At 39.3% G+C, this 121,896-nt stretch overlaps 5 protein-coding genes across 11 annotated transcripts; 1 reads left to right on the top strand and 4 right to left on the bottom strand.

The window, feature by feature from the left end:
• Nucleotides 1–5,672: 5,672 nt before the first annotated feature.
• On the bottom strand, nucleotides 5,673–39,891 carry ppp3cca (protein phosphatase 3, catalytic subunit, gamma isozyme, a). 5 transcript variants are annotated; one of them, XM_074669831.1, is made up of 15 exons: nucleotides 39,560–39,891; nucleotides 39,153–39,237; nucleotides 30,626–30,823; nucleotides 25,695–25,819; nucleotides 22,636–22,747; nucleotides 20,096–20,241; nucleotides 19,866–20,005; nucleotides 19,708–19,785; nucleotides 19,536–19,630; nucleotides 19,312–19,437; nucleotides 18,938–19,015; nucleotides 17,455–17,539; nucleotides 16,027–16,124; nucleotides 10,745–10,771; nucleotides 5,673–7,619 (listed from the first exon to the last, which is right to left on the bottom strand). In XM_074669831.1, exons 2-15 carry the CDS (start codon nucleotides 39,217–39,219, stop codon nucleotides 7,459–7,461), a joined length of 1,536 nt encoding a protein of 511 aa, XP_074525932.1. In that variant the 5' UTR covers nucleotides 39,220–39,237; nucleotides 39,560–39,891; the 3' UTR covers nucleotides 5,673–7,458. The 5 variants fall into 5 exon arrangements, with proteins under 5 accessions (XP_074525932.1, XP_074525931.1, XP_074525930.1 ...); XM_074669830.1 differs by having other exon boundaries at nucleotides 39,153–39,294; nucleotides 39,560–39,890; XM_074669829.1 differs by having other exon boundaries at nucleotides 39,153–39,890.
• A 1,726-nt stretch (nucleotides 39,892–41,617) lies between these two features.
• vps37ba (VPS37B subunit of ESCRT-I a) lies at nucleotides 41,618–61,638 on the bottom strand. The gene is made up of 4 exons (XM_074671273.1): nucleotides 61,399–61,638; nucleotides 53,268–53,439; nucleotides 47,090–47,172; nucleotides 41,618–44,095 (listed from the first exon to the last, which is right to left on the bottom strand). The coding sequence occupies exons 1-4, from the start codon at nucleotides 61,501–61,503 to the stop codon at nucleotides 43,604–43,606; spliced, it is 852 nt and encodes a 283-aa protein (XP_074527374.1). The 5' UTR covers nucleotides 61,504–61,638; the 3' UTR covers nucleotides 41,618–43,603.
• Nucleotides 61,639–62,598: 960 nt separating this feature from the next.
• abcb9 (ATP-binding cassette, sub-family B (MDR/TAP), member 9) lies at nucleotides 62,599–77,746 on the bottom strand. Of its 2 annotated transcripts, none has more exons than XM_074670912.1 (12): nucleotides 77,354–77,746; nucleotides 76,496–77,172; nucleotides 75,281–75,395; nucleotides 70,517–70,647; nucleotides 70,208–70,413; nucleotides 69,928–70,125; nucleotides 69,675–69,803; nucleotides 69,397–69,585; nucleotides 68,910–69,083; nucleotides 66,977–67,136; nucleotides 65,372–65,508; nucleotides 62,599–65,213 (listed from the first exon to the last, which is right to left on the bottom strand). In XM_074670912.1, exons 1-12 carry the CDS (start codon nucleotides 77,356–77,358, stop codon nucleotides 64,902–64,904), a joined length of 2,433 nt encoding a protein of 810 aa, XP_074527013.1. In that variant the 5' UTR covers nucleotides 77,359–77,746; the 3' UTR covers nucleotides 62,599–64,901. The 2 variants fall into 2 exon arrangements, with proteins under 2 accessions (XP_074527013.1, XP_074527015.1); XM_074670914.1 differs by having other exon boundaries at nucleotides 62,600–65,213; nucleotides 76,496–77,169.
• A 2,708-nt stretch (nucleotides 77,747–80,454) lies between these two features.
• On the top strand, nucleotides 80,455–85,713 carry ogfod2 (2-oxoglutarate and iron-dependent oxygenase domain containing 2). 2 transcript variants are annotated; one of them, XM_074669823.1, is made up of 7 exons: nucleotides 80,455–80,713; nucleotides 80,809–80,865; nucleotides 81,366–81,476; nucleotides 81,553–81,652; nucleotides 83,297–83,418; nucleotides 84,707–84,964; nucleotides 85,216–85,713. In XM_074669823.1, the coding sequence occupies exons 1-7, from the start codon at nucleotides 80,579–80,581 to the stop codon at nucleotides 85,444–85,446; spliced, it is 1,014 nt and encodes a 337-aa protein (XP_074525924.1). In that variant the 5' UTR covers nucleotides 80,455–80,578; the 3' UTR covers nucleotides 85,447–85,713. The 2 variants fall into 2 exon arrangements, with proteins under 2 accessions (XP_074525924.1, XP_074525923.1); XM_074669822.1 differs by having other exon boundaries at nucleotides 80,456–80,713; nucleotides 83,294–83,418; nucleotides 85,216–85,711.
• A 2,345-nt stretch (nucleotides 85,714–88,058) lies between these two features.
• On the bottom strand, nucleotides 88,059–111,668 carry slc4a5a (solute carrier family 4 member 5a). Its single transcript, XM_074669825.1, has 24 exons — nucleotides 111,517–111,668; nucleotides 111,263–111,392; nucleotides 110,993–111,153; nucleotides 106,028–106,180; nucleotides 105,674–105,796; nucleotides 105,455–105,510; nucleotides 102,507–102,664; nucleotides 102,327–102,414; nucleotides 102,002–102,156; nucleotides 101,709–101,837; nucleotides 99,994–100,168; nucleotides 99,732–99,865; nucleotides 98,246–98,517; nucleotides 97,766–97,800; nucleotides 97,292–97,483; nucleotides 95,536–95,649; nucleotides 95,056–95,217; nucleotides 94,659–94,837; nucleotides 94,464–94,536; nucleotides 92,866–92,934; nucleotides 92,370–92,543; nucleotides 91,592–91,768; nucleotides 91,311–91,369; nucleotides 88,059–88,347 (listed from the first exon to the last, which is right to left on the bottom strand). Coding segments are annotated over exons 1-24 (3,135 nt in total). The 5' UTR covers nucleotides 111,518–111,668; the 3' UTR covers nucleotides 88,059–88,181.
• Between the last annotated feature and the right edge of the window lie 10,228 nt (nucleotides 111,669–121,896).

Below are 121,896 nucleotides of genomic sequence, written 5' to 3'. Positions count from 1 at the left end.
TTTTTTTTTTGCAGAACACACATTTAAAACATTTAAAACATTTCAAACATTTAAAGGGAATGGGAATTATCGTAATGTTGTCTGTGACTGATCAAGTGTTTACACACCCAATGAAACACAGGCATCACAATAAACAAAGTTAAAAGGAGCAACAATGGGGGAACATAGGGGGTTTCAAAGGGGGTTTCAAAGGGGGTTTTTAGGGGGGCTCAGGAGGGCTGACTGGTCTTGTGTGAGGAGGTCACTGGCCATCACTAGAGGTTCCTCTGTTTCTTCTAAAGAGGCCCAGGAACCTTTTCCTCAAAGATTTCTTTGGTCTTCTTTGGGCCACCTCCTCTATTTGACCATCAAGGACTGCAGGAGTGTCCATCACAGAGGTCGCTGGTCTCACCTCTTCCTCCTCGTCTTCCTCCTCCCCCACAGGAGTCTGCTGGGGGTTGTTAATAGACTCCAGCAGAGTGGCCTTCTCCTGCTGCCACTGGTCCTGCTGTAGTGCCAGATCTTCTTGCACTTGTTCAAGAGAGGCCTTCAACCTGCAGGTTTCTCTCTGCTCTACCAGGAGCTGTGACCGGACAATTTCCCACTGGGACTTCTGGGTCGTCAGCTCCACCTTGACCTGTCTGAGCTCTTCTGACATCCTGTGAGTGTCCTCTCTGTGCTTTGCAATGAGGTTTGATCTTTCCTCTTCCCACTGGTGTCTGTAGGTCTTCAGGTCCTCTCTGGCCTGGCAGAGGGCGCTCTTCATCCTGTCTGCTTCTGTTTCTTGTGCAGACAGGAGATGTGATCTTTGTTGATCCCATAGACGCTGGAGTCTGTCCATGTTTTCTTGAGCCTGGTTCTGTGTGGCGTGGATCTTCTTCATCTCCTCAATCTGTTTTTCCAGGAGTTGAAATCTTTCTTTCTCCCACTGCAACCTCTGCCTGTTTGTTTCCTCATGGGCTTGTTTCAAAGCAGCCGTCATTCTGGAGGTGGTCTCCCTCTGTTGTTCCAGGAGACCAGATCTTTCCTCCTCCCACCGCTGTCTCTGAATCTTCAGCTCCTCTTGGGCCTGATGCAGGGCAGCCTTCAACCCACTGGTCTCCTCCTGCTCTGACCGCCGATGGGATCTTTCCTTTTCAACCAGCTGCCTCTGAGATTCCAGATGCTCTAGGGCCTGGCACAAAGAGGCTTTAAGCTTGGAGGTTTCCTCTTGTTCTGATCGACGGTGTGATCTTTCCTCCTCCAGCTGCTTCTTCTGATTTTCCAGGTCTTCTTGGGCCTGGTGCAGTGCAGCCTTCAGTTCACAGGTTTCCTCCCTCTCTGTCTCATGATGGGACCTCTCCTGGTCTGTTGACTGATCCTCTGGAGCCGTGATCTGTGCTTGCTCTGAGACAGTTTCAGTCTGAACCTCCTCAGGAAGATTGGACCTGGACTCAGCTAACTTTGTCTGCTGCAGAAAAGCATGAAGCCGATTGATTTCTCCACAGAGGAAAAACCTCTCTTGTGCCCACAGCTGTGCGTTGTTTTGAATGTTTCCAACAACCTGGGACAGATGAGCTTTCAGCTTGTTGGTCTCCTCTGTTTGCAGGGCCAGGCTGTCTTCTGTTTCTCTGCACCTCTGCTTCTCAGCTTCCAGGTTTCCTCTGAGTTTTTCCATCTCTGTGCTTGTTTCTCTGGTTGAGGCTTCATGGTTTTCGAGCTGTTGTTTAAGCTGCTCTACCTCATGAAGCAGAGCCAACTTTTCCTCCTCAAGTTTTGAGACCTGGTCCTTTTTGCTGATGAGGCTGTGAGAGTCCAGCTCAGGGATCTGTACCACAGCCTGTTTGGACTCCTGATGTTTGATGTCCGGCTTGGTCAAAGGTTTCTTTTCATTTACCTTGTTTTTCCCAGAAACCACTGCACTGAATGACATTTTTACAGGAGAAACTGTTTGTTTGAGAGTTTCTGCTGGTTGTGGTTGTTCTGGATTTTGACCAGGCTGTGGTACAGGCTGTGGTGCTGGCTTGGGTCCAGGTTGGGGTCCAGGTTGGGGTCCAGGTTGGGGTTCAGGCTTGCTTTCAGGCAGTGGGTTAGACTCTGCAGGCGTTGGTGTTGGTGGCGCTGCAGAGTTTCCTGTCCATTTTCGGCAGCCCTCTGCTTCCAGTTCCTCCTGAGTATAATCCCTGAGCAGGAATGGAAAGGACGAAGCCAAGTTGACCTCTCCTTGCCTTTTGTTCTTCTTTTTCTTTGAGATCCTGCTCTCAAAGTAATATTCGTCCAACTCCTCCTCAACCAGGTCGATGGGTCTGAGCTCAGTGTAAGATGTCTGAGTCGTTGGGTAGGAGACGACGTTGTTTTGTTTCTTGTTTCTGCCTTTTCTGGCGTTCCTTTTTGTTCCTTGAACAGTTGTTTCCATCGTGGAAATGATTTTGGATGCTCTGATTTGCAAATGTGTCTCTGTCTCTTGCTCGAGTGTGAGTGAAATGAAGATTCTGATCTGAGGTTCTGAGGTTAGTTCATACAAAGCACTCTGTGACATCACCACTCTGTGACATCACCTCTCTGTGACATCACCTCTCTGTGACATCACAATGTTCCAAGACAGAGGGACAGTCTGTGTTGTTGTTTTTCAAATTTGAATGAGAACAATCATTTAAAACAATGATTTTAGGAAGGTAAAAAAAATGAATGAATGTTTATCCATTTGATTAATAAATTTACAAGAATAAGTCACAAATTTACATGTATAATCTCATAAATTTATGAGAAAAAAGTCAAATATTTTTATTATCATTTTATGGGAATGAACTTGTTATTTTAGCTTTAAGCTAGGCTATCAGAAGAGCAGACACAGACACTAACACACATAAATAGAGGCCCATAGGTGGCAGTTCAGCAGCTTTATTTCTATAAAAGTTGATATTTCATTTAAAGTCAGTGTAGAGCAGAAATAAATTTGTGTCATTAGTTTGTCACAGCAAAGAAACATGTGTCATTGTCTACTGAGCCAAATTTGAAAGATTAAAAAAATGGCTAAGTATATAAAAGTAGGTCTCAAAATCATGGAAAAACGAGCACTTCTCTCTGCTGTGAGACGCTGGGGGCGTGTCAGTTAGCAGCACTGAAACCACGCCCACACGCGGGAGGGAGCCGCCTCCGTTTAACTGTGATGGTAACAGCTACAGTAACAATGGAAGCTAGCGCTAGCAGCCTCATGGGACGGATCCAGCCCTACCTGTTTGAGCCATCAGAGCCAGAAACTGACTCTGAGTGAGACACTGGTTCGTTCCCCACAGTCTCATGCTGCATGCCCACAGAAAATGACAACTGATGCATTGCCTCTGTCTGAGGCTGGGGTTGAGATCATCGAGGTGGTTAAAAAGCTCCTCAGTGGCAGGGCCAGGGGTGTGAATGAGATTTGCCAGAGTTCCTCAAGGCCCTGGATGTTGTGGGTCTGTTGTGGCTGACACGATTTTGCAACATCGCGTGGACATCGGGGGCAGTGCCTCTGGATTGGCAGACCGGGGTGGTGGTCCCTCTTTTTAAGAAGGGGGACCAGAGGGTGTGTTCCACCTACAGGGGGATCACACTCCTCAGCCTCCCTAGTAAGGTCTATTTGGGGGTACTGGAGAGGAGGGTCCGTAGGATAGTCGAACCTCAGATTCAGGAGGAGCAATGTGGTTTTCGTCCTGGCCGTGGAACTGTGGACCAGCTCTATACCCTCAGCAGGGTCCTTGAGGGTGCATGGGAGTTTGCCCAACCTGTCCACATGTGTTTTGTGGACTTGGAGAAGGCATTGGACCATGTGCCTTGGAGAGTCCTGAGGGGGGCTCTCTCTCTGGTTATGAGCCGTCAGTTCCCTGTACGACCGGTGCCGGAGCTTGGTCCGCATTGATGACAGTAAGTCCAACTCGTTTCCAGTGATGGTTGGACTCTGCTAGGGCTGCCCTTTGTCACTGATTTTGTTCATAACTTTTATGGACAGAATTTTTGGGCGTAACCAGTGTATCAAGGGGGTCCGGGCTGGTGACCTCAGGATCGGATCACTGCTTTTTGCAGATGATGTGGTCCTGTTGGCTTCATCAAGTCATGACCTGAAGTGGCTGAAGATGGCTCCTCAGGTGGAAAAGGGTGGAGTGCCCTCTCCGGGTCGGGGATGAGATCCTGCCCCAAGTGGAGGAGTTTAAGTATCTCGGGGTCTTGTTAACGAGTGAGGGAAGGATGGAGCGAGAGATCTACAGGCAGATCAGTGCAGCGTCCGCAGTAATGCAGACTCTGCACAGGTCTGTCGAGGTGAAGAGGGAGCTGAGCTGAAAGGCAAAGCTCTCTGTTTACCGGTCGATCTTCGTTCCCACCCTCACCTATAGTCATGAGCTTTGGGTAGTGACCAAAAAAACAAGATGGCGGGAACAAGCGGCCGAAATGAGCTTCCTCCGTAGGTTGGCCGGGCTCTCCCTTAGAGATAGGGTGAGAAGCTCGGCTATCCAGGAGGAGCTCGAAGTAGAGCCACTGCTCCTCCGTATTGAGAGGAGCCAGATGAGGTGGCTCGGGCATCTGATGAGGAAGCCTCCCGGACGCCTCCCTGGTGAGGTGTTCAGGGCACGTCCCACCCAGAAGAGACAGACCCAGGACACGTTGGGGAGACTACATCTCTGGGCTGGCCTGGGAACATCTCGAGGTCCCCCAACAAGAGCTGGACAAAGTAGCTAGGGAGAGGGAAGTCTGGGCTTCCGTGCTTAGGCTGCTGCCCCGGTGACAGCAGCAGAAGATGGATGGACTATATGTGATTTCAAAATAAAAGCTTTTCGGAAAACCTGGAACTGTTCAGATCTGCTCTTATATTCAGACAAGGATTAAATGCCTATTTGAAAAAATAAATCAACCACTTCATTTCAAGAGATAGTAGACCTTCTCAGGATAACATTCAGTGCAAATGATACAATTCTGACGCTTCATTTCAAAATAGAAGCTCTTGAAGGTAAAAGAATAAACTGAGCAAACATTCATGCTAAATTTATAAAAGCCTTAAAAGGTAAAAACAAAAAGTCAGTCCATTATTCCACGTCAGGGTGATAGCAGTACCTTGTGAGGAAGACACGCAAATGTTCTGTTTCTGTTCTGCCATTTCAAAATAAGAGCCTGAGGAACTGAGCTCACTTTTTGCTATGTACATATTCTAGAATAAAAAGGTTTAAAAAAATTATCAATCAACCATTACTCTTCAGGATGATGGCAGACATTTTCAGGATGTCACCAAGAGAAAATGATCCAATTCTGGTGCATCATTTCAAAATAACAGCCCTTTAAAAGGCTAATACTGAGCTTTCTTTTTGTTATTTCAGAATAGCATTAAAAGGTCAAAATAAATAAGCAATCAACCATTCCACCTCAAGATGATAGTCGACCTTGTGAGGAAGACACACAGTGAAAATGATCCAATTCTAAAGTATCATTTCAAAATAAAAGCCCTTTAAAGTCTAACACTGGGCAGCCTTTTTGCTATGTACATGTTCCAGAATAAAAAGGTCAAAACAAATAATCAAATAATCGATCACCGTTTAACCTCAGGATGAAGTTAAATGTATATTTATGATGACACATCACCACCTGAAGTATATATATATATATATATATATATATATATATATATCCCTTTCTGACACGGAGCACAGTCGTCTCATAAAGAAACAATCAGAAATTCAAAGCAACATTATATTTGAATTTATTCCTCCTTCAAGTGATACATCTATTAAAAAGATTTCATGGCCTTACAATGACAAAGATGATACATTTTTGAACCCTTTCAACAGCTATATTCATTTTCTTAACAACAACATTCTTACATTCTGCAAGATATATAAATGACCTAACACGAGGTCAGTATGGTGATCGGCTCATTCAAAAAAGCCTTACCTTAAAATTTTAACATCACAGTTATGAAACCAAAATACTGAATCCTTCTGAAGCAGCTACTGAATACAACATTTTATTTATTTATTTATTACATAAAATCCTAATCATGTGTGATTGAAAGTACCTCAGTGTGACTCTGTTCACCATCCACAAACACACAAATGAAGGTCTTGACATGTGTGGCCAAGGTGGCATGGCACAAGGGCGCTAACACCTGATCTAAAAACGTTCACAAAAGAAGAGCAAATCTTAAAGCTTTTTCCTCCATCTCTCTCCAATGTGACGAAAAGACGACAGAGCTGTGGTTGGGTGTGTGGAGGCACCAGTCGAGATGGTTTTATGTGCTCTTAAAAGCTGGATTGGAGTACCTGTGACTTGTTAAAACCAGAGTAGAGGTGAGCAGCGAGTACTGCTGATCAAAAAAACAAATTATTTCAGCTTCATAATCTCAGAGGACAAGAGGAAAACAAACTCTGTCAGCTGAAAGAATCACTGTACAGATGGGCCTTGATGGACGGTCTCTGAAGTCCCACTGATTGACACGTCATTTTTTGACAGCTCATCATTTAACCCCTGAATTCTGTAAATTAAAGAATGTACCACAACGAAGCTTCTCACATCCCACATCTGTGCTGTAGTGTTTGAATTATTGCGAGCCGCTTCTCTGCTCTCTGAGGAAACTTCTTTTTTTTTTAGCGTTATACGACGAGAGCACTGACAGGTCCGGTTTGGTGATTTCAGAAAAAGAACTGCTCCTCTTTCTGCTCATCTCCCTTTTTTCGGTTTAGCAGAGCGAGAAACTTGAAGCCAACACAAGCCATAACTAACACAGGACGGCCACCAGCAACAACTATCGTCTCATACGGAGCGTTAATCCTTCACTTCAACAACAAACGGAACAAAAGCCCATGAAGCACCTCAGAGAACTCAGCAAATATTCGTGGACCATCAAATCTCAGATTTAAGAAAAAATACTCGAGTGGACTTATTTTCTTTCCTTCTTACATAAATAAATTACTTCAAACCAGCACATATAAAACTACACTGTACGTGGATCTTCATATGTGAATACTTCCTTTAAGAGCCGAGAGGCTGTGAGGCTACCGTATTTATACATTTCTCAGTAAAAGAAGGGAGAACGATACAAAAACTGAAAGAAACTAAACTTTCCCCGGTAACAAAGACTCAATCTACATCATCAACTCATATTTATAAAACTTCCTTTTAGAGCTTTGACATTTATACGTTAGGACCCCTGTTCACAGCATCTCTTCGAACAAAACGTCTTCAGTCGATGAGTTAATACCAAAATCTCTCTAGTAGAGTTAATCTTTAATAAATATGATAGTTTTGTCTTTGTCAGCATCTTTTTTTTTCCAGCTCTACGGCCGCCTTCTGTTTGATCTACACGTGTGTCTGCTTCAGTTCTTCTGCCCTGCGGGGGCGGGAAAGAAAAACAGTTTCAGTAGAAAAGACAGACAGCGAGATGGACTGAAGGGAGACGGAGGCTGAGGACTGTGAGTCAGGAGGTGAGGGTTGTTAAAAACGGGAGGCTGCTGCTGCTGCTGCTGCTGCTGCTGCTGCCGCCTATCCATCAGTGCCGTTCTTGTTGGGGTTGTTGGAGTTGATGGTGGTGCCGTCTGGCTGCTGGCCGTCTTTGCGCGGTGGCATCCTCTCGTTTATCCTGTCCAGGCCGCGTGCCTCCTCGAAGTTACGGATCTTTCTCGTAGGAGAGAAGCCTTGAATGGCTAAAGAGCAGAGGAGACACCAAAAACACTGATTAGAGACTTCATCAGGTAAATCTGCTTCAACTCAACACAATAAACTACACCCTGTAGCTTTTTCACCAGTCTTATTAGAGATGTAGAAATAAACTAAGTATCAGTGCTGCACAGACAGCTTGTGATAAAACACATGCACATGTAAACAGTCACTTTTAGTCTTCACCACAGAGGAAAGAACACGGCACACGTTGTAGACTTACAGCAGAGTCCAGAAACAGCCGAGAAAACCAGGGAGAGGAGGTGAGCAGACAAAAAGCACAAAGGTCGTAAAGAGACATTTTCTTCAGTCATCATCAGACAACATCAGGTCACAGGAAGAATGAAGTCTACAGTGAGGGTCTAAAGGGGGACTGAACAACCAGACAGACCAGGGGGTGGGAGACGCTCTTGCACAACCAGATATCTGTGACAGTGAAGCTCTTTACTGTCAGAGAAATAAACCAAGGCGTTCAAACCAGAGGAACTCGAGCACTGAGGAAGGGTTACACAGAAAATATGATTATTGAAAAGTATCTAAAGATTTATTACAATAGACATTTGGTTTGAGGAGAAAAACAGCGTTTTCTCTTTCTAAATGATAGATGACAGAACAAAACCATTATCATATTTATATTAATAGAAATAACCTGAAATAAAAACTTTTGGAGTGTGTGTCTGCATAAAAATGTAGGTATACAGCAGAATAGCTTTGGTGCCTGCACACTCTCCCTTTGTTGAGTTTTTGAGATGACACTTTTTAATTTCTTTTTGTGTTTTGTGCCACGACAATCTTGTGGAATAAGCAGATTTGATCACATTTTTTTTCATCTCTTACATTCTCTCACATAATCTCACATCGGTAATAGAGTTTGAATCTCCTCTTAAAACTTACTTTAATAGACTCGTACTTATCTGATGTTGTGTTTACCTTGTCTTTTTCATCTCCTTTATTTTTCTTATGATTCATTTCATTTGCTTTCAGAGCTTTTAAATAGACATGCACCGATAGATCAGTGCCGATTTCCTTAATTTTGGGGATTGGTGATCGGCCCATTCTTATTTAAAACTTCATTGTTTTTTCCTCTTCCTGCACTCAACTTTTAATGCTTTTAATGTCTGCTCTGATGTTTTACATCCCTTCAGACTTCTTCTGTCTTTTATTGTTTTATCACATTACCCAGTCTGTTATCTCCAGTACTTCGATCTCCTTTTCCCTCTCTTCTAAAAAGTCTACATTATTTCACTTCCTTTTCTGTTCTTGTTGCTTTGGTTCAAATGCTCGCTGAGTTTCTCATGTTGGCTAGATTTTCTCTTCTGTTGAGTTTGTACATTGTTTAGAGATTTTTATTCTTTGTGTTTTTATGTGTTTGGATTTTCACGACTTGCTCTTTTGAATGTGTTTGCTTGTGTGTCAAATAACGTAAACCCTTGTTTTTTTAAGGTGTGGTACAATAGGGCTGCAGAAGTACTGAGAAAATTCTAAAGTCGAAACTTTGCACAGATTTGTATGCACATAAACTATGAATTTATGATGAGAAAGTTAAATATAGATAGGGTTAGTATATTTTAGCATAATTTTGTCTGAAACAACAGATTCCCTTGGTTATCTTTGCTAATCCTTGACCACACAGCAGCACTTTGCTGACTGCAGGGCAACTGAGGCCACTCTCCCTTCATGCACTGTGCACGCTGCCCACAGCACGCGATCATTAAAAACCCAACCTGAGGACGACATAAAGTCAAAGAAGTTACAATACAACAATTAAAAATATTTCCTAATTTCCCGAGCATTACTTCCCATAGAAAGTTTCTGGAAATTTTTGTTCAGAAATTTAGCACCATTTAACAGCCTTATTTCTAAATAAATTATCATCATAATGATTACGTATTATGTGATGTTTTCACTGTTCAGATCTTTTGATCCACTAAAAACCAGGACAACCTAAAAGATGCAGACGGTGTGGCAACAGCAGAATTGTGTAACGAGATTAGCTTCTGAAAATATCCGAGGCAGGGATGTCCCGCGTCTTATCCCAGCCAAGTCTTAGCAGGCTTTTCTCTGCGAGGCCACAGAACCCACATCAACACCCACTGTGGAGGAAAGTATGCCACTGAGGTATGAGCCAGGTGCACAAACTGTGCGCTGCAAAAAATTAAATCAAAGCCACTTTTACTTTATTTTTTCTTCAAATAAAAGGAGTCCAGATGATTGTCTTAATTCAAGATAACACAGTCTGCAGATGTAGAAAGAATAATCTACTTCTTTGTTTTGTTGTATTAAGACATTCTTAATCAACAAACTTGGCAAGAAAATTTTTCTTTTACCATTGGCATAATTTTTTAAACTCTTTCTTAACAACTTAGACGTCATGTTTTTCTTTAAAATCTCAAAATGGGACATTTTTCTGGACTTGTCAGGTGACTGACGCTCATATTAAGGCTAATAAGATCAATTTTGACTCAAAATGAGACACGAACACCTGCTCAGATTTCACTTTTTGCAGTGTAGTCCTCCTGACCTCACTGCTCACATGAAAATCCTGATTAGAGCCAGGATGATGTAAATCAACTCGACTCTTTAATTGCTTTTAATAACTCATTTATCCACTATGTAACTTTTCACATAATAAACTTTACTGCACAACGTACTTTTTAAATCCTGTATATCTCAACAAATTATAATTCTTTAGATTCTTTTAAAATCAACTAAACTATACGTTGTCCTTTGTCAAGTTTAGTTATTTTTACCTCTGAATGTCAAACTCCTGTCCTTACATATATTTTTCTGTCATGATTCAAAAGTTAAGTTAAAAAAAGAATTGTGAAAATAGAACTGTAATTGTTTTTTGGTTGTTTGAAGTCTAATTTCCAATCATGTCACCATGTGTAAACGGTTTCATTCAGTTCAAACCCACTCAGTGTGCCCAAACAGACACTGGTAATGCAAGAGTCGTATGAAAAGAAACTACTATCAGGATAAAAACAAACAAACTGTGGGGACACTATAAGAGCACTGGGATCAATGAGAGAGATGCATTAGCAGGTGGGTCTGTGTTTAACGGGTGAACAACACAAAACAAAACAGAAACAAGGCTCACAGCCGTCCTTACCTTTTGCTTTAGCTGCCTCGACTGTCGCTATTTTAATAGAGTTTGAGAAGAAGGAAAAAAGGGAGTCATGAAAGGCAGCAAGACACAGACATCAGAACAGTAACATCAAATCAAGCAGGGCAGACAGAGGCCAGCAGCTGTGAAAACTTCCTCACAGCATGAAGGAGAGACAAAGCCTGTTCCAGAGTTAAAATAGTGTTGGAGTTAAAGGGTTACAAGGACTTAGGTGGGAGAGCTGACTGGGGGATTTGGCTGAGCACTAAGAGTCTAACGCGTGCTGAGAGGAGCTACAATGACTGGACAGAATGAGGAATCTTTGCACTGCAGCTGAGAGAAACAGTCAGGTTGAAGTTTACACATCAAGTCCTCTGAATGGCATAAACACATGAAGTCAGCTCCAACACAAACTGGGAGAAAAAGATATCAACTGAGTAAAGTTAGATATAATGAATACTAAATCTGTAAACATAGATGGAAATACTGTCAACATCCTAAAAAGGTCTCTTTTTTGGGGAAAAAAACAAAACAAAAACAAAGATTATATATATATATATATATATAAAACGTTTTTTGTTTTTGTTTAAGGCCTTTCTGTGTGGAGTTTGCATGTTCTTCCCGTGCTTGCGTGGGTTCTCTCCGGGTTCTCCAGCGTCCTCCCACAGTCCAAAAACATGCTCATCTGGTTAATTTAAAACTCTAAATTGTCCCTAGGTGGGAGTGTGTGTGTGAATGGTTGTCTGTCTGTGTCAGCCCTGTGATTGACTGGCGACCACTCCAGCGCGTACCCCGCCTCTTGCCCAATGACAGCTGGGATAGGCTCCAGCCACCCGCGAACCTGAACAGGATAAGCGGTATAGAAAACGGATGTATGGATGGATGGGTTTTTGTTTAAACCATCTAGTCCTGATGCTGGCCACTGCTGGTAAAATTTGCTTTACCCTTAGTTGATCAGATCAAGTGATTCTACCCATGTAGGCTGTTTTATGTTAGGGCAATAGGCTAAGATCCAGTTAGTAAAAACGAAGCCTATGCAGAAGTGTAGTAAGTTGCTGTTCATTAAGAATCCGCTTGAGGCTGATGCAGAAAGACCTGAAGTCACGTACACACCCAGCCATAAAAACTAACTTTAAAGGCATTAAAAAGCATATTTACAGCAGTTACAGTCTGAAATACTGATTTCACTATTGCTACACACTGTACGGTGGTGAATTTTTCTAACTCGGTGGTAATGAAGTCGTAAAGATCATTTGATTTTCCAAACAGAGGCACAGCTCAGCTTGTGTGACTGACAGGCGCCCTGTAGCTATTTGAAAGAAAGCTCAAAGCCAGCGTCATTTCCAATGTGGCTGCGTCCACGGATTGTCTTCATGTCACGGTTTCAGGAACAGAAAGGTGACGTCACGGAGACTACGTCCATATTTTATACAGTTTATGGTTACGGCCCAATGGCTAACAATGACTTGAAATGTAACAAGATGCTGAGCCAAAAATGTAATCACTAGTTTTTAAATTACATTTCAGGTTTTATTTTTTTTATTAACATTTTGGGCCCAGCACTATTATGTTATCAACCAGTTACAACATTTGGGGCATTTTTATTATTATTATTATTATTATTATTATTATTATTATTATTATTATTACTATTATTATTATTATTATCGTTGTTACAAATCGGGCAAAAACAATGTGACCCAAGCAATTTTACAAGCTTTTCAAAATGGCAGCTGCTTCAAGATGAACTATTATCTGTGACTGAAGTTATTTCCATAACTGAGGCCTCATCCTCCTTTAGTTAGTGATAATGTTCACTATAATATAGGCTAGGTTTTAAAAGTTGTTAAGTCCATGAAGCCAGTGTTTAGTAAAAAGAGGAAAGTCTTGAACCTGTGGCTGTAAAAGTGATCAGCTTCCTGTTCACTCTGTTCAAACATTTCATCTGCAGTTTTCCTCTCATTTTCCCACATGGAATGATCTAATAAAGAAAGGTTTGGATACCGTATTGCAGTCTAGCTGCTAGAAATGATGTGTATAACCAAAGAAAACACAAAGGGTTTTATTAATTTTTTAAGATGAATCATCTTGTTGTCAAGGAGGAGCCTATTCACTTGAGTGTTTTATCTAATGAACGTAATCTTTGTAATCATAACACCATTGAGCAGTATTTTAGTCTGCCTATAGTCTCTGGAGGCATCTTGAGCTCAGACTTGAGAACTCTCTGATGCAGCTCTGTTTCTGACGGAGCAGATTTTACACACTCAGTTTTTCAGTTCTGCTTCATTGATGACAGAGGTGAAGGTTTGAAATTGCTAAAATGACAAAGAGATGATCAAAAATGAGCCAAAGTCATTCATTCCTCTTTTATTAGGAAACTGAAAGATGTTTGTGTATCGTATCCATAAATATCATGTTTTCAGTATTTGGTTCATTTTTTGTGTTTTTGAAAAGAAAAATGACTTGGGCCTTTAATTTAAGAAGGTGTTGATGATAAATAACACAAACTGCCTGATTTTTCTCATCTAACTCTCAACTCTCCTTCAGACAAACGGTCACATATTCAAGTCATAGAGCTAGCTGAGACCAGCTGGTGTGTTCTGATCTGAGGATAGCGACACACGAGGAGTTGCTTTGTTCTCAGTGACACGTCTGTTTGTTGGAAAGCAGAAAGAAAAATGATTGTTGGTGTGTGAGGGGCGTTAATTCCTGAGCTGTGCTTCCATAAATTCAACGTCAAGCTTGAAAAGAAACCTGTAAAATGGAGAGCAGATGTGTAAAGAGTGAAATCGCTTGCTGAGCATTGTTCAAAGCCGAGGCCGGAGAGAAGTCAGGGATAATCTCCAAAAGGTCACAGACAGGTTTTCTGTCCCCTGCTCTCCAACTTCTATAGAAAAACTGGAGTGTGACAAAGTGTGCGTCGCAGCACGTCTTCTGAAGGACGAGGCGTTGACATTTAGATCAGACAGTTAGCAGCGAGCTCCAGGTGACCAACCGCCCAGCTCTCAGCTGAGCCTAAAAACTTTATTCTACATGAGGGGGCGGCTGTGGAGCGGGTCAAAGCCTGGCTGCTGCTTCCTGTGGCGGACTCGCTGTCATTGATCTGAAGCTTTCAAAGGGACAAGAGAGCGTGGAGGCTCATCTTTACATAAGGACAGAGAGCTCCAGCGCCTGGGAGGATGCTCACCAACTCTATGCACTGATACTTTATAGAAGTGATCACCGACATGTCGTGCTAACACAAACTTCATTAGTATCCAGTGAATTCAAGCCATCTCAGCAGCTGTCATTTCCCAGAATGCCCTTCTTTGAATTTTGCTCTATAAAGCATCAGTGTATAGAGCTTGTGAGCATCCAGGTGCTGGAGCTCTGTCCTCATGTCCAGTAAAGATGAGCCTCCACGCTCTCTTGTCCCTTTGAAAGCAGCTGTCATTTCTCAGAATGCCCTTCTTTGACTTTTTGGCACCCACTTTTAAAGTGCTCACCTGAACATGCAGGTGTTTAGTATGAGATTCCCATTCTAACAGATACTAAAGTAAACTGCAACCTCTGACGTATGTTTTCCTTCCATTAGTGGGTGGAATGAGTGATGAGCTGGGACAGCACAGACTGTGATGGGTCCAGTCTCAGTCCAAGTCTTCTCAAAGTATGTTTTAAACAGTGCAAAAAACTGGAATCATATCAAGTGTTTTGGCCTTATTTTCAGTAGAAAATCTCTTTTTAGACTTTATAGGAACTTCATTCACCTGACCAGTCTAGAAAAATGTCTTATTTCAAGCTATTTAAAGACAAAAATGAGGTCTGATTTGCTTGTAACAAGCCATTTTCTGGACTGGTCAGTTAAATGTGGCTCATATCAAGTAAAATAAACTTAAAACAAGACAAAAACACTTGATTAGATTCCATTTTTTGCAGTGAAAGTGCAGATGGTCACTGTCTTTGTCATTCTGCACTACACTGATAAATACTCATCTTTGAGGTCTCACTTCTTGGGAAAACATGTCAATAGTTCCTGACGACACTTCATTATCTACGTTCAAGATGAAGACGTTTGACTCCAGATTCAGAGAACTCTTGTTTTACTGAATGAAAAACTCACATGTTCACTCGTTCAAAACTTTACTGTTATCTCCTGCACTAAAACATCTCTGCTCAACTTCCTGTTTATATCAAGGTGCATTCTGGGTAATGAAGTCAACTTAAAGCTTTGGCTATGAAATGTGCTCTTACTCTTGTATTCAATAACCAAACATGAAATACATAATATTCCAAGGAAATCTTTCCTCATTTAACAGTACAATTCAAATAAACTTGCCCAAAGAATTACTAACTTAGTAGCTTATATAACTTCTGCCTTATACTCTAACCGTTGGTTGAAACAGTTCCAGAAAAAAAGACGTTTAAAGGCTAAAATTTATGCCACTAGAAACTGCATTTGAACAATTAAACTGAATCTCAATGTGAATAATTGCTTTTAAAACTAAATTTAAAGAGCATGATTTAAAATCAAACTTTAAAACTAAATGTCTTTCCTTTGAAATAGTATTCCTACCAAACTGAAAATGTAACTCTTTACTCATTCTTCAGGACCAAAAGTGTGTCTCAGTAAACTGATACTGAATTGAAACATTGTATCAAGATTTTTTAATTCAAAATGAAATTGAATTGTTTTTTTTAATTTAAGGGGCATAGAGAGTTGAACGTTCAAGAAGATTAGAGTGTGATTTCAAAGCAAATAAATTCAGTTTCAAAATATTCAAGTCAATTTCAAATTGTACCATTAGGTTCACACTTTTAAGCATTGAGCATTTCAAATTCAACATATTTCTTCAACTTGAGTTTCTACTGGCACATTTCTCAGCTCATAGACTTTGACACTTGGCTTTGAATATCATTATGAGGGAATTTCCATCCTTTCAGAAAGTAGATTGATGCAAAAATATTTGCTTTTAAGAGCGTCAAAATTGAAGTGCCTTTCACTTTTCTCATGCTGTCAACACCAGACGGGTGAAAACTTTGGTCAGTCAGGGATCAGGGAGTAAGCAGTGTGTTGAGTTGTTCATGTCCCTCTCCTGTCAAGTGTTTTGTTTTTAAATCATAGCTCAATACTACACCAACTCTTCCTCTTTATGATAATAAAAATAGACATACCTGAGTATAATTTACAAGAGTGAATAAGTAGGCAGCCAGAACCAGAACTTTAACGACACTAAAGATTAAAAATAATAACTTAATAACTCCTATAGAGGAAGTAAAAGTTCAGAGTGGTGAAGCATAAATACACTTACCAGTTTGTAAGGTCTGCTTTCCCCCTGACAACACGCCCACAGGAAGAGTTCCTGTTGGAGTCAGGCCCTTCAGCTGTAATACACTCTCACTTTCCTCCCTGGAGGACAATGAGACAAAAAGACAAAACAACAGGTCCAACGTTAAATCCCAGAAAACACTTTGAACACCTGCTGCTGGCTATGAAACTGTTCCATTACTAAGAGTCATTATTTCAACTCTTCCTCTTCCTGTTCCACGGTTAGTAATTGAAGAAAAAAGCTAAACAATATTATTTAGCACAGAATAAATATGAATTTCATCAGCACAAATGTTCGACTGACACATTATATTAGGTGTACGAGTATCCTGAGCCCTGTTTGTTTAGGAGCGATGGTAAATTGTTGGTTCTCTTGAGTTAGATTTTCTGTAAATCCTCAGCAGAGGAAACGATCAGTGACTGTCAGCCTGGGGACACAAACCTTTTCTCTCCTCTGCATCTTTTCTGATGTTTATTGACTCTTTTGTCCTCTTTGTAACCTGTTTATGCGAATCTGGCTCCAATTCACATAAAGAATAGATTAATAACTCCTAAATTATGAGTAAAGTAACACTAAAACCTTTTTAAGCTAAGTAAATTTATCTGTTTATGCTTTTCTGTACCCTGACTTGTGTCCATGACACCCTCTCCAAAAACACAATCATCTTGTTGTTTGTTGCTCTGTATTTCCTATTGGCGCAAGTATGTGTGTGTAACAAGGGGAAGAAAGCGCGTTGTGAATTCTTTCTGCCATCTCACTTTGTTGACCTGAGGTCTAAGGTTCAGCTGCCTCGTGCCACCTGCAGCCTGACCACACCTTGTTTTAAAGCGACACACCCAGGTGGGGGCAAAGTCTGTTGTTATTTACTCAAAGTGGGCGTTGGGTGAATGAGGGCAGAACATAACAATGACACTTGTGCTGCAAAACAAAATGTAATATGTCGGCTGTGAGATGCAGCCCTGTGTTAGGAAAAATCACTGTGAATCAGTGAGAAGGTGGTGAAGTTAAATCATGGTTTATCTCATTAACTTATGATCCAGTTAGTTGGTGATTGATGATTTCTGCTGAGTAATCTTATCCATAATAGAGCATAAATGAGAGTTTTAAATGAGCAGGTTCCCTACTTCCTACAATCTTATTATTTTAACTCTGAGTTCAGTCCAATATTGATTTATCTATTTTTGATCAACTCATTAGAATTTGGAATATACTAGGAAATCTAAAAAAGATTGATGCAAAAAAATCTACATCTTTGCCTCTTGCAGCAAAGTTTCTGCAGAGGTGCTAAAGAGGCACTAATCTGGAATAATTTTATTCTATAGTCTGAGAATAGTCTTTTTAAACAAGTTTGTTTCATTCATGAGGAAGAAATAAATCAGAGGAAGAGCATTCATGACTTCAGCCACAGACCTGAGGACAGAGAAAACTCGAGCCATTTTCCCAACAGCACGAATTTTGTTCCTGATGACCTCCTTACGCATGGCAGAGGATCCACCTGGAACAACATCAGGTAAATACACAGAGTTAAATATTTAAGTATTCAATGCAGCTTTCAACCTCTTTTTACCTCTAATTTTTTAACTGACATGAAATAAAACAATTAAAACAAAAGAGTCCAGAACACGGGTGAATGTCAGACTTGTGTAAACAGATAAACTGAGGGTTAAACTGATGCTATCAACATTTGTTTAGACGTACAACCTAAAACACAGCACTGCATTTAAGGTTTAAACCTGGAATAGGCATTACAGGAAAATTTCTGCTGGTCTATGGTTTGTTCTGAGCCAGTTAAAATCCCTCATTAACACCACAGCAGGGGCACAGTCTGAATTAAACTTCATTTTCACACAAAAAGCAGACCTAACAGTCCGTGTCAAAAAAAAGTTGTAAGAGGACTGACTTTGAATTTTCACAAATGAAACTTCTCTGAGAAAACAATTTACAGAATGGAGGAGCAGAACAAGTGACAAACTGGATGAAGTTTACACCTCAAACTCCAGCTGATCATGTATGAGCAAACGATGGAAACATTCAGTTTGTTATCCACCTGAAACTATTAAGACTGCTGTGCATCTTCACAAGAATAAAACATTATTGTGTCCCCACAGCAGTGTAAGAATGATGCAGCCCCAAAGCTGACATGATCAGAAATCAATCCACAGAGCTAGATAAGTAACAACAGTTCATATGTAATCATCTGTAAAAATCAAATCAATGATAAAGTTTAACTTTTCCAGAGACGTCAAGAAAAAACAGACGCAGTACTCTTTCTGAAGCAGCATTTTCACCAAGCAGTCTGGTTCTGTTTGTCTCAGTACAGCGCATGTTTTGTGGTGTTTCCACTGACTTATCTCGGGACAGATCCCAAAATAACCGAGATGAGCGGTCACACTTTTTGGGACCCTTTCGTATGGGTGCCAGACTGAACCGATCCACTCTCGGAAGGTGGAGCAACACACTGCAGACCGTTGGTTGGTCAAAAGACAGAGGCTGCATCTCTCCCGGCAGCACACAGACTTCTCTAAAACAAAGCTTGATTGCACTTTGTAACAAAGAGTCACATGAAAATCTCAGAGAGGATGAAATGCTGCATGTCCTCCATAGTTGCTCTTTGTTTACTGTGTCGCGTTTTTCTTCTTCATTGGATTTATTAGCGGGGTAAACTGTGTCGCGCTGCTACAGCGTCACACTATTGTTTAAAAGCTTCAGCTTTCGGTATCCGGTTTACACGCCGCCGAGAGGGCACAGTTTGCTGTGGAAACGCAAACAGGATCAGGCTTAACTGTACCAAACCGTGCGGAACCGAACCGGACTGCTTGGTGGAAACGCAGCTTAATGTTCTTGTTACAACTTCTGTTTCACTTCTGTTTCACCTGTTTCACTTCCGTCTTACCTTCATAAAGGTCGTCTCCCTCTGACATGAGCTCATCATCAGAGCAGATGTTCAGCACATTCACCAGCATCTCCGTGACTGTGGAGCAGAGAAAACATTTCAAACTGACCCAAGTATCAAGCCATATGTGATAGTCTCAAGTGATGGGGATGTGATTACACTTCAGAGTGTCTAATTCTCTTTTTCATCTATTCATATGAACAGTGCTCACTTTTTTATAACTGAAAGTAGCCTTTGATTAAATAACTCAATGTTTTAATTAAGAATTCACTCCTGTTCAATGACTTATAAATACAGGTATCAAGGTTACTGAGCAATTCAACCTAAAACAAACATTTCTTCAGACTTTGCCCAAAATTAAACAGCAGGTCTACCTTTCTCTCCAACAAAAGGCAAAGACCACGTGAAGACATCCATGAAGTTGGGTAACCAGTAAGGGTGGGGGGAGCAGTTGAACTGTCGGATGTTCATCACGTTGTTCTCATATTTTAATACAGCAGCTGGAAATGACAGAAGTAAAGCTATAAATATTCAAGCCAAGTAAAGACAGAATATGTTAAATTATAAAACAATATGAGTGATGAAAAGAGAGTCAGACCTTTGTTGTTGTAGACATCAAGATAATTAGGAGCTGAAAAGATTGTGATTAATGAAGGGAATCCTGTCGTCTGGCTTTTTCTGTACATCCGATACCTGTGAGGACGACAACAAAATGACTCCAGCGCTCTAATCTCTGATGTGTAGTGAACTGATCAGCACAGTTTACTTACCCAGCATCCTGTGCTTCATGGGCTCTTATTACTGACAGCAAGTTATTATTCACCAAAAAGTCACAAACTGCTGTGTAACTGCAAACAAAGAAGAAGCGAAAGATGAGAATTCATGAACCAATCACTGCTGACGGCCCGAGGTGTGATGAATACATTACCTGAAAAAGTACGAACATCCTCTGACGGAGTTATGGCTAAAGTGCTCTGATGTTTTTTCACTTCCGTAGTCCTCACCGGGATCTGCCCAAATCAGGTCGCACATTGGCCCAAAAGCTGGGGGCTCTTTAAACCTGTCTAACTGTGAAACAAACAAAAACACACAAACAATGATTTCACGTTCATTTGATTTAGAAAGTCTTTCTCAGTGTCTGAAGAGTCAGTCACTTACTTTTCTTATGTCATCTAGGCAGTTGATTTCTGGAGAGAGTCCACCGTGTACACACAGGAACTGTTGGTTGAGCAGGGCAGCGAGGGGCAGGCAGTCGAAGGCCTCCATACATGCATCATAAACGCGCTCTGAGTATTTTATTTTACCTGAAACGATCCCACAGAGGCAACAAAGGAAATATAGTTTAGAAGCTGACTAAACTCACTACACACAAACTCACAGGCTGGAGCATCTCATGGAACTAAGTCTCTTTGTAGAGGAATTATAGGCACATATGTGTAGGTCCATTTTAACAATAAGTTTTAGAATAGGACTGCAAAAGGGTGGAAAATTTCCATTAAATTTCAGGAAAGTTTCCTGGAAATTTCCATGATAAATTTAGCCCAAGAAGAAAATTTCAGGGTTTTGTTCCTGTCAACTTAAATTAATCTTTCTTCTCTGGAAATTTTGGCTCTGAAATTTTTGGAAATTTCTTTTTTTTTCTTGTTATCAACTCAAATAAGGTTATCAAAATGAATGTAAATCAACAGTTCCAAGCACAATTGATCATAATCAATCACTTGACCACATGACCAGCCTACAGCGTTTCCACTGAGACCACACTTCAGGATTTGGACGCTAGAAGTCCCGTCATGGTGAGTTATGATGATAGTCCTGAGGTAAATGTATTTGTATGGTTTGGTTCAACCTTCAGTAAAGGACAAATTTATGTGAAAATAACAAATGCTCACCAACATGTGGATCATTTTTAGAGGCTAGCTAGCCAGCCAGTTAGCTAGCAAGTTTCCAGTTAGCATAGCCAGATTAGACCAACAACTGACAGACTTAAGTAATTTGGATTGTAATGAGTTAACATTGGTTAATACATAAATTGCAATGATAGCTCACTAACTTTGTGAAACTGGAAATGAATTATGTGAAATATTTTTGTCAGTTCCTGATCTTCAACTAAATACACAGCCTATGTAGCTAACTAGCTAGCTTGGTTTATGAATACCAGCTGTAAAATTAGTAAGTGTCATTTATAAATGTTGCAAACATGTATATTTGCCTGTGACTAATATTCACAACAAATTCAGTTCTGGAAAATTCCAGAGAATTCCCTGAAAATTCATTAATCATTAGGGATGCACGATATTGGTTTTTTGTCGATATACGATATGCCGATATATCGAAACCCTTTTGGCTGATACTGATACCAATACCGTTAATCACAAGTTTGTTTTGTTTTTTTTCACTGTAAAGAAAGCTAAGTCTATCCTGTACTGGAATTTATATGTTACTCTTATTGTGACGGTCTTATTTGTTTAAGAAACACACATAAAACAAGACAAAAAACATTTGATTTTACCATAAATAAGAAACAAATTATTTTTTCAAACTCAAGACATTCAGTATTGAAATACAGAAAAATAATTTCTTTAGATCACATGAACTTTAAATGTACAATGCATTTTCAAACATAACCAAGTTGCATTTGATTATTTTAGAGCTACTGTAACAACCTGGTGACAGACACAGAGCTCTGCAGTGCAAATAAATGAAGTGCTACATTTTATTTAAGGAGCTTATTTTTTTTAGATGGAAAATAATAATAATCCTAACTGAATAGCACCTTATCGGCTGTGCATATCGGCAGAAATTTTCACCTCTGCCGATACCGATAAACATGTTTTTAAGCTTTTATCAGCTGATACCGATATTGTGCCGATAATATCGTGCATCCCTATTAATCATGTCGTTTCAAAAATGCATCAGATGTGTTTGGACGGATATCTACTTATAGCAATATAGCTCTATACATGCATAACCAGGGAAATGCAATTGATATAAATTTAATACAAAAAAAGCCTGAAAATTTCTGTTAATTTCCAAAGATACTCCTGGAAGGTCTCCAACTTTTAAAATCCCTAGAATTTTGCAACCCCATTTTTGACAAAGGAAAATTTAAAGAGGAAAGACAGTCCCTCCTTTCTTCTTTTCTCTGAGTGTTGAATAAACTCTTTATAACAAAGATTTGTTTTTCAATGCTCCAATATTTTAATCAGTGCCTTGTTGAAGTAACTTTTATGCAGATCCAGCTGGGTAGCATCCAGGTGCAAACCCTGATAGGAAGAGGCTGTGATTGGTCAGTTTTACTAATACTTGACTTCTCTCACTGAACTGATGTCATGACACTCAGTGAATTTACAGCTGGACCACCAGTCAGGGAGCTGGAGACAGAGTGTTTTCTACCTATTAACAACAGAGATGGAAAAATATGACAAGCTGATAGATCAGCTTCTTTAAACTGAGAGTACCAGCACACACACACACACACACACACACACACACACACACACGCACACGCACACGCACACACACACACACACACACACACACACACACACACACACACACACACAAAGTGCTGTTTCATCGTACTGACCCAGGCTTGTTCTTTAATCTGCAAGCTAATTAATAAATCATCTGGAGGTGGTACGGAGATTATTGAACAATGAGAGCGGCCTTTACATGGTTACAAGAAGCTCTCGACTTACATTCCTGTTTGAAGGTGAAATACTCTGTGAGGTGCCGGCACTCGTGGTTCCCCCGCAGGAGGAAGAGTGTGGTGGGGTGGTTGATCTTGAGGGACCAGAGGTAGAGAACACACTGAGCGGACAGGCAGAGAAGAAAGAAAGTGATAAGTGAGGGTGGAAGAAAAGGTCATACTGTAGAAATGTTCAGACAAAACATGCACACACATTAAAGTGATACTCCAGGATGGAACAAGTTGGGTCCTATCAGAAGGTTTAGGGCAGAAATTACCCCTACAGCAGTGATTTTGTGCAGCAGAAGCCCAGAGCACCAAAACCCCGTCCCTGCTCCTCTGCCGGTTTCCTCTGCACTCAGACGGGGCCATTTTTACTTGACCAAAAACACAAACAAACGGACTCCCACCGAAAAAATCTGATATCGGTCTGCATTCACGCTTTATTCAGAGAATTTTCAGCGCGTTACTTTCACACAAAAACACAGCCAAATATGGCTCTAGTTCTCATTGTGTCGTAAAACGGTGCTACCTCCGCTGCAGAGCCACAGCTGGCTACGAGGCGCTCGCCGCTTAGTGTATCAGTCCGCGCGCGGCGTGCCAGATATAAACAAACGCAGGTAGTCTGCCAGGACGAAGAGACACAATGAGAACTAGAGCCTTATTTAGCGGCGTTTTTGTGTGAAAGTAACGCGCAGAAAGTTCTCTGAATAAAGCATGAATATCAGATTTTTTCGGTGAGAGTCTGTTTATTTGTGTTTTTGGTCAAGTAAAAAATGGCCCCGTCTGAGTGCAGAGGAAACCAGCAGAGGAGCAGGGAGGGGGTGTTTGGTGTGTGCGCCCTGGGCTTCTGCTGCACAAAAACACTGCTGTAGGGGTAATTTCTGCCCTAAACCTTGTGATAGGACCCAACTTGTTCCATCCTGGAGTATCACTTTAAAGGTGCACAGATATCAGGTTTGAGCTTTCGATCAGCTGAGCTTTAAAACAGCCCAAACCTGCAGCAGATCAACCATAAACTCTGACTGGAGCTGTCTCTGAGCACAGGCACACTGGTCTGCCCAACACCAGGAAGACCCTGACACCTTTTTATTTTTTCTTTAAAAGAAAACCAAGAATCACTGAACTAACATCCTAAATACAACACTGCATAATGCCATTCAATCCAAGCCCTGCTCGATCTGTTCATCAGAGCTGGATTTTCAGTTTTTTCATTAATTCTTTTGAGGAGAAGCACAGCGCAAAACTTAATCTATCAGCTGCCTGTCTCTGTCTGTGCCATTCTCTGTGACCTGCTGGTTGCTTTAGCTTGGACTCATCAGCATTCATCAGTTTGTGCATGGACTGGCAGAGTATGTGTAGACAGGCAGCAGGAATGTGTTGAGATTTTCTTTAATAATCAAAAAAAAAATCTAATTGTTCATGTTAGTAATATCTCATCTTTAATTTTTTTACCCCATTGTTTTCATCATTCCCTTGTTGTAATGTAATATGAAGAGTGTTGGGCAGTCTACTTTAGAAAAGTAATCATTAGTTACCTGGAAAAGTAATTTTTGCGTTACCTTTTTGAGAAACCATCAAATGTGTAAAAGAAAATTTTGAGCGAGTTTTTGCTCTGGAACTTCATGCACACTTAACAGGCATGTTCTTGCCTCTTACATCAATGACAGTGAAGTAAACATAACACATTTCATTTGCAGCTCCTCTCTTGTGCCTGGCTAAGAAAGCCAGGATACATAGTATGTTTCCACATTTCATGTGAGTATCATTTAAAATAGTAATTAATAAGATTACCCGTTACTGGAAAAGAATAATGGAGTTAGTAATGCTGTTACTTTTAGCGCTTTTATTCCCAACACTGGATGTAACTGTCATGCTGTGTCTTTAAGGCATGTGAGAGCTGTTACCTTTTTTTACAGTTTATAACAATAAAACTTCTGTATCATTTAACACTCAAAATATTATGAGTAAGCACCAGAGCCAGTCAACAGTAAGACAGATCAACAACTTCACATGGTCATCAAACAGATCTCTGTCTTCTTTTGTCTTATGTCTGCTACTCTGTCAAGAAAAATAGTTAGCAGTGACTGTTGAATGGTATTTGCCCTGAGATGTCCATCCCTGATAGGCAGAGAGGTTAAAGGTAGGGTCTGCAGGATTTTCCTAAAAAAAGTAAAATACCAACTTCTACAGGAATAATCCTGCTCTATCGTCTGCTACGAGCCTCTATACATGTGTGCCAGTGTGTGTGTCAGTGTCTGTGTCTGCCTCAACCCCCTCCTCTGCCTGATTGGGACGTTTCTGGGCAAAGAGAGAGCATGGTTACATCAGCCAACCACCAAGTACCCAGTGTGCAAGAGATGAAGAACCTAATCAGAGCGGCTACGATAGTGATAAAGAAACAGATAAAGAGTCTCTCCCACATAGTGCTACAGGTGGTTGCTGGGCTAGTAAGTGTGTTCACACAGTCACGGTCAGAGGCAGTTGGTGTGTGCTGCTGCTGGCACTGAGCCAAGGAGGATGAGCCCAGTTTGACAAAACAAAAAATCCTGCAGACCCTACCTTTATGCCTTTAAGATATGTTGTGTATTTGACCTTTTCATGTTTGGGCTTATAAAGTTAGTATTCAGGTTGGGGTGTAAAAACAATTTTGACAAGTAAAACTTAAAAAGCTTCTTGAATGTGATATACCATAGTTTACAGACTACAACAGCAGTAAAAGTGTATCCTGTCTCTCTCAATAACTGGTGGGTACAGTAAAGATATCACTTTTACAGGAGAGGATTAGAAACCCAATCCACACTTTAACAGTGACCTCTTGAGAATGAAGCAACATCCTGAGACCCAAGTTTTTTTTGTTTTTTTTTAGCGACGCACTTTTACATTCTGGACACAGGAGGTCTTATTCATTGGAAACCAGCCAACCAAACGTGTTTTAAATGAGTGAGTTTGTAATTTCTGTGCGTTGCCTTCAGACTCTTAACTTCTGGTTTCATGGTTAACTCAAATGTTTTTCACTTTACTTTTAAAACCAACTGAAGGGAACGATATGAAGACACATTAGCTTACCTCGATGCTGAAGTATCCTCGATCTACGTAGTCACCAAGGAAGAGATATCGAGTGTTACTGGGTGAGCCGCCAACTTCAAACAACTTCATGAGGTCAAAGAACTGACCGTGGACGTCACCACAAACTGCAAAAAAGAGAAACAACAGGCTTCATCAGTTTCTGCTCTCTTCATGTTTTAAAGGGATAGTTTGCGTTTTTAAGTGGGGTCGTATGGGGTATTTGTCTCTATTTAAGGTTTTGTTTTTATTCTGTATAATGACCCGTTATCTGCAGAATATGTTTACCTTATACACATACACCATGTCAGCTGTTGAAGGGAAAAATTGAGCTAACAAACTCTAAAGCTATTACTGTGTCAACTAGAAGTTTCACATTTGTTGTTAAACTGAGACGCACTAACATCAAACTTCATGATGACTCATATCACAGACCTGAACAGCTGATGCTTGTGGTGCATTTGTAAACAAAACAGCTTCCTGGTGAATGAGTAAAGAGCTGGAAAATGTCTGATGCTACACTGACACTGATGTTTGGGTCTGGATCTTCTAAAATAAGTTTGACTACGGAGTAAAACTGACTCTATCTATAGTACTTCTACAAAACTGTTCATATTTCAGAAAGTTGGACGCTGAAGCGTTCTGGTGAATGGATTTTACTCATGCAGTCCTTTTCTTCTTTTTATAACAAAACTCTTTACACCACTTGTCACATTCACCTGTTCACACCTCATCCATTCATCATTGGCTGAGGATTCTTTTGTAAGGGAAAAACACACACTCGCTGACTGTCACTTGGAGTTCAGAGCCTTTCTCAAGGACACTTTGGGATGTGTCTACAGCACCTGGGGTCAAACCACCAACAGCCCCAAAACTGAAAATATGATTTTTGAAACACTAAATTTTCCTTCAGTAACACGCAGAGCCTGCCTGTGTCCTCGATGGAAGCCTGATCATCTTCTATCCTGTTGGACACTTTGTAAATCAGTCTGTTCAGAGGGAGCCGAGAAAAGTCTGCTGCTGAAGGAGCTGTGTAAGACTCTTGTGCCTACTTTTATTGTAGACCTGTAGTTTGTAAGACACAGGAAACCTGGGTGAGTCTGTCATGGCTTCATGATGCCTCAAACCCATAGTTCTGACAGCAACGTCCATATCCAGGGAGCTACGGAGCTGCTAATGTTTAAAGATACAGTACGCGCTAAAGGAGCAGCTGTAAAGACACGGTTTGAACTGGAAACACTGTGTAGGTCAGCTCTGGTCACATACTACATGCTGGAATTGTAGCTCTGAGTTTCACCACGACTGGAATCAGCAAGGTTGTGAGCCCCTCAGCTTTGGCTCCTGCTTTACTTTGTGTGAGTTTTCACTGGAGTTCTGCTCAGATGAGGTGTCAATGAACTTCTGATTGCTGGACTGAGGGGGCAGGAAGCTAACAGGAACATTTTGTTCACTAGACAATGACAGAGGCTGGTTTTGACTCACATGACTCGAGGGCACATTGAACGTGGCAGCTGGTTTGTGGCTTTTATTTCCTCCTGTCATAAAGTAAGGTTTACTTTGGTAGGTTTGGCAACTTCCGTTGGCTTGGGAAAACAATAGCAATGGTGTGTTTGATTTAGTAACCCAGTCTGCCTACCCCCCAAAAAATAAAGAATAAAATAAAGTAGTGCCAATGGTTGTTTTCATTTTGTGCCAAAATTTGCAATTTGCAATTTGAATTACCCCCTCCTACTCATTAAATAAAAACAAACACAAAAACAACAAATCATGTATTGAAGCAAACGTCCTTCCATTTGCAAAATAATTTGCTTGATTTACAAAAGATTTAAGCTGCTAAAAAGTTAGGAATCCCTTTTCATTTTACTTTTCATGATAAGCCCGGTATTCTTTAGAAAGACCCCAACAAATTAATAATTAAATAAAAAAAACAACATTTTGAAATTCACATTGTGATAAGTAACAGACAAATATAAAATATGGTCATAATGCTAAAAAAAATGACTTTATGGAAGAAAAGGCCATTTTGGAAAAGGACATAATGAAATAAAATTGACTTTTAAAAAAACTTTTTTTTCGTTTTTTTAATTTAATACAAGATTTGAAAATAAACAAAAAGTCATTATTTTCAAAAGAATAAATTTTTTAAAATAGTTAGTTTGAAATATTTTATGATAATAATTTGAAATTAATGAATAGTAAGAAATTTCATAATAATATTGCCTAATTTCACAGTTTAATGGCCATATTATATTTTTGTCTGTAATTTATCAAAGTTGTATTTATTTCAAAATGTTTTTTTTTTTTTTTTTTTTTTTACATTTAATTATGAATCTTTTGGGGTCTGTAGTGTGGCACCTCAACACTCTTGCTGTGTAGTCATGTTGTTGTGATGCCTGAAAAATGTGTTTCGCTAAAATAAACTAATCCCTCTGGGACCCTGTCTCAGTGGGCAGCACGCTACTCCAAAACCTGTCTGATTCAGCATTAATACAGCTCAAAAGTAATGTTCACTGATGCCACATGCTCTGGAGTCTCTTTTCTAAAAATGTGCTGCTCCCAACTCATTTAAACTAAATATATGGTTTTTTCCAAGACAATGACAATCCTCAGTCTCAATGTTAAGATGGATAGTTCTCTCTGGGTGAGGAGTGAGTTTTTCCTCAAGTGAAGACGATAAATCATCTCAGGGTCTTGAGCAAGGATAAAATGGATTGTGACACTGACGTCAGCAACAAGTGGGCGTTGTACTGAACCGTCATGGTGCAGAGGGAGGTGAGCTGGAAGGCGAAGCCCTCAATTTACCGTCTACGGTGCAGTTTAGTCATCTACGTTCCAACCCTCACCGATGTTCATGAGCCATGGGTTCTGACCAAAATAACAAGGTCACGGTTATGAGTGGCTGAAATGAGTTTCCTTTGTTAAGTGTCTGTCTCAGCCTTACAGATACAGTTGGTATTTATAGATTGTTAGTTATTTTAAAATGTTGAGAGAGAAAAATGACCCCTGAGGCGCTTAAAGTTGGTAAAACACACCGCCTATGGGCAAGAGTAAGAACAATTCATTTGTTAAGTTTCTTGTATGATAACATTTTTTTTCTTTTTTTATTAATCCTGACAAGCAAACATTCCTTAACCCATGAGTAGATTTCTAAGCAACCCAGGCATAATTTTTGTCTTTTGATACAAATAGGACCTTTTTCTGGACTTGTCAAGTGACGGAGGCTCATATTGAGTCTGATAAGATGTTTTAACATAGACTGTAAAAAAAATGGATGTCATCTTGCTCAGCTCGGAGAGGGGTCACCACAAAAACTGCTCCCCCTGGTGGCTTTCTGCTGTATAGGTAAAAAAATCTATCTCTCCAGTCATTCCAGATGGGCTGTGGTCAAACTTTAATTTAATACACCTGGTAGAAATGCTTCTCACGTCTAATCGCTGTGGTGATTTGAAGATATCATTTGGCTGCCTTGTGTTCAAGTCCTCTTTTTTTCTAAAAAGTTTTGCTTTCAGTGGTCACAAGAGGTTTACTTCAGGTTTAACGAAGGTTGACAGCTGCCGTTCTAGTGTATTTTTTTCGGGGATTGTAAAATATGTCGGGAGGGAGAACCAAGAAGTGATAAGACTCTTGAAAGAAAAAAATGTTATTATTTTTGGCACCCCACTCATATTACCTCAGAGTCCCTCATCACCTCTACTGCACAGACTCTGGCTGCAGAACTGCTAGAATGGCTGCGCCCGTGACGGGGGAATTTTGGCTTCAAAACCGTACAATGGTAAAAGGCAGAGCTGTCCACTCTATACAGTCTACGGTTCTAACTAGAAGTAATAAACAGTGTGAGACTTCTGTGGATAACTTGGGGGAGTCACATGTCACCATAGTTGTATTAGTCACAAAATTGGTCAGCCTGGTTCCCTCAGTAAAAAAATGTCAGAAGAAACCACAAAATAAAAAACGATGAACACCAAGTGCATTCTATGAAGAAGCTTTTTTTTTTTTTTTTCATTGAACCTCTAAATTTTGGTTTCTAAAGTCCAGAGACATTGGTGTTACTGAGTCTCACTTGTAACAGAAAATAGACCTCTGAGATTGTGGGCATAGGCTCACAGTTCACACAACTGCCCCACCAGGCAACTTGAGATCCCCTCTGCACAAAGTTAGCATAAAACAATTCTCCACTTTTTCTTTTGATTCATTAAGTCGCCGTTTCCTCAGTAACACCGGCTCGAAAAGGTGTCTACATGTCTTCAGTAAACAGCATCACTCATCATTTAGTTTGGTTGCACTTGTCTCTTTCAAGCTGCCAGACCTGAACAGTGGATCAATGCACTGCAGGGGGAAGAGCTTGTGTGTGCAAACAGTGCCAGCAGTGCTGTACAGAAAATAAAGCAAAGTGACAGGTGATATCTGACTCACTGAACACCTCACTGCAAAGAAATAAAAACATTTTTCTAAAAATCTCAGAAACAGACAGAAGAGGGACTTTGATTTCAAACCAAAACAGCAATCAGCTAATCTTGAGCTGAATTTTCAAGATAATGTTCACCCAGATTTATTTGGTGTCCATCTATTCTTCAATTGGTCAAAAGCAACAAACTTTTGAGCCATTCTTTCCTGTAACAATGGGGCGGCTATAACAGAACAGAGTCAATTCATTTTGGGGCTAATTAATTAGCCTGTGGTTTCAGAGAGCCAGAGAAATTTCATTTGCATGGTTGTCAGAGGTGAGATCCAGTTACAAAACAGTGCAGCAGGGATGAGCAGAATAAGATGTGGTGTTAAGAAATACTAGAGCAGCACGCCAGAGTTCTCTCCCTGAACTTTGAGATAAAGATGGTTTCCTTTCTGAGTTGTTATCAGCAAACCCTGAAAATACAGCTGTTTCCTACCCTGTCCAAAACATCACAGGATCGCTTTGTGAGCATCTGTGAGCCTACCAGTTATGGGTGCCTCTACTTCCAGCATGCACTTCTCTTGGCGTAGGATGTTGGCGCCGTCGTTGATGATTTTGAGAGCCACGTCTTCTTCCAACCGTCCCTCTTTGACGAGGTGATTGCGGAGCAGCTCAGAGTTAGGCTTTCCGTCCTCATATAGTTCTTTTGAAGTCAGTTTATGTTGGGGAGGGTATGGCACAGCTGTTGGAGAAACAACATAAAAAGACATTTAATTAACGAGTTAGAGAACAACACAGTTCAGAAAGTGACGTCTGTTTTACTCTATACTTTCAAGAGAAGCTGAGTGATTGTCAAAGATGTGAAATATGTCCCCTTTTAGAAATGTAAGAGAAACTTTAGTTCTGTCAGGCTGTGACACAACATGTGTTGTGTTTCAGCAGATACAGACCCTGCTACCAGGGTGAAATATGGTGATTCTACAGGTGTATCTCACTTGGAATATGGTAGGAAAGTTCCTTTAGTTCAGTAGTTCAATTTAAAAAGTGAAGCCGGTACAGTATATAGATTCAGCGCACAAATGTTTGTCTTTTAATTCGATTCAATTCAATTCAGTTAACTGAAACCCAAAGCTTAGTATCTTGTGCTTCCTTAAGCTCAAAAGCTTTGTAGAGATGATGATTTAGGCCCCGTTTACACGACGCCGAAAACGGTCGATTCCGCAAATATTTCGTTGCGTTTTGGCCTTCCGTTTAGACAAGACCACGTTGCGTTTTCAGTGAAAACGCAAACTTTTGAAAACGCTCCCCAGAGTGGAAAGATCTGAATCCGCTCCTCCATCCAGCTTCGTGTAAACACAGAGCGGAGCGTCTCAGGGTGAAACGCTGACGTCACCGCATGCGCACTCGCAGTTTTAGGTGAAGGCTCCGCGCTCAGCCACATTTACAGTTGAGCCAGTAGGTGGGGGTAATGGGCGTTACGGTTGGATTGCCGACCGTCTCACACAACAAAACGGCAGAAAAAGAAAGAACAGAAGAGGAGACTTCTCCTCCTGGAGTCGTATGAACGCGGATCGTTTTCACGCCGTCCTCATGTAAACGCGGGTGGCTTTTGAAAACGCAAAGGAAGAATCGTTGCGGGAGTCTCCGTGTAAACGGGGCCTTATTTTTCCAGCAGGCCTTGGCTCCTGCCCACAGCGCCAAAAGAATAAAAAGCTGGTTAAATGACCACAGTGTTACTGCGCTTGAAAGTCCATCAAACGTTCCCAAACCCAAACCCAAGAGAGAATCTATGAGGTACTGTAAATGCACAGTGGCCAATAGGTGTCAGCCGACTTGCATAAGCCACAACAGGAATGCAAAAGCCACAACACAACAGAAGTACAGCCACGGAGGTTAGGAGGACAGTTTTCCTAACAGACTCAGAAAAGTTGTGAACGTAAGTACATGATTGTTTTCTTTTGTAACTTAAGCTATGATAAATGTAGCTCTAATGCTAACGTAAATAAAGAAATATAACTACTATGAAGGATATCACAAGGTGACACCCCTACAAGGCTTTATTTATGATAGATGAAGTCAATCATTTACTTTTACAACTTTTCTCTGTCCTTTTGGGTAAGTAACCTCTTTCAACTTCCCTTGCGGCTGTACTTCTGCTGTGTTGGGGTGTTTGCATTTGCGTTATGGCTTTTGCAAATCGTCTGACACCCACCGGCCCCAGTATAGATGAGATGAGTGACAGCAGACCCAGTAACAGACGAGCTGAAGGCTGCGATGAAAGCAACCGGAGCTTCTATAACACCTCAGCAGAGCCACAGGCTGATCTATTCCATAACATACCACATTTGTCTAAAGTGATATTCATATTTAAGAAGTTAATGAATATCCAGTTTCTTTCACTGTATGTCATACTCATCACAATTAACTCATTAGCTGCCATCTGTGTTCAGAGGACAGAGCCCAATGCTGCACGCTGGTAGAGCATATTTTGATCCATCTTTCACTAAACAGAACCTTTTTCTGTTTTTATTAATCCACAGTAGAACTTCGGCTGGTTTCACCACAAACACCTTTTAACTTTAAATAATTGCAAATTATAATTACAAATAAAAAAATAATGATATTATGCAGTTTCTGATATTAAAACCCACCAAGCTCTTAAGTAAAGGCGGTTATCTTTCAGCAAATACATTTCTTAGATCTGTTTCCTGCAACACGAGTCAATACTTCACCAAAATGATCACCAAATTAACAATAACTGTACTGAATCCTCCAGCCAGCAGCTTCTCTGCTCTCTTGTTGACTGCTCCTCTGCTGTCTGCAGCCTGACCTACACACACACACACACACACACACACACACACACACACACACACACACACACAAACACACAAACACACAGACGCAGGAGCTCCATGCACCACTGTTTACAACAACTCTCCAGAAGCTGGTTTTTCTGGAACAGGACTTCATGTCAGGGCCAACGACTAAAAGTCCATTTTCATCTTGTTTTTCATGTCACTGTCTGTGAGAGGCTGGGTTTCTTTTCTTTCCCTCTCAGAGTTGTCATGAGTTTGCTCTCTGTGTGTTCTGCTCCTCTCTGTAACAGATGCACATGTTATCACCATTTTTCACATTGTTTTTATTTTCTTAACACCGCCTCACAAATCACCAACCACTGTTACTAAAGACCCAGGGGCTTCATAAGCAAATCAGAGCAGAGTGAATGATCCAAAGATGCTGCGTATGTCAGCATCAAACCAACAATCAAGCAGTTGCGCAGCTGTTTTTGTTTTTATTTTCTAACAAGGAAAGGATTTGCTTCAAACACAAGCTCAGACGTGTAGTTAGGAAAGGTTGAAAACTTAAGCAGTGTGAATTATTTTCACTGAAATGTATGATGTGTTAAAACAAAAAGAGAAAAAATATACATTCACTAATTTTTATGCCTTACTGGTGTGGGTGTGAAAATAGAAAACTTTGTAAATCCTACAGTAAAAAAGAACTAGAGTTTCTGTAGCTTTGTTGTGCCTGGTGTTGACTGTGTGGTTTCATTACTTAGGGTAAATTTTCATTTCATGGAGCCCAGTTTTTGCTCACTAATGTGGAGAACTGTGGCTCTGACTTCACTCCTTGTTTATGGTTCTGGGAGCAGGATCTTTCCAAGCCTTTCCTTCTCCGAAGTCTGGTTCTGCTCTTTAAGTCTGTACAAAGGCAAGGCTTTTCCTGACTTTGGCTATTTTTATGTTTTTAAAGAGGGGGTGTTCTGTTTTTAAAAATGCTGGATGTTCTCATATAAAATGTGTTAACATTTTAAGGCCTCTACATAATAACCTGTGGAGGTTCAAATCCCTGAATCTGTTTATGAACTGATCAAAGTTCTCTGTTCTAAAATCACACCAGACCTTAATAAGGTCTTCATGAGATTTTCCCAGGATCATAATGAGACTTTCTGAAATGATGATGTCATCACATAAGAAACTCTCAACTGGTTCATGTCATGTCAAAGGGGTGGGCCTCAAACACCAAAGTCTACCCAGGGCTCCAGTAGGCCTCTAGTGGGCTGGCCAATCAAAGGGAAGAGGGTTCGTGGAGTAGGAAGCCTTAAAGAGACAGCAACTAAAACAAAGCATTTCAGACAGGGGACACACAGGGGTGTTTTCTAAAACACCAGTCTGAGAAAAATAAGGATTTTGTACAAAGTTACCACAGAGATACCAGAGGGGCAGGATAAAGACTAAAAAAGCACAACACCCCCTCTTTAAAATAAAGATGTGTTGTTTCAGACAGGCTTTAATACAGGCTTTCTAAAACACCAGTGAGAGAAAAACAAAGATATAAATTTTGTAGAGCTACAACAAGGGTACCAGAGGGACAACATAGTGACTAAAAAAAGCACAATACCCTCTTTTTCAAGGACTTTTATTTTTGCCTATCATGAGGACAGAAACAATGCACCAGGTTGTCCACTGTGAAGACTACTGCTGTAGGACTAGCAACAGATTCCTCAGGTCATAAAAGTGCAGGAGCAGATAGTTACAGACAAAGCTGCTCTTGTTCAAAAGTACACTCCAGCCTGAGATTCACACTCTCCTTCTTACAGGGTGTGATAGGAATAAAGAGAGGCACAATTCCAATTCATTGATACACTAATAAAACGTGGCTTCTTGGAGAAGTTGTTTTTGGTCACAGATACTTGGCATGCAAAGGCATCTCATATGAAAAAAATCCAAAAAGAATAAAAGTTTCTTCTCTAAAACTGAAATAAAGTGAATGTAAAGGCCAAAGAATGCATTTCCTTGGTTTAATGAAGTGAATTCATGGCAAAGTGTTTTGCCTTGTGCTGGCAAATCTAACATCAACTGCTTTGTGATAGTGACATTGTGTAGTAAAAGGTTGTGAATGAACAATGAGAGACATGAAAGGTAGACCAAAAATACACAGAGAATGAATATAAGTAAGTATTTGGGTGTGTATTTGTGTGTATGTGTACGTTTGCTTATCACTGGTGCCAGGGAGTACAAGGGAAATACTGTTTTTAAACTGAGGACAGTATCTTAGCCAGGGCTTGAGGAGTGAGAGTGCTGAAGCTGGTCCACTAATGTCCCTGTAATTTGTTCATATTAGGGGTGCACCGTAGGGCTGGACAATTAATTGGATTTTAATCGTGATTTCAATTTTGCCATCTGCCAATCATAAAAACAATATAATCGAAGAAAAACAATTAATATGCCACACAGTGTAGATGTATGCAAGTTCCTGTGCTTCATAGCTCTTCTGTGTTCCATGTGCAGCCACAGCGAGTGTGTGTGACTTATGTGTATCAATAATACTGTATGTGCCACTTGCTGCTTCTTTAAAGTTGTGTTGAAATCAGTACTGAAGTTTTTGAATAAATGAATAATTTTGTATATTAATCGTGATTTCAATATCACTTAAAATAATCGGGATTCTTATTTTTACCATAATCGCCCAGCCCTAGTGCACCGATCACAATTTTCTGGCTGATCACCAGTCAATGATCTTTAGAAAATCTGACCTGCAGATACCAATTTGGCCCAAGACCGATTTTTATTTTTTTATGACTGACAGCATATACCTTTAATTTTCCTTATTTTATTGAAAACCATTGATCAGTACCAGTGAAACAATAAAATCTTTATGTTTTAACTCAAACAACCAATAAAGTGTTGAGCAAAGAGCAACAATGGCTGGCTCTCAGACCTTTCCAGAGGTATATAATATGATTTTCATATGAAGGATTGGCCGATCAAAAATTAAGGAAATCGGCACCGATCGCTCAACTGGCCGATTGATCAGAGCATGTCTAGTTCAAATTGTACTTTTTGGAGCTTTTTTCTGTACTTCTGGTACCCTGTGGTTAAGAATGGGTACCTTTCACATTTGAAACGATACGGTGCCGATGCCCTGTACCTGGCAATCGGTACCAGTACTCTATGGTACCAAATTTCAGTACTTCTTTGTGTTTATGTGGTAAAAAAATATCAATTTGTTTAATAATGAAATTTAATTTTGTCTTAATTTAACACATTTATTCTTCAATATATAACCTTTCAATGCTGTGTTCATCTCTAGCATGGAAAATCACCTACTCTTTCACTCCCTCACAGTCACAAGGATACATTTAGGTACCTAAATATGGTACCTTTTCATTTCATATGAATTGGTACCCGGTACTTTTGACAGAATTTGGTCAGTACCTATAAAAGTACCTAATTTGGTACCCATCCCTACCTGTGGTAGCTTTACATGATTTACAGCTTAAAAAACCCAGCCTCTGCCTGAAACACTTCATTTTAGCTACTGTCTCTTTCAGGCAGGGGTCACCAACGTGGTGCCAGCGGGTACCTAAGCGTCCACAAGAACCACTTTAGGCATGTTTTAAAGCACTGGTCACAATGGAGCTCCTTACAGAAATGTTTCGTGCCATAATTTTTGTGTAAATCATAAATAACAAAAATTTTGGCATAATTAACTTTGACTTGTGAGCAGTCTCTTTACATTATATTACTAACACAAACATCAGACGAGTAGCTCTTCATATCACTCATTTTCATGAGGTAACCCTGAGTCTCAAAAAAGTTGGTTAACCCTGCTTTAAAGGCTACTTGTTCAAAGAACCCGTTCCCTCTGATTGGATCTCTTTATGCTATGACTTCCCATGAAAGTATGGGAACTCACAGCAGCCTTCTTTCAATAGCATTTAACAAGAAATATTAAATTTGCTCAGCAGCCACAAAGCAACTGGAAAATCCAGGAAAGTGAAGTTTGTTGAGCCACAAACTCTGAGCGAGGTTGGGAATGAGAGGACATTTCTGATTTGACTCATCTTTACTGAGGACAAGCTGTCATGCATGGACCAGTGTAGTATAAATAAACATTAAGTGCTCTCAGGCCCACAAGGCCACAAAGAAAGCTGTAAGCTGAGGTACGAGCCTTAAGAACAGATTAGGTAAAGCCTCTATTAGCAAGGGCTTCCAGATTCAGGGTCTGTTTACTTAAAAGCCTTGTCATACTGTTGGACGGCTCCAGGAGGAAATGAAGCAGACTGTGTGAAAATACCACGCTCCAAAAAACAGACATGATGATCATTTAATGAGCAGGCTGTGCAAATATTTACAGAAACTTAATGCTGATCAATTCAGCGTTTGTTCAGTGAAAGAAAACAAGAGAGCCGATCATTTACTGCACACCTGATGGAAGGGAAACTGTTTGAAGATGTGTCAATGTGCTGATATACTCATCTCAATGAAGACTCTGCTAGGTTTTAATGTCACACGGACTCTACGCCCACACACACCCACACACTGCAGCTTCACCTTCACTGTCTGGCACGACTGAAAACAACTCGACAAACAGACACTACCATCCACCATCCTGCACAGAGGAAACTGTTCTAGACCACAGAGAGGACATGTAGTGACAAAAACAGCATGAGAGATAGGAATCAGCTGATATATCACACGGGATAAATCAGAGAGATGATCCTAAATTTCTCTAATTATCAGTGATTGATTACTTTCTTCTTCTACAAACCCAGGTCACAGGTTTGTTCCCTCAGTACATTGTGTATCTTTATTTCACGAGGCACACAGAGGACTTCAGCAGTCACTCAGATCTATTTATATCAAATTTGACTCAATCTTTGTCACATCAAGTGTTTGTGTCTGAGTTGCGGTAAAAACTGTCTTATTATACTAAATATGAACCACATGTCTGATTTCTGCCAATGAAGTAAAAACAATCTTAAAACATGAATGATGTCTTGATACAAGAAACCAAACCAGCATTTTTTCTTCCCTATTGACAGACTTTTTCACTCTTCAAAGCAACTCCAGCATCATTTTTGTCTTTTAAAACCTCGAAACAAGACATTTTTTCCAGTACTTGTCAATAAATCTGGCTCATATTGACTCTTATAAGACATTTTTAGCAAGGAATAATCACAACACTTGCTTGAAATTCAGTTTCAAGTCAGATTCAATGACAAAGTCACCAACTCTTTCATCTAACCTGTTGACTAACAAAACCAGGGCAGCATTAGCGTTGGATAGTCCACCAGTTAAGCCCTCTTACAGCCACCAGTTAGTGTGAAAACACCACTACAACCACCTGCAAGCATAAAACAAGGATCTGCTAATGTGGATTGTTTGTTTTTCATTTTTTGCATTAACACTTCTTAATATTGGCTGCTAAAGGGTTGTGTATTTTTCAGCTATATTTGTAAAACTGTATTGAAAGCAATACAGGAAAGCTTAAGAACAGCTTAATATAGAGGGTACAAACAAACATCCGTGTAGTGTTTAAGAGTTTTGTTTTTTTTATGGTTGAATAAGTCAATACTTTTCTCTCCTCTTCCCTGTCAACTTCATATTCCCTCTCCTTCTGCGTTGTAACCGGCCATGTAGGGAACATCACTGGGGAGATTCTTTCCACAATTAACTCACCCACTCTCTACTGGCTCACACTTTAGCATTCCAGTCCCCCCCTGGCAAGACTGCACTTTCCGAGTGCAGATGGATGTATGTGTGGGCTGTGATGGCATTAGGTGACAGTAGAGGAGGTGGCAGAAGCACAGGCAGTTGGTCTCTCTGCCTTTCTACCTCAGATTACGCTCTGTTTGTCCTGTCTTGGGCTAACAACAAAAGATTACAGGTCTGTCTTTAGGTCTGGTTAGGGTGTGGGACTTTAGGATTTTAAACTTTGGGACTGTGTAAGTGAGGAGCTGGATAGATTTTTACCTGATTGTATTATACTCAAGTGAAGAGTAATGCAGATGATACCTAACTTAATTTCACCCTCAAATGCAGAAATCTGAGCATCTTCTTGTAAAAGTGGTGCTGAGAAGCCTTTGAAGGTGTCACCAAACACACAGATAATAACTCTATGTGTCAAATTATGTGTGCTGCAATACAGAAATGATTAAAAACAGCACTTTAACTGAAGGGTCAAGTGTTTATATAGTTACTGGCTTTTTGATTTAATCTGAATGAATCTGAGGGACCTGTTGTGTCAGGCAGTGGGCGTGTAAATGTGTCTCATCCACCCACCTTTAATCAGCCTCTCCGTCGTGGACTGTTTCTCCGATTTGTCTTTGTCTTTATCCTTTCCTGACATCTTTGCTGCGTCCGTAGTCTTAGGTCGAGAAATGAAATGTTGTTCAGCTCTCCAGCCAGCTAGCCCGGGGACAAGCTATCTCATGAACCAGATAATCAAATCCGTCCCGCTCTTCTGTTTTCGATAACAACAATCTCCAAAGAAAGGTTACAAAGAGCTAACGGAGGAGCCACAGCTCTCGTTGTGGTTAGACTGGTGAATATTCCAGCTAGTTTGCAGCAACATTAATGCTAGCAATTTATTAATGTTTGCAATGAGAGCAAAAAGTCACCAAGGAGAAAACTAGAAATGTGACAAACACTTGGAAAATATCCGAGGCAACTGGTTCTGCAAGTATTACCTGGTTATTATCCAGTAGAAGGCTGTAGTTGTCAACTAATCCGATTTAATGTTAGTTAACCTCTCAGCTAGTTAGCCAGCTAACATCCTCACGTATTCGGAGGACAAGCAAACACAGCAAAGGAAGACTGTCTCCTCATCTTCTGCGCTGGAGCGATTTGCTGGGAAAAAAACTGACCGTAGAAACTGAAGAGGCGGTAAATAAGTGAGTTAAAGACCGAGTGTCCTTTCAAGATGCAGCCAGCTTCTTGACAGTGTATCCTCCCCCTCGGATTAAACTGTAATCTGACAGTAAGTGAGGAACACTGTGGATTTCCTACAACATGGTGGTGCCGACATGACGTGACTATGGAAACGTAACACGTGGGACAGTGGTGCGTTCAGGGCCCTTCCCCGTCAATTGGAATTACGAACCCCATGTCTAAACTAAACACAAAAAAAGTGAAGAAATTTGTGTTTGTTAGATTAATTCTTTGTTGAAACAATGCTTTTCGAGAAATAGAAATGTTTTATAGTTGGAAAGACTGTTTATTTATCTTGTAATTGAGCCACATTTGTAAGGAACATGCGTTTGTGGGATGAGTAGCAGAGCTGAGTATGTGGCTTGAAGCCATGAAAACAGCCAAATTTTTTCTTACATATCCTAACATTACATTCCTCCATTGATACTGCTGTATACAGCAATCATCTTTATCCAAATTGTTTATCGATATGTATTTTGAGCAAATTTGGTTTTTAAATTTTGTTAGATTTAGTATATTCTATACCAGTTAATTCCACTTTCCCCTCAATTGTATTTTATTTGTTTATCTAATTTTTATACTTTATTTTTTACTTTTCCCCTTGCTCATATTGTTTACTGCAAATAACATATTTCTTCCCTTGTATCATTTCATCTTATCTTATCATTTTTAATGAGGGAAATACTTCCCGACAGTGCCATGTTGTATTTAAAAAATGTCAACATCAAATCAAAAGTCTTTATAATTTTTTAAGACTTTAGTAATTGTAATCAGTTCCACCCCTGCTAACAATAAGCAATAAACAATCAGAATTTCTTCTTTCCTGTATTAATGTTTTATTTTGTCTGTTATGATTATCATTGATAGAAGTTATATGAAATCAATAAACACATTGTTAGTGCCAAAGCTACTACGCAGGTATCATCATGTAAGAAATGGATGTCATCTCTGCTTTAGCAACTAGTTGCTTTTCGTTGCTAAAGCACTTGACCCTTTGTTTCATTTCAAAGGAAGAAGTTGCATAAAGTATCAGTTTGAAAAATGTATTACTCAAAATATAAAAACAAATAGCCAGAAGTGTCTGGGTTATTTCACAAAAAAGGATTTTGGGAAAAGGTAAGGTAACATCCTCAGGACACTAGATGACTATCAGGTTTAATTTTTAAAGCATGTTTGTTGGAAAAAGGCTGTAACTTTTTCAGTTGTGTGACATGAAGTAAGACCTTTAAAGTGATACTCCGGGATGGAACAAGTTGGGTGCTTTCACAAGGTTTAGGGCAGAAATTACCCCAGCAGTGATTTTGTGCAGCAGAAGCCCAGAGCGCTCACACCAAACACCCCCTCCCTGCTCCTCTGCCGGTTTCCTCTGCACTCAGACGGGACCAATTTTTGTTTGTTTTTTTGACCAAAAACAAAAATAAACGGACTCCCACTGAAAAAAAATCTGGTATTGGTCTGCATTCACGCTTTATTCAGAGAATTTTCAGCGCGTTACTTTCACAGAAAAACACAGCTAAATAAGGCTCTGGCCCCGTCTGAGTGCAGAGGAAACCGGCAGAGGAGCAGGGAGGGCGAGCGCCCTGGGCTTCTGCTGCACAAAAACACTGCTGTAGGGGTAATTTCTGCTCTAAACCTTGTGAAAGCACCCAACTTGTTCCATCCCGGAGTATCACTTTAAGCTGACTGGATTCATTCAGTAAGACTCCATGTATGTTGTGCATATTGGGAAAATAAGTGGACAAAAACAGATGCAAAACTTTGAGATTTATTCAACTTGAAAATAACAATGAATTCCACTTGAACATTCAGTTTAAGTAAATACATAAAACATTACACTGAAAATAAATCAAACCACATATAAAACAATGCATACAGAAAGAAGATCAGTTCAAAGTAAAAAACAAACAGAAATTAAAAGCTCAACAGCTTAAAAAATGTTAAGGAGGAATATTCAGACCAAACACAAAGAGCATGCAGAAAGGAGTTATTCATGGTTAGATGGTCCATGCTGCTTCATGGAGATGCTTTAATGCTTTTGTATTCCTAAAGTTTGCCTTCTGACAAGTATGATTTGTCTCGTCAGCGGTTAAGTGAGAAATTATCTCAATTTTATGACGTAAAACATTCCTGAGCCCCGTTACTTTAGAAATTAAGAAAAACAGCACGACACGGAGGGGGAAACCTAAACACCACCCTCACGCAGACTTCAGAACAGTGCTGGAAGAATAAAAGAAATGCAGAAGCACAAGCACCTTTTGGCAAAAAGTCCAATGGTCTCATGTGTCTGGCACATTATGTTTAAAAGTACCGAAAGAAAACTTGACAGAGTGACAGGCAGGCAGGGTCTAAAATTTAAAAAAGCTAAAACAAATCACCAGCAGGAGTAGGGGAGACCTAATGCTTGGCTATCTTTTACTTTGAAGGTTTGGAGTGGGGATGGTCGGGGGCTACAGCTGGAAACACATGGAGTTGTCAGCAGGACATGATAATTTCAAGTGTAGGCACTCATGGCTCTTTAACAGTGCACAGCTACGGCCTTCGGGAAGAAAGACGTGATTTGTTTTTCTTTTATCGCACCAGAAAGATTTGCCTCCCGAAACTAAGATGATCTTGCAAGTTCCTCTTGTCGAAATCTGGCAAACATTATTCCAAAAAGCGTTTCAGCTCAGCATCTCAATCCAATATGTTGGTCATGACGTTAGACCACCTCAGCGGATGTTTCACTTACAGAGAAAAAAAATGCAGCAAACACATTTAAACAGAATGATGTTGGGAGTCTTTGGTGCTCAGTGTGAGAGGAATCTGAACAGGTCTGTGTGTCTGAGAGCCACCGCTAGCATCACCCCGCATCTCATCTTAGGGTGACAGAGACCACGAACATCTTAAAGGAGTGTTCACGAAAGTAGCCCACAGAAAACGACACAGAGAAGAAGTGTACTGTATGGCTATATGTAAATTCTTCATTTCAGACGAGGGTCAACATGGTTAGTCACTTGTTACAAAAGCTCTCCTCTTTCCTCTCAGCCTATGCTTCTGCCCTGAGACGGACTGTCAGACGTCTCCACCCGGGGCAGGTCTGGAGTCTCTCTTAGGATGAGCACCCACAGATAAATAAAGAGATCCACAACCCAGAAACTCTCCATCACACTTGTTATTTGTCATTGTCAATCCTAGCTATTATCAACACCACTATATTTTATCCTATGATGAAGAAATTCAAATTATCCTACGTAACTTGTGAATTTTTGTTAAAAAAAACAAAAACATTTTTTTGCAGTTTCGCCTGAATTTACTCTGAGATATTTTTATTAAAACTGCACAGTAATTAGGGTCTCTCATTGCTTGCATATACATTACCAGTAAACTTTTGTGGTGCAGATATGAACATCATGGGTAGTCTGGGCTTAGTGTTCTCTAAAAGCGACAGGAACATCTCTGACAGGAGGTGAGAGACTTGGCATGCAGAGTTTTGGGGACAGAAAGTGCAGATAAATGAAAAGTCCCAGCTTAGTGACGTAAAGACAGACGAGTGTTTGGGCCCTTCATCTGAGGAGACTTGGCATGACTCTTGGCTAATTTTGTCATGTCTGAATCCATTTGCTTGGAGTGTTGATGTAATGGAGAGCACAGCGCGAATCCACGGAGAGGTTTCCTCAGCCGACCGGCAGGTGCAGGTCTGCCTTTGAGTTGTGGTTCCAATATTCTGATGATGCTGCCAACAAAGAGGAAATGTTCCAAGAGGAGATCCAGTTGTGAAAAGTCTGACACACCAACCGTGTCTGGTAAGTTGCATCTGCTTTGAATTACTGCATGATGAAGCCAGGCTGTGGGGCCATACGGGGGCTGGGCCTCTGAGGCAGAGCAGGGGGGCACTGAGATAGGAAGTGGTTGGGGTAGCCGGAGGAGACGTTAGGGTAGGGTTGGCCTGTTCTGGGAGGGATCGGTGGGTATGGTGATGCTAAGAAGACGGGAGGCTGAGAGGGAGCTGATGAAGCTGGAGCTGTGTAAGGTGTCGGGAGAGGCTGGGATGGAGGAGGTGGAGGTTTTCTCATTGGCTGTACTAAAGGAGAAGCACCGCTGTTGAGCTCTGCGAGGGAGGAGGAGGGTCTGGCTGCTGCTGACGCATCCTGAGATCGTGGGGCGACTGCATCTGGGAGTCGCTGGCCCTGCATGACCATCTCCTGCAGCTTCTCTATCTTCACCCTCCTTAAATGTGCCAGCTTCCTGTTGCTCTGGTAGGCGTCGATGAAGGAGTCCAGGGTCATATCACCATCCAGGAAGGAGTCAGCCATATTCTGTGGGAGAACGGAGACGGTTTAGACAAGAAGCTGAGAGGTTCCCTTTGAATGCTGTCAGACACAAGTAATAACCAACAGCATTCAAGAAGCTGAAAATAGATTTAAAGGAAAACGATAAACCAAACCAGATACATGTGACCTGCTAAAGATTACAGAATCAGAAAAACCTCTATTGGTTATTACTCTGATCAACTATATACAGGCAAGTAAAGAAATAGGAGCTGAGCAACGGAGTGTTTCAATCTCATTTTTGATTGCTGAATATCGCTGAATATTTCCATTTCTACTTCTGTATCTTTAACGAGTTAGGATATATTGATTTTGCACTTTGTTTTTTCAATATTAAAAACTATATCAGTGTGTTAGAGAAAATTCGTTACTCCACAAGAGGGTGTGCCCAAAAGTTTTATGCTATATGGCAACCTTTTTTGACATATATAGAAAAAATAGATGACACAAACATTTGAAATTTATAAAATAGATCCCATATTGTAAATTAATTATAGCCCGTGTATTTAAGCTGCATTTTTGTTTTTTTGTTTTTATATATATTTTTTCTTATTTCTATTTTTATTTCCTTTTATCATTTTCTGAATACTTCCATATTATCTTGACTGTTATTGTATTTATTTTACTTTTATTTATCTATTTAATTTATTTATCTTTTGAATTTTATTTAAATTATTTTCATATTTGTAAGTACAAGAATAACTCTTTATAAGATCATTATTTAATTGTCCAATGGTACAGTAATATTGTTGTAGGGATGGGGCTCTGTTGAGCAGAAAGGGGGGAAGGGGGGAAATAGGGTTGTATTGTGTTCATGTAATTTCATCTGTATACTCCTATGTATGATTTGAATATGTCAATAAAAATACTTCGAGCAAAAACAAAAAACTATATCAGTGTTTTTTGGTCCCTGTTGCAACCTTTTGAAACATTCTGCGTGCATCAGATAAAAACCAAGTATTCATTTTTTTACTGAACGGCTACAAATTTAACATTTACCATGTTGTCTATGCACCATTTTCAATAACACAGAGGGTTTTAATGGTCTGAAAACTAGGGCTGAACAACTAATCAAATTCAAACCGACACTGCAATGTAATAGAATGCAATTTTAAAATCACAAAGGCTGCAATTTAAAAAACAAAACAAAAAAAACTTAAGTGCCTTTACTTTAGTTTGTGTTTTGTTTCTGATGAGAGATCAGTAAGAATTTTATACAATTAATATTTAAAGTTATGTTCACACAGCATTTCTTTTTCGTTTTATAAAAAAGTAAATTCCACATGTTGACATATATTTTAGTGGTTGAGCCAGAGATTTGGTCTTATTTACATTTCTGCTCTGTATTTTATGCGAGATCCATAGACAAGAGGATTCATATTTATTTCTTATTTTATTGTTCATAATAGGCTTATTGTTCTGCAGTGCTTTGTTCCTTTCTCTGACTTTATCTAAGGTAATTAATGATAATTTTATTACAGGTTTATAAGGCCTAAAGTTCAATCAATCAGTCAATATTCTACTGTGATTGTAATAGTTAAATAAAGTTATATGTTATTTGTTAACATGACATGTAGGCCTGACATACAGGAAAAAATGTTTGTATGTTACACTATGCTTTGTTGTGTTGGTCATACTATAGAATGGTTCATTGCTTGTGTTAAGTGAATAATGTAGAAGATAACCCCCCCCCCCCAAAAAATAAAATAAATAAAAATAAAAACAAAATAAATAAATAAATAAAAATAAAAAATCGCATGCTAAATCGCAATTGCAATATTGGTCCAAAAAAATCGCAATTAGATTATTTTCCAAAATTGTTCTGCCTTACTGAAAATCATCAAAATCTGTGTCCTCACTTTTTGTTACTGACATTGCCTACAGTATAAGGACACGGGATTATACCTGGCTAGTACTGAGCAAGTGGCAGATAAAAATTGACAAGTATCTTGTTGTTTATCGTTGAATAATCTAAAAATAAAATATTCTACTTTTCACCATTATAAGATGGCTAAAGTCACTACATCTGATTTTCTGATGCATGATAAGCACATTTGTGTTTGATATTAGTATAAAGTCTGTGTCCATGATACAACCTGCAACCCAACTCAACATTCCAAGTATAGAAGTAACAAAACTGTAGTACCAACCAGTACCACAAGGGGGAGCCTCTTTTCTGTGTTGTTCTGGCTCCATGGTCCTATGCTTAGATTACTGTGACTGACTGGAAGTGGAACAGGTTATGGCTACGGTCTGCTTCTAATTTATGACTTCTGTTTGTTGCATCATAGGGACCTGACATTGTCTGGTTTATGTACATTTCTGTAAAACAGACCACTGTGTGGAAATCCCCACCCAGAGCTGATCTCTACTGTGCAAAAAAAAGCAAACGGCTTAAAGAAACAAACCTCCTCAAGCAGAAATGATGAAGAAAGAGGTCTTTTAAGGTTTAATTTTCAAGCCCTGCCAGATCATTCTCAAAACAAGACCAACAGTTTTTACTGTTGTCCAGATGTCTCTGTGTCTACCCAGCATGGCGGCTTTTTTTTACGTGAGGAGAGATATAACCACACTGGCTTTACAGATGGGTCTAACTTCTTATGCAACTTGATATTGCATTTATTGTATTTATTGCCGATCCGGTACTGACAGTGTAAATTTGCTGTTGTGCTTTTCTAACTTAGTAAACCAAAATGAAGTAAAAAAAAATATCTAAACCAACTGTGTTATCATTTCATGGAATCGAAAATGTGGAAGTTTGTGGTGAGTAAATCTCCAACTCCAAAACGAATCTGAGCTGTTGCGTAGTTGGTGAAACAAGTGAAACACTCATAAGATAATCAATCAACAAAATTGTGTGATGCAAGTTGCATAAAATGAAGCACAAAGCTATTTTTGTGTAATGTCTGTTGCCCCTCACACAAAAAAGATTCTTCAGTTTAAACTTTAACCCCAAGAGCAACCAAGCACTAAAATCCTCACCTCTGTGTCCTCTTCTATCTTGGCTCCCTCTGCCTGCAGTAGAGCCAACAAAATGTCCAGAGACGTGTTTCCTGTTTTGTGATCTGTGAAAAAAAAAAAAGACAAGAGACAGCTGAATGTCACGATGATGTCTCCATGCTGGCACTGAACTGATCAAAGGCGTGTTGAGAGCTGTCGGCTGTGTCACACGATAACGACTGGATCCATGAGGACAGGGTGAAATAAAAAGTGAAACCTTCAGCAAAGTCACTGGTAGATAAAGTCCTGTACAAGAGTGGGAATCTCAAGCTGGTTCCTACCCAGAACCGGTACCAATTTATCAATTTTATGGGAACTATATGCCTTCAACGTTATCAATTCTTCTTAAAAATTCTTTTATTTCTCAGCACAACGTCGGGTTTAGGTCATACACCCTCTGATGCAGATTTCCGTCAGCCACAAGGCAACATGGAGAGGAAGAAGCAGTCTTAAGCTTGGCTCCATTTTACTAAAAGAGACGAAAAAGAATGCCGTGTACAATCAGTGCAATGCTGTCAAAGTAATGTCACAGAATGTGTTTTTCTGGTCATTCCTGTCATTGCTGTCTCATCTGATCCTGCTCTGTGGTGGTGGCAGAAAACGGACACTTTGCTACTTCTACATGATTTAGCACAAACATATTTGTGTCCATGGACACAGATATGTTAGTGCTAAATCATGATGATCTCTAATATCTCCGTCTCTGATGAAGGTCTTCTCCACAGCAGGAGAAACAATTAGTGTGGAGCGCTGTAGAATCCTGCCTGAAAAAGCAGATCTGCTCATATTCTGGCAGTTGTTTAAGAATTGTTGAGCAGGTTAAATATGTCAATGTTTAATTTTATGCAGACATCATTTTGTAAAGAATATAATGGTTGCTTTTGGTGGAAAAAACTATGTGGAATTTCTTTTTCCCCACTCAAAAAACTACTCAGGAATCATTAGGGAAATCAATGAGGAAGTGGATTGATAAGCACGATCAACAATTAGGGATGGGTACCAAATGAGGTACTTATTCTTATAGGTACCAACTAAAATCCGTCTGTAGTACCGAGTACCAATTCATGTAAAATTAATAGGTACCATGTTTAGGTACCTAAACTCACCCTTGTGACTGTGAGAGACTGGAAGAGTGGGCAATTTTCCATGCCGGACATGAACACAGCACTGCAAGTTCATATAATGAAGAATAAATTTATCAAATTAAAAAACTTTGAGATTTTATTATTAAACAAACTAATATTTATTACTTCATAAACACACAAAAGTACCAAAAATTGGTACCACTGAGTACTGATACCAAATGCCAGGTACTGGGCATCAGAACTGAATTGTTTCAAATGTGAAAGGTACCCATCCCTATCATCAATGGTATTGTTATTGATCAAATCTTATTAATTCCCACCCCTAGTCCTATGAGACGTCAGGCCTTCTTTCATGAGAGTTGGTAATGATGAATTTATATGTGCCCGAGGCAGACTCATCAAAAGTATCATCAGAGCTGTTATATATGGTATAACCAATCTCCCATAATGCCTCTGTGTCCTATGAACCTGTAAGGGCCCAACAAGTCAGCTGAAACTGCTGTGGTGTGTTTAAAAAGGAAGAATGTTTTCAGAACAAAAGCTGTAACTAGAGCTTTGGCTGCAAACATGAAGGTCTGCATTTTTGAAAGAGGATTCAGTACAAGACACACTATTAGGAAGTAGCTGTTGGCAGTTCCAACACTTCAATGAAGTGGGAGCTGTATGGATTTCCTTCACGACTGCAAAGGGGATGATCAATCAATAAAACACTTACATGAATAAAGAATTGTTCCAATCTAACATTAGACCACTTTGTACTGTAATCAAACGGCACTTCTCTGGTCTTAGGATGATTAAGTGAGCTGTAGCCCCAAAGCAGAAACAAAGCTGGACAAGATGAGCTTTTAAAGAGGGGGTATCATACTTTCCCTTGTCTTAAAGTAACAATATTGGAGGTTCAGGCTGAACATGTACAGAATTCTAAACTGCTACATACTATTCATATGAAACCTCTGAATCTGACTGAAAACTGATGAAACAATCTGTTCTAAAAATAGCACAAGATCTTCATGAAACTTGGTGAGATGATGAGGTCATCACATAAGAATCTTTTAACTGTTTTATGACACATTGGAAGGGTGAGCCTCAAACACCAAGGTCTACTCACAGCCCCACCCCCGACAACCTAATGTGAGGGAAGAGGGTTTGTGGAGCAGGGAGTCTTAAAGAGACAGCAGCTAAAACTAAGGCCCTGTTCACACGACAACGTTTCATCTGAAGACGCTAAAACGCAGTGAAAACTCAGTGAAAATAATCTGCGTTTACACAGAAATGCTGATGGACTGAAAACGCTGTAGTAAACATGCCAGGCCTGTAGGTGGTGCTATAACTGTCTTGTCCAAAAGCCGCTTTTGTGGGATCTCCACCGAAGTAGAGTTGAGCCGGTCATCTGGTGTATTGAGGAATACCAAGTCAAAAAGTGGAGTAACAGATGCACATTTTGTTAAAGACAGTCAGCAGACACAGGAGATTGAGCAGCACAAGCACAACATGGTAGTTCGTGATGATCATACCAACGGTACTGTTGTCCTGTTGTATGCGTGCGCGCGAGGCAGACTGTGACGTCAGCATTTCCACTGACTGGCTTTTACCGTTTACACGGCAACGGTGTCGGGAGCGTATCAGAAAAATCCCACTCTGGAGGCCGTTTTCAAAAGTTTGCGTTTTGGATCGGCTGAAACGCCGTTTCCGTGTAAATGCGAGGCTGAAACGCAACAAAACTTTTGCGTTTCACCCTAAAGCCATTGTCGTGTAAACGGCCCCTAAGTGTTTCATACAAAGGCTGAAATGAGGGTTTTCAAAAACAGCAGCATGAGAAAAATGGGGATTTTTTTTGGAGGAGTGGGTCATGTAAAGCCACTACAGGGCCACCAGAGGGACAGAATTATGAGTAAAAAAAGCACGATACCCCTCTTTAAAGATAAATAACGTTCAAGATATCTGCGCAAAGGGAATGGGTTTATGAGATTTAATAACAGAAATAATATCAGGTAAAATTTCAAAGGCAACCTCAGAAGTCAAGAGGTATCAGTGAAAACGTAAACAAATGTAAAGAAAAAGTTATTAAGGCTTTAAACTTTTAAAAACCTTCTTACATTTGAGACAGTTTAGTAACAACAGCAACAACAACACAGCCGTCAGCCAGACATTAACCTCCCAGTTTCTTCCTCATTCTAACGCTCACAACTTCCCTGGGATGATCTGCCTCGTCATCCTCCACCCTCTCAACCAGCCGTGGCTATCTTACACCAGCTTGCCTGACAGCACAATGGCTTACTGTTGGCTGTGGTCCTCAGAGGCAGTGGGCAGTAGTGGTGATGGGCTGTCCCTGTGAGTATGACGCTGAGGCTGCACACTTCAGGTGATCAGGCTGGTGGTATCCTTGGTATCAGTATACAAGCAACAACAACAACCCAGATAGCTGCTGGACATGAAATCTTTCACTTGGGTCAAACAGCTGTATTGTTCTCAGCTCTGAGAGCTGCTGTCCTTCCTCAGCCGCTCTATGGGAAAATCCACAACTAGGACAAGTCATCAAAAGAGGAGGATGCTGGGTAACCTACATTCAACAAAAGCTCTTCTTCAGTGACGACAGATGAAATCCATGGAATTACAGAGCTCTACATACGGACTCCCAGATGAGGAGTCCTGTGCTCAGTGGCAGGGCAGGGTTAAAAAACAGAGCAAAGATTGTTATCGCTAGCTTGAAACCTTGAAAATACAGAGAAGAGAATATTCAAACATGGTTACAAATATGGAAAACAGCTGCACACATGACACGATACTTTGTTGAACTGTTAACAAAGCATGGATGGTCTGAAGAAACTCTACCTAGGATGTGCTTATATGTGACCTCAAAGCAGTCAGCACAAAGTTTTTAGTGCTAGCTGATACGTTGTATCCATGTCAGCTTTGAGCTTCTGGAGTTGGCGTAACTTACGAGAAAGAAGGAGAGGTCAAATTTTGATCAGCCCAGCAGAGAAGTGAATGGTCGTATGTTATTCAACTTCTTGGCAAACACTGAGAGAACAAGGTCACAAGGATTGTCCCTCCCTCAGGTTCACACCACTGTAAAGGTGTGCCAGTTGGATAGTTTATGACCTGTTCTTAGTACAATGTGAAGAAGATTCTGAACTTTACAAACTCTACATGAATTAAATGACTAAATCCTGCTTCAACGTGACAACGCTCATGGTTAAAAAAGCTGTGACTGATGTTCTTTAACAGAACTGGAAGAACAGGTCCCTGCTGCACATGTTCACGCTGGAAAAGAACAACACATCAGCATAACATTACGTAACACCTCAGGTTTCTATAGCCACGAGAAAATGTTCACACGTTAATCAGCTGCTGACGTGCCTCATAGTTTCCAACCTCTGACACGAGACAAACCTCAGAGCTCCAGAGACGGTTTCTGCTGTAAAACTATCATAGTTTAAATCACCTCATGTCAGGAAGTATGCAGTACAGATCCTGTAAGAGGAGTATTTGAGATAAAGAGTCAGGAAGGCAGGACAGCATGGATCAAGAAGACATAAACCTGTGTTCTGTACCACAGAGATTAGCTGGATGTCCCAAACAACAACTTTAACCACGTTCTCTGTGAGCTTTTTGGTCTCTCGAGGATAGTTAATTCTACTGTACTTAAAAGTCTGATTGCTGTAAATAATTGTTTGTCAGATATTTCAAAATGTTTCCACACGACTGCCCTCAAGCTTCAAGGATGCTATTGCTAAAATTAGGGGTGGGAGAAAAAATCGTAATAAACTATATCAGGATTTTTTTTCTTTGTCAAAAAGTTTTTTTTTTTTTTTCAAATTCAAATTTTTCATTTCTGTCCTTTGTTTATGAACTGAATTGGAAAAAAGTTCCCACTTTTCTCCAGCAGAGGGTAAAATGTTTCTCTCTGACTCAGGTGATGCGCTTTTTATTGGAAAATATGGCTCCTGATATAGTCTGTAGACACAGTCATCATCATCATTCAACTTTTTCACATGGTCTGGTGTTTAAAACAGCAAAACTAAAAATCGTAAATATCGAAGAATCACAATTTAAATCAAATCCACACCCCAAAAATCGTAATAGAATCAAACTGTGAGAATAGCAGATATTCCTAGCTCTAGCTAAAATATCAGACTGCTTAGCACGTTTTCACCTTTTTAAATCATACATAATAGAATAAAATAGAATAGAACAGAATAGAATAGAATGAAATTTTTCAATCCCAGAAGGGGAAATCAAGAATCCCAGCAGCAACACAAGCAATACAATATGTCCCTAATGGGCTACTGTAGAGGGCTGCGCAGCTGTTTTTGTAATCTGATTGCTTTGTGTTTTGTGTCCTCCAACAAATCTTAAACCATGACTGGAAGTCTGCGTTAATAATACTCTAATTCTATAATCAAGTATGGTGGTTGCTCAAATGCAGATCATCATCAATTAAAAAACACCTGGGTTAACTGGGATCTGATGGTTGAGATCAGGATCAAGACATGCTAAGTTGTAATTGTTAATAGGGATGTCCCGATCTGATACACTGCTCATTATTGGCGTCCGATATAGCTGTTTTTGGAGGATCAGATAGCATCGGATTGGAACCAAACCGGTTTTCACATGTTTTCAGCACTTTCACATTTTATGGCTGCTGTAAATCGAACCACGTTGCAAACATGCCCGCTGTGTGGGACTACTTCTCTTTGGAAAGCAATGATAGTAAAACAACATCTTGCAACATTTGTAAAGTGAGTGTTCCTCGAGCAGGTACCAACAGACCTCACTTTAATACAACAAATATGAGTCTTCATTTACAATGGAATCATCCAAAGGGGTAAGGATCAGTATTGGATCAGTGTTGGCAAAACATATCTTGAAAAAATCAGATCAGATCAGAAGTTGAAAATCTGTATCAGGAACTCCCTAATTGGTAACGTGCTTTTGAAGAAACAAGGTATTTCTTCACACTGAGTATTTCTCCATGAGTTGAATGGGGTGTCAGCTCAAAGACTTCAAGGATACGACTTCAAAGAGTGTGCGTGTTATTCAAACAGATTATATTTTGCTGCTCTGCTGTTTACCGAGGGTGGACTTGCGAAGCTGATAGGACTCGAAACTCTCTTGAAGCCAGTTGTAGCGCTTGGTGAGCAGCTCCTTCTTGTGCTCCAGGCTGGGCTGCAGGGCAAGGTTGTGCTCTGCGAGGGTTCGGTTACTGGCCAGAGTCTTCTCCTTGGTCTGCTGGACATCCTGCATCTGCAGAGACGAAAAGACCAGTTAGAAATGTGAACAGAAAAACACCTCAGTGAGTGAAAACACAATCTAAAAAACATACAGTTTAATGACTCATCACTCGACCCTTATAAAACATGAGATGTGCAGTTTAAGATGCTCTCTGCAGCACTGTGAACCATCATCATGAGGAAAACTGATATTCAGAGCTTTATATGGCAAACCTCACTGCAGGCTTGTTCTGTCAAACATAATTGTTTGCTTGAAAAAAAAAAACACTCCGGTCTCTATAAATAGATAATAATAATAACCGGAAATCTGGGTTAAGCCTGTCTTGATGGTCAACAGTCCTGGATTTTGGAGAGATAGTGCAGTAATCCAAAGGACAGTATATATTTTTCTGAGGAATGCCACAAAAATAAAAATATGATATAATATATAACTGAAACTGAATCCAACATCTAACACAATTTTTAATCCAGAACAACCGCACAGCTCTTTGACAAGGTAACGACACAGGAAGAGGATGGGACGTATATTCTGGTTTATACTGTTCGAACTAAGTGATACATCCTTTGGCTTACACACAGGGCTAACTAGGCCTGTCACGATAATCAATATATCAATTAACCGAATGATAAATAAAAACGTCCTCGGTAAGTTTGACAGCCTCGATAAACTGACACGTGCATGCATGTTTGTTTTCTTCCTCTCTTTCTACCAAAGAGGCTGAATGAGAAGATGGCTCACTACGTCTATCTTTCCTAACATCAGGGTGCATAGGTTCTATAGCGGATTTAGCAGATTTATAGCGGAGTGAGCATCTGTCAAAAATGCGATCTTTGGGGTGAAGATGGGGCTGCTCTCGTACACACTGAGAGAGCTGAAGCGAGCGTCCTGAGGGGTAAGGAGGAAACACACGCTAATATGAGTGATGGCACCAAAGATACGGTTCTTAAGCCGCCTGCCACAGTCCCAGTGTGGGAATATTTTGTTTTTTATCAGAATGAACAAAGTGTGAGCTCATGAACACCAACGAGCTGATATGTGGCATTTGTTTAAAAATAGTGGCGACGAAGAAGAAGAAGGGGAGGTGCAGTGGAGCCTTGTTCTTTGACAATCCGCTCTTACTGAGGCTTTTGGTCTGCAAAGTAAATAGAAATAAAAGCTCCAAATGGTGGGCACTCAAAGACAGCTACATTGCCAAAGAAATGCAGCCCTTCAATACGGTTGAAAGCCAGAAATGTTCAAAATGTCTGACAGACAGTATGGATTGACTGGGAAAAAGTACATGTTACAAACAATTCAGGAGCTGTATAAACTCCCTTTTATTTAGGCTATAGCTTTTATTGTTGTTGGGTTTTTTTTTTTGAGTTTTGTTTTTTCTTTAGAGACAGTGTCTATGTTTTATTGTTTTTGATTGGTATTAATTATTTTCATTGACATGTATTTTTTTTCTAAAAGAGAGTCCATTTCATTTTCATTGTATTTTTTTCTCTTTCTTGTTTGTTAAATTTATTATATTTTTTGTTTAATTTATTTTATTAAAGATCCTGACCTTTTAATTACAGTTAAATACTCTTAAGAAATTAAAGTTTCTTGCTTTTGATATGGTGTACTTACTTTATTATCCCATTTATCATAATTACATCAATGAAAAAATGGAAAAAAAGATCAAAATAATATTGACAATAATATTGTTTATCGGCAATAATATTTTGGAAAATTATTGTCTAGCAAAATTTGTCGTCGTGACAGGCCTAGGGCTAACTGAGTAACTCAATGCTAGCTTCAACACAAATCACCATCAATCTGTTTCAACACTTGATCTCAAAAACACCACAGGAAATAAACAATCATGTTTCTGAATTCAAACAATGTGTGACCCAAAAACGGATAGTTCAATGACCTGTTATGACAACAACAACAAAAAAGCTAACTATAATTGGGAAAAATAATGAGGAAAAAGGAGAATCTTTTACAGGCTCAAATTTTGAATAATTGTGAGACTGGTTTTAGCTCGATATCATCCAGCTCTAGTTTGTGTCTACGTATGACACATGTACTCATGTCACTCCTCGCTGCACTCATGTTTATTTCAACAGGCCCTGTTCAAACCATGTGAAGCACACAGTCCACAGTGAAGTGGGGTGTGTCTGATTACAGTTTGCTGGCTGAGCGGTGAACAAACTGAGTGCTGAGTAATGTTCGGGCGTAAAGTGGATGAAGTGAGTGCCTTGGTTGTTCAAAGGTGTGTTTTCAGTGTAACATGGATATAACTGTCTGCTCTCATCTATTTAAGAGCAGCAGAGTACAAATGGTGAATTTTAGCCTTTCTAGACTGACACAGGGGAGTGAGTTTAACTTCAGATCCATAAGGTAGATATGGTTTAATGAGTTATAACTACATTCACTCGAATAAAATACAAAATGTATTTTTCTTTAAATGTGAAAAAGCTAGATCATCTCCTTAAAGCGTACATTTTTTACAGAGGAGGTACTTTTTAAAGTCTTTATACTGTCTCTGTACTGTCTGAAATGCTTCCATCTTGGGCTTAAACATTACTTATTATTTTCATTATTATTATTATTATTTAAGTTCAAAACACCTATGGACAGCCCTGCATCTCTACTTTTGTTATTACATATTTCCCTATGTCACCACTGTGTTTTATTTTTATTTGATATTATCACCTTTTAACCTTAGCTGCTATTTGCACATTTCTTACTTTCAGTCAACATGTCAAAGCTAATGTTGTATTTAATTTGTCTTTTGAAAACAGTTAGGGATGTTAATTTAAATCTGGTGTTTATACCTCTCACAGTCTTTCTTTTTGTATCTAGAGTGCTTATGTATATATTTCATTTCTATGTTTCTACTGACTGTGCCAACTGCTGCTGTTAACACAACAATTTCCCAGTTTGGGATCAATAAAGTAATTCTATCATATCCTCCTGAGTCCTGACTACCAGTAGTTCAAATTTGTCCTCTGTGGAGGACATTTGTAAACCTAAATATCTTCCAACTACTTCACACTACTGAATAAACTCCTCATGCCATCTACAGAAGACATTTAGGGCTTTTGATACCAAATGTGAAGGGGTGGGGCTTTGGTACCTTTCTTTTTTTTTCATCAAGGAAAATGGCATCCATCATTGGAAGTGCAATTTATGGGAAGAGGAAAAGTAAGTGTACTTTTTAATAAGCACATTTTGGCTTGAAATTTGGGTGTCATATTTTATATGGAAATCTTAACAACACATTTGAACATTGTCTGAATAATTTTTTACTGTATTTTAGCATTGTAATATACTAGTAATATACATAATATCTGAAATATAAAAAAACTTTTTTTCAAAAAAAAAAAAAAAAAAAAATGTGTTCAGTATTCTAATAACCTCAAAAAGATAAGGGAATCTTAAAATCTTTGTGATTGGACAATATTTTTTTTTCCTGGTAATCAGGAGGCTATTCTATTCTATTCTATTTTATTCTATTCTATTCTATTCTATTCTATTCTATTCTATTCTATTCCGTGCATATATATAAATATGAATATGTAGAGGTTTTAAAATCTGCACGTTTAGTCTGAACATCCAGGGTTGTTAGTAAGGAGCTCCAAGTGAACACACACACAAAAACAGATGCCACGCTCTGTTCCTCAGTGGGCTGTTCTGCAAACATACTCTCATTAAGGTCAATTTGTCTGCCTGTTTAAAAAAAATCCCTTGACATTCAATAAATGAGTTCAATGTAACAAAGGGAAAATCTATATGAAGATCACAAAAAGTACAGGAAAAAAGAGCTGTTTCCATTATTTAGGCAACTTTCATCTGCTAGCTTTTTTTTTTTTTTTTTTGAAAGTACATGACTTCCTTTAGACGGCAGTTTCAGATTTGGATTCAGAAAGACAGACAGAACAATAAAGTCATTTTTCTTGTTTGCAGATTTAAGAAGAACTGAACGGTTTTGGAAAATAATCTAATTGCAAATTTTTTGCAACAAACAAGCAACAAACCGTTCCATAGTATGACCAACACGACAAAGGATACTGTCAACATATAAACAAGTCTTTCCTCTTGGCCAGGTCCACATGATATGATGAAATGAGATGAATTGATGCATGAAATGATAAGAATAACATATCTCTATATAACTATTACAATCACAGTAGAATATTGACTGACTGATCTAACTCCAAGCCTTGTAGACATGTAATAAAATTGTCATTAACTTCCTTAAATAAAACCAGATTTTGGTTTTGTTTCTCTTTTCCTCTGCTGCTCAACCCAGTCATACATGCTTTAGTTTAATAATCATATGCTTTTATATAGATCTGTCCAGTTTTACCAGTACCTTAGTATACCTTATGTCTTACTTGCATGGCCTTGTATTTTGTGTTTTTCTGTTGTTTCTTTATATGCTTTGCATGATTTGGAAACCTACTTTATGCAGCTCCCTCTCTTTTTCATATATGTGGTTATTTACCCTTATGCATTATAATTATTTTATTTTATTTCCCTTTCTCTCTCTCTCTGTCTCTCTGTCCTTCTCTCTCAGATTCTAGTACTGTTTAACTTTAGGGTGTGATTTGTTTTTGTTTTTTTTTTAATAACTAACTCTGTATTCTTTTATTCTGCTCTGTTTTATTTCATCTTGTGCTTTTTAGGTTGCCCATTTTAACATCTGGCCGGGGACTACAGATGAAAATTAGCCTTTTGGCTAACTCTGGTATATTTACTGTAAATGTCTATTAATATGCATTGTCCCTGTAAATCAAATAAACTAAATGAAAATTAAAAATTAAAGGAACTGAGGAAAGCACTGCTGAACAAGGGGTCTGGTGTGAACAATAATGTAAAAAAAAATAAACTTGAATCCTCTTTTTTTATGAATTTCACACAAAATAAAGTGCAGAATTGTGAAAAAGACCAAATCTCTGGCTCAGCTACTGAAATGTGTCAACATTTGTGCACTTTTTTATAAAATGAAAAAGAAACACTGTCAAATCAAATGTATTAAAAACTTATTGATCTCTCATCCATAACAAAACAAGTACTGAAAGGCAGAAATATAAATAAATACATTTTATTGGCTAAACCACTGAAATACTTAATAAAATAAAATGCACTTTTTAAATGCACTTCAAGACTTTAATTGCAGCCTTTGCAATTTGAAAATTGCATTGAATTACATTGCAATGTCGGTTTAGATACGATTAATTGTTCAGCCCTAGATTTAATACTTGCATTAAATTATTGATCACATCAGAAGCCTTTAGGGAGGAGATATAACCCATGTCTCTCCTCTCTCATCATGCCATAACATTTGATCCCTGGTAAATAAGCCTGAGGAGCAAACAGGAATAGAGTAAGGTGATCCTTACGGAGACGTGGCTGCATCAGGATATTCCTAACACACAGTCAGCTGACTGCTCCTAGTCTGTCTGGGCTGACTGTGATGACAGATCAACTGATCAGAGCTATCAGAGCTTTTCTACTTAACTTATTCCAATTATTCTGTTCCTTATTTAATTTATTAATTCATTCTATGTTCATTTTTTTGTAATTTCTATCACTACTCTGTTATTCTTGTGCAGAAGGAAAACTGTAAGGATTGAATTACCCACAGGTTATTATGTATTTCTGAGTCTGGCTGTGCAGTCTTATATCTGGGTCTGGAGCCAGCAATAAAAGTCAAAGTGAAGTTGAACTTTGACCAGTCGGTGAAGTCAGATCTTTTACGGAGTCAGCTGAACATTCAAGTGGCATTTTCCTTTGAGTCGACCACACTGAACTGTTGTTAAACAATAACTCTCAGAGTTTTAGAAAGACAACATGAGCAGCACTTCTTTTTCTCGCCACAGATCTAATGAGTCATCTTTGAATTTTTAGCTTTTTTTTCAGCATATTCTGTCTAAAACCTGATCTCAGAGAATAAATGTCAGCTTTTGAGTTTTTACCCACTGGGGTTTCTACTTTTTGACAAACACAGAAAGGTAAAAGTATGCTTTTGAAGTGACAGCAGGTGTAAGTTCACCTTTACTGCCTTCACTGACTTCCTGAAAGTCAGGAAGACGGAGAAATGCAGACACCACAAGTGAAGCACGCACTTCTCTATTAGAGCTGCAAACGATTTGGAAGTTAAATGTCTCTCCTGCTGCCCACGACGCTGAATCACACAAGGAGGAATAACAACCACAAACAGCCGTCAGGGTAATGAGACTGTGTTTGACAGGAAAAATAAAGCTACAGACTCACAGAACAAGCAACAACACTTCATTTAGTTTTACATTTCTACTGTAATCATGATGCTTTATACATCCAGGCTGTGTTGTTACGGCTTAAACAAGAAGCTGTTTGAAATAAAAAGAAACGATTGTTCTTTTTTACATAAGTCACATTTTTCAAGAGTGAATAACTACTGTTGTGTTATGGAAATAGGGAAGCTTCACATGTACGTTGAGTAATATGAGACAGAACAGACGCTCAGTGTATGTCTTGATAGCTTACAGCATTTCATGAGGATGATAGAGACTGCTTTCCACAACCAAGGGTAACACAAACACTGCTTTCACTGTGCATGCTCTTGAATCACACTTTAGCATGAAGACGAAAGATAAAATGTGTGTTTTGAAGGGTTTGCACTTTGTAGTTAAAATAAGAGGAGCTGCAGCAAGATTATTGAGGTTTTTTTTTTTCCTTTTTTTTAACCCCCCCCCCCTTTTTTTAAATCTTTTTTTATTTATTTATTTTTTTTCCTTTTTTCCCCTTTTTTCCTTACCTTTCCTGAGGAGGTTATTGTATTTAACAGAAAAGCACACTAAGAGAAATAAAATCCAACATAAAAAAATGTTCAAAATTTTAGTTTTCCCTTTCAGTAAGGGTATGGTGCTAGTAAGGAATTAGTAAATGGAAAAACTGAGACTATTAAGCAGCTTTGGCATGGATAGACTCTGATAAGAGGTTCACAGGTGTGAAAACTGCTGAGCCCTTGATCTACTGAGCTAAATCAGAGTCCGGATGCAACTTCTGGAGGGTAAGGCCAAACTTTTTAGCCTGTGCCCAGCGATCTCCTGCCGTGAGAACACACTACCAGGCCAAAAACAGACAATACGAACAATAAAAATACAGATACTTAATTTCTTTAAGATTGAATTACATTAACATAAACCTCTGTTTTGTTTATATTTCCATAGCAATGGCTGAAACTAGCCATGGTAAAAGGTTTTTGGTTTTGGAAAGCATTTCAAGACCCCACAAAGGGTCCAAACCCACACTTTGGGAACCACTAGTCTAGAAATGAGCTTTGGATGATAAATCTTCACAAACAGTGTATTTACCTTCCTCATGTAGTCTTAATTTAACCCTAAGAGCGCTGAGTCTGTGCTGATGTTCAATGAAGTAGCTGGTACCAATGGTTCTGGGTGTACACTTAGAGGATTTATGGTTCAGTTTTGAGATACGGCTTTGAAGTGAAAATATGTATTTCCTCTGTTTTTCTCTTTTTTTCCCTAAAACACATAAAATGGCAGGCTCATGTATACATTTGGCATGCCGACCTGTCTGGAACAGAGTCGAAGTTGTGGCCATGTATTTCACATTTTCAGGGTATTTTAAAGGTGACTCAGCAGCAGTGCTGTATCCATAAAGATGTATTAAACTGACTGGATAAGCAGCATTTCAGCTGTTAGAATTACCTACTGTTTTATCATAATGTCGCAGACTGGGAATCCTCCTGTGTTAAAACTTGAGACCCCGCTTACCCCCTTTTGTCCCTCGGATGGAAACTGGCAGCCTGCTTGAGGTGTAGGAGGAATGAACTTTGGTTGACAGCACATATATATTCATGATCGAGTCCTTTCTGGGGAAGCGTTTCCGTGGCTGTAAGCAGGCAGTATACAAGGAGAGCACAACAAAGGGACAAACAGAGAAAAGGGAGTCGGTTGCTAACGGTAGACAACACTGAAGCGTCTCACGTACCTCATCCATCTCCTGGACCATTTTGGTGAGTTTTTCGTCGTCCTCCAGGATTTCGTTGAGTTGGGTCATCGTGTATTCGCTGAACTTGGTGGTGAAACTCGACATTATAGCTGTTGTTGGTTAGCTGTATGTATCTCTACGACTTAAGTCCCTCTCCTCGCCCTTTCTGATAATGACAGCTGACTGAGCCTGCCTTACAGGAAGTTGTCACAGCAGAAACAGGCCGCGTGTTGCCTTCACGTGCTGTCGGAAACATTGGGGTTTGTGCTCTACTTAAACCTTCAATCTTACATATAGGCTATGCCCTTAATCCGCATCAAACGAGGTTAAAGGCACAGTGGGGACTTAATAAGTCATCTTTAAATAGTCACACTTCAAAATATGTGCATGTACATGATTTATGATTTACAATAACATTACCAGCAGCAAAATTAATACTATTTTTTGTCAGTATTACTTTGCTTCCAAAACAAGTGCACGCCTTGGCAACAGCCCCATCCTTAGGACAGCGGAGGATAGTGCTCATGGGAAACAGAGGTGGCGTTATCTCTAAAAAACCCTAGCTTTCTAGAGTAGTCCTCATTGCACCTCTTCATATGTGTTGTTTTAATTAGGGTCCTCGGCCTGAGCCAGGGCACCTTCTAGTTTAGATGAAGTTTCTCAATTGCTAGGTTGCTGGCTTTTGCCTTGGAAAAAAAACAACAGTTCATTAAATTTTTCAACAATAAGTGCAATCTATTCACCCTCCAGAGCAGTAGGAGGCTAAGTGACACACTATGTTTTTGAGAATCTTTTAAACTAGTCTTCAGGAGTTGCACTTATTTATTTCATGTTTGTGTATTTCTCCCTATAGCATCGCCACCTGCTTTTTTTTTTTTTTTACTTTACCATTAAATATTTTTGTGTGCGTGTGTGTACTGACGTACTCTGATATTCTGTATCTCAGGCTCAAACTGCACCGTCATTTTATCAAAAACATTTGATAACTTAAAATTTTCCAAGATTTGAGTCAGAACCATACCAGAGGCCAGACCAGTTGAGAACCACTGCTTTATTTACTCATTTAGTGAATTTTCAAGATTTTATCTCTGGAGTGGAATGGGTAGGTCTCTTCTTTTGAAGTATATTAATTCCTGAACACCAAAAACAGTAGCCTAAAATATAATATCCAGCACATTAGATTGTGTCATGCAATAGCTTAACATAGTTTCCCTGTATTTTTCAAAATAAATTATTTAAGACATGGAAGAGGGAAGACATAAATTAGTGAAATGGAGTCCTGTTTCTGTTCAAAATTAACTGAAGAATTAGGTTTAGTAACATGCAGGGTACTCTCAAAGTTTTGTATAACGCCAGAGGTAGCATTTATCTTTCCTGTTAACACAGACCTTATCAGCCACCTCTTTAAGTCAAGCTTTTTTCATTATAGAAACATTATCCCTGAGAATAAATATTAGCTGTTTTATCTTTAAGTATCTATTTGTTAGCAAGTGCAGTTAAGGTAAAGACACGTTATTTTCAGAATGTAAAGTTATGGCCAGCTATCTAAAATTAATGGCCATTACTGCAACACACCATACTGGTATTTGTGCCAATACTCATACACAAGCCTGTGACAGTTTTATTTTCATTGGCAAATGTGAACCTATCAAATGAAGAAGAAGTAATGACAAGTTAAAGAACCCTCCTGCCTCTGATTGGACAGCCCTCTGTAGACCTGTCAGGCTCTGTAGACCTGTCAGGGGTGGAGCTACAGGCAGACCTTTGTGTTTGAGACCTGCCTCTCCAACGTGTCTCAAACCAGTGAGTAGATCCTTATGTAATGACATCATTATTTCAGCAAGCCAAGAAACACAGAACCTGGATTTAATCCAACACAGACAACATATTTCTAGCGCTTGTTACATGTTGTTTATTTCCGGTTACATTCCTCATTCGTCATTGTACTTTGATTGATCTCCACCCAAGACTCAGCAGATTGTTTAAAGTGCGTTCAGTTTGACATTCAGAGGCAAACATCTGAACTACTTCGACTCAAAAGTCTGTATTAAATAAACAATGTAAACACTCACAAACACACATAAACAAGGCAAATCAACTTAATCCTTGTGACCACTGTTTCCCTTCATGACACGTATTTCTCCCGACAGTAGTGCTCTCTATGGCCCTCATTTATCCCTCTCGCATAGAAACTGGCACAGATCTGAGTTCAGAAACAGGCTCAGGTCAAGGTTCATATGTGGTTTATGAAATATGCATAACTGACCAATCACGGTGTACACCTGTTCAGGTGTTGATAAATCTGGCAGCTGAAAACTATACTCATTTAAATAATATAATCACCATTCAGCTGGCCTAACCCATAAAAAAACAGAAAGACTTCTCTGTACTGGAGACTGACACCATACCAACTGAGGTAGAGTAAAATAAAGCTGAGTTTTTTAGAGACAGAAAACCTACGTCTAAAAAAGAAAATCAACTCTAGGTGAGTTTTAAACTTTTCATTTAAACTTCCTCTCTTCACACATTGATTAATTGGTCTGTGATATTTAACTTATAATATGATTAGCTTTTCACATTCAGGTCAAACACACAGGGAAACCTTTAGATCGCTCTTAAAAACAGAGTAACAGCTCTGAAAAGAAGCTGCTGTCAGACTACAGTCAGCTTTATTTATGGTCATTTTGTCAAGTGTAGTCTGGGCCAAAAGTGCGTCAGTTGTGCACAGCTAGGCATGGGCAGACTGGAGTGTTAAATGGATTATTTATACATCAGAAAAGCTGATTGGTTGTCATCTCATGTAAAATATATATAAATATTTTTCATCATTAAATGGTCAGCTGTTTAAAACAAAGTTCAGATTTATACAGCAGGAGTGAAACAAATATTAGAGGTAGAATAAAATGTTGGATAAAATTTAGATGTAACTAATCTTGTAAATATTTATCTCTCAACCTCTGTTTGTCTAAAAAATGCACTGCAACAACATGGTCTGATGATTCTCTGTCACAGACAGGTTTACTTTGCTGAACTGTGCTCCTCTCTGACATAAAACGTGCGTCCACAGACTGGTTATTTGCGTGGGATTTGAGCGTACCCTCGCCCACGCTCACATTGATAAAAGTCGATCTGCGTGCGGATATGAGCGTACACCCATTTTTCAGTCGTACTCACATTCGATAAATGAGGGCCTGCACCTGATTGAGACTACAGGTGATAAGAAACGTACAGTACATGAAAGCCTTCCCACACAGAAACACATAAAGCTGATTTTGGACAAGAATCATTGTCTTAGCACACTCAAGCTAAATAGTTTGGATATCTGCTGTATTAGGTGGTCTGAGGTCTTAATTCCTATAAGGACTTTTAAAATTCTTTGCATGACATCAACTAAGATTTTAGAGCATCAATATATTAAAAATAAATTTCAAAAGTGCAAATCGTTTCAATGCCACAACACATCCACACCCCAGACTTCTGCTTCCAGCCCCTGCGTTTCATCCTCAGTAGCGTAGATTGCTTTCAGACTCACTGCCGCTGCTTTGTCTTCTCTTACGCTCTGTTCTTTCAGACTCCCTGCAATGCTTCTCAGGAGCACTAGGGGTCTCCAAACTTGTGTCTATGCCCAGGATCTGCCTCTGCACCAGCTTGTAATACAGACCCCTGCTTGTCATCAACTGGCTGTGAGATCCCTGCTCAGCCACACAGCCCTTTTCAATCACAATTATATTGTTAGCTTTCTCCAGCGTGCTGAGACGATGGGCGATCACCATTACTGTGCACTCGTGTAGTAACTTGTTTAGGTTCTCCAGGACCTGCAGCAGACACAGCAGAGAGGAAGGAAATGATACCTGAGACATTTCAACATGTTCATCAAAGCCCTCTCATTTGTCCATTTAGTGGTAATTTGCCTGCTTCTTTTACATCAGTTGTCATTTGTGCTTTCAGTAAATCCAGAGAAGCTTTTACTTACGATGTGCTCGCTCTCAGCATCCAGGGCGCTGGTAGCCTCATCAAATATGAGAACACGAGGATTACGGATAAGAGCTCTTGCGATGGCTACTCTTTGCTTCTGACCGCCTGACAGGTGAGCCCCCTTCTCTCCAACAACTGCAGAAGAAAAAGAAGAAGCAGTCATACGGCTGCATGACAGTGGGCCAGAGGTGTTCACATTTTATTTTAAAAAGGGCTGTGTTTGATTTTGTGAAAATAAATAAGGGACAGCAGGAAGTTCTTTTTGTTGTTTCTTTTAGAAAATCAGTTCCTTAGTGAGCCCAAACATCCTTGTTCCATCTTTACAGACTGATTAAACCAAACCTCACCTGTCCCTCAGGTGTGTCTTGACACCAGATGATCAGTGGTCAGTTTTCTACAGCGTTACGTGCTGCATTAACGTCAACAAACTCTGGTTCAGACTAAGGAAAAATGTTCTCCACTAGGGGGCGATATAGGTCAGTATGTTTCTATGGTAGCTCAGGATCTGGGCCGTATTCACAAAGCTTCTCAGAGAGTTCCTAACTTAGCCTAAAAATTCCGAGCAAGGAATCTTAACTTAAGGGTGATTCAGGACGGTTCTGAGAGCAGCTCTGAGCAAAGAGACAGAATTGTTGATCTTAGTGAGGAGGTGTGGTTGACCCCGTTGCTAGGTCTGACATAGTCTCCTTTTAGCTGTGATTGGTTGTTACCAAAAGGGAAAAAGATGGGGGGGGGGGGGGGGGGGGGGCACTCTGTGTTCCTAGTAATGGATGGACAGTAAACTCAACCGATCACATGACTTGGACCGAATTAAGAAATGTGTATTGGTGATATTTATTTTATATCATCATGATAAAAGTCAGCTAAATGAAATCCCTTGTGACAGAGCTTCAAATTGTTTGAAAATATCTTAAATTTTGAGGAATTCCATGATTTTTCAAAGAATAACGTCACTAAAAGCTACTTCTAGCTTTAAGGATAATTTGTGAAAACATGCACAGGATTTTGTCAGGATTGTTTTTTCATGTATTCTGAAATATCTTCATGTGCCAATTTGTGTCTTTCTGCACCATTTCATAACTTTAATCTAGTCTTGTGTCCTATAACTTGTTATTTGAACTCCCACATTTTCACATCATGATGAATACGTTCATTTAAAGACATTAGTCGCAGGAGATTTTGGGTTTCTGCTCTATTTTCCAGTGCTTTACTTTACCTTATACAAGTAGCCTATGCGCTGACTGTATGTAGTTGTTTTGGTAGGGGTGGGAATGAACCTTTGGCCACAATTGTCCTGGCTTTAGACACACCTGTTGTGGGTGATATAGTGTGAGGGCTATGTCTTAACTGCATATACTACCCACGCAAGGTACATGGTGCAAAGAGCTTGTATTTAACGTGTTAATCATCTATAGGTTTGTGTGCAGTGTAGTGGGAATCAAACCAATCAGAATCATCTGCTGTTCACTCTGGAGCCCAGGTCAGCAGACAAAATGCTGTCTACATGACAGACCTAAGCCGTAACTCATAGAAACACAGACTGATTGTGGTAGTTTCTGTCCTTATTCTATTGCTTATACAACATCAGATAAAAAGTGTTTACTTGTCTCGTAGCCTTCAGGGAAGGAGGTGATAAAATCATGAGCGTTGGCTTTGACTGCAGCCTCCACCACAGCCTCCATGGGGACGTCCGTCAGGCCATAGGTGATGTTCTCCTTGACTGTACGAGCAAACAGCACGGGCTCCTGGCCAATAAGAGCAACCTGCAGGAGCAAAATAAATTACACGGATGTGAGTCGGTATGCATGAACATACAGACCACCTGTTACTCAAACTTCTTTCTCTGTGTTTCTCTACACTTCACTATTTGAACAGGAGTGAGGAGGTTTAAACTGAACTCAGGTTTTTATCACCAGAAGTCCTTTAAGACAGGAACTAATTAAGAACTGTAAACAACCACTTAAACACATTTTCTGTCTAGGAATGAAGGTAAATAGCTGTTATTTGGCAATCAGAAAATAACCATTTTTAGCTTTACGGTACTTAAAGCAAATTTGGAAATTCATGGGTGACAGTAATTATATTTTAGCATTAAATATACAGATCAGAGAGCTTGCACATCCTGGTGAATTAAGCATCACAGAAACATGAACAAGTAGCTATATTAAGGACAGCGGTGGCTAACAACTTACACTGGGTGGTTGTCTTATAACATTTTTAAGCACTGTATATCTAAAAACCACTGATAAAGATGTGAATTCAGCAGCTTACTCTCACCCACAACCTGCTTCCAGGTAATTAGAATAAACAAACTGTCTATTTGAATGAAAAATATTGCCCTTAAAAATGATAGATGAGAACAGTTTATCAGTGTGTTCTTACATAATTGTGTCTGTTTTCAGGAAACTGGTTTCCAATTAACAAATAAAGAAATCACTGAAAGGTCCCATATTATGCAACAACCACTGTATTAAGTCTTTTAGTGAAATTTGTGGGTCTTTGGCTTTCCTCCCAGCCCACAAAATGTGATATTTACTGACAAAACCTGTACTTAGTGCTTGTGAATGTAAAATCCTGACCTAAAACGAGCTGTTTGGATTTTGAGGATTTGCCGACATCAGCGATTTCCTTTTTTTAACAATCAGGAGCAAGTCTGATCCGAACCCCCTCCCTGCCCACTCCACTCCCCTCCCCGCTGCTGGAGAGTAATCTCTCCAGCAGCGGGGAGGAAAATGCCGAAGTTGAAGAGCCATCACTGCTCTATTGTTGGCTGTAAACAGCTACATAGTTTTATGCACAAGCTTTCTATCTCAAAGGAAGACAAGACTTAGTGTCTAGATTTCATTTATCAGGAAATGTTCCAGCTACACTCAGTAAAACTGTGTATATGTGTGTTAGTCACTTCACAGCCAACTGCTTTTCCAACTTTGGACAGTACAACAGAGGGCTAGTGAATAGACTGGTCCTGAATCCAGGTGCATTACCAACCATCCACCAACAAACCTCAGACCCTGGAAATGTGAGTATTTTAAATGCTGTGTGCTGTGGAGCAGATATAGCTTTTCCTCAGTGCCCCCCTGTCTCTGTGTTAGCTTCAGGATGCTAACTTTAGCTGCGGTTAGCCAGTTGTTTTAGCCTGTAATGTTACGGTAAATGAGCTTCGCTGTTTTCTAAACATTGTGCACTCTGAGCTCGTGGCGCCGCTCAGTGACGTGGAAGAGCGGGGCGGTATCAGCAGTGGCTCATTTACATATGAAGGTCACGCCCACTAAATCAGAGCGTTCTGAACAGAGGGGCTATGAGAGCCTGGAAACAATGCTGCTGTGCTTGATTTATTGGCTTTTTAGACCAAAACATGTTACTACCATTTCATGAAGACATCAGTGATCCATATTAAACTGCAGAAAAGGAGCAGAATATGGGACCTTTAAAGGCAGACCTACACATTGTGAATTTTAAGGGTTTTTATTGAAAATATCTCAAAGAATAAGGCCAGTAATACTCTTCAATCAACAAAAGTATCTGTGCAGACTGACCTGAGAGTGGAGATAGTCATGCTGGAAAACGTGGACAGGTTTTCCATCCAGCAGCACGTGGCCCTGCTGGGGAAGGTAGAAGTTCTCCAGCAGATTTGCACAAGAGCTTTTTCCACTGCCTGAAGGTCCAACAAGGGCCGTCACCTCCCCAGGCCGCAGAGTAAATGACACATCCTGTGACACACAGCAAGTCAGGATACTAAGTTATGCATTTCCAACACTTAAAACACAGGGCATTACACTGTGAGGACAAATACTTAGCTACGCAAGTAGCTCCTGTTGATAAAAACATGCACAGCTGCTTATCAGGATGATAAGCAGCTGTGTGAAATGGCTCTTTCTTCTTTGTGTGGATAGAAGAGCCAGAGCACCAGAGAGATATCCAGGTGAAGATGAATTCATTTGGCCTCTTGAACCAAACTGATCAATTTCAGGTCTTAAACACAGATCAGAATAAAAACGTGGCAGCAACATTCCCCAGACAAACCTTGAGGATCTCCGTTTTGGGACGTGTTGGGTAAGCAAATGTGATGTCTTTGAATTCAACCAGGCCTGAAAATGTGTCTGGAGCCTCGGTGCCGTCAGCTAAATGTTTAGGTTTTCTGTCCAGGTACTCAAAAACCTTCTCAGCAGCTCCAACACCTTGCATTAGTCCTGTGTACACTGATGCAATATTCTGCAAGACAGATCACATGAGACATTGGTAAAAGGGACTGATGTCTTGTAATCATTTCTCTATGTGAAAAGATGAAACTGGTGCAGTACCTCGAGACTTTCTCCCAGGTCAAGCATATATATGAAAAAAGATATCAAGGCACTGCTGCTCATCTGACCGCTAACAACAAGGTGACCACCGTAGCAGAGAATAGTGACCTCTAGAGCAAGCTCTGAGATCTGAAAACACAAACACACAGAATGTTGCTACACTGCGATACACACAACAAAGAGAAATCAAACACACATACACACACACATACAACCACACACACACTTGTTGGGGTTAGGACTGTGAACCTACACAGCTGGACCACATATAGCAGGCATAGGCCAAGGCTTGTTTCTTGTTGAGCTGGAACATGTCGAGCAGCTTGATGTGGTAGTTTTCGGCCTCTCCAGACTCATTAGCAAAGCTTCTCACTGTCCTCATGGCTGAAATGGTTTCTTCTGCAACTTGATTCGCTTCTGCCAGGGTCGTCTGCACCTCTTTGGTCAATTTCTTGGGAAAATCACAAAAAAACAGAGGTGTAACATTCATGTCCTCATGTTGAATGATCAACAGAGGCACCAAACTATTTTACCTTGTAGTATTTTCCATAAACTTGAGAGATGAGGGCGATGAAAGGGAATCCCATGACTGCAACTAGTGTGAGCCTCCAGGACATCCCAAACATGAAAATAAGGAAGCCAACGGCCTTGATGGTGCTTCGCAAAAAGATATTAACATTTTGTGAGATCAGATCACTCACCTGGGTGGTGTCAGCTGACAGACGTGATATGATGTCACCTGTGGAGGTTTGAGCACACAGTGAGAGTAGACTTACTGTTAAGGAAGTGGTGCTTATTATAGTGGTAAAGGAAAGGATAGATGTACAATGTTCACTTATCACCTGTGTGGTTTTCATCAAAAAAGGCAATTTCCTGCTTCATCAAAGTTCTAAAGAGATGGTTCCTCAGCCGAAGGTTTAATCTTGCGAAGCATAGGGTAAAGACTCCTCCGCGTACTCCCACTGCGAGTGAGCTGAAGACAAGGTAAAGTTATAAAGTATTAGTGACACCTGGATTCTTATCCGGTCTACCATCCACTTACATCAAATCACCTTCGCTCATTCTGAATCACTGATCTGATCCGATTGCAATGGCAAACTGACCCAAGGTTTCAGATTTTCAACGCTTATCCCTCTCTTATTTATAAATCAACCACTACTGGAGTATCCAACATTTTTATTGTTAAGCTTAAGGTCCACTTCAGGGTCTGGATCGGCCTGGGGTAGGCCTGCACAATATATTGTTTGAACATCGCCATCACAATATGCGCATGCGCAATAGTCACATCACGCATGTGATGCGACTATCGCATTCCCCCCATTTATTAGAGAAATGGAACTGAAGCAACTGAAATTGAAACCTATTCTATTTTGTACCGAGACATGGCCTCCTGGATCCCTTTCATATACAGCAATCTTCATCATTCACAGATAAACCTCCTTAGCCTGGATTAAATGGTATTATAGGAATACAATGGTGTCATTGTGAGTCAACCAAATTCTTCCCAAACAGAGCTATTGAAGTCATCTGGTGAATTTTTTTTTTTATTTAATGTTGCAATTAGTGCTGTCAGGCGATTAAAAAAATTAATGTAATTAATTACAGGATTTGTAATTAATCAATCTAATTAATCGCATTTTAATCTCATATCTGCTTAAGGTCCCAAAATAAAGAATTTGAATTCCAGGACATTAAATTTACATTAAAAGACATTAAAAAACATTTAAAAATCAGGTGGGAATGTATGCAACACATTTTTAGGTACCCTAAGGCATAAGGAACAAATGAAAAAAGCGTTATGGTTCTATCTTTACAAAATCTACACAGTCCTGCACCTAAAATAAGCTGATTTGATTTTTAGGACGGATTTTGCTTCTGTCACATTTTTACTCAATGTGGACTCAATTTTCACTGCAATATGAACTTCTATACTTCTATGAGGTCAGGAGAACCAGGGCTAAAGGCTAAAAACTGTGAGGAACTATGTACAAAACACTTAATTCAAGTCTTGGATCAAAGAAAAGTGAAGTATTTTCAGTTTTACATGCTCTGACCACACAACCTGTTGCTCATTGTTGCAGAGCAGCCCCAAGCTGAAACAAGACACCAGGAAGATGGAAGGAACTTTTCAAAGAATTCTTTAGATTTAAATACAGGATATATATTGACCATTCAGGGCTTGTTTAATGCAGTAAGGAGTGTAAAATTACCTGTTTTTTACAGAATTGAGCTAGAGCAAACGGTTCAATTTCTGCAGATTTTCAAAAAGGACGTGTGAATAAACGCCACGTGGACGGCAGTCACAAATCACTTGCTTCCCTCCCTCCGGTTTAAAGCATGGTGCTGACGTCACGTGTGATACATTCAGGGACCATCAGAAATTTGAAAATCTGACCAGAACACCTCTTTTTCCAAGTAGGACACACGGTTTGTAAATGCCAGACATTTAAAAATAAGTGCGTCTTTGGGATCCAGATCAATCTGCGTTAATTTTTATAACGTGTTAATTTGCGGTGTAATTAATTAATCTAATTAACCCGTTAAAATGACAGCCCTAGTTGCAATATACATCGCAATATATCGCAAACCCCCCAAAAATTGCAATGTCAGTTTTTTCCAATATCGTGCAGCCCTAGCCTGGGTTGCATGATGACTAAGCAATTTCTTTATTTGTCTGATTTAATTTTAACTTGTCTCAAGGACAAATTCAAGACAAACTTTAACTCCTCTACATTTGTCATTTATGTTTTAATTTGATGATTTTAAAAATTGTACATTAAATTCTTAAAATATTTTTTAATAATTATGAAAGAAGGATTAAAAGTACATTTTTTTATCTTCTGTGAAGTATTTTTCACTGTGGGGCAGAGGCAATCAGCCTGTAGCTCATATAAAGTCCAGGGCCCATATTCACAAAGCATCCTAAAGGCTTATTTATGCTCAACGTTACATACGGATACGGATAGATCTTTTATACAGTCTATGGGATAGATACGGACGAAGCCTTCTCTCTGTGCTCTGCGTTCATTTCATATTTCTGAACTTTTTCATGAAGCGTCCGGATACGGACCATAGACCATATAGAGTGGACAGTGTGGCTCCACCATTTACCATTGTACAGTTTTGAAGCCAAAATACCACCGTCTCAGGCGCCACCATTGTAGCAGTTTGGAGCCAGAGTCTGCACAGTAGAGACGATAAGGGATTCTGGGAGAATCTGAGTGGAGCTGGGTGACAAAAATAATAATTATGTTTTTCTTTCGAGAGTCTAGTCACTTCCTGACTCTACCTCCCAACATATTTTACAATCCCTGAAAAAAATACACGAGAACGGCAGCTGTTAATCATTGTTTAACGTTAACTAAAGCTTAGTTTTTAACCTCGTATAACTAATGAAGACGAAACTTTTCAGTAAAAAGAGGACTTGGATACAAGACAGCCAAATAATATCTTCAAATCACTACAATAATCGGACATGAGAAACATTTCTACGAGGTGCAATCATTTTTTAAAGTTTGACCACAGCCCATCTGGAATGACAGGAAAGCCTTATTTTTAAACCTATACTACAGCCAGCCACCAGGGAGAGCAGGTTTTGTGGAAACCTCACTTTGAGTCGAGCAAGCGGACGTCCATTTTTTTTACAGTATATGACACGGACCAAACGGAGCAGTACCACTGGACACCGTGGGCAGTGTTGTCGTTACTACCCGACACAATGCTTACGTGAGACATGAAGAAGAAATAACAATAGCGGAACTATCGCGATATATTTAACTGCCCCACCTACCATTGCCTGCTACAACGGCGCCTCTGTTTTTGTCTTTTATGCAAGCAGAACATTATCAATATCTCCTACACAGTCGCCATGTTTGTTTTTGAGTTTCGCTGTCATAAACTTTTGACTCTGGGCTGACCCCCTCCCGGTGGATACATTGGTTAACTGCTATGCCAACGCAAAGTACGTAGAGAAGTATGTGTGCACTGGGCAGTGACGGTTTGACGGATACATTTTCGTACGTAAAGGGTGTATAAATGGGCCTTAAATGGGCCTTAGGCTAAAAGTAGCTCTAAGTGACGCCATTCTTTGAAAAATCTTAGAATTCCTTGAATTCTAAGATTTTTAAACTAAACACAGTGCCTGCCACTTGCGACTGCTGTTATGATAGTGATCCACCGTTAAACAGTCCAGAAGATGAGCATATTGAGTTTTATAACATTTGTACAATCATTAATATCAAAAAAAGCCATGTCTTCTACCCTGCAGGGCCCAGATCATCCCCTCTATGTAGAGTTTAGTCCTCTGCCCTCAGACAGACTGCCTGTGATGAAGACTAAAAGGCATCAGGTTTCATTCATACCTGCTGATATTGGCCAGCTGAATAGCCACTGAATTTGCTTGTCAATGCACTGCACTTTATTGTTATTATCTCTACTATCTTTTTTTTATCTTCTTATCGTGTCTTATCACATTGTTGGAGAATCTCTGTTGGGCTTCATGCCTCCTGTTACATGTTCTTGATGTGGAGGGTTTATTTGATGTTTTATTTGTCTTGTTTATGCATTTACCTGTCTCCAGTTGCAAACAATTTCCCCTGTTGGGACAATAAAGATACCTTTGACCTTTATCAGCAGCCGTAGACTAAATGATAACCATACAACACTGTTTGAGAGCAACTTTGCTTGTGTGCTGCAATGTCTACTCTTGCTTGGGATTGACAGTGGTTCTCACACTTGTTGGTTATGAGCACAAGGAGAAGGAAAAACACATTGATTTGTTGGGCAATGTACTCCCAAGTTTTTCACATTAGGAGCTCTCTTAAGGCCTAAAATGCTTTGTGAATAACTTTTATCTTACCAAGGGAAAATTCAAAGAAAAAATTTAGAATTTAAAAAACTCAAAGATTTTTCTCGGTATGACGTCACTAAGAGCTACTTTAATGGGGGTCCACTTCTTTTCCTCCTTATCTCAGGTAAGAATCTTCTGGGCAAAGTGGTTTGACTCGAGGAATGAGACAGATGTAGCCAAATTCCTGACCCGTCTGTGCATGCTGACTCTTGACCCTCGGACTCCAGACTCAGTCCACTTTTTGTGAAGTTATTGAACAAGTTTTTCTTGACCATCCTCTCCAGGCTGTGGTTATTCTTGTTTCCTGTGCTTTTGTCCACCAAACTGTCCCTCCACTCCTCTTTCTAGAAATCTGTTTGGATCCAGCACTCTGTGAACAGTTTCTTTATCAGCAAACTTTTGCATCTTACCCTTGTTGTCTTCTGGACAACTTTGCAATTTCGTTGTACTTGTTGCAATGAGAAATAAAGTTCTATTGTATTATATTCTAACTGTCAGTCAGCGATGATCACTATGACTGTGTCATGGACTGAACCAGAGAGACTATTAAAGGCTCAGGAACCTTTGCAGGTTTTTACAGTTTATCAGCTGATCAGAGTGTAACACCATGCGTTTACAATATTCAACTCTTCATCATATTCTGATTGGTGTGGAATGAATCAATAAATTACGCAAATTGCATACAATAATCTATTCTAGTTCACACATACACATAAACTGAGTGCAGAATTCACCATCACAGTCTCTGGACACTCACCTTACAAAGGTAAGTACTGTCAGGGTGATGGCAGGCTTAGCAAAGTGTTCCATGCTCTGGTGAACCACAATACTGTCTATTGCTTTCCCATAGTAGAATGGTATGAAGGCCTCACCTGCAAATAAAACACAGATTATGTAACCAATCTCAGAGAAAGGTTCTCTATAACAACGCTATATCTTTATTACATAAGATGTTTTTAGTATTTTGGATTGTAAAGATTTGCTGCTTCTGTTTGTCCTTGTTAAATTTGCTTAATTTTCTTAGTTGTCATATTTTTTTTTACTAACCAATCCCTTGATCTCTTTGATGGTTAACCTTTTTGAAAGCTGTGAATTTACACTGTTAGGGTGGTTTTGAAAGGGTTTTTTAAACAAGTCCACACAAAAGGGTTGCTGTCCTCACCTCACTGCTGATGGTACTATAAAATGGTTTTGGTAAAACTTTTGTTATTGCACTTAGGGATGGGTACCTTTCACATTTGAACCAATACGGTACCGATTCCCGGTACCTGGCAATCGGTGCCGGTACTCAACGGTACCAATTTTTGGTACTTTTTGTGTTTATGGGGGAAAAAATATCAATTTGTTTAGTAGTGAAGTATACTTTTTTTCAATTGAAATTATTTCTTCTCCATTATTTAACCTCGCAATGTGGTCTTCATGTACAGCATGTAAAATAGCCAACTCTTCCACTCTCTCACAGTCACAAGGATGCATTTGGATACCTAAACATGGTACCTTTTGATTTTACATGAATCGATACCCAGTACTTTTGACAGAATTCGGTCGGTACCTATAAAAGTACCTGATTCGGTACCCATCTCTAATTGCACTACATACGCCGGAAACATGTAGTAGAAAGTGGTCAGTGGGGTTAGATTTTTTCCTCAAGTTTCTTGAAATAAAAAAAAAATGTCTTAACAAGAAACTAAACAAGTACACTTTTCATACCCTATCAACATAATTTTAACGCTTCAAAAGTAACTCAGCCAACTTATTTGTATTCTAATACCCTGGAAAAAAATTTAACTTGTCTTGACCTGTCTTGTGAGTGTGGTTCAAACAGAGTCTGGTGCATGTATGATATAGAAACTTGCTTAAATGTCAGTTTTTGCAGTGTAAACATGCTTTTTATAGGCTGTTTAATTATGCTGCAGTCCTGTAAACAAGATGAAACTGTGATTGGTTGGTTTACACTTTTTAAGACACTTACAAACAGCAGAGACGACCAGGAACAGGACGGCCACAAACAGAAGCCCACCATCCTTTTTGCAATACGACAGGAGACGCCTCAATGTTGCATCAGTGCTGGTGTTTTCCTTCTCCTCTTGTCCTTCCTCCTTCCTCTTTCTTCCCTCATAACCCACCTCTGGCTCCTCCTCAGCAGCTGTGTCCACAAGCCTCTTTGTATCCTCAGCACCTTCTTTATCTCTCCTACCACTATGGTGGTGGCTTTCAGAGTGGGACTCTTTCCCCAACAGCCCCCAGAGCAGCACGACTCCCAGACAGGAGGCACAAGTCCAGCACACGAGGCTCAGGAACCAGGGCTGATGCAATAAAGACACCAGCTCTATCAGCATCAATAGTTTCACCAAACTGTAAGTGATGATAATCAGGCAGATGAAGTGGAGGGGGGTGGTGAGTTTGGCTACTCTCTGTGGACCATCTCCTCTGTTCACACACACACCCACAGAGGCTCCCAGGAGGATGGAGGCTCTGACCAGTACAGTGCCCCAGATGTCCAGCGCTGACAGCATGATGTTAAAGTTCTGAACATCCTCTTTGAATATGCTGACGAGAGATCCATGTGTGTACAGGACAGTGGTGATGATCACATCCAGGAGAGCATAGAGCACTGTGAAACTCACTGTGACTCTGAAGCTCATGCTGCTTTCAAAACAGGACGGAGATGTAATTATTAGGACAAATAACAATAACGTGGAGCGATTTATATGGCCCTACAGGGGCTCTGGTCGATTCATGAAGTTAGACCTTACATTAAAACACATTTTGATGCACAGTGCATAAATTATTTAGTAGGAAGATGTCTGTAAATAGACTGTCTACTTACTTCATTTAGCAAAAAAAAACAGCCAGTCTTCCTCTCCTGTTAGTGAAGTGACTGCAGTCTATGCGCACATGACTCAAGAGGAATAAAAGTAACGTCCGTCCAATCAAACCATAAAGCTTGACGTTTAACCACGAAAAGGCGACACCGGGCTGTCAAACACTCACTGCGCTCTTAGCGGTTAGCAGTTAGCAAACCTGTCCTTTCTCTGCTCGTAACAAGCCACAGGAATAAACGTGCTGCATCCGTGCGAGTCTTAAAAATGAGAGAAGTTTGTCTTGAGAAGAGGACGCGACCTTATCTTGAAGTAGACGATCAATGAAACCGCTATTACAGCTTGTTTAGTTGACAGGAGAGTGCGTAAGACGTAGCAGGGTCTCCCTTCACTCCGGTTAGCTCCTCCCACCCAGGAAGTGAAGAAGGGACACCTGAAGAGATGCGCGAGATTGCTTTAACAGTCAAACCAACAAGAGCAAACATCCAAAACACCCCGGTACCAACAGAATAAAACGGTCAATTTAGATATAATCCTTGTCAGAAAATTTAATGATTTTAGAAGAAAAGTTCAGACATACTTTACCCCTCTACAGAATGCCATTGCCCTGAACCACCAAACCACTTATTTTGTTATGACACTGTACCTTTAACTTTTTAAATGTATTCATTTATATTTTTTATTTAAATATAAAACCAAAAAATAATTATCTTCCCAAAAAGTATGGGGGGGGGGGGGGGGTTGGTGAGAGGCGTGTTTTTTTTCAGGGGGTGGGGATCCCGTTTTGTAGACTAAACTACACAGGAATTCAGCCCCATAAATTGGTATGTTGAAACTGTTTAACAAAACAACAACAACAACAAACAAACAAACAAACAAACAAACAAACAAACAAACAAACAAACAAAACAAAACAACAAAAAAACACAACAACAAAAAACAAACAAAAAAAACCAAAAGAAAAACAAAAACAAGACAAAACAAGACAAAACAAGAAACAACAACAAAAAACGATTAAACTGAAAAATCTTCGTAAAGAAAAGCATGTGCATGTATATAGATAAGTAATTTAGTATTTTTTTGTTGTTTAAAGACAATTTTAATTGTGTTAATTGACATAAAATCTGTTTTCTGTTTGTTGCCCCAGGGCATCATTATGCAGTCAGACCACTTTAGTTGGCGTAGTCATGCTAAAACAGTGGTACTCTTCTCTGGTCCTAGGCAAAGCGTGTGTGAGCAACCTGGCTGCAGGGACCAGACACCTTTTAGTAACAGCCCCGGAAACCAATATTTCTCTTGTATCCCCAACACAACCCTGGGAGGGACTGTCTCTCATCCACACCTGGCCCCCTGCTGCTGAGTAGATGTTAGCCTACCTCAGCGACCTTTGTCAAGGAAAAAGTTTGTCAGGACTTGTTTCTAGCAAACTAAAAGTTCACAGCCTTCCTTGTGTCTTATCTGATCAAAGGAACTCATAACACTGGCTTGCTTGTCAAGTAAAAAGTTTAATACACAGAGCAACACCAGAATCAAACAAGCTCCACAGTGGCTAGCAAGGAGCTTGCCAATATAGTCACCCTGTGTTTCTCAGTGAAACACCTCTATTACTCACAGGAATTTGCCAGCAGTCTAAATCCCTTTGGTCAGTTCAGACTTATGGTATTTGGAGCTACCCCCCAGCTCTCCAGAGAAAGGACACCTTGCTGTCACACTCAGTCATAATAAATGAAAATGAACCTTTGTGTCTACACTCCATGAAACTTTTTCAGATAACAAAGGCTTCACCTTATATGACTTCACGCCAGACACATCAGTTGCCACCCGTACCTTATGGCTGCTTTTAGTGAACTCTGGACTAACAAGCCTAACAGGTCTTCTTTAGTCTTATGACATCCTTCACTGCTGATGTCAGCCATAGGGTTGCCATAATGACAGGCACCAATAGCTAAAGAAGCCTCTAAAGAAGCCTCCACAATAAAGACTTTAAATGTGGCCCCAAGGGATCCATGTTACCAGAACCCCTCAGGATACTTGAGAAATCCCTTTGAAGGAGGGATGAAACCTCACCAGTCCCCCATCAACAAAGCTCCCAGCTCACATGGACAAGAAGACCCCTCCACTAGATTGAGGAAGATTTCTTGGAGATCTGATTTTATATTTTGTTTGACTGCACGTCTTGGGACACCAATAAAAAAAAAAAAAAAAAAAAAAACTGGCTGCATAAGAGAAGAAGAGAAAAATATCTTCACTGCTTCTTTTTTGTCTTTTTTCTTTTTCTTTTTTTTTTTTTTTTTTAAACACAATTAAAATTAAAACATCTTAAAACAAAATTATGTACTACTTGTAATACTTGAATGCATAAAGGAAGTAGAATTTTTTTGTTGTTCAAAGGTGCATTTTTCTTTTGTTTTTGCTGAACTTTGTTTTTCTTGATACCAATCAAGCGCCCAGAGATTGCTGCTTGGTTAAATCTAACCAAATTATGTCATTTCCTCTGAGTAGATCCCTCAAATGTCCTCGCATCACTTTTACCTGAACTGTTTTTTGTAACATCAAGGGTGAGACAGCAAACTTTAGGAGATTTATAAATTACTCATTAATTTTACAGTTTATGTTTAAACTTAAGGAGAGTTATAAATTACTCATTGATTTTACAGTTTATGTTTAAACTTTAGGAGAGTTAGAAATTACTCATTGATTTTACAGTTTATGTGAAAGTTTTTTTGTCAACCTTTGTGGGGAATAGCAACTTAAAACTGATAAAATATAGATTTGTCTTTTTTTCTTTCATTTTCTTTTTTTTTTTAACTCAAAAATGTAAATATAAGACAAAAATGCAGATTGTACAGCCAAGTTATTTTGGTGACAGGCTCATTTTCCGGATATATCTAAATAAAGAGTCTAACCAGAAAAAAAAGCTTATGTGAATCAAAAAAACAGATGTACTCAAAGAAGTCACCCTTCTAGGAAGACATTTTTAAATCATTTATTTTTTCTATTTTAACAAATTGGGCACAGATAATGTTTTTTTGGCGAATGTACCAATATAAACGGGTCAAGGTTTCATTTAGTTTGAAATATAAAAAGGCTACTTTTATTCTGAAAATTTATACCGGAAGTAAAACGTTTGTTTACATTTGCCCACAGGCTGGCTGTCAGTTAGCTTCCATACTGGTGACAATCTTAACATTATGCAGCCTGCTTTAGCAAAAACTTGTTTTTAAACGGATGCAATGACAAACGAAAAAGAGGGAAGCTCTCGGTTTTATGTCTGTGATTGTTTCACTACGGATAATATTTTTCTGAAGGACTACAAGCTTCATGTCAGCTTCCTGTCTAAGAAGCAGTTCAGATCCGACTATGAGGCAGTGAGTGGATTTTAATCTAAAAGGGTGTTTTTTTTATTTTTAATTTAAATACCTATATGTACACTCGATCAACGTGTATTTCTGTTGGTTTCTAGATCCTGAGAAGGTTGGGCTGTGTCACGGAACAACAGTTTGAGGATGTGTTCAGCGAGGTAAGAAAGTATTACACATATTGTACTGCCAGTACAATATCTGTCTTAATTCATGCATCTAGTTTTTTACAGAATTTTGTAAGGTAAATACAGTGTTTCGTGATCACACAAAATAGGGTTTTTCTCTGCCCATTTTAAAGTCATGAATGTTTAAGTTGTTGTTTTTTCCCTTGTCATGTCTCACAGTAACTTTAAGGCCCTAAAAATGCAGAGATTGAAACGAAACTTTTTGTAAAAAGAGAGTAATTGCAGTGCATAGGAAAGTCTACTTCAGTCTATGGTGATTTCATGATTAAGATCTCTCTGCTGCCTTTAAAGTAAAGTGTAACTCAGGAGAGACTATATCCTGAGTTTGTGAAAAAATAAATAAATAAATAAAAAAACAGGAACCAACTTTAAAGGCCCTGTGACGACTTTAGTTTGGTGCATCCCTAAAAAGTCTGGACTTATGCTGAGATGTAGATTTTGTCTTATATTTTCACTTTATCTTCTCTGTTAAGATTTCACAAGAAGTGGACAGGCGAAGGCATTATGGAGAGACATCTGCTCAGAGAGCTGCTGCTATAAAAGATGGGTACCAGCCCCTCCATCCTCATGTCTACCATCTTCAGGTATGAACATCAGTCGATCAGTCGGTGCACATAACATTAAAAATGTGACATTACAACTATGCTGCACTCTCTGCAGGAGTCCTACCTTTCACCAAAGTTCAAACAAATTGTTGAGCACTGCCGAAGCAGGGACACAGGTGAAGAAGGTCTCCTCGACCTGGTAGTGGAAGAGGCAGGTGAGTGGAAAAGTGCTTCTATTAAAAATAATTGGGTATGGTTTGATTTGGATCTGAAAAATGAACTTTTGATACACAGATTTTTTTTCTATTTCGTAGAGCACCTGAAAGTTTCGTAAAGTCATAGTAAAAATCTTCGACTGATAATGTAAAAAGTCATTTGAAAGCCATATTTGCTGCCGTTAAAAAACAACTGGCACCCATGTTTTCTTTTTTTCTTGACTAGTGTTTGTATCTTTCAAATGAAATGATGACTTGTATCATAATTTATTGTACAGTCTTAAAAAAAACATTATTTTCACTAAGGTTTAGTTTTTCTAATCATAGTTATAGAGAGGAGGGGGTGATGGAATCCATGGGAAACTATCTCCTCTGTCCTTGGCTGGACTAGATCGATGACAAAGAAGAGAATTAGGAAAAGCAATGAGGAAGGAGAAACAAGCACAGCTTTCTTTTTACTTTCCTGCCCCCTAGTATGGACTATGATTGACTGTTTTGAAACTTTACGTCATGAAACTGCACAAAAGAGTTTAATCATTTCAAAAGAAAGATCTGAAAGCAGCCACTGAGGGGAGCTCTTGACAAGCGAGTATTTGACAAGCACTTAGAGCAGAATATACTGACCAAAGCAGTCAGAAAATCAATAATAATACTTTTGTTTCAGATCTGATGAATATGATCACCTCATCCAAAATCATTATAACATTTTAATTTTTTTTTCTGTTTTCTGTTGGTTGTCTTTTTTTTGTTTCTAACGGGAATTATTTCTGTTGTAGGCATCTTTCTGGTAGACAAAATAAATCAAACAAAAACAAGAAAACACTTGCTATATTTATTTCAGTCACATAAGTTTGACATTTTTCAAATAAGTAAATGGTGCATGGAACCAGTAAAGTGATATGTGTGCTGCTGAACAGCCCACCATTTATTTTGATCATGGTTACTCTAGCATTCACCTGTGCTGACACAAACAGCTGACTGACAGCTGATCAGAGGTAATCAGAGGTGATCAGATCACATTGTCATCCCACTGACACAGCCTCACATGAAGCCTCAGAGGAAAGAACATCCTGAATCCCTCAAATAATTTTTAATTTCTTTACATCTCTGGCAGGAGAGAATAAATCCGGGTTTATATTTCTGCTTTGAATCTTTGCCGTAGCCCATGTTTTATTTCTTTTTCAGTTGATTTCAAAGCATGAAACACATAATTTCAACTGGAAGCTAGTACATTGTACATCTATTGGCCTGAAGCACTGTAGAGCTTTATCTGGAGCAACCTAGATGTGTTCAAGACCTGACAGAGATGTATCAGCGATTTATATGGTGCATTATTTAAACATTGTTCATTTTAGATAGTGAGTTTTAAAATGAGAAGTGTAAGACAACCTTTACATGGTGTGATTGTGAATGGTCTCTGGTTAGTCATCACAAATACTTCTATTTACCTCATTTGAGTAGACTCATTGTTGCTGTATGGTTTCTTGACACTGACTCTTGTACTCTGCGTCAATAATTTCTTGGATTTGATTTTATACATGTATGATTAAGAGCAGCTGAATCATTGGTATGATTGATGTTGTAGTGCTGTATTATCATCTAATGTGTTAGAAATCATCGTTTTCTCTTGTCCCACTGAAGCAGCGAGGGTGTACCGCTTCCCTGTCTTTGAAAAGGGCTTCTGTGAGCAGCTGTTGGAGGAGCTGGAGCACTTTGAGCAGTCCTCTGCCCCCAAAGGAAGACCCAACACCATGAACCATTACGGGGTAATGCATCAATCTCTGTAGGCTGAAACCAGTGCTGTCAAGTGATTAAAAAAGTTAATCTAATTAATTACAGGATTTGTAATTAATTAATCTAATTAATCGCATTTTAATTCATATCTGCTTAAGGTCCCAAAATAAAGAATTTGAATTACAGGACATTAAAATTACATTAAAAGACATTAAAAAACATTTAAAAATAAGGTGGGAATATATACAACACATTGTAGGTACCCTGAGGCATAAGGAACAAATGAAAAAAGTGTTATGGTTCTATCTTTACAAAATCTACACAGTCCTGCACCTAAGATAAGCTGATTTGATTTCTTGGACGGTTTTTGCTTCTGTTCACATTTTTACGCGATGTGGACTCAATTTTCACTGCAATATGAACTTCTATACTTCTATGAGGTCAGGAGAACCAGGGCTAAAGGCTAAAAACTGTGAGGAACTATGTACAAAACACTTAATTCAAGTCTCAGATCAAAGAAAAGTGAAGTATTTTCAGTTTCACATGCTCTGAACACACAAACTGTTGCTCATTGGTGCAGAGCAGCTCCAAGCTGGAACATGACACCAGGAAGATGGAAGCAAATTTTCAAAGAATTCTTTAGATTTAAATACAAGACATTTATCGATCATTCAGGGCTTGTTTAATGCAGTGAGGAGAGTAAAATTACCTGTTTTTTTACAGAATTGAGCTAGAGCAAACGGTTGATTTTCTGTAGATTTTCAAAAAGGGCGTGCAAATAAACAAGATGTGGACCCACTCTCTCTTCCCCCCCGGTTCAAAGCATGTTGCTGAAGTCAGGTGTGATACATTCAGGGACCGTCAGAAATTTGAAAATCTGACGAGAACACCACTTTTTTCCATGTAGGACAAACAGTTTGTAAATGCTAGACATTTGAAAATAAGTGCGTCTTTGAACGCCTCGGGGGTTTGGGATCCAGATTAATCTACCTTAATTTTTATAACGCGTTAATTTGCGGTGTAATTAATTAATCTAATTAACGCGTTAAAATGACAGCCCTAGCTGAAACACTATAATCATCTCTGCTTGTGTTCATTCATTGTTGTGGTGAAGCCTGGGTGTCTTCATAAATCATTGATAGGGACTCTGTAAGATGTTTTTTTGTTGTGGATATTAATGAAGTGAAGAAGTCAGAATTTGTTTCATCATTTGTTTTTAGGAATTAAACCCTTTGAAAGAGTTCTGGTTACATGGAGGGAGTCAAACAAATGTGTTACATCATCTATAATCTTTTTTTTTACTGGTTTATTCCCCATCAGATCCTCCTGAATGAGTTGGGCTTTGATAAAGACTTCATCACTCCCCTTCGTGAGCACTACCTGCTTCCACTTACCTCCCTGTTGTACCCAGACTGTGGGGGGCGCTCTCTGGACAGCCACAAGGCCTTTGTTGTTAAATATGACCTGAATGAAGATCTGGACCTGAGCTACCACTATGATAACGCAGAGGTCACCCTCAATGTGTCCCTCGGGAAGGACTTCACTGAGGGGAACCTTTATTTTGGTGATATGAGACAGGTGATCACGTGGTTAAATTCTGTGATTGTTTACTGTTTAATAAATGGAGTGTTAATGAGACATCATGAAATATATTTTAACATTTTACTGAGAGGAATGGCTTTTTTAACAGACGTATATTCTCAAACCTAAGAATTAAACACACCTACATCTAATAGAATAAATATTTTAATGAGGAAGAAGTTTTCTCTGGACTCAAAAACAAAATGATACAACATACCTAAACTTTGTGGTTTTGATGCTTCCTGCAGGTGCCTTTAAGTATGACAGAGTGCTCAGAGGTTGAACACAAGGTGACTGAGGGCCTCCTCCACCGGGGCCAACACATGCACGGGGCCTTGCCCATCTCCTCTGGTCAGCGCTGGAACCTGATCATCTGGATGAGAGCCTCGCAGGAACGAAACAAACTGTGTCCCATGTGCAACAGGAAGCCAACTCTGGTGGAAGGGGACGGCTTTGCAGATGGATTCACCAAACAATGATAAACCTTTAACTTCGCCATGCCTGGTCGCTGTCAGGCTTTAATTTCACAGCAAAGACACTTTCAGTCCAAAATCGAAATATTTACCATGTAATGGCACTTTTTATTTCGAATGTAGGGGTACTTAATTTCTGTCTTGTTAATTTAAGTCTGAGTCTGTATAATATTTTTGTCTTCTCTCGATTAAAAAAGTCAAATCCCATCTGTACAGAGTATCATTGAGTGTGATTGTACTGTATTTTGTGACAGAGATAAAAAAAAGAGTAACCCCAACCTTAGCTCACTTAAAAATAAACAAATAAATAAATAAATAAAATCATCCATTATTTCCAATAAGTTATCCCACTTGGGGCAACAGACAAAAAGCCATGATGTTCTGTTGTTTGTCTGAGTTCAGATCCTGTTAACCTGCTTCAAAGGGTTTCATTGGCATCAAAGGTTGCGTGTACAGCATGTGAAGTACAGGAGCAATAATGGCACTGAAGTACGGATAGACTGATTATCGGCCGGGCCGATTATCAGGGCTGATATTTGGCATTTTGAGGCATATCATCATCGGCCTTTATTTAATCCTACGGGCGATAAAAAACAAATTTAAAACTGCGTTGTTGCGGTTTTGATGCAGCTGCTCCACTGTCTGCAGTCACAACTCAGTCCCCAGCACTGTCCCACACACAGTACCATCTGATTGGTTACAAGCACAGCCATGGCTTGGGAAAGAGCCAATCAGCAGATGTTTAATAAACTCATGCTTGAAGGCATTTGAATGCAGTTGAGAGATGGAGTTTGTATTATTCAAAATTTTGACACTGATATTTTCACTTTGACTGGAAATTAATATCAGCTTCAAATATCAGTTATCGGCCTCCTTGACTACAAATAATTGGTATTGGCCCAGAACCATATCCGTCTATCTCTACATTGAAGAATAATGTTTTTAATCCAGTGACAGCCTCCAGTTTTAAAATATGATGCTTATGGGAAAGTGGTAAAAACCGCAGTTCATCAAGTGTCCACTTGAGGCTGGCTGCAGAAAGACCAGAAACCACATACACACTCAGTCAAAAATGTTTACAGCATGGTTCAAGACACAGTTTAGGTTATTTTCCTTATCAGAACACACTGTAATGGGTAAGTTTTTTTTCCCCTCTTTTTTGTTAAGTAGTTAAAGAGTTTCAACTGGTGGTCACTCTGTAGCTGCCTGCAAACAAAAAAAATATTCAATCATGAGTATCCCAACACTTTGAAGGGGCTGTAGAGTTATTTTCATGTCTGTGGTGACCAGCGCAGAGAGATAAAGGAAAATAGAAACAAAAAAAACAAAAAACAAAAACAAACATCAAATCAAAGGCTTGCCCTCTATCTCTTTGCAGGAGCAGAACAAGCTCAGCTAGGTTTGATGCTTTATTTATGTTAGTAGACTGAAAGTTGTGGTTTTAGTGGCAGTGTCCAGAGAGTGGTCGAGGTATTAACAGTTTTGTTGTGAAGAAACTATGAATGATGCAAAGTTGAAACTGAGAGAGCCAAAAGATAAAGGAATATTTTCAAAGTGCAGGTGAAGTTTCAATATGAATGCGTCAAGGACTTGTAAGGGTTAACATGAGATTCTCCAGGATATGATCACATTTTGAACATTTAGCAAAGGTTTATAAAGCTTTAATATCTCAGAAAGATTCTGTGATACAAATGTGAAAAGTCATAATGCTCCTGTCCTAAATGAGGTGAAAGATTTGAAGTTTGGAGTTTAAATATGCTTAAAATAGTGGACAAGAAAATACAAACCAAAAAGCAAGAAGATGGAAAAAAAAAGAGAAAAAAAAAGATTTGATAGAAGAATCTAAGAAAGAATCCATGTTCAACAAAACAGGTCTCATTTTGAATGTTTAATTTTAATAACATAACTTTTCTGGGACAGTCCATGAATAACTTTCATGTTTATTTCCTTTTATTTTAATATGCATGTGGTATTTGAGTGGAAGTATATTTTTTAATCCATGTAGACAGATTTATAGATCAAAAATGAACCTGAATGCAACATCAGCACATCAGCACTTTTGGTTGTTTCTTTTTGTTCCAGGTTACTGTGCCACCATAGCGAGTTACACGTAGGTTAAATGGGACAGGAGGATTGCTCCCAGACTAGAGGCACACTACAGCTTACTCAAACAAACATCAAAACACAAATATGTAAGCATGTACACACATCGGTGGGCATGGCTTTCTAGGCGTTATAAAGGTAATAAATACATGTTTTCTTTTTCTTGTTACTTGTTTTTTATAACTCTAGCCTCATAGTCAAACTGTGTGCACACAGGCATGGAGGGTAATGTTGTTTAACTTGTTGAGGCATTGCACATATTTAAAATGAGTTCAGTTTGAGGAAATACAAGTGCAGCATCAATACAATGTACATGTTTTCACTCCCAAGATATATTACACCACACATATTTAGATTTATACACATATATTGTGGCTATATACATAATTAAAATAAATAAATTAAATATTTATTATAAGATTAAAGTTAATATCTTTCAAAGATGCACAGATTTAAAAGCACGTTACAGCCAATACTTAAACTTCTCCAGCTCCACTGGTTTGATAAGTCCCATGTCAACCAGTCTGTCACGTCTGCCAACAGCCTTGAAATGTAAGTGGGTCAGCAGTGGCTGCATCAAGCAGTTTGCTCTCTCCTATCTGTGCGTTATTCTGTCAACACCATGTTGAGGCTCAGCTCTATAACGTGGTCTCGCTGCTCATGTCCCGATGGGGGTGGGGGTCGATGTCTGAGTCATAGTCCGACTCCATCTCGATCTTGACCTGGGGCACAGGACAGGCCATCCCTCGGCCCATTGGCACCGCGGGAGACGACGGACAGGAGATCTTCAGGTGGAGGGTGATGCTACGGAAGGGCAAGCTCCGGTTACCATACACACCCACACGCTGAAACACTGAGGGGCTGAGGGAGGAGAGGCTGGGGAGGGTGGAGGAGCTCGGCCAGGAGACATCATCAGGCCTGGTGTTCACAACAGCAGCTCATTGAGTCATGAGAGAGACAAAGTGTCTGAAGAGTGAAATGAGCTGCTGTTATGCTTCACTGTGACCTTGTTGTCTTTAGGCTAAGACTGGGAGGGTTTTATACCATGAACACTTTAAACATTGTTAAAATGACTGTTATTCTATACACAAATCCTGCTACCTCATACATGCTTTAATATCTCACAAATCATCTAACAAATCCATATGAATCAGATTATCAATTCCTAACCATGCCTCTTTCAAGCAATGCAGAATTAATGCAAACTTTCTATTTTCAAACCCTTCCCATCATCCCCTCTTAATAAAAAAAGCACAGTCAAAAAGAGCATAAACACCAGAATCAGCTGCACTTTCAATGCGAGCACTCTCATTGAAACTGCTGCGACAGGTGATTCAGATCATTCAGAGAGCAAAGAGGCTGCGTTTCAGGTGCATGTGTGAGCATCACAGATTGATCCTCTGAGGAAAATCAGCATATGAAGAAAAAGAAACAACCAAAACAATGATGCTTGTTGCATGTGGATGATAAAACAAACAAAATAATACAAACTGGCCTTCCATAAATCCTCTTTATGTACCACAGACACATCAGACTAAATATAATATGGCTTAAAAACACAGAAAAAAGTTAACATCAAACATTTCAGGTCATCATTTTTTTCAGACAGTCACGACTTCTATTAAAACTAACACAAATCAATGAAGAGAAATAATACTGAGCTTTTCAGAAAGGATGCTTAGCTCATTTACTGCATGGCAGGATGGGTAACAGTAACAACAAAACATTGATCTGCATTGCCTTAAAGTGCATGGAGAGGAGAGCCATCTGAAGCAAGACACTGGACTATGAGGAAGGTTTGTATCTGTACATAATCTGTGTGCAACTGTGGAGGCACATGTCCAAAAGAAGATTATTATTATTATTATTATTATTATTATTATTATTATTATTATTATTATTATTATTATTATTATTATTATTATTATTATTATTATTATTATTATTATTATTATTATTATTATTATTATTATTATTATTATTATTATTATATTTTTTTCATTATTTTTATTGATATTATTGTTTTAAATTCGTTTATTATCATATTATAATAAATTAATTAGTTTTTATTACTGATATTATTGTTGTTGTTTTGTTAGGCAGTTTTGTAACCTGGCCAGTGTGATTTCTATTTTTTTTTTTCTTAATTTTATCTTTTTTTTTTATTTTACCTCAGAATTTTCCAACAACAAACCTCTTCCTCAGCTGATTTATAGAGATAAGCTTGATCACTGTGCCCCCTGTTGGCAGACAGTCTTAGGGCTGAATCCTATGTGTGGAGACAGTGTGGCAGCCTCCTCTGCCCAGTTTACCATCCTCTGGGACTTTGGCTTCGAAGATCAGAAAGCCTCCCTTTGTCTCCTCCTCCCAGAGGACAGTAAACCAGGATGCTGCTCAGCCTGTTGGACAATGGGGAGTGTGGTCATCCTGCCGCTACAGGTAAGATGACCAAACCTTTATAGATCAGCTGACGTACAAGTTACAGCAACATCACAGGACTCTTCAGAAGAAGACTGCTGGAACTTTGAAATCTAAACATGTCGAGGAAAGAAGAAACCACACTGGTCTAGTAACAAAAAGTGTTTACATAAAATACACAGTGCCAGACCAAATTAACCTATTTGGACAATTATTGTTACAATCAATGGAAAAAAAAGGAGTAGTATTTCAAACTGCATCAAAATGCTTTAAGGTCCTGTCCAGTTAACACATCATCAGGCCAAGACTGCTGCTGCTGTGTGTGACTGGCCACTTTAACGACCATGCCGTCATGCTAACTGGAGTGTGTCCTTCATGGGTATTAGAGCTGGTTATGATACTCTCTTCTGGAGTCTAAAGATATACTGGTATCTGCAACAGCCAGAATAAGCAAGTACACTGAAAGCAAAGACTTCACAATTTTGGAAAGAGTCAGCTAACATTGATGGCTGTAATCAAATCTGCATTTGAAAAAGTCACGTTTACTATGTTCATTTGAGTAATGCACTAAAGCTGATTTATTTAAGTACACTACACTTGACTTTTTGTTAAACTTGACTTAAGACTGGGTTTATAGCCTAGCATATCGGACACGGGACATTCCTCGATCTGTCATCCTTATGACACAGTTTTACCATAAAATAAAAGAAACATAATAAAGTAAACTAACATAACATATTGTAATTTTAACGCTGTTTACATGCTGCTGCTTTCTTTAAATATATTTTAAAACTGCGTATTCTCTTTTGTGTTGCTGTAAAGGAAGATAAGACCAGGTGGTCTACCAGAAGCGTCTGCTACATTCACTGTAAAATGTTTATTTACAGCCTCTCTTCAGTCCAGGTGTATGAAAACTATCAGTGCTATCGGGTGCTCCTATCGGGTGTCGTCCTGTGCAGTCCAATACACAGTCAGGACTGATGAAGTCAGAAACTGGATGCTCTACAATAATACACACACTAAGATACCTAATAAGCTATTTCACACTATCTGAATGGAGAAATAACACTAGAGGTGAAGGGGAAACTAAAAACTTTTATTTCTGAAACTTTATCTCAAGTTCAGTTTGTTCACTTTTTATAACTTGAAGCATCATAGGTATTTGTCCGTGCCTCTGTAGACAGGTGTGTGTGTGTGTGTGTGTGTGTGTGTGTGTGTGTGTGTGTGTTTGTGTGTGTTAAAGAGCTCGACCTGTGGCAGCAGGCTGGCAGTATGCTCCCCACTGAGACTGTACAACATCAGGATAGACAAGATCTTTATAAGGGATGTGCAGTTTGAGGACACAGTACCTGCGATCCAAGTCTGACTCTGAACTTGGTGAGTGGTTAGAGTAGTTGTGGCACTTCTCCTGTGAGTTAACACACACACACACAAATGACAACACAGGTTATAAGAGCAGAAGAGCAAAACAGAGCGATGGACTGCACTTTAGAGAGAAAGCAGGGACAAAAAACAGGAACAAAAGAAGAATGTTGAAAGTGTCCTATTCCCACATTGTTGTGACTCATTACAAACTCTAGTAATGATCAATCAAAACCTACAGGGGGCAGTAGAGGCTCGAGTATCTCACCTCGTCCTCACTGTCATTTGCTTTGCCCTTCTTCTTCTCCTTCTCTTTCTCCTTCCCCTTCTTTTTGTCATCATTCTTCTTCTTCTCTTTCTCAGGCAGGAGGTCGTCGAGCCAGGCCAGGTCATGCTGGGAGAAGACCATGTCCAGCATCTTTCGAACAACCATCAGTCCAAGGATCTAAAGGGTTCCACATAGAGGCAGACTGACAAGCTGATATTTGTTTTCTCATTCATGTTTGTTGGAGTTTTAGACGATAATTTTACTCTGTTTTTAGTTAATAAACAGAGGATGAAAGTCTGGTCCCAGAAGACATTCAGCTAAAAGTCTGTATTACCATCTTTATTCTATTGATTGACACTAAACTTTTATTATATTTGTCACATTCATTGACACAGAATCAACATGATGCATCTAAACAAATGAATTACTAATAATTAATTAAAGTCGCTCTGACTTTCATGTGTCTTAAACACAGCATGAAGTGTGAGCATTTTCCCTGCATCCCCGATCTGTAATATGTCCTTGGTCCACAGTCAAAGTGGAAAAAGTTTTGGGTCTGCCACAGCTAAGTGGATCCCACACCTCTTCATGCTGCTTGGAGGAGAGATGATTGAGGAGAGAGGAGGAGAATCAAAGGAGCTACGCTATGATACATGAAAGCAGCCTTCCAACTAATGGGTAGCAAACAGACATCAAGGAGTGCCTGAACAACAGTTAATGTGTTATGTGTAGGCTTTGAATCAGAAGACATGAGTATGAGAAACACAATATCACCCACCATTACAGGGAAGATGATAGCCAAGAAGGTAGACTTCAGGACCCAGAGGACGGCTAGACATATGATCTGGACCAGTGTGAAAAGGTGAACTCTCCTCAGAGGAACATGACGGAGATAAGAGAAGTCGGGCTGATGCTTGGATGGCATCATGTACAATTTAATTCTGTCCCAGAACTGTGGAAGATGATGAGACAAGGAAGAAGAACAGTGTTTACTTCAAGAATTTTAGAATAATATCCAAACACTAGAAAAATAAAAATAAAATCCACGTCTACTTAAGTTACTGCTTCGTTTAACATATCCAGCCCAGGGTCTGATACCTGGGCTGTCAAAATGACCATGCTTCTCCATCGGCTTTAAGGGAACCATGGGACATATCTACCAGGCCATCAGCTTTCCAACTACCCACAAAAATATGACACAACAGCCACCAAGCCTCAATAACTCAGACCTAGTGCTGTGGTCAAAAACAATAACCGTTGGTGCTTCAACCTACCTGGATTCCACTGAGGGAGGCGACACCCATGTAGAGGAAGACGCCATACAGAACAGGCATGGGGATGAACTAAAAGCAGTAGAAAACATGGCTTTAATAATTTTCTAAAAGTAAAATTACAAATGGAGAACTTCCAGTTTTTTTCCTAAAGTCTAAGTAGGACGCTCATGCTTCTTACTTTGCCTAATTTGATAAAAAGCAGGAATGACTGCTTAAACTGCACTGCCTACACTCAATTTTGAACATTCAAGGACAAATTAAGGGCTTGGTATCTAAACTGGGATAACAAATGGAGATGTATGGTGGAAACCTATAAGAACTTGAACTATCAACAAGTTTTTTTAACTTTTCCCTAACAACCTATCTTACTTAAATGAAACTTATATCATCACCAGTTTGTACTTCATGATCTGATGGACTTGTCATATGTATGTTTTGGACATGCAAAGATGTTTCTCACTCTTGGAAATTGGTCAGCTCTGTGCTTACAAAAATCTTGGAATGGAGGTGTCATGTGACCCCACTGTGTTGGTTCTGAATGACTTATCTATGTGAAATATATTTTCCCTAATAAAAACATTCATTACTCACTGCCCTTCCAATAGGGTGACCATATTCTGAAAACCCTAAAAAAGGACACCCTACCCGGCCTCTTGGAGATACTGCAAAAAATCCTTAAAGAACTCAAAGATAGCTTTAGAAACCACTTCCATGTGCATGTGTCTCTGTTTGGCTGTAGATGGGGGGATTTAGCAGCAAACACTACTGAATAGAAACCCTCACTACTAATCATTATTATTGTTGTTATCATCAGTACTCTAACCCAGCGGTCCCCAACCTTTTTTGCACCACGGACCAGTTTAATGTCAGACAATACTTTCACAGACCGGCTCTTCTTCTGTCTCCTCACTGTTTTGTTTTACCCTGCTTCAAGAAACTTTCCAAAGATGTTTGTCTGTGTCTATTTTATCAAGGTTTGGCATCAAGAATGAGTCATAGACGGGTATGATGGAGAATATCCAGTAATTTTTCAAAATAAAACATTGCTCAGAATCAGATAATGAATCAAACTGAAATAATTTAAGTTGAGTATTTTTTATGTGTGGCCCAGTGCCAATTGGCCCACGGTCTGGTACCGGTCTACGACGGGGGGTTGAGGACCACTGCTCTAACGACATTTATTTCATTGTATTTGTTTTATATTACTTTGTGGTGTGCTTTGACTGAATTAATCAGCTGTCGCTGCAATGTGTTGCATATCTTAAAAAAAAACAACAAAAAAGAAAAGCAGTAATGAGATCTTACCTGTCACTTATGTCAAAATAAAAAACAAGAGCAACAAGTTTGTAGTCCAAACCAGCTCAGCTGAACTAAGATGGATACAGTGGAGACTGTTGGGTTTTTTGTATTAGGACATTCTTGTTTCAACAAGTACATTTTTCCACTCTACAATCAATTCAGGCATTATTTTTGTCTTCTATTATCTTGTAATGAAACTATTTTCTGTTCTTTATTTTAGTTTTATTCTTTATTTATAGCATTTATTTCCCTCCTTTTCAACTCTGATCACCTGCAGTAGAACAAAGCCATGTGCCTACCTTAAGTATTGGAGCAAGGAAGATGGAGACCCCAGTCAAAGCAAACACCAACAGCCCCGTCATCCTTTGTTCTCTGTGTTTTGGAAAGTGATAAAACAAAGAAGTACTGCCATTAAGCTGGTGGCAGTGGGTTTACGGCTTAGGCCAGAATCCTTTTGTGTTTCTGTTTTGTGTTTACATTTTCTGTCAACAAACCTGACTCCAAGAAACTGGGGCTGTTCTCCTGGAGCGCTGGACTCGCTCTCCATCTTCAGTGAGTCAATGTGGGCGATGGAGATGACAGTCGCAGCCACGTACCAGGGCAGGCCCAAAAAAGAGCAGGCCGCCATCAAGACGCCCACCCAGAAGAGATCAAGATGGTAACCACAACCTTTCTGCAGGGACAGAACAAGACAGACATTCACTTTCTATAACAAAACAAACAAAACTCATTGAGTTTCTAAGGTAAAATCTCTCTTTTTAGTTCATAAATATAAAAACTATTAATAATAAAGCACTCAAGAGGTGTTTTTCAAAACATTAAAAGCCTAGATATATATGCAAGACTGTAGGAATACAGCATGCAAACAATCATAAAAGGTAGCAAACCTACCTTAAGTTTGTTTTCCTTGCGGTTAACTATGACGGCACTAATCTGCTGGTCCATGAAGATCAGGATGGTAACAAGAAGAGCCGGGACAAAGCTTGCCAGATAAACCCACCATGGGTTCTTCCCAAATGGCATCACCAGCCAGCCACGATCCGGCCGAGTCGGCTACAGTTAAATAAGAAACTTAATCAATAGTTAAAAAAAACAGGAACAACAACAAAAACATCAAAGAGAAATTAAGATCATGACATTATCCATAAATAAGTTGTTCATCCATTCAAACATTTGTACAAAAATGCGCTCTTTGCCCACAGTGAGTTAAAAAAAAAAATTCAGCCAGAAGGCAAGGGAAAACACCCAGTTTTTTATCTGTGTCTTGGAGGTTACTGAGGGTAAACTAAGTCTGTTGAATCTCCAAAACCTCTTCAATATCTTAATTAAGCTACCTCAATAAAACCACAGTTTGTAAATTAGTCACTCTACCTTGAATTCTGTCGGGACGATTAACTTTGGTGTCTTAAGTCCTATCAGCATATCCAGGCCGACGAATGTCATGATGGACATGAAGATCGAGAAGTCACTGATGAGTTTCCTCAACTGGTGGCATGGACAGAAACAGAGACACAAAACAGATTCAAAGGAGATTTTGAAAGAAAAACAAACAATTCAATTTGAGGAAAAAATAAGACCAATCCTGATATTTCACCATCAGAAAGTCAGTTCATGAGCTGGAATGACAACTCTCACTATAAATGTGTGATGATTTGGCGAGTTGTAGGACTTTCTTTTTAATTAATCTCACGTCAAAACTAGCTTTAGAAAAAAGCCAGCCTTTAAGCCTTTAAGCAATTTCTGTTGTTAGTCGTGGTAGTGGTCAAACATTTATGAACAAGAGGTTTAAAGTTGGTGGTTTACCAAACATTCAAACTGTCTCATGGGTATCATACGTCAGACAGAAAGGGGAACTGAACCAGGGACCTTCCTGCTGTGAGGCAGTGCCAACATGCAGACCTGTTACAATAAAAGGATCTCATGAATACTTGAAGATGCTATGAGGAGGATCTGTTTTAATTGCACTCCCTCGCCACCTTATGTTTCCTCCTTGAGTCTCATGCACACTGTCTTAAATTGATTTTAGCGAGGTGTGTTTTTGTTTTTGAATTTGATGGAGATCAGATGGAAACAAATTTTCTTTGTTCAAGACAACATTTTACTGGATACAATGCACTGAGGTAAGGTATTTATCAGTACAGGTATGTAGCGCTGCGGTTTGAAACCTGATATCAAGCAAACGTTGTAGCAGCCAGCTATATGTTTGCGATGTCGTCAGCCCAGTGCTCTGACGTATGTGTAGGCTAATGCAACAATAAGTAAACACTGTCATTTTGTAAGTAGTTTAGTAGCTGTTTATATTTAATGCAACTGGCAGCCCTGTGCTCTAAGACATGTCTGTAATGTGTAATGTTAGTAAATCCTGGTTATGTCCTATCAGTCATCTACAAAGCAGAGCTAACGTAACCTCACTCTTCATTTATTGATAGACTCTCAAGTTTGAACAGACCACAGCAGAATAACTGCTGACTGTGGGTTGGAATCAACATTAACACAAACAGATTAGCTCCTGTGTTAGCCTCTAGCTTGTGCACTGTCACTCTCCTGTTTATCTTTCTTCTGCTCTTCTGTCCTTTTTCTGTCTGACAGTTAGGCTTCAGCATCAACCACCACTATAAAATTAATCACAGAAATCGTTTTGAACAGAGACGAAACACAGATATCTGTGTTTTATCTCTTCTCTCTACTAAACTGCCGTAAACCGATCCGGTCCTGCTCAACCCTATCAGGAAGCTAAGAAGTAGTAATTCAAAAAAACCTGTAACCTGTAATATTGGTGCAGATAATCTCATTTTAAAGTGTGGATTACGATCAGGCATACATTTAGAAGGGGGACTTTTGCAAGCTCTTAAAAACTCCTCACAGCACCTTTAACCTTGTGTTTTGGCTTTTTTCCTTTCTCTTACTGAAACTTAAATGCATTCCTTTAATCTGCTTTAGATGTTTGCTTAATGTGTTTTTATTTTATGTATTTTATGTAAAACACTTTGAATTACCTTGCTTCCAAAATGTACTGTGTAAATAAACACGCCTTGCTTGGATGACTGCAGTGTGCATCCCATAATGGTTCATGCATGTGTGTTAAAACATGAAACTTTCTAACATTAAACACAGGTCACTGTGTTACCTTTGTGGGGAAGTAGCGGCTGAACTTGAACTTCTTGAGGGACACCGTCATGGAGTAGGTGCCGAAGAAAAGGATGAAGGACATGAGAGCCAGATCTGGGACGTACTTGCAGCTTTTTCCCACAAGAGAGCCTCCGTACTTCAGACACTCCTTCTTGCTTAACTGGCTCCAGTCCAGAGCTGTCACATTCAACTGGGTGGGTGGCAGTGTGGGGGAGAAGAGGACAAAGAAGAGTCAAGTGTTTTGAAAGAGATGTAGAGGTGGATTTGTTTTTGTCATGTAAGTGAAGTTTCAACCAGTAAAGGAGAGTCAGAGAGGAGACAAACAAAGGAAAGAAAGAGGAAAACCTAACAACTCAGTCTGTGAATATCTGGGTTAAATGTTTAAACCACTGTTGCTAACTCTTTATCATTTGTTTTACAGGAATCTGCAGCTAAACAGAGACAAAAAAAGTGAATGAAAATAAGCACTTACCCCAGAGACACTAGAGCTGTTATCTGGCATTGGAACTAAACCATTGAAGATCATTGCAGCCACTGTTCATGAATTGGTGAGACACAAACGGAGGCAGGGAGGTAACGATTGAGCAGATGAAGAGGGAAGGGTAGAAAAACAAGAGGGAAAGGAAAAAAAAACAGAAATTCAAGAGATAATGAGAATCCAGCTTCTGGACTTCGCACTCTGAGCTAATGCAGACGATGAGACACTTACTTGTAAGAGATGGCAGCCAAATAGTTCATGCATGGCGAAAACGAACAAGAGACAAATCAGTTACAGAAATCGATGTTTACAGAAACAACTGCAGAAACTCACATTTTCAAAAGGAATAAACCAAATACAGAAGGTTTTACCCTCCTCTACAGCCTGCTGGGTCAGTCTACCAAGACCAAGAACATGACTTTCCATCTTGTGGATAATCCACCTTTATTTCCCTGAGCCAAGGGGTGAACTCACTCGGGTCTGGCGCCAGGCATTCACACTTGTAAGCGGTGATGAAGTCGGGCTTGAAGTCCGTATTGATTGGATAATATTTGAAGGAGCCCACCATCTTCTTGATGGCGTCAGAGATGAAGATGAAAGAGATGAGGCTGGAGAAGCCCTCCTCCGTGAAGCGTGTCATGTACTTGATGATGTAACTGGCGTCTGTAGCTACGAGGACAAAACACTGCAAGCAGGAGTGGATGCCAATCCAAAGACGCAGCTCCATGTAATCTATGCCGTTGTTCCTTTGATGAATGAGACAGTGAACATAAAAAAACCAAGCAAACCAAACCCTAGCATTTCAAATTAAAGGTCCCATATTATGCAAAAATCACTTTATTAAGTCTTTTAGTGAAATTTGTGGGTCTTTGGCTTTCCTCCCAGCCCACAAAATGTGATAACCTGTATTTAGTAGAGCCTGTATTTAGTAGTGCTTGTGAATGTAAAACCTGACTTAAAACGAGCTGGTTGGGATTTCCGGGGTTTGCTGACGTCAGCGATTCCCTTTTTTGACCAATTAGGAGCAAGTCTGACCTGATTGGTCCATCGGAGCAGATACCCCCACTCCCCTCCCCATTGCTGCTCCAGCAGCCATTGCTGCCATCACTGCTCTGTTTTTGGCTGTAAACAGCCACGAAGTTCCATGCACAAGCTTCCCGTCTTGGAAGAAGACAAGACTAAGTGGCTAGAGTTCATTTATCAAAGAAATGTTCCAGCTACACTCAGTAAAACTGTGCACGTGTGTGTTAGTCACTTCATGGCTGACTGTTTTTCAACTTTGGACAGTACAACAGAGGGCTCGAGAATAGACTGGTCCTGAATCCAGGCTCATTACCAACCATCCACCAACAAACCTCGGACCCTGGAAATGTGAGTATTTTAAATGCTGTGTGCTGTGGAGCAGATGTAAGAGCTTTTCCTCAGTGTCCCCCCTGTCTCTGTGTTAGCTTCAGGATGCTAACTTTAGCTGCAGTTAGCCTGTTGTTTTAGCCTGTAATGTTACAGTAAACAAGCTTCGCTGTTTTCTAAACATTGTGCACTCGGAGCTCGTGGCGCCGCTCAGTGACGCTGAAGAGCGGGGCGGTATCAGTGGTGGCTCATTTACATATGAAGGTCACGCCCACTAAATCAGAGCGTTCTGAACAGAGGGGCTATGAGAGCCTGGAAACAATGCTGCTGTGCTTGATTTATTGGCTTTTTGGATCAAAAAATGTTACGACCATTTCATGAAGACATCAATGATCCATATTAAACTGCAGAAAAGGAGCAGAATATGGGACCTTAAATGTGTTACGAAGGTATTCTCAAACAAGTTGGGTTAACGTCACTCTTTAAATAAACCTTTTTAATGTTTGGCTTATTAAATAATACCTGCTCCAACGTTACATCAGTCAACAATCTCCATCAAACCAACTTAAGTTGATCTACATCAGGAACATTTGGTTCTGGGGAGTCTTACTTGCTGAACTCAAACAGGAGCTTCTCAAAGATGAGGATCGGTCCAGTGGAGCTGAGGATGATAAGAGGCTGACCACTGAAGAGACAGAAGACGGAGCCGGCCAGAGCTGTTCCCAGAAAACTCTCCATCACACCCTGACGGAGGATTGGAACAGAGCGGAGACAGAGATGGTCAGAGATATTGTCACTTTGTTATTTTTTGAAAGGAGAACAAAAAGACCAGCTTGATTATTTGGTTTACTGATGCTGTCTCTCTGATCTACCTGGTAGTTTTCAGTAGCATCTCCCAGCAGGCCTCCGAAGGTGATGGCGTTGGTGATGCAGCCCAGGTAGATGAAGAGCACAGCAGAGATGGACTGGATGTGGAAACCCTCGTAGAAATCACTGGGTATCCACGGCAGTTTCCTTTTTATGTCCAGGTACAGACCTCCGCAGAAGCTGTGATGCACAGAAACACATCCAGGTTATTTCACTTTTCATTGATCAATAACACTTTGCTTAAGACTGTCACTTTACAACTCTACATTTTTTCATTATACTTTTATTGAGCAAATTCTATTTTATCACTTTTTTTTTTTGTTAAATTTAGTTTATGCTATTTTTAATTTATCCAGCTTTTTACTAAGTTGTATTTTATTAGTTAGTTTATTCTATATTATTTTATGTCTTTGCACCTTTTCTTTTCACTTACTCATACTATATGCTGTAACGAACAAATTGCCCCTCTTAAAATAATGAAGTCTTGTGTTAACAGCTTATTTCTCTAACGGAGTGAAATTTCTATTTTCTTGTTATTTATTTGTTATCAATATTCAATTATTGTTTATTAAATTGAAGAATTTTGCTCATAGGTTAAGGACTTGACTGACTTGTGGGAACCCTGTAACTGGCTGCAAAGAGGCTTAAGACCCGCCTCTTTGCCTCATCCTGTCAATACAAAGGAAAAAACTTTTACTTAAACAATGGACGACCAAACTTTTAACAAAGAGCTTGTTAGAAGTCAAAGTGAGCAGGGAAAGACAGGGTCAAGAGCATAACAACCACAGTAAGATAAGGATAATGAGACCCAGTTGAGCTAGCCTGATCTAATAACTCAGTGTTTGTGCCACAGGTTGTTGGTTTATTATAACAAAGTGCAGACACAGATGATTTAGAGAGGAGATGAGCAGAGGCACATTGATCTCTCTCTATCAGCGTTCTGCTTTGTATTTTAATCAGTGAGGTGTTTAACCTCCCCTGTATTTTATCATTCGATCCATCTATACGATAAACATGATTTACTTCATGCTTTCCACATGCTTTATTGATGCAGTTAGAAGATAAAACCTGAGTGGTTCACTGCAGACCATAATGAGTGATTGTGGTGAAGTCAGAGACACTTTATTATGTGGATCTGTGTGTTCATCACGCTTATTATTTTGTCTGTTGTTTGCTGTAATCAAAGTCTCCAGGAGCCTTCAAGCTTATGAACAAAGTGTTACTTCACTCTGTCACTTCAGGCTGTAATCATCCTCCATGCTGCACCTCATGAAGCTCTTTCTGGGTGTGTGCATTTCTGTTTGTTGTTTACTTGTGATGATAAAAGTGAAGTGAGAAAGAAAAAGAAAGAGAGCTAAATAAAGGAAAACAGTAATTATAGCATCCTAATACTTTGTTTTACAGTGTGAAAAATCAGCCTGTGTTTCAAGCCTCCATGAAGAGGAGGAGCCCGAGTTCCAGATGTCGTGTAATTTAAAATGACATTAAGCGTAAAGTGTTTTATCAGAAGCACAACTGAAAAATACCACTTATTTCCTCTACATGTTGGAAGTTACGTCTTTTAAAATATCAAAAAATAAAGTTTGTTCATGCATCAGAATCTGACATCTAATACTTCTGTTTGAGGGAGAAATGTATCTGTTCCACGATATTCACCTTTTCTTTTTTGAGCTGAAATATCTCAGGTATTTTAGTTTTCCACATGGTGATCACTACTTACCGTCCTGTGAATGCCAGCTCCTCACCCAGCTCATGTTGAACCGGCATCTCCTCGTCCTCAGCGAGGCCTCCTCCTCCTCCAGCCGTACCGTTCATCTGCCCGAGCTCGTTTAAGGAAAACACAGATTTCCTGTGGAAGGGTTTGGACAGAGAGAGACACTGAATTTGTCAGATTAAATTTATGACAATGCAGTCTTGACTGCTGGATGATAGACTTCTGTTGACTGTTAAAGGAACATTTCTCATTTTTTAACAAACAAACAGCTTTAAAGAGATGGATGGTAAAACTCTGACCTTTTGTCAGCTGAGGTAACTTTCTTCGGAGGTTCAATGCGGATTTTGGGATCCCATTCCCCAGGTGGAAGCACGATCACCTCATCTAGAAACTCATCTATGCCTGCGATGAGGTCTTCTCGATCCCTGGCTTTGTACGCTACATCACTGAAGAGCTGGGAGGAGATAAATGGACAGCAGAGAGGATTGAACCAGCCAAAAAAAAGCCGCTCTCAAACTGGACATGACTAACCCCCTCTCAGACTTCAGTCACTAGACAGGAGTTAGAAAACTTAGCAAAAGAATACTTCCACTAAAGCATTGAGAATTCATGCCAGACACTTACATCATCGACCATTAGGGTTGCTATGGCTCGGCCGATCTCGTTGTAGGACTTGGCCTTACCCTGAGGTCCCAAGAGAATAAAGAGGAACCTGTACGGGTATAAGATGTGTCAGAAAAGCTCTGGGATGGTGTGAGTGAAAGGAACGTTGTGGACTTAGAGGAAGTAAAGTCAAAGCTTCACCTGGTGGGAACAGGGACTTCTGTTAGACCCCCAAGAGTTGTTGCTTGAGCGAGACGGACAAAGGCCACGAAGGGTTTGGTGAGGAAGTCAACCTCACCAACCAGGACGTTTGATGCCTCAGCATCTCTCGGGATTTTCTTCATGAACTTATTTTTTAACTGCAGAAAAGAGAAGTTAAAGAGAGTGTGTGAGACATTAATATTCAACTAGTCTTGTTTAAGTCTGTTCAACTTCCATCGATTGATCATATACCTCAGCTGTTCTACACTTGGATTGTTTTTCCACATTTTGTTTGTTGGTGCAGTAAGCTATTTCTTAAAGAAGGGGTATCCTGCTTTCCTGTGTTCTAAATACAGATGTAGAGTAACTATTCTATAAATAAGCAGTAAATTGCAAATTAATTATTTAAAAATCATACAATGTGCTTTCTGGATGTTTTTAAGATTCTTTCTCTCATAGCTTAAAGCCCCGTTTCCTCCAAGCAGTTCAGTTTAGATCAGTTCATACATGGTAGGCGGTGTGTGAGCCGGATGTCGAAAGCAGTATCAGTTAATAGCGTTACGCCATAGCAGCGCAACCCCGCTAATAAATCCAATGAAGAAAAAAAGTATGACACAGTAAACAAAGAGCAACGATGGAAAACATGCAGCAATTTGTTTTTTTTGTGATTTAAATGTGGCTCTCTGTTACAAAGCTCAATCAAGCTTTGTTTGTGTGCCGCGAGGAGAATTACAGCCATTGTTGCACAGTGAGTGATTCTTTCGACCAATCAACGGTCTGCAGTGTTAAGGGATTGGTACCTTTTACATTTGAAACAATATGAACCAAACTGAGCCGCTTGGTGGAAACTCAGCTTAAGTGTACCGAGGATAAAAAAATCACAGACATTTCCATTCTTGGTAAGTTTGACTGAAAAAATTGTGGTGTATCAGATGCTTATTTTTCCCCACTGTATGTAGTAGAAATGCCTAAATCTGTCTGTAAACTGATCAAATATATAAAATAGCAGGGGATCTTCATGAGAGTTGCTGAAATGATTAGGTCATTGATAATGACCCCTAACTTATCTGCTCTTAGCTCCACCCCCTGACAGGCCTTCAGAGGGCTGGCCAGTCAGAAGAAAGAGGGTTTGCGGAGCAGGGAGTCTTAAAGAGACAGCAGTTAAGACAAAGCTAAAAGACAAAGGCTGAAATAAGAGTTTTCTAAATTATCAGAGGGACGAAAACTGTTTTTTTTTAATGAGCTGTAAGGCATGTAAAGCTGCTACAGGGTTCCAAAAGGATCAGAATTGAGCCCACAAAAGCCCAGTATCTAATTTTAAATGTTCACAGATACAGTAGTGTCAAAAAATATGAGAACACACATCAGATATAAAACATTGACCTTTTTTTTTTTTTTTTTTTGCCTCCAATGCACAATCATGAAACATGCAGATGGTTGCACAACAAAGCACATATAAAGTGAGTCCTTGTGTTTTTATCTACCTTTAGCTCTTCTTTTTTGGCTTTTTATGCCTTTAATCAAATAAATCAGGACAGTGGATATAGTATGAAACAGGGCGACAGAGGGGAGTGACATTCAGGAAAGAGGCCCCAGGCTGGATTTGAACCCAGGCCACCAGCACCAGGGTAAACCTCATGGAGCGCGACCTAGACCACTAGGCCATCTGTGCTCCTACTTTTAGTTCATGATTACTCTATTCTACGGTATATAGAGCATCATAATGACTTTATCAATATATTTTTGTTTATTTTTTTGGTTACTTTTAAAGGCCGTTCAATAAAAACAGCTGAAACATCAGGCATACACCAAGTGCTCCAATCATTTTGGCCACCACTTTATAGATGAAACAATTACACTACACTAAATGTAAAAAAAACTTTATGATTCTTACAATCAGTTAAAAAAAATGAAGGTTTTGATTTTTTTAAAACCAATTTTGAACAAACCAACAAAAGCTTCACATTTTAAGCTGGGAGCCTGAATCTGTTTTTCCCCCTTCTTTTCTCTTTCCTTTTTACTTTCTTTTCATTAATAGAAACAACACCTATAAAGCAAAACTGATAGCCTGTAATGATAATATCTGCATCTTCACATGTGTTGATCTCTTGTAATATTTGTGGCTGTAGTGACCAGATCGATCCCACAACAGTTGATCTTTTTTTTTTTCAATAACCTGCTATATTATATTCTGGGAGGTCATAAATACATCTGCATACATCTGTTTGCAAAATATATTAATGAGCGTTAAATCTTAAAAAAAAATAAAACTATAAACAAATAAATAAATATTCAGAAGGAACAAATAAAATGTATGCTCAGCCTGTCAGAGCGATAACAAACAGACCTGCTCTGTCTGATTGCATGTAAAGGTGTGGCAGGAAATAGGACAGCAGTACAATAACACTCAATAGTGAGGGCCTCGCCGATAACCCGCAGTCGAATCTGTGGCTACATGTGAGCACCAAGCACGCGGACTGGACCATGAAATCCATTTTTTCCTGTGCCAGCTCGATATTGACACAGACAATATGGTACACACTCAGAAACACACAGTATTAAACTATCACTTGTCCGCGGTCACATGTAACTACTGCAGGATGGTAAATACAATTCAACAACCGCTCATAACTAGGGCACGCACTCAGAGCCGGACAGACAGTGTTTTTCTTAATTGTTCAACATAAAAATAGAATTAATAATTCAAATCACAGACTCATTCATCACTCTTTGGACGTTAATCCTCAGCATGAGCGACAGTAAATCCTGACCTCTGTTTCAAAGCACAGAAGTAACGACACGTGTCACAGACATAGACACAGTTTAAGACCAGTTACAACAAAGGAACATTTACAATCAGTGTGAGCAGGTTACAATCAAGAAAAAAGAAAACTCAGTCACTTTCTGGAGCTCTAAAGTAGATGTGTGAAAAGGATGAAAGTAATCACCTGGTCTGTGCTGGGGGTATCTGCGATATCATTCATACTTCTACTCTGGGCGTGACCTGGAGCATAAAACAGTGATACAGACAGTGTGATGATGTCTTTATGTAACTTAATGATTCAAGATCATACATGCTCAAGATTTTTAGAGATAGAGACAGAGAGATAAGTAAGGCAATTACTAAAATGCAGAAGGTGTATTTTGTTTCTAAGACAGAGACTCACGCAGGCGGCCATAATTTGCAGGCTGCTGCTTCATTCGGAGATCCTCGGTTGATCGATTAAAGTTTGGTAGAGGCCCTGCACCTGGCCCTGGACCCTGGCCCCCTCTGGGCCCTGCAGGTCGACCTGCCAAGGTAAATAAACAAAGAGAAAAACAGGAGTTGCGACCAGGCAGTCAGAGATGTAGGGTCATGGTTCTTATGAAATATTTACCCTGCTCAGATGCAATAATGAGGAAACCCTGCAGTGTTTATGCAGTCATCAAACATTGATACACAGTATGTCTCTCATAGAGGAGATCTTTGTGGACTTCATGTACCACTGAGTCAAATACAAATACAAATACTGGATACTCACTGGCGGTTGAGCTGGACTTTCCCATGTCGGCTAGTGAGCGGTGGATTGGCTTCTTTGTCTGATGTCGATGTTTCCTCAGCAGAACGAAACTGATCTTCTCCCTAAGGTCGGGTGATATCATGCCTTCCTCGATTTGTCGCTCAATGATGTCATCTTGAGGAAAAAGAAACGTGTACTTTACAACCCTGTTTTTATTGAGAGACATCACACTGTGCAAAATGCTCAAAAATAGAAAGTGATGTTGTGCAAATCTTACAGTCCTTTGTTCAAAACAGTAAAAAGATGATATTTTGAAATGTCAAAACCAGTGCTGTCAGGTGATTAAAAAAATTAATCTAATTAATTACAGGATTTGTAATTAATTAATCTAATTAATCGCATTTTAATCTCATATCTGCTTAAGGTCCCAAAACAAAGAATTTGAATTCCAGGACATTAAAATTACATTAAAAGACATTAAAAAACATTTAAAAATAAGGTGGGAATATATACAACACATTTTAGGTACCCTGAGGCATAAGGAACAAATGAAAAAAGTGTTTTGGTTCTATCTTTACAAAATCTACACAGTCCTGCACCTAAGATAAGCTGATTTGATTTTTAGGACGGTTTTTGCTTTTGTCACATTTTTACTCGATGTGGACTCAATTTTCACTGCAATATGAACTTCTATACTTCTATGAGGTCAGGAGAACCAGGGCTAAAGGCTAAAACTGTGAGGAACTATGTACAAAACACTTTTTTCCAAGTCTTGGATCAAAGAAAAGTGAAGTATTCTCAGTTTAACATGCTCTGAACACACAAACTGTTGCTGATTGGTGCAGAGCAGCCCCAAGCTGAAAACACCAGGAAGATGGAAGGAAATTTTCAAAGAATTCTTTAGATTTAAACACACGACATTTATCGATCATTTAGGGCTTGTTTGATGCAGTAAAGAGTGTAAAATTACCTGTTTTTTACAGAATTGAGCTCGAGCAAACGGTTAATCTTCTGTAGATTTTCAAAAAGGGCGTGTGAATAAACGAGATGTGGACCCACTCTCTCTTCCCCCCCGATTCAAAGCATGTTGCTAGGTGTGATACATCCAGGGACCGTCAGAAATTTGAAAATTTGACGAGAACACCACTTTTTCCATGTAGGACAAACGGTTTGTAAATGCTAGACATTTGAAAATAAGTGCGTCTTTGAACGCCTCGTGGGTTTGGGATCCAGATTAATCTGCGTTAATTTTATAACGCGTTAATTTGCGGTGTAATCAATTAATCTAATTAACGCGTTAAAATGACAGCCCTAGTCAAAACTCAAACAAAAACTGAAGAAAAACATTCACATTTAAATTTGATGCCAGCAGTACACTCGAAAAAAGATAATGCTGTGTAACACTTAAAAAGCCATCTGAGGAAACTTCACAGCTCATTATAATAATTTTCAGCAGGTTAGCAACATGAGTGAGTATGAAAAGAGTACGAGTCCATCAGGAGTAAAGACAGGAAAGAGTTCACCACTCTGTGAGAGACTGGGTGAGGAAATCATTTCAGAAATATAAAATGGTAAAGGAATAATTTGTAAATTTCAACACTTACAGCACATAATATCATTTACAGATTCAGAGAGCCAGGAGAAATGTCTGAACATAGGAATCAAACCTTACAACCAACAGTGGAAGGCCTCAAAGCAGACATGACTCTAAAGTGGTACCACAACCAAAAACAGTCTGTGAACATAGTTCATTACTGCATCCACAAATCAAGGTTTAAACTGCACCTGACAAAGAAGAAACCACAAATCAGTGTGATCTAGAGGCATTACTACACCTGAGCCCCTTTAAGATGGACTGAGGGGAATTTAAAGACTGTCCTATGGTCCAACGAAAAAAATGTTTGATTTTGTTTTTGGGGCATATGAGCATCACATCTTTCTGCTGAAAGAGCATCTTGCTTTTTATTAGCACAGTAAGGTCAGGATCCCTGATGATATCAGGATGCGTAATAACCCATAGCATGGATGTACTGTAAAACTTTTTAAAAATCACTCAGATTTACAGGCAGTCAAACTGCAGTCTGTAACTCACTGTAATTTGAAAGTATCCTTACTCTAAAAATAAATACAGTAAGTTATAGTTTATGCTGCATAAATATAAAAACAGTATTTTACTGGCAGCAATTTTGCTATACACTCAATGTTTAAAGTATTTACTAGAAGTATTCAAGCCAGTAACCTGCTCTATATAAACTGTGGCACATTAATCACATAACGTCACAAATATCCCATGATCCTCCGCTATCAACTGTAAACTACTGTTATTAGGAGTATTTGACTATTGGAACCATGGGCAAGTGTTAATTTACCCAGAAGTCACATTTTTTGACTGCATTACACTGTCAAATCAAAACAGAAGACAGCACTGTTGAAATTCTGCAGTAAATGTCCATCAGAGTCTTACAGTGCAGCGTAAACAAGGGATTTGGTGGTTGATGCTAAAGGAGCTGCTGAAATAACATTCTAGGGAAGAACATCACACTCTATATTCACTAAGTTTATATCATATTTCACCGTAGTGTCTTACTGCAATGAAACATATTTGAGCAACATGCCTCATGGTCTGAACACAGCTGAAAAAAAAGAGCAAAGACATTTTTTTGAATCCCCTACTTCAAAACTTGATGCGCTTTTATCACTATGAAAAGGAAACAAGCTTTTAAAGAAAATTAAAAACCAAGGATTCTTATCAGTAACTAACAGTTTAATAAAATAAGGAGTAGAAAACACTCATTTTAAACCACTCATACTAAAGCTAATCGTCTGTGTGGGTGGTTTGTTAGATAACCAGTGGTTGCTAATATTGAGGCAAAATAGCAACTGGCTGATAATGATTTTTTCCTTCCTACTGATTTATTGACTTCACCACATGGATCTGCAGTTTCTGATGTGCTGTGGGTGAGTGACATGGGGAAAGATAAGCATCATTTCATTCACGTTTTCTAGCATTATCAAATGCTGCTTTATTTAGGATATTATGGTACTCCGTTGGCTGGATTTTATTGGTTTTTTTAAGGTTCATCATGTTGGTGATGATGAAGTCTGGGCTCTGCTCAGGGTCACGTCTTTGTTTAGTTATCAGTAGATAAGTTACTGGCAGACCGCCACCTGAATATCAAAATCTGGATTCAATAGTTACAACTGGTGCTTTTGGGAGCTGTGATCCAAGCTGCTCACCTCAGTGGAATTCATTTCATAAAATGAAATAATAAATAAAAAAAATAATTAAAATGGTACAGACTTGTGTTTGGATACTCATTGTAATCTAACATAACACCCTGGCCGTTATTTCCTCTGCGACTACCCTGGAGAGTTGTGATGGTAAGAAAATAAACCAGATTGGACCAGACCCAGCAAATAACAACCAAGGGTCTGTTGTGATCGTTTCTGCTTTTAATTTAAGTTCATCTCATTTGCTTTGGCTCAATTTTCATAAAAAAAAACAACTCTCTGAACAGTTAAATTGCCTTTCAAACACAGAGTGTTTGTGATTTTTGCTACAACAAGCTGGCCACAGAAGAAGTAAGTAAATTTGTTTTTGGTGGATTATTTCTTTGTAGTAACACTGCTTCTTGGTAATAAATCTTATACTGTTGTAAAGCCTGTTTGTTTCTCTTTTAAATGTTGTAATTGTAGCATTGTGAGGAACATGCACTTGTGGGATGAGCAGCAGCACTGAGTATGTGGGTTGCATATATGAAAAAATTTGCCAAATATTCTCTGCCAATGCCAAACAGCTTATTCTGCTGTTGCAACAATAAACCAAACTATGTTTTAATAGATAGCAATTTTTTTTTAATTCCAGGGGTTGGAGAAGTGTAAGACCATAGGCCACAGCAGGAGGTCTTTTCCTGTGATTCATCAAATGTGACTATGTGACGGGGACAAATATCTCCAGTCAGACCAAAAAGACAGGCGGGATGTCTATTTAAATTTGTCTAAATTTATGGTGTCATGTAGTCTGCTGTGAACAGGGACAGAGGTTCTTTCTTAAGATGAAACTGCCACAGTTTTTAAAAAAAACTTTTACAGGATGATTTTATTTTATTTTTTTTAATATCGTTTTACGTTTTTAATTAAAAGCATTGTCATAATGTAACTTGTCAATATATCTATCCAAGTTGAAAAAAATCTATCTATGACCAGGATGGCTCAAATGATGACAGAACAACATGCTATTTCAGTGGCACTGGGCAAATAAACTGACAGAAAAACTAAGGTTTGAAACTAAAATAACATTTTTTAAATGCCTTAATACCCTTTTCAAACATGCAGTGCAATTTTGTCTTCTTCCATTAATATGTTAACTTGTCTATTAATAAATTTGATTTCTACTTTTTGCCAAAATGCATGTCACTGTGTGTCCTGTTTTTTTTTTTTTTTTTTACTAAAAACATCCAATTAAGAAAGAAACAAAACATAACAAACAAACAAACAAACAAACAAAAAACATTGACATAAAAACAATTATCTATCAAATAGCTACATCTAATACGGCTGAATAAAATCAGATAATCTTGTTTTATAAGTTTTTATATCATATTTATACAACACCATGTTGGGTTTTTGATGATATCACAGCTGGTGAGCACAGAGTTAGTGCTCATCTGTGTGCAGTCTGCAAGCAGCCAACATGGGACTCATAGACAAACCCACAGATGTTAAATGGTAATAACCACACACACTGGTGCAAAGTTCTCAGACATCATTTCCCCCCCACAGGACATAAAAAATCACTTTACAAAAAAAACAGGAAAGATTCTTGTTGGTTAATGAATTTTAGATTATTGGGTTAAGCATAACAAGCATCATCATTTAGGTTTACACAGCATTACACTGGGATCTAATCATGCTTAAACAGCTGACAGTGACAAGTCCAACACACATGGTCAACTCAGAGAAGACAGTGGAATATGAAGTGCTCACCAACTATCTGTGGCAATGAGTAGCCATCCAGGTCCAGCAGCACTGTTCCTGTCTGGAGACATGTCCTTAACTCAAAGAGACTATGCAGGGACAGAGTGGACACGTGGGGTTTACTCCACCTTTCTCCTCCTTCTTCCACCTTCTCCTCGAACTTCACCCATCTGACAACATAAAACACCAATTTTAGATAACAGCCTAGAGTGAGGTGAAAACTGTGGATATTTCTGAGTGTGAGTGTGTGTTTCTGTGCTTTCGAGTGAGGTCTCCCACCTGGCAGACTCCTTCCACTCCAGCTCATCTCCTTCTCGCTGTAAAGTGTCCATTTCTGTGAAGAGCGTCGGTGTGGGCATGTCGTCATCTTCACTCAGAATGTAACGAAGCCTCTCTGCCGCCGGAGACACTTCATAATGGAAAAAAAAAAATACATTAAGACATTTTCTACATACATAATGTCGTCTTTTCTTTGTACTGCAAATGTAAAGATGAAAATAGTCTCCTGGGTTTGAAGAGATACTCGTACTAACTTTGCAGACATTTTAAGACGTCTTTGTCTCTCTGCCTCTCTCTGGTTGCTGAAGGTTTTGCTTTGCTTTGCCACAAGCTGATACGGCGATGTCATTGTGACATTCGACCTAAAAAGGTGCTTAAAAGGGAGGTTTTTGTGCATCACGCTTTTCTAAAGATGCTGAGGAGGATCTGTTTAACTTGGACTGCAGCGCCACCCTCTGGCCCGGAGTCTCACGCACACTGCCGTAAAAATGCACTTCTAACAAGGTGTGAGCTTATTTTGGATTTTCTTTGGTCCAGACAACTTTTTCGGATACAACACGACACGGTAAGACATTTATCAGTACAGTTACGTAGCGCTGTTGTTTGAAAAGTGAAACTAAACAAACGTAATTTTGTATATTAAGTCAGTAGCCGGCTAAATGTAGCGCTGCTAGCAGCCCGGTGCTACGTCTATGGCTACGTCATGTCCGCAGGCTAGCGTGTCAACAAGCTAACTGTCAGTTCAGTAGTTCAGTAGCCGTCCATACGTATCACTGATAGCCCGGTCCTGCAAGACATGTCCCTAATGTGTAAATCCTGGTTATGTCCTGCCAGTCATCTACCAAGCAGAGCTAACGTAACCTCAGTCTTCATTTGTTGATAGACTCTCAAGTTTGAACAGACCACTGCAGAATAACTGCTGACTGTGGGTTGGAATGACCATTAGCACAAGTAGTTTAGCCATTTAGCCTTTAACTTGTGCTCTGTCTCTCTCCCGTTTGGCTTTCTTCTGCTCCTCTGTCCTTTTTCTGTCTGACAGTTCAGGCTGCCCTTACGAAAGAAAAATATATTGCAGCATATTGGAAAATATCATGTCATATATGAGGTAATATATTCCCATATATGAGATTTAGTATTTATATTTTCCAATATATTGCAATATATTGAAAGTGGCAATCATTTGTATATTTTGCAATATATTGCAATATATTTCATGAATATAATATATATTGTATATGTGCCCTCAATATATTATTCCATGTATATCATAATATATCAATAATATATTACAATACATTTCAAAAAATATATTGGTACATATATTTTTCTTTCGTAAGGGTGTGTCCACAGAAATTGTTTTCAGCAGAGGAAAACACAGATTCCTCTTCTCACTTTTAAACTTCATCAGCCAGCGTAGTGTGATAGAGATTTAGCTCAATCCGGTCCTGCTTCGCCTCGACATTGGCACTGATAATCTTGTTCAATTCGTACGATCGGGCATATATCTAGAAGGGAGACTTTTTAAGATAGGATAAGATAAGATGCAACTTTATTGATCCCCAGGGGGGAAATTATTTTGTTGCAGCTCACAACAAGTGAGAAGAACCCAACACGAGACAAGTAAGAGCAGTAATTTAGTAGTAGCTGTAGTTTCAAGATCACTTCACTTCACTTTCCAACCCCTCACAGCCACTTAAAATGTGGATATAAACTAGCAGTCCTGGATGTTCAGACTTTGCATGTTCTTATGTTTCAGAAATCCCTGAATCTGTCTGTAAATTGATCAAAACACCCTGTTTTTTAAACAACACAAGATCTTCATGAGATTATCACAAGATTTGCCTAACTAGTTTATGACATATTGGAGAGGTGGACCTCAAACACCAAGGTCTGCCCATAGCTCTCCCCCTGACAGGCTCTCAGAGGGCAGACCAATCAGAGCAAAGGGGGTTTGTGAAGCAAGGAGCCTTAAAGAGACAGCAGCTACAATCAAGCATTTCAGGGGTGAAATAAGGTTTTGTAAAACACCAATGAGAGAAAAACAGAGATTTATTCAGCTGTAAGTTATGTAAGGCCTCCAGAGGGACAGTATTAAACCTTTAAAAAGCACAACAACCCCTTTTTTAAGGTATTTTGGTCCTAATTCTCTGTTCTGAGGTAAAAAAACTGACATGTGACTGAATGTAAACAGGAGTCTCCTATACAAGTCATTTTAACCGTTTGTGTCTCACACACAGTTTACTGTGAAAGCTGTCGAAGCTCACATCCTGATCTAATCCATGTCATCGCTGCATGAAAGTTGGATTTGAATATATGTTAAAGAATTTGGCTGCAGGGTGATTTGCTGTCATACCACCATAGTGCTGTTAACCTATAGGCAGTAATTAGAGAGCAGGGTTTAAGTCGAAGATATTGAGTGCTCCATTGACAGCAGCAAGCAGGAAACTCCACTTATGTGTTATTTTTTCTGAATGGCAAGGGAAAGAGAAATCAATCCTGCAAAACCAAAAAGAAAAACACGGCAAAGATAAAGATCATGATGATGTAGATAGTCTATAAATCTACTTCATTTTGCGCTCTGAGTTGTGTGATTACCCTTTCCTATTTTCATCTACAGGTGTCTAACTGGTCTGTCCTCAAACCTGCTGGATATGGCATCAAACACAGGAATGATATTGACGTACTTCACATCACACACGGAGAGGCTGTCACTGTAAGACCGGTAAGTCCAGATTTTTCAAACACCACTGCAGCTGTAATCAGATCACATTCATTAAGGACGTAAATCCAGAGTTTCAAATACAATCCTTTTTTTAAAATTATGTTTTTGGCTATAACACCTTTATTTGGAGAGGACAGGACAGTAAACAGGGCAGGAAAATGAGAGAAAGAGTGAGGGTAGGGTGCCTCAGGCTGGAAGCAAACTCAGACTGCCCACTATAAGGGCCTTGACTTGATCACATGGCAAACCTGCTCTATCAAACACTAATCTCATCACCATAACCTGAGACATAGGTTTAGTGCTTCTCACTTTTAAAATAGATGGGATATAGTTAAATCAAATTAAAACTAATAGGTCCAGCTGCACCAGGGCCCAGATGCTGTCGGGCGCCCATGAAGGGAAAAAAAAGCATCTGTCCTGAATTGCCACAGATAAATGTTGACATGGAGCTTTGATCGCTGTCTGTGGTGCTGAAAAGCTGGTTTGCAAGATGTGTGTGTTGCCAGTCACCTGTAACGTTACATGATGACAATAGCATTTCTCTTGAGTGGCTGTGCACTGGAGTCTATGACCATGATGTTATGACACTCAAGGAATGTATCGTTGTACACAGCAGCTGTGTTATGCACAGCACACTCCACCAGAGCAAGTAAAAAAGTCTTTTCTCAACATGTTCACTGAGCAACAATAAACAAGGAAGAAGAAACTATTCCAGAGGCGATCCATGCTTTCTCTTAACCCTATCAGTTTTGATCAGTGGTGGATTCGAAACTGAAGAAGACAGGTTGATCATACTCTTTGCATATAAAATCTGATATTAACTAGTGCTGTCAAGTGATTAAAAACTCATCAAGTTGATCACATGTATACTCTGTGATTAATCATGATTAATCACACATTTCTCTTGGGCTTAAAAAAGTCTGTAGACACATCTATCGAAATACTACAATTGACTTGAGTTATATTTTGAGTAGTGCTGTCAAATGTTAAAATAATGAATCAGATTAATCACAGGGTTGCTGTGAATATTAATCATGTTTCATTTTGCATGAGCAAACAGATTCAAGAAAGGAGGAAATAATTTTGCTCTTACCGTGTTAATTAAACACCTTTAACAGTTCATGTTGACAAAAAAAACTTTCTATTTCTTGCTGGAAACTTGTACATTGCATCTTGAGAGGCAGCTTTGTAAAACCTTTAAAAAAACATGTCCTCAATAGGGATGGGTACCTCATTTGAAAGGATAGGGTACCGATGCCTGGTACCTGGCAATCGGTACTGGTACACAACTGTACCAATTTTCAGTATATATATATATATATATATATATATATATATATATATATATATATATATATATATATATATATATATATATTTAATAATCTTTTTTTTTTTAAATTTTATACATTTATTGTTCGATATATAACCTATAACCCTGCAATTCTGTGGTCATGTCCCGCATGAAAAATCACCCACTCTTCCACTCCCTCACAGTCACAAGGCTGTGTTTATGGTACCTAAACATGGTACCCTTTTGATTTTACGTGAACTGGTACCCCGTATTTTTGACAGAATTTAGTCGGTACCTATAAAAGTATCTAATTCGGTACCAATCCCTGGTCCTTAACAAAATAATGGGTCTGGAGTTTTTTGCAATCCACTTTACAATTGTGTCAGTTTGTCTAGAGTAGACTTCCTGAAGCCCCAAAGCAGAAAAAAAACGTCCTTTTTGCAGAGTGTGCATAATTCTTGTACTTGTTATTCATCTATTTATTTATTTGTTGTTCTCAAATCTACTCGAACAAACTGCCCAAAATGCGTTGCCAGAAAAATTTCAGGGAATTTTAGTCATTCTGCACAGCAGATGAGTTAAAATTAGAAATTTAAGTTAAATTTTTTAATCAAATTAATCATGATGGGATTAATCTGATCAGTGCTTTAATTTCACAGCCCTAATTTTTACACTTTCATATTCAGTTTCAACATGTCCCATAGAGCTGTGCCCTTCCGCTAAGGTGTCTGCAGAAATTCAGTAAACACAACAAAAACATTACCATCGAGAACATGGTTGTTTACATCAACTACGTTGTGACACTTAGAAAATGTGTGTAAAATTGACATTTTTTTATGGTCCATTTTATTTTTCAGTAATTTATTTAGTTAGCCTTGCTACATCTATTTGATTGGGTGTCTTTTAAAATTTTAGTATTAAACACTTTAGCAGCCTTGCTTACATGTGTTGTTCTTCTTGTTCTGTGAATTTTTTTTGTGGTTTTATTTTGTTTCTCAGCTTGTTGCCTTGTCTATTTGTTATCATGCTGTTTATCCTTCCTTGTTGTTTATTTGTGATCTAAACCCTGTGTTTCAGCATTCATTGTGTGCGTGTTCTCATGTCAAGTCTTAACTGTCTCCTATTTTATTTTGTAGCTCTTGTTCCCTGTGTATCTGGTTTTGTTTTGTTTCCTGTCCTCGTGTTTTTTCCCTTCCTGTTTGTTTGCCTCTTAACAAGTTTTACCTGTGTCCCTATGTCACACCTGTGCCCTGTTGTTTCCCTGTAGGTGTATTTAGTTGTTGTGTTATGGTCAGTTAATTCATACTAGGTCTGATTTTCACTTCCCCCTGTGGCTCCTTTTTTTCCCGTGTGCTTTTGAGTTTTTTGGACTTTGCACTCCGATGTAGATTTTTTGTAACAAATATGCTTTTGTTTAATCCCTTAGTATTTCACTCTTCTTTGAGGCTTTTCTAAGAAGTTTTTTGCTTCATCTACAGTCACAGGTCATCTGTTAGTTCTGTGTCTGTTCACTCACTTGTGCGGTGAATGTCTTGGAGACTCGGCTCGTTTGAATCCATGGCTCCTTCCTCTAAGTCTCTGTAGTGGTCGTGCTCCTGGTGTCTGTGATGGCCGTAATGTCTGTCTCTGTCCATGTCTGCGGTCTCACGGCTGGAGCGCCGTCTTCTGCGTTTGCGTCTGTATCCACGAGGCACTGGCACTCCGATGTAGATGGACTGATGGTCTGAGGGCGGAGATGGACAGTTCCTGGATGGTTATGTGATTGGGCTACAGCGGGCTAATGGTTTGAAGGCAGAACACTATGGATAGTTCACCTGAACAAGCTTAAGAATCTAACTTTTCAAAGTCAGTGACTTAGATAAATGTTCGGTTAAATGGCAGGAAAACACAAATTACTATCAATGCACTGATCTGACCCTGGTATCAGCCTGATGCAGACTCAGAAAGTTAGATCACATATTGGTGAAGTGGGGCCAATCGGTAGGACAGATCTATCCCACTCAGTTCTAGGCTCTTCACTCCACTCCACTACAGCAGCTCAGCAGTTTGGAGGTATTTCACTTGTTTCACCAACAACTCTGACCGCAACTTGTAAGTTTAATTCCTCATTTATCCACTGCTGAGGTTTACAGTTCAACTGTGATTCCTCTTAGTGTTGGAGATTTACTCACCAAACATTTACACATATACAAAACAATAAAATAAAAATACAGATGGTTTAAGTATAGTCTTATTTAACTTTGGATTATCAAGTTAGAAAAGCTTGAAAGTTGCTAAAACATCATTCTCCCATCCTCATATGAAGGACTGTATAATGTTGTTCCATCCTTAACCATCACCCACTAACACTGGAAGATAGTTTCATGAGAAATGAGAAATATGTAACCCTGTCACACTAAAGAAATGTTTTATATCTGACAACCTTTAGAAAAAAGAGGTTGTATTTTACAGCTTTCTGACAGGAAACACACCCTGTAAACTCCATGTGATGAAGCATGAAACTTCTCTTTAGCAGACGTTGAATGAGTCTCATCAGCTGGCAAACTGAGATGTAACATTTTTAGACAAGCAGCCCACAAACTCCAGATGAAATAACTGAACAACAATGACGGGCAAACCAATACTGGATTGTTAATCTGATGTTACACACTCACACTCAAACATACATGAGCAGCTACAAGGTTGCCAAACACACACCCAAGGATATCAATTGTCCGCATTCACTCACACAAACTTTCAAAACTTTCAGAGTAAGAATGAACTTTTAAATAATTTAGTATGATAAAACAACTCCTGGAGACAAATTATTGCAATGACTTAATGAAACTTATCAAGGTTTTGCAGATCTACCATAAATAGGAACCTTCAGCTCAGTACTCACCCTCCTCCTCCTCATAGCGTAGATGAGAGACGCCCATCCCCCGGTCTCCATGGTCCATCCTGGTGTAAACCGAGTGGAACTGTTTGAAAAAAGGCCAAAACATCACAGTTAGTTTAATTTATTGACAACAGCTTTTACATGAGCGGTTGTGCAAAGTGAAATACAAAGACCTCCTGTATCATTTCATAAGATTCATGCATACAAACAAACCTGTGTGCTCAATTCATTAATTTGTATTATCTAATACACCTTAGTAAATTGACAAACTAGTATGTCAACATCTAAACCAACAAAATATCTGAGTCTTTGTTCATACATGTTAAAAGAAAGCTTAAAAAAATCTGTCAACAGAGTGTAAAAAATCTGTGTGTCAAGTGCAATCCAGGGGTAAGGATAAGGAACCTTCCTAACTGAAGAAATGACCCCGAAGCATTTAAGCGTTGGCCATGATAAATGCAGTTTGAATTCTCCAAAAGTTAAGGAAAAAGGGTCGTTGCTTCCTTTAATATCTCCTTTAGCTTAGGAAACACTGGACCCTCCTTTTAAAAAGGAAAGGAGAAGAAAACACCCCATAATGTCCTGACATGACGTGTATAAATACAGCTCTTGCTGAAAGTTTACGGAAACTTGCGATGGAGAAGGGAAGGAAATAATGCAAGTATAGTGTTTCTGACAGTCTGCTGTATTATCCAAGACAGTCCTCTTGTGTTATCAGGCTTCAGATTGTCAACTTTTATAGATCCTTTCACGAAGCTCACAGCTGTGAGCAGGAAACACACACTGCATGACCACAGACAAAATACCATCACAGGTAAATCCTCTGATCATGGATTGTTAATGTTAACCGGTCACAAAACGACCCTGTGAGATAAGGCAGGGGACAAATGCGCTTCTTGTAGTTCATTTCCAGACATTGTACTTCGTCGTGGCTTACCTACGTCACAAGTAATTGTCGTCACATAAATATGACATCAAAGTGAAAGTGCAGTCGAATTCCTCTTTGGCCCCAGTTCTCCTTTCCTCTCATCTTTTCCTCTCCTTCCCTTGACCCTGTGACGTTTTTTATCAGGGTTAAAGTAAAGTGGATAGGAAAGGACTTAGGAAGGACTATTCGGATCCACCCCAGGCCTCATTTTTTTCTTTAAATACATTTAAGGAATTTAACAAGACATTTTTCTGGACTTTTCAGTTGACTGTGGCTGAGATGAAGACATTTTTATTAGAAAATGATGTAAACATTTGCTGAGATTAAAGTTTTTACACTTTATAAATGCATCATTTGCATATTTTCCTGAATAAAATGTGTATTGTTGTGGTTTATGTATGTGAGTATGTGAGTATGTGAGTATGTCATTGCTCTGGTCCTGGGATGTGACCCTGCAGCAGCAACAGCTCTTGTTCACTGACCTGCTTGTTGGGTTTCAATTCAGATCAATGGGGAAATAATTAAAAGGGGACTGAGTCAATGGAGCTGTGCATAATTAAAACTAATGGTAGGCTAACTTATTGCACATGGCACCAGTTCACACATTGAGCGCCACCAGCACATTTCACAGCCAGAGGAGTTTCACAGAATGTATGGAAGGTCACAGTTTTAGTAGTAGTTTCTCATTGAGACTTGAAATTACAACTTTCCTGAGTGGCAGGCCAAACCAGTAAACAAGTTTAAAACACAAACATGTCAGCACATGTGGACAGTAGATGTGAATGAATTTCCTGTTCGTTTCCGAGAACAGACCAGGGGACAGTGAATAATCTAGAGATGTAGAAGTGAAACAACAACATTTCCCAATTGTCGAAAAACACACGCTTGGGAGCCACATTGTGCATTAATTGTTATCTTGGATGGCAAAAAGTCACTCTGCCTTTTTTTTTCCTTTTTGCAATCCAAGAGGTCAGTTTTTTTCCATTTGCCCCTGCCCTTCAAAAAGTCTGTGCACGTCACTGATATTACCAAATGTGACGTTTTTTTAAGCAATTGGTCACAAAGTACTGATCAAACTTTGTCTCTGTAGAAACTAAAACTTGATTTTCCTTCATCTGAAAATGAATGTGCACTCATTCAAAACTGTCTGAAAGCCAAACCGAAGAGCCATAACTATTACAGATTAATTTTCCACCACACTGCAAACACTGAAATCCAAACAAGTTTTAACATCTTAGTTTTAGAAAAAATTGTCCTATTAGACTGAAAATGAACCACATTCAGCAACAGTTAAAGAAGAAAAAAAATGATGCCAGAATCACTTTTAAACATAAATATTACATGAATAAATAAATAAATACATGTGTCAATGGGTTAAGAATCTTTGAAATTATTTTCATTTGAAGATTTTTTTTCTTTTTACTAACTTCTTGCAATTCAAGCTTAATTGTTTTCCTCTTAAGACATTTTCCTGGACTTGTCAGGCGAATGTTGCCAATGTTGATTACAACAAAATCCTTTGTTCTAAAAATAAGACATAAACACGTAAAAAAAAGTGTATTTATTGACTAAAATAATATTAATTCAGCAAGAGTGTGGACTGGACCTGCTCTTTACTAAGTGTCTTAATAAGAAAGCAGCAGGTTAAAACATCTGTTGTAAATTGGTGCTGTTAGAGTGGTAAGATTGATCGCCTAATTGATTGATTGGTTAATTGAAGCACAGTTCATTTAACTCAACAGGAATTTCTTTGCTTGACTTGATCTTTTTTACTACAGCTTTTTTCCTACGTCATGCAAAAATGCAAGCTTTCTGCACCCTGAAAGTCAAAGTGCAATCCTCTTCCTTTGACAGTTGTGTGAAATATCTTGTTTTGGCGTCACTTATTTGACTTAACACTTAAAGAGATACGAAGAGGCTTGTCCAGAATGAGAAGACTCGAGCAGTCAGGCCGAGCTGCTGCTGTGAAAGTCTGTAGTACTGGCTTCCTGCCGCTGCAATTATTGCTGTCACATCAGTGTCCTTCACACCCAGTGGGCAACTAGAGCGAGAGATATGGGTTAGCCCCCCTTCCAGCCTGATCAATGGGCTTGCCCTTCCTCCAAAACCTCTACACTGCTTGGTAAGGAGATGCACATGCCGAAACACATATGTACACATGGCCTTGCACATGTGCACACTTCAAAATACAGCCATGTGCTCTGCCAGCAGAAATGTAAATGGGTAAAAGTATCTGGTTTAGAGCAGCTGACAAAAACATACAAGTAAGACCAGGTCACAGGGTTTAGGCGGTGATTTTCAGTCTGTTGTAAAAACTTTCAGGATAGCTGAATCATCAATGGCAAAGGCAAACCGTACCATTCACAAGAGGTGTGCATCCTTTCTTTACATCATGATTCATCTGTACTTAATGCATTGTCTGTATTTCAATTAAGGGATCGTTTAATAGATTCAGAAAGATTTGGTTCAGTCCAATTTGATCTGATACAGTTGGGACATTGAATTGTTGTACACTGACTGGCCACTCTGTAAGGTACACCTTGTTAGTGCTGGGTTGGACCCCCTTTTGCCTTCAGAACTGCCTCAATCTTTCGTGGCATAGATTCAACAAGGTACGGGAAACATTCCTCAGAGAGTTTGGTCCATATTGACATGACAGCATCACACAGTTGCTGCAGATTTATCGGCTGATCATCCATGATGAGATACTCCCGTTCCACCACATCCCAAAGGTGCTCTATTGGATTGAGATCTGGGGACTGTGGAGGACATTTTAGTTCAGGGAACTCATTGTCATGTTGAAGAAACCAGT

The sequence above is a fragment of the Halichoeres trimaculatus genome, unplaced genomic scaffold (assembly GCF_033239565.1).
Source record: "Halichoeres trimaculatus isolate MK-OKI-2021-1 unplaced genomic scaffold, fHalTri1.1 fHalTri1_scaffold_5, whole genome shotgun sequence".
Classification (NCBI taxonomy): domain Eukaryota; kingdom Metazoa; phylum Chordata; class Actinopteri; order Labriformes; family Labridae; genus Halichoeres; species Halichoeres trimaculatus.
The sequence above is the reverse complement of the archived record's forward strand: the minus strand, read 5'-3'. Positions and strand labels throughout refer to the sequence as shown.

Bases quoted from the DNA above. Each gene is read 5' to 3' on its own strand.
- abcb9 (XM_074670912.1), bottom strand. The intron at 70,414-70,516 runs GTGATAAGTGAA...AAACCTCCACAG, and splicing joins TTTTGATGAAAACCACACAG to GTGACATCATATCACGTCTG. The intron at 65,509-66,976 runs GTAAACACTTTT...TTTCTTCTGCAG, and splicing joins CCCTGAAGGCTACGAGACAA to TTGTTGGAGAGAAGGGGGCT.
- slc4a5a (XM_074669825.1), bottom strand. The intron at 94,838-95,055 runs GTAGGTTTGCTA...CTGTCCCTGCAG, and splicing joins GCAAGGAAAACAAACTTAAG to AAAGGTTGTGGTTACCATCT. The intron at 92,544-92,865 runs GTAGGTTGAAGC...CATCTTCCACAG, and splicing joins CCTCCCTCAGTGGAATCCAG to TTCTGGGACAGAATTAAATT.
- vps37ba (XM_074671273.1), bottom strand. From the start codon at position 61,503: ATGTCGAGTTTCACCACCAAGTTCAGCGAATACACGATGACCCAACTC. The intron at 47,173-53,267 runs GTAAACAGCAGA...TTTTTTTCACAG, and splicing joins GCTTCGCAAGTCCACCCTCG to ATCACAAAACAGGAAACACG. The intron at 44,096-47,089 runs GTGAGGATTTTA...GTTCTCCCACAG, and splicing joins AGATAGAAGAGGACACAGAG to AATATGGCTGACTCCTTCCT.
- ppp3cca (XM_074669831.1), bottom strand. From the start codon at position 39,219: ATGTCAGGAAAGGATAAAGACAAAGACAAATCGGAGAAACAGTCCACG. The intron at 19,438-19,535 runs GTCTGACTCTCT...TGTCATTTCCAG, and splicing joins TGATGTCTACAACAACAAAG to CTGCTGTATTAAAATATGAG. The intron at 7,620-10,744 runs GTAAGGACGGCT...TCTGCTCTTTAG, and splicing joins CGAGGCAGCTAAAGCAAAAG to CCATTCAAGGCTTCTCTCCT.
- ogfod2 (XM_074669822.1), top strand. From the start codon at position 80,579: ATGACAAACGAAAAAGAGGGAAGCTCTCGGTTTTATGTCTGTGATTGT. The intron at 80,866-81,365 runs GTAAGAAAGTAT...TTCTCTGTTAAG, and splicing joins TTGAGGATGTGTTCAGCGAG to ATTTCACAAGAAGTGGACAG. The intron at 84,965-85,215 runs GTGATCACGTGG...TGCTTCCTGCAG, and splicing joins ATTTTGGTGATATGAGACAG to GTGCCTTTAAGTATGACAGA.